The sequence below is a fragment of the Delphinapterus leucas genome, chromosome X (genome assembly GCF_059928025.1).
Source record: "Delphinapterus leucas isolate spDelLeu-1000000601 "Yukka" chromosome X, BTC_Dleu_Yukka2, whole genome shotgun sequence".
In the NCBI taxonomy this organism is placed as follows: Eukaryota; Metazoa; Chordata; class Mammalia; order Artiodactyla; family Monodontidae; genus Delphinapterus; species Delphinapterus leucas.
The window spans coordinates 37,994,932-38,139,110 of NC_143150.1; the positions used below are offsets into that span (position 1 = coordinate 37,994,932).

Here is a 144,179-nt window from a genome sequence, read left to right on the forward strand (position 1 = left end):
ACATTTTTGAGGAACTGCTGAACTGTTTTCTGCAGCTGTACCATTTTGCATTCCCACTAACAATGTGGGAGGGCTCCAATTTCTCCACATTCTTGTCAATACTTGTTATTTTCCTTTTTCTTTTTTTATAGCCTTCGCAGTGAATGTGAAGCGGTGTCTCACTGTGGTTTCAATTTACATTTCCCTGACGACTAATGAGGCTGAGCATCTTGTCCTGTGTTTATTGTACATTTTGAGTGTAGATTATTTCTTTTTTAAAAATTTTAATTTTATTTATTTAGTTTTTTTATACAGCAGGTTCTTGTTAGTTATCTATTTTATACATATTAGTGTATATATGTCAATCCCAAACTCCCAATTCATCCCACCACCACCACTCCCACCTCCCTCTTTCCCCCCTTGGTGTCCATACTTTTGTTCTCTACATCTGTGTCTCTATTTCTGCCTTGCAAACCGGTTCATCTGTGCCATTTTTCTAGATTCCACATATATGAGTTAATATACGATATTTGTTTTTCTCTTTCTGACTTACTTCATGCTGTATGACAGTCTCCAGGTGCATCCACGTCTCTACAAATGACCCAATTTCGTTCCTTTTTATGGTTGAGTAATTTTCCATTGTATATATGTACCACATCTTCGTTATCCATTCGGCTGTCGATGGACATTTAGGTTGCTTCCATGACCTGGCTATTGTAAATAGTGCTGCAATGAACATTAGGGTGCGTGTGTCTTTTTGAATTATGGTTTTCTCTGGGTATTTGCCCAGTAGTGGGATTGCTGGGTCATATGGTAATTCTCTTTTTAGTTTTTTAAGGAAACTCCATAATGTTCTCCAGAGTGGCTTTATCAATTTACATTCCCATCAACAGTGCAAGAGGGTTCCCTTTTCTCCACACCCTCTCCAGCATTTGTTGTTTGTAGATTTTCTGGTGATGCCCATTCTAACCTGTGTGAGGTGATACCTCATTGTAGTTTTGATTTGCATTTCTCTAATGATTAGTGATGTTGAGCAGCTTTTCATGTGCCTTTTGGCCATCTGTATGTCTTCTTTGGAGAAACGTCTGTTTAGGGTTGTTTGTTTTTTAAATATTGAATTGCATGAGCTGTTTATATATTTTGGAGATTAATCCTTTGTTGATTTGTTTGCAAATATTTTCTCCCATTCTGAGGGTTGTCTTTTTTTTTTTTTTTTTGCAGCCATTTCTTTTACTTAGATCTGTCCCCATGCTGGTACATATAGATCAATTTCATTCACATAAATATATTGAATAAATTTACCATATTTTATTCGTCCACTGATGAAAAAAATCTTCTTCATTAAATAAGTCTTACCCATTAACAGAATGATAAGTACTTGTGTTTTATTGGAAAGACACTCTAATCCCCTTTCAAACATGTATTACAAGCATATCTTTTTAATAACCTTTTGAAGACTGCTGACATGTGTTAATGAGGTCTGCTCTCCCCTCCCTGCTGAGTGTCATGAGATCTACCTGTATGTCAGAAGGCTTCTGAAAACCCAGAAAAATTCTTGAAGGGCTTTTTTAGGAAGTGCCATATACTAAAGAAAGTTTGCGATTTTTGACATGTTAAGGAACTGAGGTATGGTGTTTGCCTAGCCTCTGGATATTAAGCATTTCCCTCCTTCCTTCCTGCAATGCCATTCTTAGTAAATGACCAAGTTTTGTTTAAAATTCTACATCTATGGCTCTTTTTTTCATAGCACCATTCTTTTTGTTTGTTTGTTTGTTTGTTTGTTTTTGCGGTACGCGGGCCTCTCACTGCCGTGGCCTCTCCCGTCGCGGAGCACAGGCTCCAGACGCGCAGGCCCAGCGGCCATGGCCCACGGGGCCCAGCCGCCCTGCGGCACGTGGGACCCTCCCGGACCGGGGCACAAACCCGCGTCCCCTGCACCGGCAGGCAGACGCTCAACCACTGCGCCACCAGGGAAGCCCTCATAGCACCATTCTTTGATTAATTGACATTACATTTTCCCCAGTGATGCATTGTGCATATTTTTATGTGTCTCTTTGGACGGAGTTTCTGTGTAAGAAACTGTGTGAAAGTTGCTGTAGAAAAATTACTTAGAAGTTGAACTGTTGGTTTAGAGGGTTTGAGTATCTTGGGGTTTATCTAAATATTGCCAAATTGCTTTGCTAGAGTAGCTGTTCTAATTTGTCCTACTTTCTATATAAGATTTCCCTTTTCCCACCACTCTTACCAGCAGGTGGTGCTGTGAAACATTTAATCTGGTTGCTGAACGTGGTATCTTTTTGTTGTTTTCATCTACATTTACATGGTTATTTATGGTACTGTTCTCTGTTCTATACCGTTGATCTGTCTAGTCTTACATGAATAACACACTATTTTAATTCCTATAACTTTAAATAATAAAGAAATAACTTTAAATAATACATTTTGATATTCGTAGAAACCTATGTTCTTTCTATCGTGCAACACTGCCTTGATAGCATACTTTTTACATGTACTTAGCTCTTTCTAGTATCTTATCTCTGTAAAATATTTTAAGCTTCTGGAAGTGAAAGAATGTTTATTAGGCACCATCTGTATACTGAATATGGGTTAATTTCTGTTGCTTCTTTCTTAGCACTTATTAGGGTGTGATACATATAGCAGGTAAATGAATGAATGAAAAAACTAGCAGATCTCTGCCTCAATCGGTCAATGGGTGTGTGAAAGAAGATCTAATTAGGCTGTGGCCTTGCCTGATGCATTAACTCATACCATTATTGTACCAGCACCTGGCACCTACAGTAATGGGTCCTCTCAGCTTTATCAGAGTTCCTGGAAGGAGTGCTATTAAAGCCGGTTCCTGAGTTCCTGCTTTAGTTTCTAAAACATTATTCCACTGGGTCTTCCCGCCCCAGACTCAAGAGAGTATCATTGATGAGCTAGGACAGTAAGGGACCATCTCTGAGTGATACCTACCACTGAGGGTTGTCTTTTTGTCTTATTTATAGTGTCCTTTGCCGTGCAAAAGCTTTTAAGTTTCATTAGGTCCCATTTGTTTATGTTTGTTTTTATTTCCATTACTCTAGGAGGTGGGTCAAAAAAGATCTTGCTGTGATTTATGTCAAAGAGTGTTCTTCCTATGTTTTCCTCTAAGAGTTTTAGAGTGTCCAGTCTTACATTTAGGTCATTAATCCATTTTGAGTTTATTTTTGTGTATGGTGTTAGGGAGTGTTCTAATTTCATTCTTTTACATGTAGCTGTCCAGTTTTCCCAGCACCACTTATTGAAGAGACTGTCTTTTCTCCATTGTATATCCTTGCCTCCTTTGTCATAGATTAGTTGACAATAGGTGCGTGGGTTTATCTCTGGGCTTTCTATCCTGTTCCATTGATCAATATTTCTGTTTCTGTGCAAGTGCCATATAGTCTTGATTACTGTAGCTTTTTTTTTTTTACATCTTTATTGGAGTATAATTGCTTTACGATGGTGTGTTAGTTTCTGCTTTATAACAAAGTGAATCAGTTATACATATACAAATGTTCCCATATCTCTTCCCTCTTGTGTCTCCATCCCTCCCACCCTCCCTATCCCACCCCTCCAGGCGGTCACAAAGCACCGAGCCGATCTCCCTGTGCTGTGCGGCTGCTTCCAACTAGCTATCTACCTTACGTTTGGTAGTGTATACATGTCCATGCCTCTCTCTCGCCCTGTCACAGCTTACCCTTCCCCCTCCCCATATCCTCAAGTCCATTCTCTAGTATGTCTGTGTCTTTATTCCTGTCTTACCCCTAGGTCCTTCATGACATTTTTTTCCTTAAATTCCATATATATGTGTTAGCATACGGTATTTGTCTTTCTCTTTCTGACTTACTTCACTCTGTATGACAGACTCTAGGTCTATCCACCTCATTACAAATAGCTCAATTTCGTTTCTTTTTATGGTTGAGTAATATTCCATTGTATATATGTGCCACATCTTCTTTATCCATTCATCCGATGATGGGCACTTAGGTTGTTTCCATCTCCGGGCTATTGTAAATAGAGCTGCAATGAACATTTTGGTACATGACTCTTTTTGAATTATGGTTTTCTCAGGGTATATGCCCAGTAGTGGGATTGCTGGGTCATATGGTAGTTCTATTTGTAGTTTTTTGAGGAACCTCCATACTCTTCTCCATAGTGGCTGTACCAATTCACATTCCCACCAGCAGTGCAAGAGTGTTCCCTTTTCTCCACACCCTCTCCAGCATTTATTGTTTCTAGATTTTTTGATGATGGCCATTCTGACTGGTGTGAGGTGATACCTCATTGTAGTTTTGATTTGCGTTTCTCTAATGATTAGTGATGTTGAGCATCTTTTCATGTGTTTGTTGGCAATCTGTATATGTTCTTTGGAGAAATGTCTATCTAGGTCTTCTGCCCATTTTTGGATTGGGTTGTTTGTTTCTTTGTTATTGAGCTGCATGAGCTGCTTATAAATTTTGGAGATTAATCCTTTATCAGTTGCTTCATTTGCAAATATTTTCTCCCATTCTGAGGGTTGTCTTTTGGTCTTGTTCATGGTTTCCTTTGCTGTGCAAAAGCTTTGAAGTTTCATTAGGTCCCATTGGTTTATTTTTGTTTTTATTTCCATTTGTCTAGGAGGTGGGTCAAAAAGGATCTTGCTGTGATTTATGTCATAGAGTGTTCTGCCTATGTTTTCCTCTAAGAGTTTGATAGTTTCTGGCCTTACATTTAGGTCTTTAATCCATTTTGAGCTTATTTTTGTGATGGAGGATTACTGTAGCTTTGTAGTATAGTCTGAAGTCAGGGAGTCATTCCTCCAGCTCTGTTTTCTTTTTTTCCTCAGGTTGCTTTGGCTACTCAGGGTCTTTTGTGTCTCCATACAGATTTTAAGATTTTTTGTCCTAGTTCTGTAAAAAATGCCATTGGTAATTTAATAGGGATTGCATTGAATCTGTAGATTGCTTTGGGTAGAATAGTCGTTTTCACAATATTGATTCTTCCAACCCAAAAACATGGTATGTATCTCCATCTGTTTGTGTCATCTTCGATCTCTTTCATCAGTGTCTTATAGATTACTGAGTAGAGGTCTTTTACCTCCTTAGGTAGGTTTATTCCTAGGTATTTTATTCTTTTGTTGCAATGGTGAAAGGGATTGTCTCCTTAATCTCTCTTTCTGATCTTTCATCGTTAGTGTATAGGAATACAAGAGATTTCTGTGCATTAATTTTGTATCCTGCTACTTTACCAAATTCATTGATTAGCTCTATTTGTTTTCTGGTGGCATCTTTAGGGTTATCTATGCATAATATCATATCCTCTGCAAACAGTGACAGTTTTTTTTGTTTTTTGTTTTTGTTTTGTTTTGCAGTACGCAGGCCTCTCACTGCCGTGGCCTCTCCCGTTGTGGAGCACAGGCTCCGGACGCGCAGGCCCAGTGGCCATGGCTCACGGGCCCAGCTGCTTCGCGGCACGTGGGACCCTCCCGGACCAGGGCATGAACCCGCGTCCCCTGAATTGGCAGACGGACTCCCAACCGCTGCGCCACCAGGGAAGCCCAACAGTGACAGTTTTACTTCTTTTCCAATTTCGATTCTTTTTATTTCTTTTTCTTCCCTGATTGCTGTGGCTAGGACTTCCAAAACTATGTTGAATAATAGTGGTGAGAGTGAACATCCTTGTCTTGTTCCTGATCTTAGAGAAATGCTTTCAGTTTTTCACCATTGAGAATGATATTGGCTGTGAGTTTGTCGTATGTGGCCTTTATTATTTTGAGGTAGGTTTCCTCTATGCCCACTTTCTGGAGAGTTTTTATCATAAATGGGTGTTCAATTTTGTCGAAAGCTTTTTCTACATCTATTGAGATGATCATATGGTTTTTTTCCTTCAGTTTGTTGATATGGTGTATCACATTGATTGATTTGCATATGTTGAAGAATCCTTGCATTCCTGTGTTAAATCCCACTTGATTTTGGTGTATGATCCTTTTAATGTGCTGTTGGATTCTGTTTGCTAGTATTTTGTTGAGGATTTTTGCATCTATATTCATCAGTGATATTGGTCTGTAATTTTCTTTTTTTGTAGTATCTTTGGTTTTGGTATCAGGGTGATGGTGGCCTCATAGAATGAGTTTGGCAGTGTTTCTCCCTCTGCAGTTTTTCGGAAGAGTTTGAGAAGGATGGGTGTTAGCTCTTCTCTAAATGTTTGATGTAGTTCACCTGTGAAGCCATCTGGTCCTGGACTTTTGTGTGTTGGAAGATTTTTAATCACAGTTTCAATCTCATTACTTGTGATTGTTCTGTTCCTATTTTCTCTTTCTTCCTGGTTCAGTCTTGGAAGGTTATACCTTTCTAAGATTTTGTCCATTTCTTCCAGGTTGTCCACTTTATTGGCATAGAGTTGCTTGTAGTCGTCTCTTATGATGCTTTGTATTTCTGTGGTGTCCATTGTGACTTCTCCTTTTTCATTTCTAATTTTATGGATTTGAATTCTCTCCCTCTTTTTCTTGATGCATCTGGCTAAAGGTTTATCAGTTTTGTTTATCTTCTCAAAGAAGCAGCTTTTAGTTTTATTGCTCTTTGCTATTGTTTTCTTTGTTTCTATTTCATTTATTTCTGCTGTGATCTTTATGATTTCTTTCCTTCTGCTAACTTTGGGTTTTGTTTGTTCTTCTTTCTCTAGTTCCTTTAGGTGTAACATTAGATTGTTTATTTGAGATTTTTCTTGTTTCTTGAGGTAGGATTGAATTGCTATAAACTTCCCTCTTAAAACTGCTTTTGCGGACTTCCCTGGTGGTGCAGTGGTTAAGAATCCACCTGCCAATGCAGGGGACACGGGTTCGAGCCCTGGTCTGGGAAGATCCCACATGCCGTGGAGCTACTGAGCCTGCACGCCACAACTACTGAGCCCATGTTCCGCAACAAGAGAAGCCACCACAATGAGAAGCCCGCACACCGCGATGAAGAGCAGCCCCCATTCCCACAACTAGAGAAAGCCCGCGTGCAGCAACGAAGACCCAACGCAGCCCAAAATAAATAAATAAATAAATTTATTTTTTTTTCAGAAACTGCTTTTGCTGCATCCCATAGGTTTTGGATCATTGTGTTTTTGTTGTCATTTGTCTCTTGGTATTTTTTGGTTTCCTCTTTGATTTCTTCAGTGATCACTTGGTTATTTAGTAGCGTATTGTTTAGCCTCCATGTGTTTGTGTTTTTTATATTTTTTCCCTGTAATTTATTTCAAATCTCATAGCGTTGTGGTCAGAAAAGTTGCTTGGTATCATTTCAATTTTCTTAAATTTACCGAGGCTTGATTTGTGACCCAAGATGTGATCTATCCTGGAGGATGTTCCATGCGCACTTGTGAAGAAAGTGTAATCTTCTGTTTTCAGATGGAATGTCCTGTAAATATCAATTAAATCTATCTGGTCTATTGTGTCATTTAAAGCTTGTGTTTCCTTATTAATTTTCTGTCTGGATGATCTGTCCATTGGTGTAAATGGGGTGTTAAAGTTCTCCACTATTATTGTGTTACTGTCAATTTCCTCTTTTATAGCTGTTGGCGTTTGAATTATGTATTGAGGTGCTCCTATGTTGGGTGCATATATATTTATAATTGTTATATCTTCTTCTTGGATTGAATCCTTGATCATTATGTAGTGTCCTTCCTTGTCTCTTGTAACATTCTTTATTTTAAAGTCTACTTTATCTGAAATGAGTATTATGACTCCAGCTTTCTTTTGATTTCCATTTGCATGGAATCTTTTTCCATCCTTCACTTTCAGTCTGTATGTGTCCCAAGGTCTGAAGTGGGTCTCTTGTAGGCAGCATATATATGGGTCTTATTTTTGTAGCCATTCAGCAAGCCTATGTCTTTTTTTTTTTTTTTTTTTTTTGCGTTACGCAGGACTCTCACTGTTGTGGCCTCTCCCGTTGCAGAGCACAGGCTCTGGATGCGCACGCTCAGCGGCCATGGCTCACAGGCCCAGCCGCTCGGCGGCATGTGGGATCTTCCCGGACCGGGGCACGAACCTGTGTCCCCTGCATCGGCAGGCGGACTCTCAACCACTGCGCCACCAGGGAAGTCCAAGCCTATGTCTTTTGGTTGGAACATTTAATCCATTCACATTTAAGGTATTTATCAATATGTATGTTCCTATTACTATTTTCTTAATTGTTTGGGGTTTGTTTTTGTAGGTCCTCTTCTTCTCTTATGTTTACCACTTAGAGAAGTTCCTTTAACATTTGTTGTAGAGCTGGTTTGGTGGTGCTGAATTCTCTTAGCTTTTGCTTGTCTGTAAATACAGGCTTTTGATTTCTCTGTAGAATCTAAATGAGATCCTTGCTGGGTAGAGTAATCTTGGTTGTAGGTTCTTCCCTTTCATCACTTTAAGTATATCATGCCACTCCCTTCTGACTTGTAGAGTTTCTGCTGAGAAATCAGCTATTGACCTTATGGGAGTTCCATTGTATGTTATTTGTCATTTTTCCCTTGTTGCTTTTAATAATTTTTCTTTGTCTTTAACTTTTGTCAATTTGATTACTATATGTCTCAGTGTGTTTCTCCTTGGGTTTATCCTGCCTGGGACTCCCCGTGCTTCCTGGACTTGGGTGGCTATTTCCTTTCCCATGTTAGTGAAATTTTTGACTATAATCTCTTCAAATATTTTCTCTGGTCCTTTCTCTGTCTCTTCTCCTTCTGGGACCTCTATAACGTGAATGTTGGTGTGTTTAATGTTGTCGTAAACGTCCCTTAGGCTGTCTTCATTTTTTTTTCATTCTTTCTTCTTTATTCTGTTCCGCAGCAGTGAATTCCACCATTCTCTCTTCCAGGTCACTTGTCTGTTCTTCTGCCTCAGTTATTCTGCTATTGATTCCTTCTAGTGTGTTTTTTCATTTCAGTTATTGTATTGTTCATCTGTGTTTGTTCTTTAATTCTTCTAGGTCTTTGTTAAATATTTCTTGCATCTTCTCAATCTTTGCCTCCATTCTTTTTCTGAGGTCCTGGATCATCTTCACTATCATTATTCCGAATTCTTTTTCTGGAAGCTTGCCTATCTCCACTTCACTTAGCTGTTTTCCTGGGGTCTTATCTTGTTCTTTCATCTGGTACATAGTCCTGTGCCTTTTCATTTTGTCTATCTTTCTGTGAATGTGGTTTTTGTTCCTCAGGCTGCAGGACTGTAGTTCTTCTTGCTTCTGCTGTTGGCCCTCTTGTGGATGAGGCTATCTGAGAGGCTTGTGCAAGCTTCCTGATGGGAGGGATTGGTGGTGGGTAGAGCTGGGTGTTACTCTGGTGGGCAGAGCTCAGTAAAACTTTGATCCACTTGTCTGCTGATGGGTGGGGCAGAGTTCCCTCCCTCTTGCTTGTTTGGCCTGAGGCGACCCAGCACTGGAGCTTACAGGCTCTTTGGTAGGGCTAATGGTGGACTCCGGGAGGGCTAACACCAAGGAGTACTTCCCAGAACTTCTGCTGCCAATGTCCTTGTCCCCGTAGTGGGCCACAGCCATCCCCTGCCTCTGCAGGAGACCCTCCAACACTAGCAGGTAGGTCTGGTTCAGTCTCCTATGGGGTCACTGCTCCTTCCCCTTGCGTCCTGATGCACACATTACTTTGTGTGGGCCTTCCAAGAGTGGAGTCTCTGTTTCCCCCAGACCTATTGAAGTCTTGCAATCAAATCCCACTGGCCTTCTAAGTCCGATTCTTTGGGAATTCCTCCTCCCATTGCTGGATCCCCAGGGGGGAAGCCTGATGTGGGACTCAGGACCTTCACTCCCGTAGGTGGACTTCTGTGGTATAATTGTTCTCCAGTTTGTGAGTCACCCACCCAGTGGTTATGGGATTTGATTTGACTGTGATTGCACCCCTCCTACCATCTCATTGTGGCTTCTCCTTTGTCTCTGGATGTGGGGTATCTTTTTTGGTGGGTTCCAGTGTCTTTCTGTCGATGATTGTTCAGCAGTTATTTGTGATTCTGGTGCTCTCACAAGAGGGAGTGAGTGCATGTCCTTCTACTCCACCATCTTCAGATTATTTCTGACTTTAGAATATTTCTGAACGTTTACAGTTTCTTTTATACTGTGCAGAAGATAGAAAGAACAGAAGCAAACAGGAATGAAAGAGCTAGTGTTATAAAATTATATTTGGCAGATACCCCAAATGTCTTCCTGGCCTCAACTCCTGAGAATATCACATTTTCCATAACACTGCAAAGTTCCTTTCTGATATCAGGTCTTACTGGCCTTGAATATTTGCTGATACAGTTACATTTAACTGTATCATAGCAGGAATGTCATAAAAGTGGCAGACAGGAAATACGGAAGGCATATAGATGGGGCAAGTTGACCATCAACTCCATGTATCCATTGGGTAAAGAGGAGGTTGCAACCTCCTCTACAAAGGAGTGGACCTTTGTAGAGTAGATTGACCACATGCAGATAATTGACAAATGTATTGGAAGAGTTTACATTTTTTCTTGAACAAATTAGGTAATGGAGAAGAAATCATCTTTCCCCTCAAAATTTCCACTTGCTTTCTCAGACACATTCCACATAAATAGAACAAACCATATTTTCCTGTTTTTTTTAAAATGATATTCCTGATTGTTCTTTTAATCTGAGCAATACAGGGCACTTTAATAAATGTGGTTATGGTAATTTTGCTTATGATTAGATTATCAAACGTCTGGCAAATTGACATGAGGTCAGCAATGTAGCAAAATAGGTTGAGCTTTGAGCCCAGTCAGGAGATCTGTGTTCCGGTCCCCAGTTCTGAAATAACTAGTTCTGTAAACTTGGATAAATTACTTAACCTCTTGAAGCCCCAGTTTCCTCATTTGTAAATAAATGAATGATTGGACTCTAGATTATCCTTAAAGTCCATTACAGCTCTAAAATTCTATTTGAGAGGTTCATGTGTTATGTTAAATTTCAGAGGCAATGCATACTATTTCTATGTTTGCATATATAAAAATTAAAACTGTTGCCTCAGTTCAAACATGTATCAACAGAATAAGTTAAAAAGGAGAAAAAAATAAGGCCTAGGGACACAGGCTTTCAAGTTCTGAAGCCACACTCCTCTTTGTGTACTGGCTAAGTGCCTCGGTATTTTCTACATGTGGTGATCTGTCCTCTGCCCTGAGGTTTCTTAATCTAAGTTTTGCAATGTGTGTCGTAGATATTTGTTTATCAAACATAATGCAACTGGCTCAGACAGGACATAACACTATTTCCTAGTCAGTGGCTAAAACATTTCTCACCTCCTGAACTTTACCAGTCTTAAATTCCATAACTTCTGTGACCTCAAATGAAGATACCTTGACTTTCACTTAATCTGATGATGGATTTTATTTTTTGCAGGAAGATACTGGGTTTTGAAACGATCCCCTCCCTTCACTTGTGGAAAACGTTATACTAAATGATAAGGTGATTCTGCCCTGCCACCCATACAGCTTCCTTCCAGGCCTTGTGGCACAAGACCTGGGGAGATCTGGGTCATTTCATTGCCATTGCCAGGGGAGTAAAACTGACAACTCTAGTCCCTGATGAAGAGTCAAGAGCTTACGATCTATCTGGGAAGGGTTATGTTACATGTAGGTAAAGCATGTTCATAATCTTGGGATTAATATACAAAGCCAATGGAAAGGGTGAAGCTGGTCATCTCAGATGAGAGAAGCTGACGTGGTCTTTGCATTAGTATTTATTTCCAATTTTAGAGGTTTCCTCATATTAGGATGCTACCAGAAAACTACTAGAGCTAATCAATGAATTTGGTAAAGTAGCAGGATTCAAAATTAATGCACAGAAATCTCTTGCTTTCCTATACACTAATGATGAAAAATCTTAAAGAGAAATTAAGGAAACTATCCTATCTACCATTGCAACAAAAAAGAATAAAATACCTAGGAATAAACCTCCCTAAGGAGACAAAAGACCTGTATGCAGAAAACTATAAGACACTGATGAAAGAAACCAAAGATGACACAAACAGATGGAGATATATACCATGTTCTTGGATTGGAAGAAAAAACATTGTGAAAATGACTATACTACCCAAAGCAATCTACAGATTCAATGCAATCCCTATCAAGCTGCCAAGGGCATTTTTCACAGAAGTAGAACAAACCATTTTAAAATTTGTATGGAAACACAAAAGACCCCGAATAGACAAAGCAATCTTGAGAAAGAAAAACGGAGCTGGAGGAATCAGGCTTCCTGACTTCAGACTATACTACAAAGCTACAGTAATCAAGACAATATGGTACCAGCAAAAAACAGAAATATAGTTCAGTGGAACAGGATAGAATGCCCAGAGATAAACCCATGCACATATGGTCACCTTATCTTTGACAAAGGAGGGAAGGATATACAATGGAGAAAAGACAGTCTCTTCAATAAGTGGTGCTGGGAAAACTGGACAGCTACATGTAAAAGAATGAAATTAGAACACTTCCTAACACCATACACAAAAACAAACTCAAAATGGATTAAAGACTTAAATGTAAGGCCAGACACTATAAAACTCTTAGAGGAAAATATAGCCAGAATCCTCTATGACATAAATCACAGCAAGATCCTTTTTGACCCACCTCCTCAAGAAATGGAAATGAAAACAAAAATAAACAAGTGAGATCTAATGAAACTTAAAAGCTTTTGCATAGCAAAGGAAACCATAAACAAGACAAAAAGACAACCCTCAGAATGGGAGAAAATATTTGCAAATGAAACAACTGACAAAGGATTAATCTCCAAAATTTATAAGCAGCTCATGCAGCTCAATAACAAAAAAACAAACAACCCAATCCAAAAATGGGCAGAAGACCTAGATAGACATTTCTCCAAAGAACATATACAGATTGCCAACAAACACATGAAAAGATGCTCAACATCACTAATCATTAGAGAAACGCAAATCAAAACTACAAATGAGGTATCATCTCACACCAGTCAGAATGGCCATCATCAAAAAATCTACAAACAATAAATGCTGGAGAGGGTGTGGAGAAAAGGGAACACTCTTGCACTGTTGGTGGGAATGTAAATTGGTACAGCCACTATGGAGAACAGTATGGAGGTTCCTTAAAAAACTAAAAATAGAACTACCATATGACCCAGCACTCCCACTACTGGGCATATACCCTTAGAAATCCATAATTCAAAAGGAGACATGTACTACAGTGTTCACTGCAGCTCTATTTACAGTAGCCAGGACATGGAAGCAACCTAAGTGTCCATCAACAGATGACTGGATAAAGAAGATGTGGCACATATATACAATGGAATATTACTCAGCCATAAAAAGGGAAGAATTGAGTTATTTGCAGTGAGGTGGTTGGACCTAGAATCTGTCATACAGAGTGAAGTAAGTCAGAAAGAGAAAAATACCATATGCTAACACATATATATATGGAATCTAAAAAAAAAAAAAGGTTGTAATGAACCTAGAGGCAGGACAGGAATAAAGATGCAGATGTAGAGAATGGACTTGAGGACACGGGGAGGGGGAAGGGTAAGCTGGGACAAAGTGAAAGAATAGCATGGACATATATACACTACCAAATGTAAAATAGATAGCTAGTAGGAAGCAGCTGCATAGCACAGGGAGATCAGCTCAGTGCTTTGTGGCCACCTAGAGGGGTGGGATAGGGAGGGTGGGAGGGAGATGCAAGAGGGAGTGGATATCGAGATATATGTATACATATAGCTGATTCACTTTGTTATACAGCAGAAACTAATACAACATTGTAAAGCAATTACACTCCAATAAAGATGTCAAAAAAAACTGTACTAGATAAGATAAAGGCTCTATCAAACTTTATGATCACAGAACTTTATCAGAAAAGTGATCTATTCTGCACTAACTTAAGACCTGTTTTTCATATATTTATTACTTCTTGGCTATTTTTTGTTAATTTACAGGTGTACTTTGCATCAGTGCTTTCCTTGTGTTTCTGTATTTAGTCTTTCTCTTAGCCCTAGGTCAGCTTGTTTATTTCCCAAAAAGAAGCAGTTTCTGCAAAATGCTGGGGAAAATCCTGAATGTACACGAATAGGGATATGACTAATACATTATGGTATACCCATACTATGGAATACTGTGTAACAGTGAAAAAAGGATGAGGTAAAATTCTTTAGATACCTATCTACATACAAACATAATGACATGGAATAATGTTTGTGATATATTATTAAGTGCATAAGAGCAATTTGTAGAGCAACATGCATAATCTCATTTTGAAAAAATAAGTATATGTGACTGTATATATGCACAGCAAACATTTAGAATCATATATACCAGATTGTTTACAGTTATGTCTGTGGAGAGGTATCAGAGATTCTTTTACTTCATATACTTCTATTTGAACAAAAGAAGTAAACACGCACTTCATTTGTAATAAAATATATATATGTATATATATATATATATATATATATATATATATATATATATATAATAAAGAGACAATCAGGGCTTCCCTGGTGGTGCAGTGGTTGAGAGTCCGCCTGCCGATGCAGGGGACGCGGGTTCGTGCCCCGGTCCGGGAAGATCCCACATGCCGCGGAGTGGCTGGGCCCGTGAGCCATGGCTGCTGAGCCTGCGCGTCCGGAGCCTGTGCTCTGCAACGGAAGAGGCCACAACAGTGAGAGACCGTCAGTGGAAAGTGGGGCTTGCTGTGTGAAAATTTGCTTTGTAAATAGCCTTTCAGAAATGTATTATTCCATGTACAGTGGTGTACAGCTACTAAGAGTTTGTCCACCTTCATATAGGACCTAATCTGCACCATGGCTCAATAAAGAGCGAGCATAGTCTCAGGCAGGAGCTGATTCATAAACTGATCTAGACTGCCATACTTAAATTTTGCCCAGGGGCAATAAAATCAGATTTGTTGAACTCTTTCATAAATACCATTGAAATGAGCTTGCAGAAAGTTGAGGTTAGCCACCGATTCTGAAAGTTGCCAGTGTGGATGTATTAGATACATATCATAGCCAAAAGTGACTCTCAAAATCTATGAATTCGCCTTCAAGGTATTTGCTTTAAATGTCTTTTTATAGGAAGGGTTTTCCCTGGGTCTAATATAGAAGTAGGATGTTCCAAAATAAGACTTTGCTTCGCTCTTAGATGGGTTTATGTGATAATGAGATGGACATGTGAAACATTACTTATTCAGTCATATGTACATTTCCTCTGGAATAATAATAGTATCCACCTCATAGGCTCATTGCGAGGGTAAAATGAAATAATACATGTAATGTGTTTGGGGCAGTGCCCGGCACATACTAAGTATTCAATAACTGGTGGCCATCATTATCCAATCACTTGCTAAAGATTTTCCATTTGAATAACAATAACTTGGCCTGTACCAGTTGCCATATATGGTCCAAGTGAAGGAGACATATTTCTTACAGTATTTTAGTTTGAAAAAGGATTGCTTTGAATGAATGTTCGAAGGTTTAAGCAGAGTGAATACCTAGGTATAATGATGGGGCTTGTGGATTTCATAGAAGGCATTAGAAAGGGTATATTTAGAGGATTGAAAAGAATGGGGGTTGGCTTGGAGGTCAGAGAGTGATTTAGTGAATGAAAGTGAAGGTGGTGGTTGTGGACCACTTCGAAAGGAATTTAGCCCTTGGCTTTAAAGAAGTCACTCAATAAATAGGAGAATCTGGAGAAAGATAGGTGTGGTGTAATGGAAGGATACGAGTTTTGGTTCTAGTTTCCTTTTTTCTCATCTGTAAAATGAGGAGGTCAAAGTTAGTAATTAATAGTAATTAATAGTAATTAAATTTTCTACATGCTTGCCATAAGCCAGGCATCTTAGGAGCATGATTTCATTGAACCCTCCCTCAGAAAAGCCTTATGAATGAGGTACCATTAGTATCCTCAACTCACATATGAGGAGGCTGAGGCTCAGAAGAGGTTATATAACTTGGTCTAGGGTGGTCCAAGTCCAAAGCCCAAATAGTTTTCCTCCTGCTACTCTGACTCTCTGTGGCCTCCTGACTCTAGTAGCCAATGATTCTGAGTAAGGGACATTTAAAATTTTTTAAATTTTAAAATTTGGCTTGTCTTTTAAGAATGGGTGATGAAATCAAATCTTCTTGTATGTGAAAAGGAAAGGAAAATAGAGATTTAAGGTGAGTTATGATATTGACGACCTTTTCCCCTAACATTACTGGGCTAGAATCACTACAGAAAATGGGCAAAATATAAAAAAAGGTAACTTTTTGCAGATTTGATGACTACCACCGCCCATTAATTTGCCTCTGGTCTTATGGATAATATGAATATCTATTTTTCTTTTTGGGAAGGTTGCTAAAGCAATTTGCAAGGATATTGTGGAGGATTTTATTTAGAGGGGATAGGAATTCGTTTTTCAAAAGAGAAAGAATGAGTTAATGAGAGACAGTAAATTCAAGTTTCATTAAAACCCTGCTGGGATTTTGATTTGGACTTTACAGATGAATTTGGGAAGAACCGAGTTTTTACTATACTGTGTTTTCCCATCCAGATGCGTTCAGTGTCTTTCCATTTGTTTTGGCTTTTCAATTAATTTAAAAGCCAGTGAAATGTACTGGAATGACAAGAAATAGTTGTTTGAAAAGATAAAGAAGTCATTTCTCAAAAAATGACATTAAATCTAGCTGCAGTGGCTTTGGCCATTTTTGAAAGGAGTAGCCTAGGTTATTATTTATGTTCACAGTGAGAGCATCTTCTGCCTAGGTTTCTGATTTCACCAGTTGTTTCAGACATGCGATTGAAGACAATATTTGGCTTGGTTATTGGGTCTGAGAAAAAAAAAAGGCCTCATGAATGACAAAGCATAACATCATTTGTCTATGCAAATATTATTATAAAGTCCTGCTGCTTGTAGTGGGACCAAAAAGGAAATTATTATTTTACAAACATGTGAAGTATGTTTAACATGCGAAGGCTTGTTACACAATCAATGAAGAACAGTTGTTTTCTGCCCTTCCATAAATAACTAATGCCAAGAGCAGCCTGGCTATCTGTTTCAGCTTCTTGTTACAGGAGAGTAAAATGGGCAAGGCCTATTATATCAATACCCGCTAACAGAGCTGTCTTGGTAAATTCTGTTTGCCTTCAGTTTAATTTCCATGCTTTCGGTGGCTTTTATGTTGTATTTTGAATCTGTCAATTGCACTGTACGTTTTCCTAACTCTTCTCCATTTTCACATGTTTATCTCTTCTGTTTCTAATTGGACTAGTAGTTCTGGGAAAAACTTATTACCCAGGAAGCCTGATGTAGTGGTAGGCACCCCGGTCTAGGAGTCTTGGGAACTGTGGTAGGAAATCCGGGCTCTGCTACTAGTTAGTTGTGTGACTAGACAAGTCATTTAACCTGCATCTGTTTCTCTATTTGTAAACAGGATAATAATCCCCTGTCTTCCAAACTAGTAAACAATGGTGCAAATGTTCTCTCTAAAATGTCAGACAGTTGGCTGGGGGAATGTTTTGTTCCTGGGTAGTTGTTCTGGAGGGTTTCTGAGGACAAGAAATTAAGCAAGGCTTATTTTGACCCTGAAAAAGTGAAAAAAGAGCAGCTAGAAATAGTGTGGATACACTTGGTTTCCTTTTTGTAGATGCAGCTCTTTTATCCTCTTCACCCGGGGTGTGGTTAACTGGAGAGGAAAAGGTGGGGTACAGTAGGTGATAAAGGTAGCCAGAACTGTCAGCATTAATGAATAGTGTAAGTGATAACGATCTTGAAAATTCAACTAGTTTCTTGTCTGATAAGTACCTCTATATCTATATTTACAGACATCCTTATACATAGGTATAGATGTAGACATATGCATACATACAAACAAAAACTGATAGCTTCAGGCTCTTCCCTTTATACCTTGTAAAGTTGGAGGAACTTCAGTAACCTAGGACCGACTCAGTGTTCATAGGAAGTTGCCTAATTGAAAAGGTCTGGGCTCAGTGACTGCTAGTAAAGGAAATTGACAAGAGTACTCTTTCATTATGTGTTCTTTTTCATTTTGGTCTGATTTACGTGCTACACTGGGTCTGTTCTATGTCTGTGGGGTTTTTTTTGGTTTTTTTTTGCGGTACGCGGGCCTCTCACTGTTGTGGCCTCTCCCGTTGCGGAGCACAGGCTCCGGACGCGCAGGCTCAGCGGCCGTGGCTCACGGGCCCAGCCGCTCCACGGCATGTGGGATCTTCCCGGACCGGGGCACGAACCCGCGTCCCCTGCATCGGCAGGCGGACTGTCAACCACTGCGCCACCAGGGAAGCCCTGTGTCTGTGTTTTAATTCCACCACTAGACACTAAGTTTATTGAGGGCAGGGATGATCATTTCTTTGATTTCATTTGTGTTAACCCTATTGTACATGACAGTGCTCTGTCACTGTAGGTACCCAGTAAATTATATAGCTGAGAAATGATTAGTTATTTCTGGTATTACAACAAGATCTTGTAAATAAACATGACAAACTTGTTGGTTGAAGTCCTGAACTTTCTAGGTCAATCTCGAAAAAGGAAGTTATATGACTGCCATAGCAAAATTCATAGGCATATTATATATAAGTGGGTGGGCCTGTTGGAAATTGGATGAGTAATCCCACTTCAAAGAAGTAACATACAAAGGCTGTAGCTCTATGCTCTCCAACTGTGGGCCTCCAACCACGTACAGTGTCACCTGAGATGCTTATTAAAGATTCATATTTCTCAGCCCTGCTCAGATCCAGGTATCCATATTTTAACAATCACCCCAGATGATTCAGATGCATACTAAAGTCTAAGAACAACTCTAGCCTGTAACCTGAGGTGGTCACACACACACACACAAACACACACGTTGTTACCTCCAGTAATTCTATGGGAAAATACAAAACAGCAGGTGAAATGACATGTCCATTCCTAGCAAGAAGAGGAAGCTAGTCCTCCATTATGCATCAGACAACTGGAAGCATACTGGCATTTTCTTTCTTTTGGTGATATATTCTTGGCAGTTTGTCGTGGCTCATTTGCAATTATGGTCTGTCTCTTTTGAAACCCCGAGACAGTTCGCCAGCATTTTATTTTTAACAACAATTTCTTGAATCTCTTAGGAACAGTATTTGTAGGACTGGCTCAGAAACAACAATCGGGGCCAGTAAGATGTCATACTGCTGCGGTGATGTTTCCTTATCAGTTATGAGCTCTTTTGCCATTACACCATCGTGGAAATGCAAGGCATTAAGTGAAAACCCTGCATTCCTGTAATATTTCATAAGTGGGGATGGCTGGATGGGGTCTTAACGTAGTGAGAGGCGAGATAAAGGGAAGAGAGGCGTTAGATGGGGCTTGGAGAAGCAGGATGTCTTAGGCAAAGAACGTTAAGATCTCTCTCTATAGGAAGAGCAGTGAAGTCCGAAGATGAATATCTTGAAAGGGCAGCTGGAGGACGACCCGAGGGGAACTTTCATTCTGGGGTGGAGTCCTGGGAAGCGAGCGCAGGTGCGGGAGTGGGTCCGTTCTGCACCTCGCTGAAATCAGGCGCCCGGACCTCCCGAAAACACGCTCAATCACCCGGCCCCGGGGACTGGAGCTGGACCCTGCGGTGAGCCCGCGGGGCGCCGTTAGCCGGCTTAGCTCCCCCGGAGCACACCGAACACCCCCCGCCCCCCCCCGCCCCCCCCCCCCCCCGCCGCTAGCAGCCCGCTCGGGCCCTCCTTTTCGGCTGACGTCGGGGTGAGCGGAGGCGGGAGCGTGGGTGGGCCGAGCGCGCCTTCGCCGGCGATTCGGCCGGCTGTGCCACACCACCGCGCGCCCCCGCTCCGCCCGCCCCTCCAGGCGCGTCTTTTCCGGGCCCGCGCCACGCTGCGCCTCGCCCCGCCTCCTCCTCCGCCGGCCCTCCGTGTGTGCGCGCGCCGCTGCGGCTTTTTCTCCGGCCTCCGTGGCGTGCCCCTCCTTGCCCCAGCGCTAGCGGGCACGCGGCTCCTTTCCACCAGCCTCTCGAGTGTCGAGTGTTGGCCGGCTGCGGAGACGCCGCAGGCAGCGCCTCTGGTGAGTAACCCCAGCCGGCGAGGCTCCTGCCCCGGCAACCCGTGCCCTGTCGCTGTGCCGGGGCCCCCGCTCCGGCCAAGCTATCGTCCCACACCTGAGCCCGGAGGAGGTTGAGGGGACGTTTCCATTACCGGAATCCGCTCGCTTTCTTCTGGAGCTCGGGCGTTCTACCCTCCCGCCTCCTCCGGGTCCGGGAAGATTCCCGAGGTCCCGGTATCATCTCCTTTGCTGAGGTCTGGGGTCCTCGAGACCCTGGCCTGCCTCTTCTTGCCGCTCACCGCCCTCCGAGAGCCAAAAGCATCTTCCCGATCGGGGTACTAGGCTTTGCCATGACCCTTTCTTTCCAAATGAGCACATCAGGGGCTCGCCAGACCTCCAAACGACCTTTAGGGCGCTCCTGGACCTCAACTCCATTTTGTCCCCTTCGAGTCTCTCTATATCTGAGAGCTAGGGGATCTCTCTGACCCTAGAAGCATCCGCCCTTCGAATTTGAGGGATGCCCTAGCTTCCGATATCCTCTTAGCTTCCGTATCTTTAGGTAGGTTAGAAAAACGGCTGGTTTCTAGCAGAAACATGCTCTTATTTTTTCCTGTTCTACCTATCTACATCCTTGTCCTCCATGGGTGCTGTATATTTAGCATCAGCTTTATTCACTTCCTCTTCCTCTCATTCGATTGCCCTACAGAAAGAACTGTGGTCGATGTCAATAGCACAGAGAAGAATCGAGGAGAATATGATTCACTGCCTAGCCCCCATTAAGGGGTTACATATTTTAAATAAGACGTCATTTCTTCTCTTCACTCCAGCCATCTCCTCCTTCAAAGGCATTTTTTTTCACCCTCTTGAAATGACTTTGCTCTAATCGTTTTCACCTTAAAAAATCATCCCTCTAAGAAACGGCGAGATGGAGAATAAGGGCTAAATGGCATTTAAATGAACCCCTTTGAAAAAGTAAGCAGTCTGCTTTATCGGTTAATGGTTTGATCAACGCCTCAGTTTCCTCATTTACAAAAATGAGGATGTTGAACGAAGGTTCCTTCTAGTGTTTTGATTCTAGGACCTCTAAACTCATGCTTAGTAGCATGTTGCAGCATAACGGAGATTTAACCTGATGAAATCCTCATTTCCCGGTAGTTGCTTGTTGCTACGTTACTTTTTCTTTTATATTGCCTGTAACAAATAGTTTTACCTGCTCTTGATACATAAGGCTGTAAGCAGAGATCCAATGACTGTACTGTCAATGAGCATATCAATCAAGATTTTAATAGTGTGAGGCCTCTTCCTCGGATTGTAATAGAGCTCATCTTTACGATTGAAAAGAAGTGTGAGACTTGTAAGACTCCTGTAATAATTAACACCCTCTCTGCCATTTAGGTGGAGGATGAAACATTAAACTGTTAGTCTGCTCGCACCACAGAATAAAGTACCTTATTGTTCTGATAGGAGAAGTAATTTGACACCTAAAAATCCACAGAAGGTGTAATGCAACAATTAACATCTTGAATAAATTCAATTTTCCCCCTAAAACCCCTATTTTAAAAATAAGAGATTCAGATTAAGATTTTTTGTTTGAGTGTTTTGGGTAGGGGTGGGATGGGTGGAGAAAGGAGAGGCTTGCCCAGTTCAGTGAGAAGAGAAATGAATTAGGACTCCGGAGAGGCTCAGGTGCCAGTTCCAGTGCTAGCTGATTGTATAACCTTGAATAAGTCACTTTACCTCTCTTCATTTTTGCATCTGTCAAAGGGTCTTGATGTTGGCAGAATAATCCGTATAAGTCCCCCAATTTGAAAAATACATATATATATATATCTCTCTCACAATTTGCATTAAGGCTGTGCCATAAATCCTTAGTTAAACTAAGCTAAGGTAAATCCTTAGTTATTTAGAACGTTTTTCTGAAAGATTTGCTTACACTGGTTCCAATCTATATATGCATAATTCTTAATTCATCCTTATCAAATGAATTACTATATGTGGAAGTCTATAAGTTGGGAAGCATTTTACAAAAGTCAGGTATTGCTAACTTAAGCTTGCAAGTGAAGGGTGTGCATACCACACTTTATTTTTTTTTTAAACATTCAGGGCTTTTAAGAAATTTGTACGGGAATGTATACATACTGCCTTGTAACTGTAATTGGCTAGGCGCTTGAAAAGAATATGCCGGCATCTCAGTCATTCATTCATTTGTTCGTTCATTCAACTTATCTTGTTCCTCCATCTGTCACGTATTTTGTGCCAGGCCACTAGGATACGATGGTTAAGAAGGCAATCCTTACCCTGCAAGGTTTAGTTTTATAGTTCAGGATGGAGGTGATGATGGTGGGAGTTTTGGAGAGACAGTTTGTATGTCAGTTTATTTTTATTAACAACAGTCAAATCAGGGACAGAAGCAAAATCCTGGGGAAGTTAAGGCTCCCCAGGGGAGGAGGAGATGATTGTAGCCTGTAGACTCTCTTCTTGGCATTTCTTTTTTTTTTTTTTTCTTTCCTTGACCTTCAGTTATTGAGACTTTAGCAAAAATGAAAGCTTTATTTTTTCCACTCCTGCTATTGGTTGGTCTTATATATTCTTTATCTTCCTTTCTCTTTTAACTGTTTATTTTAAGATAGTTGTAGTTTCTCATACAATCATAAAAATAATCCCCTTTAATTTTCCCCAGTGGTAACATCTGGCATAACTGTAGCATAATGTCACAAGGAAATTGAGACAGATACAGTCCATCCACCTGATTCAGAGATCTCCAGTTTTACATCCACTCACTTGCGTGTGTGTATTTAGTTCTATGCAGTGTTACCATATGTGTAAATTCGTGTGACTACCACCACAGTCAAGATACAGGACAATTCCATCACCCCAAAGGTCTCTAATGTTGCCCTTTTATAGCCACAGCCATCTCCCTCCCTCCCTGATCCCTGGCAACGACTGATCTGTTTTCCTTGCCTATAATTTTGTCATTTCAAGAATGGTATACAAATGAAATCATGCGATATGTAATCTTTTGAGATCGACTTTTTTTCACTCAGTGTAATTCCCTGGAGATTCATGCAGGGAATGTGTCTTGTATCAATAGTTCTTTTTCATTCCTGAGTTGTATTCCATGCTGTGGATGTATTATAGTTTAATCGTTCACCCATCGAAGGACATCTATTTCCCGTATTTTGTAACCTATTATGAATAAAGCTCCTATGAAAAATGGTGTACTGGTTTTTGTATGAACATAAATTTCCACTTCTCTGGGATAGTTGCCCAAGAGTGCAATCGCTGTTCGTATGGTAGTTGCATGTTTAGTTTTATAAGGAACTGCCGAACTGCTTTCCAGAGTGACTGTGCCATTTTACATACCCCCGCCCGTGCCCCAGCAATGCATGAATTGTGCTCATCCTTGCTAACACTTGGTGTTGTCACTATTTTTTATTTTAGCCATTCTGATAGATATGTATATAGTGATATCTTGTCATAGTTTTAATTTGCATTTCCCTGGTGGCTAATGATGTTGAACATCTTTTCATGTGCTTATCTGCCATCTCTGTATTTTCATCAGTGAAATGTGTGGTCACGTCTTTTGTCCATTTTCTAGTTGGATTTTTTTTTTTACTGTTGAGTTCTGAGAGTTCTTTATATATTCTTAATACTAGTGCTTTGTTGGCTACATGGTTTGCAAATATCTTCTCCCATCCTGCAGCTTGCCTTTTCGTCGTCTTCACAGGGAAGTTTCGCAGAACAAAAATCTTTAATTTTGATGAGGTCCAGTTTATCAATTTTTCCTTTTATGGATCATGCCTTTTGTGTTAAGGGGTCTTACGTACCTTTGTTATTTAATTTTATTCCTTGCTGTTCTGTATAACATCCAGTACTTCTGTAAGCAGTGTGAATATTTTTTTCTTTGAGTAATCCTGGAGCTCAGATGTATTCTTTGAACTAGTGGTCTTGGTGGCTTACAGTGTGTGTACATACTCATACATGCTCTCACTATATTAAAATGGCTGCCATCCTTTTGTGCCTTAAAATATAATTTCTGCCTTACCAGGCAGTCAAATGAAACATTAAAATTAGTATTTTAAAATTAAGTAGACACGTCATATGCCAAGGAGATTTTTGGTTTCACTTTCTAATTTTAAAATATTTTGGCAAAACTGTATAGTTTCTAATCAACATTTGTGGTAAGTAGTCCAAAGAAAAAAAATCGTGTTCTCATTTAAATGTACTTTGAAAGTCTGCTTCTGCATTTTAAGTAGTGAAGTTGCGAATATGATGATAGATTTAGTAGGCTTTTGCTACTCAGAATAGTGAATAGAAGACTGTTGAATTTGTCTGTCCAGACTGCATGTTTTTCTTTTATAGTAGCTACTTAATGTTCATTTTAATTATCTTTTAGAATAAGCATTAGTTTTAAGGTGACTTACAGTGTTATATTTTGAAAAATATATGTGCTCATATTATGAGAACTTACAGGAAGAGCTTAGTGATTGATTTTTAGAGTATTCATTTCTGTAAGGTGGTACTGAAATTATTACTTGTCCCTTCAGTGTCACCATATTTGCTCAAATAAGTGTATAGCCAGGGTAGTGGATTTGCAAAAGATCAATCATTGGTATAAGACAAGGGCTGGTAAAATACTGCCGGTGGCCAAATCCTGCCCACCACCTGTTTTTATGAATAAATTTCTGTTGGAATACGGGCACATCCATTCATTTATGTATTGTCTGGCTGCATTCAAAATACAATGTCAAAGTTGAAACAGAGAACTTATGACCCTAAAAGCCAATTTACTCTCTGGTAAATTTTACACAAAAAGTTTGCCCAGAGATAACGCAACCTTAAAAATTATTGAGTGAGTCTCTATGTTATAAAGGAAATTTGACAAACTTTACCTTGACTTTTAGTATCTTTTAGGTATATTTCCATGGGAAATTGTGGTTCAGAACAGTGTATTCATTTTCTTTAACTAAGTCTGAAGGCACTGTGGTCTAGGAGCAGCATTAAGGAATGGATAGAGAGTTGGGAAGGTTGATGTTGTTGTTGTTGTCGTCAAGTGTGGGGTATTTCAGTGTGAATGTCAATCTACAAGTATGGCAAATAGTGAGATTCAGAAGCAGGCCTGTCCAGTTGCGATGTCCTTTGGAGATCCTGCTGTAAGCTAGAGCGGTAACGACAGAGCCAGTTATGGCAGCACTGTTGCTCCTGCTCCCCAAACTTCTGTGATCTTTTTTTTGTGTGTGTGGTATGCAGGCCTCTCACTGTTGTGGCCTCTCCCGTTGCGGAGCACAGGCTCCGGATGCGCAGGCTCAGCGGCCGTGGCTCACGGGCCCAGCCGCTCCGCGGCATGTGGGATCTTCCCGGACCAGGGCACGAACCCGTGTCCCCTGCATCGGCAGGCGGACTCTCAACCACTGCGCCACCAGGGAAGCCCTGTGATCTTTAAATACATAGTAGTTTGAGCCTAATAAGCTGACCTTAAGACTGGCTGGTTTATTATTTTGTTTGCACAGCTTCCTTTCGTACATTAGAAGTTCACACTTTAGTTCTTTTAAACGTCCTACCTACAAGTAATGTTGAAAATGGAAATTGAGTTAGCACTGTGGGCTGTATATTTGGAAAGAAATGGATCTCAGCCTCACATCATACACAAAAATACATTAAGGATGTATTTTAAAAATTTCTGGAAAGCACAAGACACCATAACAAAGTTAAAAAGGCATATGACAGACTGGGGGGAAATAACTTCTACATATGCAGTGGAAGCTTTTATTGACTTTTACTTAACTGACTCACCATATTAAATGATACTCATTTCTTTCGTAAAATACACTGTGCACTGAACACTTGCTATTAGTAGGTTGGTCTCAGGTAAGCCAGGCTTGTGGACCCACCAGTACAACAGATGCTTTTATTACTGAACCTATATATGCTCGTTGTTCTTGTTTTTGTAAATATGTAATTTATTTTCATATTTTATAATGTGATACAGTCTGAGTAGTGGGGAATTGAAGTTCTTACTGAAAATTTACATATGAAATGATATGATGTCTGGTACTGGCTTCAGATTATATGGGGGTTGAGGTACGGAGTGCATAGAGATGTGAAAGAAATAAAATTCAGCACGTATAGATAATTGTTGAAGCTGGGGGATAGGTTTATTATAACAAAACAAATGGTATGCTTTGGAAAGAGTTGATGAAAGCAAGTTATTACTGTATAATTAGGTGTGGGTAAGACAATGATAAAAGATTTGTATAAAATAAATATAAAAATCTGAGGGGTTCTCTACTCATAGTTCCTTGCAAGTGTCTTTTAAGTTCTTTGAAGTTCTACATTAAGAATTCAAATTAAATTTCTTTACAATCCATGGGCCTGGAGTTAAAGAAAGGTCTTGGCTTCTTGGCCCTTTATCAAAAGTTTGACGAATGAGTGTACATTTACCACTGATAAAATGAAGATAAAATGAAATGTTTGTCATGTGCATATTTTCTTATGACTGTTCACCTTAGTTGACCTTTTCAATTAGCTAATCAAGTGTTCCAAATAACATTAGATAAAAAGGTTTCTACTGTGTAATATCTATGATATGTAAAGAGCTCCTACAGATCAATAAGAAAAAGGCACCTGTTAGAAAAAGTGGCACAGGGTTATGAATTGGCCTTTCACATAAGAAGAGATTGAAATGATGATTAAAAAAGAAAAGATGCTCAAATTCATTCTAGTAATTAGGGAAATGAAAACCTTTTTTTTTTTTTTTTTTACCAAATACATTGGCAAAAACTATAATATCCACTTTTTGAAAGAAATGGGCACTCTCATACACTGTTAATGAGAGTGCAAATTGTGTAGCTTTTTGATAGAGGGTACCAAAATCCTCTCACTTTTTAAATATGCATATATTTTGGCCCAGCAATTCTGTAGGAAGCTATTCTAAGGAAATATCTGCACATTTGTATAAAGATGCATACAAGATTTCAATGCAGTGAAACTGGTCATAACAGTGAAAACTTGGCAGCAACCTAAATGTGCATCAGAAGGGGAATGATTTAAATAATGGCATGCTGTTCTGTGGAATAACATGGGGCTATTAAAGGAAAGAAACCCTTCAGACCTATATAAACTGACACAAGAGTTCCAAAGTATGTTGTTAAAGGTGGGGGGGGGCAGAGGAGGGAGTTATAGAACAGTCCGTATACCATGATTCCACTTATCTAAAAGAACAAAACCTTACCATGCATATGGATAATACAAAAAAGTGTGATTGATACGCACCACAAATGGTTATCTCTAGGGCAAAAGGGAGTGGTGTTAGAGGAAGGCACTATAGAGATACTTATACATTTTACCCTATACAATTCTACAATGCATTTTAATTTATGATTTACTATTTTGATACTAATTATACAGATTCATCATATGCAACATTACACACTGGAGGATAATTACAATGCGATTCTGAAATGGAGTGAATGCCTTGTATTTAGACAGCACTCAGGTAGTTTTTAAAAATAATTTTCTCCCTTTGTTAAAGTAGTATTTGTATTGTCTAACTTTTCTGCACTGAAAATATGAGTGTAAAGAAGAATAAGAGCACCACAATCCCATACCCAGGGAGATCTATTGTCAACTTCTGGGTACACGTTTGTGTACACACATGTTTGGATGCTTGCATGCACACGTGTGCACACATACATGCACGTGTGCAAACATACGTATCTTCTTTCTACAAAAATGGGTTCTTACTGTGCATACCTATTTGTAATTTGCTTCCTTTAACTTGACTCTATACTGTGAGCATCTTTCACGTTTGGTAACTCTGAATAAGTGAAAAAGACATCTTAGTGGGAAGAAGAACAACACTGTGCCATGTAAGTATAGTGTTCCACCTAAAACAACTGGTTTCTAGGACAAACTATAATCTTAAAGTCATGGCCACCAAAAGTAAATAACCAAGGAACTAAAAAATCCTCAATGTTAAACCAGTTCAGTTCTGTTTGGAATTAATGCACATGTTGTTTAAATTGTAGTTACTAGTAATGATGTATAAGTGCAATGTATTAAAATGTCATTAGGAATCTTTTGGGTGGGGTTTGGTTTTAATGAAGATTTTAAAACTGAGCTTGAACAGTTATTTTGGTTCAAAGAAAAACCAACCGGTCTAATTTTTGGTAAATGTGTGGGCTTAGTTGTGTTCTTTCACAACTTACAAAAGTAAAGAAAATCTAGGTCTCTGTGGCAACATGAATCTTTGTGTATGGTAACTCAGTCTGTAGTATATAAAATTGTACATTAGGAGAACTGTGTTTGATTTGGGCAAGTATGTGCGTATTCTGCTCGCATGTCCTCTAGAAGCATTTATTGAGCACATCCGCCCTGGGCTCATTATAACCTTTTCTGGGTTTATGCTGTGGGACTTAGAGGTGAAAAGACCTTAGTTTATGATGAATTCAATAGAGTATTTAACGAAAGAAGATTCTACCTTGTAGACAATGGTGTTAATGTGATGGCCTAGCGTAGCTGCTCATATTTTTGTTATGGCGATTGAAATAGCATCGCTGCTCTCCAAGGCTGTGCATCTTGTGCATTTTGGCCTTTCTGGAATTGATTTCACAGCAAGAGGATTTTTCTTTCATAGGCGCTGTGAAGTTAGCAGATTTTATGTGGGAGTCAGAATAGAGGTTTCCCATTTCTCACTTGATTGATGACAGGGACGTGTGAGATGAGGCTAGTAACAGAGGTATTGAAAATATTTATGGTGGCTTCTAGTGGTTGTTAAGAAGTTAAGGCAGTGGAAGGCATGGTGAAATACCTGTTTTCTCTTAGGTATCCTGTTTATTACCTTCAATATGTGCCTAAAGCATTTTAATACTACAAAAAAAGTAATGATAGGGTTTTGAAGGACCACTCCCCTGGGGGTACCCGAGTGGTGAGTCATCAGAGAAAGCCTGCAGAAATGGGCAGAGCTGCTCCTGCTGAAATGGTGATCATTCGTTATTCTCAGAATATGTTAGTCATTTCTGCTTCTCAAATGAACTGAAAGCTGAACATTTCCCGCAGACAGGAAACAGGAACTTGGTTGAATGAGCTTAAAGTTCAGTTATGGCTTTGGAAACAGAAGAGAAGACAGAACTAGCACTAGTATCTCATGGGACGCATCCAAGTAAAAGATGCTCTGTTCCCCATGACCACTGAAGATACTAAGTTGAGACATAGCTTAAAAGAGTAATTGAAAAATCATCACTTGACTGGGGGGTAGAACTGGGCAGAACTAGCCATAAACAACTGTCAGATGAATGTGTTTCAGACAAATAGAGCAGAAAAGAGAAAAGCAGGCTAGGATAATGGTATTCTTGTACTTGGAACGACAGAGACCTTCAGGATTTGGTGCGAGGTTAGTTTAGTATGGTTTAAAGCCTTTGGTGAAATACTTGGGATTCCGTTTGTGCCCAGGCACTTCCTTACAGGAGTAGGTTAGAATTTCTGTGAAGCAGGTGGTTTCCATACTCTGGAAACTAGAAAAGTCATGGTTCAGGCTCACTGTTTGGTGAATTATAGCAACCTGCAGATGGGAAGCTGTGTAGTGTTTATTTCCCCCAATAGAAAGAAATGTCAGTATTAGCATATTCATTCAAATATAGTTACACATTTTACATTTTCAAGCAGAATGACTGAACTCGTAAGGACATTATATAACACAGCTTTTCCACCAGAAAATTTTGGATTCCTTTGTTTAGATTTTGTTTTTAGTGTCAAGTGTAAAGGCCTGGGTTTTTATGTGGAAGCAGGTTTTTAATTTATGCACATATTTGCATTAATTTGAATATTCTCTTGATCACCAAGAGATTGTTGAATATTAAACTGTTAGTAAGGGAGTAGCTTTCTTTAGGAAGTATCCTCCAAAGAATTTACTTCTTTACAAGTAATTTTAGAAAAGACAACTGTAAAATGGAAACTTCCCTGGTGAATCTCCCACCTTTCTTTTTTTTTTTTTGCGGTAGGCGGGCCTCTCACTGTTGTGGCCTCTCCCTTGCAGAGCACAGGCTCCGGACGTGCAGGCTCAGCGGCCGTGGCTCACGGGCCTAGCCGCTCCGCGGCATGTGGGATCTTCCCGGACCGGGGCACGAACCCGTGTCCCCTGCATCGGCAGGTTCACTCTTAACCACTGCGCCACCAGGGAAGCCCCCACCTCCTTTTTTAATCCATGTTTTGAAATGGAGTTCCCCAACCTCACTTTTAAGCCTTTCTTTTATGGCCTGAGTAGAATTGAATGAGGGGTGATCCTCAACCCCAGAAGTACAAAGTGTTCATTGGGGTTAAAAAGATACTTGTACTTGCCCGGCCGGCTGACTTGAATCCTAGCTCAGTAGGGTCATTCTGGAGTCACTGTAAGCCTAAGGGCTCTGCAAGGGTAGAAGAATATTCTACCTGGCTCTCGGAGGAAGAATATTCCAGTGCTCAGATAGCTTCCCAATCTCTATCTTGTCTCAGTGGTACCCTGCATTTTGAGCCGTTGTTATTTGGTTATATGAAATGTTTGTGTGGAGTGATTGGCCTATGATTGCAGTGATATAGTACATGTGGTGCAATGGGAGAATCATTCCTAACTTAACTTTCAGACAGCTCATCTTTTTCTCAAAAAGCCCCTAACCCTAAAGATTGTAGGGTTTTTTTTTCACCTCTTAGGGAGAAAGTGCTTCCTTACAATCTAGCTTCTAATTGTCCTCAACTGAGGAAGACTATTGACCACCTCCCTCCCTGCCTTTGACTGAAGGGTCATGTTGCTTAGGGCACTGCCCACAGTAAAGAGGAGGTCAGTGCTGTACTAGGGCATGACCAAAGGAGTGAGAGTTGGCCATGAACATATGGTCTCTAGCCAGAGCGTACCTTGAGTTTTGAAAACTAGGAATCTCAACTCCAGTTTGTTCTTTAGAGACATATTTTAAAAACAAGCTGTAGCCTGTTGGGTCCCTAAGCTAAGAGTGTGTTGAGAAGCCTTGCAGTGTTTAATCTGATATCACAGTCTCTGGTGGAAATCTGCAAAAGTGAGTCAAAACTCTGTGTTTTTCCAAAGACAGGATTGTTGTTATGAAACACATATATGTTACTTTAATGACTTTGATGAGATGGAAGCAACTCATTTTGAAGCAGCTAATTTTGACTGAAAGAATTGCTTTTCAACCTAGAGTTGATTTCTTTAATTTTGCATCATTCCTAGCTAATGTGACACTAAGGTCATTTTATTTGTCTGGTCTCTTCTAGATGTCATAACATTTTGTCATGAGATCATGAGAAAATGTTTCTTCTGCTTTGAGAGGAGTGATTAGGAGTCTGTTTAGGATGGAAAATCAGTTCTTAGATTTGTTGCCTCCGCTGCTGACCTCTGCCTCCTGTGTGAAAGAAAATCAATGATGTTTCAAAGTCATACAGTTACATATTTGGGTTGCATAAAATTGTTCTGTGGAATGAGCTAAACTTTTAGAATTTGAGTTTGGTACTTGGCCAGATCCGGGGACATGTCCTGCGATTGCTAGACCTTTTTTTTAAAAAAAAATTTTTTTTTCTTGAGTTTACCGGCAGTAGCCCATTGCTGATGAAAGATAAGGATGTTGCCTGGACTTGGCACCAGGCGCCGAACCTCAATGCCTTTCTCTTCTACTTTCAGACATAGCAGCCCTGGAAACCATAAGATCGAGGTGCTGGAAGCATTCTGATAATCCCTTTTCTTATTCTTTAAAAATCTGGCCTGTTGCTGTCACACAACCATCAGGCCTCAAACAGAGAACGTTTGTTTTCAGAACCTCCTCTGTGTTGACCTTAGTTTTGCTTTTGAAGAAGAGTAAGCAGCAGGTTGCTCCGTATAGTACATGAGAAAGAGAACCTTCTTTACCTTTTACTGCTGCTCACATTGTTTGCAGATGCTTCCAGGAGGATTGAATTATAACCTAATTTAAAGATGATGTATTTTCGCTTAACTATACACAGAAATAACTGCAAAGGGATGTCTTAAAAGCAAATTACACATTGTAGGTACAGCAGAAGTTAAATGCTTTAGGGATAAATGGGTGATATCTGCTGGTCGGAAATATCAACACTGTTGAAGTTACAGCAAGTTTCTTGGCTGACGTTTTTATGGGGACACATAACTCCCCTTCCTTAAACAGTGTTTCATTGAGATGGGAAAAAGACTTCTGCTCTGCTTGGGAGTTTTTAGTACACTGGTGCTTCTCTTTAAATCTGTTTTTGAAATTCTTGTTTTGGATCTCATCTTCTGCGAAAGTGCCTTATATTGACACATTGTCAATACTCAAGTAATGAAACCTACAAGTAAGGAAACCTACAAGTAAGGAAACCTACAAGTAAGGAAACCCCCCGTTGTGTGTGTTCTGCAGTGGAACTAACCTATTCCAAATTTTACTCTTGCTGGAGGAGTATTATAACCAGAAGGTTATAACCTGTTTGTAACAGATGGATAGTAGTCTGCAGATGAAATTGATCCAGACCTTTTAGTTTTGTTTGTGTTTTTAGCTCTGCATTGTCCTTTCCTTTATTCCTTTTCAGAACCTCACTTTCAGGCTTTGCATAATTTTCCTTGCCCTAATATTTAAAGGAAATTAAAAAAAATCCATTTTGAGCAAGACAGCTGGTACCTAAGCATTAACAGGTATAACTGGATAATCCCAGAGGGTAGCTATTATTATTAACTTTTTTAAAAAGTCTGGTTGGGCTATTATTATAGGGTTGAGGGTTGGCTCATGGGTATCCCTCTTTTCCTATTATACGTATATGTCTGCTCTCTATGTTAGTCTCATGTCCTCTTAAAATATTGTCTGTTGAACAGTAAGCTCCAGAAGGAGTGGGCTTGAATTTTTCTTGAACGAATGCATGTGCATGTACCTGTAGCTGCCCAGGATTTGGGAAACTAAATTTTTAAAAATTTTACAGATGAAAAGGGTGGTTACTGGCTATACTTATTTTTAATTTTTTTCCCTCAAATGTCCTTATGGTGGTTAGTCTTCAGCAGTGATGATTACAAAACCAAAGAAAATAGAGACTCAACCTTTTGTTTCCTGCTTCAGTGAGCCTATGCCCAATAGGATAACATCACTTTCATATTATGAAAGTCACTGCATATGTCATTAAGTCTTTACAACTTTCGGTTGTCATGCTAGAAGGCGTAGCTTCTTCCAAGACTTCTTTCTACCAAAGAAGTTCTATTCCACCATATTCTTGTTTAAATGTAGGAATCTCTTAACCAAATGGATTTTTTCTTCTGGATTTAAAAAATGTGATCTTAATACATGGCTTATTTTTTTAAATAAATGTTTCATTTTGGAATAATTTTACATTTACAATGAATTTGTAAAGATAGTTCAGAGGTCCTGGATATTTTTCCCCAGCTCCCCCTAATGTTAACATTTTACATAACAGACACTGGTGCAGTACTCTAGAATTTATTTGGATTTCCCTAGTTTTACTACCAAAGTCTTTAATTTTTTTCCTGTTCCAGGATCCAAAATTGTTATACATGTTTATTTTAGAAAACATGTATGGATAAAAAAACAAAACAAAGTACGGGTAGTGCCCCTACGCAGAGACAACTATTGAGATTTTTTAGTATATATCCTTCCATATCCCCCAAACGTTTTTGGATTCCCCTAAAAAACAAAATGTGTTTTATATACTGTTTTGTAATTTGCTTTTTTACACTTAATATGGCATTTAAATTTTTTGTGAACATCTTCCCATGTCTTCTATTTTTAATGTAGTTTAATCTATTTCCTATCCTTATTTATTTGTTTATTTATTTGGTCATGCCAGTGGCTTGAGGGATCTTAGTTCCCTGACCAGGGATTGAACCCAGGTCCCCGGCAGTGAAAGCGCCAAGTCGTTAGTACCCACTGGACTGCCGGGAATTCCCTGTCCTTAGTTATTTTGTTTCCATTTCTTTGTTCAGTTAATTCTTCATGATTTTAAGCCAAACTATGCGGGTGTTCTCAACGTTTCCCCCCCAACAAACCTGAGAAATAGGACACTCCTATCAGTAACAATGGCTCATTAACCCAGTGATTCTAAATATGTGTGTATTAGGTTGAACCATTTGAAATTGCTATATTTTTGTATGTAACAGCTTTTCGACTATTGGCAATTTTATGTGGTTCAACCTAATAGTTTCAAAAAGCTTTCTAGGTCATTCTGATCCCTTTCCTCCATTCTCACTCCACTGAGAACCCCTGGCCTCTCACTCTACTGAGAATCTCTGCATTTAGAATGGTGAGCTGACTCTGAAACATTTCACCAGGCAAAAATGTTGACAAATCACCTTCCAGGTGTCTCTGATAAACACAACATCCTTAAGACTTATGCCTATGTTGATGACATATGCAGAGAACTTGAACTCCGGTGAATTGCATCTGTCCATCAGCATGTTGAAAATAGACTTCTGAGCATCCAGCCTAAGCTCTGGAAAATACAGGCTGACTGATGGCTCTGAGTCCTGGTTCTGTATCTATATTGGATAGCCAGGGGCACTGGCGCCACCCAGTGGTACCTCGTAGACGAGCAGCTGATGTTGCTCTTACCTCTACTTTCACTTTTTTCTTTCTTTCCTCTTCTCCCATGTTTATGGTCTCACCTTCCTTTTCTTTTCTCCATCTGTACCAATTGCAGTAACGGGTTTCATTTAGCCCAGCTGATGAGAATCAGAGCGCTACACTAGCCATATAATTTTGCTGTGATATCCTTATTTAAGTAAAGGCTTTGGAATATGAGACATGAAATCATACGTGTAAACATACTGAGCAGACTGTTATTCGCTCTGTTTATGAAGTCATGATTCCTACCCAGAATGGGAGTAAAATTTGTACTCTGCCAGAATGTGGCCCATCTTGTGTTTAATTTCAAACTTGTCAGTGTATGAGAGGAAGCACGCCTATGTATCTCAGATGTGAGGAGGCATACATACATAGAGTGAAAGATTTAACTGGGAAATCATTCTTTGGTTTCCTTCCTCTTTAGTATGACTTGTTATTTCAGTCAAGAACTATTTAGTAAGCGCCTACTGTGTACCTGTACTGTGCTAGGTTCTGGGGATTATAGCAGCGATGGGGACAGAGATGACTTCTGTCTTTAAAGAGCTTACAGCCCAGCTGGGGAACAGAAACTTGAACGCGTTTAGGTGCTGTGCTGGGAGAGGAAACAGCAGAGGCACCTGACGTAAAGCGGGGAGGTCAAGGAAGGCTGTTTAGAAGCGTCATTCAAACTGAGACCTAAAGGAAGCCAGGAAAAGGGAGAAGAGAATGTTCTTGGCAGAGAGAAAAGGATGTGCTAGACGCAGAGGTGAGAGATTAAGCTTCGTGCTTTTGAGAACCTAAAAGAAGTTTGTGATGGCTCGGGCTGTGAGATCAACTCATTTATAAGTTTCACACCAGTCCCGGGAGGTAGGAGTAGTATTCCCTCCATGTTAGAGTTGTAGCAGATGAGGCACAGAGGGCACAGAACTTGCCCGAGGTCACCCCGCTCTAGTAAGTTGTAGCGCCAGGAACTGGACCCAGGCCGTCTGGCTCCAGCACGTTGGCTCACAACTACCTCAGCAGGACGCTGCATTATAGATACTGGAGCTTCATTGTCCTCCCCCCCTCCCCGGCTCCCCCGCCCCTTTACCCTTTGATGAAGCATAGCGCCTTATCCTGTTCATCTGTGGTCTTTTTAAGGGCCAAGTTAAATCTTTCTTAGTAAACTGAACATTAGGCTGTACTGGGTACAGCCTCTTCCAAGAACTGGAGCTTACAAATAATGTGAAAAAGTCCTTAAGCTTACAGCATCTGGGTTAGCCCAGAAAGTCTCGGGTTTGCTTTAGTCTTTTATCATTGATTGGGAATCAGATACCTCATTTGATGTGCAACTCTATGGTTGCTAACCCATATTTTCCAGAAAATCATAGATGGGAAGTAGTAATTGGTCATATTTTTTAAAAATGAGTGTAAGGTATGTATTTCCCACAAGGCTAGAATTTTTGTTTGCTTGCTAAAGTTGATTTGGCAATATCCTTTTCTCTGACTTAGGTTAAGTTAGTGAAAGGGTAAACACAACTTCTTAAATAGGACTATAGTCTTTAAAAGTCATATGAATTAAAAACCTATTCATGGAGATATTTTCTTACAACAGATCTGATTTGTCCTTTATGTACTTAATATACAAGTGTGTGCTTTGTAAGATGAGGAATTGACTTCAGTTTGAAATTATTAATTAAAGTTTAATTCTAGATTTTAGAAGTTGGGTTATAAATACTCAGTTGTATATAAACTATTTAAGATTGTTGTAATTTGATATCGTTGAAACACTTGGAATAAAAAGTTGTGTGTGTGTGTGTGTGTGTGTGTGTGTGTGTGTTAGATGGCACAAAGCTGGTTGTTTCATTTATTTTCCCATTTGTATATGACTGTGGATTCAGTCAGGACTTAGTACTTGGAAGTGTCTTTCCAGTAGTGAAGGTAGGCTTTTGCTGATGTAGCCACACACATTCTTGCCTTGTTCTCCGTGCGACCAGAGTTAGGGTTATTACTGGGGTCATCATTACGGATGTTTTTGCAAAAAGGCGGGGGGACACTCTGATAAGAATTACTCTGGGACAACATGTGTAAACCAGGGGACGGACCTAGGCAAGCTGGGAAATTTCCAAGTACTAAGTCAGTCGGGTTGAGCCAGTGCTTCTGAAGCTAAGCTCACAAATTGAGGTAACCAGCAGCCACAGGTAGCTTTCCCTTTACTTTGGAGTAAAACCATTAATTTTCCAGTAAATGTATTATCGTATATTGCAGTGGAATTGTATGTGTAGCAGCTGTGTTCCTTTTAGAAGTTTGAGCATTGTGAACTCAGTGCTGCTAGGCCCTGTCGAGGTTATTGCAGGACACAGAGCTGTGTGGGCCTTACAGGAAGTGAGATTACTTAATGATACTTTACTGTTGCCCGAAACATTTTGAAATGAAAACTTTGAGGGAAAGAAATGATTCAGCCTTTTCTGCCTCCTACTGCTTTTTGAAGTCAGCTAGTACACATTAATTAGTAAGCTGATACCACAGTTGATTGGAACGTCTGAAGCAAGACATTCTTAGGTAAATGATATCCTCTAAAGTTCTGAGTAGTTGGTCCCAGAGTTCAGGTTGTAAACAAGTGGGTACTGATGGAGAGCTGACTTCTGAAATCCCCTCCCTTCACCGTCCCTCTCATCCCCTGTGTGGTAAGCAAAGAAGGGATACCCAGTTGGTGCCTTTTGCCCGTGACACCTTCATCTGGGAGGCCTCAATTCCCATTGGGCTGGGTCTGGTTAGCTGAAAAATGGTTTCCTTGTGGGGCAGAGGAGTGCCAGTATGACTCTTCTCATACCTATTAAATCTTAGGCTGGTATCATCTGGCATTTGAGTTCCTGTTTGTTTTAATAGGATAAGTGAGTGGAACTCTGGGCTTTAAGGAAATTATTGATACAGTATTTCCATCTGTATGGAGCCCCTCATGATTATCTGGCTTTTTGATATTGTCTATTCACTTGCCAGTAGTAGTCAATTTTTGTTAGTCGCATTTTGACAGAGGGTACCACGGGGATGCTTAGTTTTAGGAAGCATTTAACATTGTAGTTATAGCAAGAAAAAACCCCACTCATTTTATCTTGCTTCATGGATCATATTACATGAGTGAAAGAAGTTTATTTTACTTTGAGTCTAGTTTAAAAACATAAGTGTCAAATCTTCTTTCCGTAGTGAGGTTGAAGTCAACTTTTGGCTCCTTTTGTAGCATCTCTTCACCACGTGAACAGGGCCAAATGCCTTAAGGGCCATACTCATTGTCACTTATCAACACACACATATATACACAGACACACGCTAGAATTAGTTGAGACTGGTGCTATATTTTCTACTTATATATTGAATGATAAAAGTAATATGTTCACTGTAGAAGTTTTAGAAAATGTAGGGGAAAATAGAAGGACAAAACTAAAAATCACCTATAATTCTACAACCCAGAGATTAACATTTAAGCTTGTAGCCTGCATATATTTGGTTAAGTTGCATCTTAAACCAATTTCACTTCATATATCTTGACCGTTTTCTCATATCCTTAAATATCTTTGACAACACTGCACTTGATGACTGTGTAGTGTTCAGTCATAAGGATACATCATTATTTTACCAATCTCCTCTTGGTCATTTGATGTTGTTTCTAGTTTTTCTGTTATTTATATCACAATGGTGACTATTGTCTACATTTTTTGTGTGTGTGCATCTCGGACTATTTCCTTAGGATATTCGTAGAAGTAGAGAGTGAAATTATTCGGTCATGAGTTATGTATGACTTCAAGTGTCCGGATGCCTATTGCCAAATTGCTTTCTATAAAGCTTGTACCAATTTACACTTCTGTCAACAGGATAAAAAGTGCCTTTCTGTATACATTTGGCAACAATGAGTAATTTCTTTATTCTTAATTGGCACTACTTTTGATGGACCCCCAGTGCATTGCTGTCTGTTTCAGCAAATAAAAATTATTCCTGGCAGAAATGAAAGTGGGGGATGTAATATTATAAACAGTAGTACTACAACGAACTGGCGGCCCCAGATACTTAGAGAATTGTTGAAGCAGGCCATATTTTAGCTCTAAGGGTCTGTGTTTCTAAAAATATATTTTTCCTTTTCAAGTAGTTTATGAATCTCATCTTTAATGTAGAGAAAAATGCTAATACTTTTCTTCTAAAATTATTGCTCCACGAACTGTACTTTGCTGTACAGCAGAAACTAACACAACACTGTAAAGCAACTATATACTCCAATAAAAATTAATAAAAAATTATTGCTTCATGAGTGCTTACTGTTCATTACATTAGTGCTTTCTGTATGTATATTTATTGAGTCATGCCTTGGAAAACAAAATGTAACTTCTGGCAAAAATAGTCCAAGTTTTTGGAACATTTGGTTTGTTACACAGCAGTAATTTCTGGTCAAGCTCTCTTAAATTAACAAATACTTCTTTCAACTATTATTCAGTTCTTTAGTATTTTAGTAAAGGCCTTGTGAATTCGGAATCACCCATGTATCACCATACTGCTTGAGTAAACTTGGAAGGAAGAGATTTGGTAAGTCCAATGTTTGATATTATGCAATCGATTTGTCCAACACATTTTCTAAAATCAGTATCATAAGATTGCTGGTCCTAGAGGGCACACAGCAGAAGCAAGAAGAACTACAATCCTGCAGCCTTTGGAACAAAAACCACATTCACACAAAGATAGACAAGATGAAAAGGCAGAGGGCTATGTACTAGTTGAAGGAACAAGATAAAACCCCAGAAAAACATCTAAATTAAGTGGAGATAGGCAAGCTTCCAGAAAAAGAATTCAGAATAATGATGATTCAGGACCTCGGATAAAGAACGAAGGCAAAGATCGAGAAGATGCAAGAAATGTTTAACAAAGACCTAGAAGAATTAAAGACCAAACAAACAGAGATGAACAATACAATAACTGAAATGAAAACTACACTAGAAGGAATCAATAGCAGAATAACTGAGGCAGAAGAATGGATAAGTGACCTGGAAGACAGAATGGAGGAATTCACTGCTGCAGAACAGAATAAAGAAAAAAGAATGAAAAGAAATGAAGACAGCCTAAGAGACCTCTGGGACAACATTAAATGCAACAGCATTCGCATTATAGGGGTACCAGAAGGAGAAGAGAGAGAGAAAGGACCAGAGAAAATATTTGAAGAGATTATAATCGAAAACTTCCCTAACATGGGAAAGGAAATAGCCACCCAAGTCCAGGAAGTACAGCAAGTCCCATACAGGATAAACCCAAGGAGAAACACGCCGAGACACATAGTAATCAAATTGGCAAAATTTAAAGACAAAAATTATTGAAAGCAGCAAGGGAAAAATGACAAATAACATACATGGGAACTCCCAGAAGGTTAACAGCTGATTTCTCAGCAGAAACTCTACAAGCCAGAAGGGAGTGGCATGATATACTTAAAGTGATGAAAGGGAAGAACCTACAACCAAGATTACTCTACCTGGCAAGGATCTCATTCATATTCGATGGAGAAATCAAAGCTTTACAGACAAGCAAAAACTAAGAGAATTCAGCACCACCAAACCAGCTCTACAACAAAGGCTAAAGGAACTTCTCTAAGTGGGAAACACAAGAGAAGAAAAGGACCTACAAAAACAAACCCAAAACAATTAAGAAAATGGTCATAGGAGCATATATATTGATAATTACCTTAAACGTGAATGGATTAAATGCTCCAAACAAAAGACACAGGCTAGCTGCATGGATACAGAAACAAGACCCATCTATATGCTGTCTACAAGAGACCCACTTCAGACCTAGGGATACATACAGACTGAAAGTGGGGGATGGAAAAAGATATTCCATGCAAATGGAAATCAAAAGAAAGCTGGAGTAGCAATACTCATATCAGATAAAATAGACTTTAAAATAAAGAATGTTACAAGAGACAAGGAAGGACACTACATAATGATCAAGGGATCAATCCAAGAAGAAGATATAACAATTATAAATATATATGCACCCAGCATAGGAGCACCTCAATACATAAGGCAACTGCTAACAGCTCTAAAAGAGGAAATCAAGGGTAAAACTGTAATAGTGGGAGACTTTAACACCTCACTTACACCAATCGACAGATCATCCAAAATGAAAATAAATAAGGAAACAGAAGCTTTAAATGGCACAATAGACCAGATAGATTGAATTGATATTTATAGAACATTCCATCCAAAAACAGCAGATTACACTTTCTTCTCAAGTGCACACGGAACATTCTCCAGGATAGATCACATCTTGGGTCACAAATCAAGCCTCAGTAAATTTAAGAAAATTGAAATCGTATCAAGCATCTTTTCTGACCACAACGTTGTGAGATTAGAAATGAATTACAGGGAAAAAAATGTAAAAAAAACACAAACACATGGAGGCTAAACAATACGTTATTAAATAACCAAGAGATCACTGAAGAAATCAAAGAGGAAATCAAAAAATACCTAGAGACAAATGACAATGCAAACACGATGATCCAAAACCTATGGGATGCAGCAGAAGCAGTTCTAAGAGGGAAGTTTATAGCTATACAAGCCTACCTCAAGAAACAAGAAAAATCTCAAATAAACAATCTAACCTTACACCTAAAGGAAGTAGAGAAAGAAGAACAAACAAAACCCAAAGTTAGCAGAAGGAAAGAAATCATAAAGGTCAGAGCAGAAATAAATAGAAACAAAGAAAACAATAGCAAAGATCAATAAATCTAAAAGCTGGTTCTTGAGAAGATAAACAAAATTGATAAACCATTAGCCAGACTCATCAAGAGACAGAGGGAGAGGACTCAAAGCAATAAAATTAGAAATGAAAAAGGAGAAGTTACAAAAGACACCACAGAAATACAAAGCATCCTAAGAGAGTACTACAAGCAACTCTATGCCAATAAAATTGACAACATGGAAGAAATGGACACATTCTTAGAAAGGTATAACCTTCCAAGAGTGAACCAGGAAGAAATAGAAAATATGAACAGACCAATCACAAGTAATGAAATTGAAACTGTGATTAAAAATCTTCCAACAAACAAAAGTCAAGGACCAGATGGCTTCACAGGTGAACTACATCAAACATTTAGAGAAGAGCTAACACCCATCCTTCTCAAACTCTTCCCAAAAATTGTGGAGGAAGGAACACTCCCAAACTCATTCTGTGAGGCCACCATTACCCTGATAGCAAAAGCAGACAGAGATACTACCGAAAAAGAAAATTACAGACCAATATCATGATGAATATAGGTGCAAAAATCCTCAACAAACTACTATCAAACAGAATGCAACAACACATTAAAAGGATCATGACACCATGATCAAGTGGGATTTATCCGAGGGATGCAAGGATTCTTCAATATATGCAAATCAATCAATGTGATACACCATATTAACAAATGGAAGAATAAAAACCATATGATCGGGCTTCCCTGGTGGAGCAGTGGTTGAGAGTCAGCCTGCCGATGCAGGGGACACGGGTTCGTGCCCCGGTCCGGGAAGATCCCACATACCGCGGAGCAGCTGGGCCCGCGTACCGCCAAAAAAATAAAATAAAATAAAAAATAAAAACCATATGATCATCTCAGTAGATGCAGAGAAAAGCTTTTGACAAAATTCAGCACCCACTTACGATAAAAACTCTCCAGAAAGTGGGCTTAGAGGGAACCTTCCTCAACATAATAAAGGCCATATATAACAAACCCACAGCAAACATCATTCTCAGTGGTGAACAACTGAAAGCATTTGCTCTAAGATCAGGAACAAGACAAGGATATCCACTCTCACCACTATTATTCAACATAGTTTTGGAAGTCCTAGCCACGGCAATCAGAGAAGAAAAAGAAATAAAAGGATTCCAAACTGGAAAAGAAGAAGTAAAGCTGTCACTGTCTGCAGATGACATGATACTATACATAGAGAATCCTAAAGATGCCACCAGAAGACTGCTAGAGCTAATCAATGAACTTGGTAAAGTAGCAGGATACCAAATTAACGCACAGAAATCTCTTGCATTCCTTTACACTAATGATGAAAAATCTGATAGAGAAATTAAGGAAACACTCCCATTTACCACTGCAACAAAAAGAATAAAATACCTTGGAATAAATCTACCCAGGGAGACAAAAGATCTGTATGCAGAAAACTATAAGACACTGATGAAAGAAATTAAAGATGATACCAACAGATGGAGAGATATACCATGTTCTTGGATTGGAAGAATCAAGATTGTGAAAATGACTATACTACCCAAAGCAATCTACAGATTGAATGCAATCCCTATCCAATTACCAATGGCATTTTTTACGGAACTAGAACAAAAAATCTTAAAATTTGTATGGAGACACAAAGACCCCGAATAGCCAAAGCAGTCTTGAGGGGAAAAAACCTAGCTGGCGGAATCAGACTCCTTGACTTCAGACTATACTACAAAGCTACAGTAATCAAGACAATATGGTCCTGGCACAAAAACAGAAACATAGATCAATGGAACAAGATAGAAAGCCCAGAGATAAACCCACGCACCTATGGTCAACTCATCTGTGATAAAGGAGGCAAGGATATACAATGGAGAAAAGACAGTCTCTTCAATAAATGGTGCTGGGAAAACTGGACAGCTACATGTAAAGAATGAAATTAGAACACTCCCTAACACCATACACAAAAATAAACTCAAAATGGATTCAAGACCTAAATGTAAGACCGGATACTATAAAACTCTTAGAGGAAAACATAGGAAGAACAGTCTTTGACATAAATCACAGCAAGATCTTTTTTGATCCACCTCCTAGAGTAATGGTAATAAAAACAAAAATAAACAAATGGGACCCAGTCAAACTTAAAAGCTTTTGCACAGCAAAGGAAACCATAGACAAGATGAAAAGACAACCCTCAGAATGGGAGAAAATATTTGCAAATGAATCAACCGACAAAGGATTAATCTCCAAAATATATAAAGAGCTCATGCATCTCAATATTAAAGAAACAAACAACGCAATCCAAAAATGGGCAGAAGACCTAAATAGACATTTATCCAAAGAAGACATACAGATGGCCAAGAAGCACATGAAAAGCTGCTCAACATCACTAATTATTAGAGAAATGCAAATGAAAACTACAGTGAGGTATCACCTCACACCAGTTAGAATGGGCATCATCAGAAAATCTACAAACAGCAAATGCTGGAGAGGGTGTGGAGAAAAGGGAACCCTCTTGCACTGTTGGTGGGAATGTAAATTGATACAGCCACTGTGGAGAGCAGTATGGAGTTTGCTTCAAAAACTAAAAATAGAATTACCATATGATCCAGTAATTCCACTTCTGGGCATATACCCAGAGAAAACCATAATTCAAAAAGACACATGCACGCCAACGTTCATTGCAGTACTATTTACGATAGCCAGGTCATGGAAGCAACCTAAATGCCCATCAACAAATGAATGGATAAAGAAGATGTCATACATACATACAATGGAATATTACTAAGCCATAAAAAGGAATGAAACTGAGTCATTTGTTGAGACGTGGATGGATCTAAAGGCTGTCATACAGAGTGAAGTAAGTCAGAAAGAGAAAAACAAATATTGTATATTAGCGCATGTATGTGGAACCTAGAAAAATGGTAGAGATGAACTGGTTTGCAGGGCAGAAATTGAGACACAGATGTAGAGAACAAACATATGGACACCAAGGGGGGAAAGCCGCGGGGGGGTGTGGATGGTGGTGTGCTGAATTGGACGATTGGGATTGACATGCATACACTGATGTGTATAAAATTGATGACTAATAAGTACCTGCTGTATAAATAAATAAATAAGATAAAATTTAAAAATTGCGAAAAAAAAAAAGATTGCTGGTCCTGAGTCAAGAATTATCAATGTGACAGCAATTATCATCTGTTAAAACTTTTCTTTCCCAGTGGTGGTTTCCTAATAGTCAAGCTGTATCTTAGGTGGATCTTACAAGTAGATTTTTGATATTTGTTGCTTGAAAAAAATCTTATTTAAATGCAGTTGTTCTATTGAGAACTTATAAAAGAATGTGCCTTTCCCTCTTGATACTGTTGTTAGTTTCATCCAAGGTAATCAAAAGGATAGGGATAGTGCACCTTTTTTTGTTTTCTAATATCTCACATTCATCTTTTTTTTTTTTTTTTCAGTACGCGGGCCTCTCACTGTTTTGGCCTCTTCCGTTGCGGAGCACAGGCTCCGGACGCGCAGGCTCAGCGGCCATGGCTCACAGGCCCAGCCGCTCCGCGGCATGTGGGATCTTCCCGGACTGGGGCACGAACCCGTGTCCCCTGCATCGGCAGGTGGACTCTCCACCACTGCGCCACCAGGGAAGCCCCACATTCACCTTAAGAGTAAAACTAATCAATACTGATTAGAAAGAAATTCTTAATTTTGCTGTGTAGGGAAGCATATAAGATGCTTTCCTAATGTTCTAGAAAGTAGACCCTATTTTAGTCCATTTGGAGGGGAGAGGGAGGAGAGTTTGTTTTTAGAGACTAGTTCATTACTCTCATTTTAAAGCCTATTTCCATTCTGAAAGTGTGCAACTTTTGAAGTAAGGAGTGGAATTTCTATGCATGTAGTTTATCTTCCCGTCCCAGGTGAAGTCTGGTACTTATATTGTAGGTTAGGTACTTGTCATTTTTATACACACACAATTTACATACGTGTACTATGCAAATTGTGTGTATGTGTGTTATATATAAAACCATACTAATGATGAAACGATATGTGTGTGCGTATATATATAATTTATATACATAATTTATCATACTAATTATAAGGGGAGAAGTTAAGTAACAGAAAGAGTGATAATAGAATTCTTAGCTAGAGTTGAAGTATTTCTCTTCACATTCAAACTAGACTCTGTCTTTGAGCTAGGGTAAAGACAGTGGGTATAGTATAAATAAACATTGCTTCAAAACTTAGAAAGTGAAACAAAGAACTTACCCCTGAATACTGCAGATTTAACTACATAAAGAAATATTCATTGTTGTCATGGATATACAATTTATATGTTCTTCTAGCATTGAAAAGAATAATTTTTGACTTAGGAGTAAAATGAAAGATTTTCTGTTTGGCTAAAATTGATTATCATCATTCTAAAATATAATGGTACTTGTAGCTGTCCAGTTTTCCCAGTACCACTTATTGAAGAGGCTGTCTTTTCTCCATTGTATATTCTTGCTTCCTTTATCAAAAATAAGGTGAGCATACACGCGTGGGTTTATCTCTGGGCTTACTATCTGTTCCATTGATCTATATTTCTGTTTTTGTGCCAGTACCATACTGTCTTGATTACTGTAGGTTTGTAGTATAGTCTGAAATCTGGGAGCCTGATTCCTCCAGCTCCGTTTTTCTTTCTCAAGATTGCTTTTGCTCTTTGGGGTCTTTTGTTTTTCTATACAAATTGTGAAATTTTTTGTTCTACTTCTGTGAAAAATGCCATTGGTAGTTTGGTAGGGATTGCACTGAAAAGTAGATTGCTTTGGGTAATGTAGTCATTTTCACAATGTTGATTCTTCCAATCCAAGAACATGGTATATCTCTCCATCTGTTTGTATCATCTTTAATTTCTTTCATCAGTGTCTTATAGTTTTCCGCATACAGGTCTTTTGTCTCCTTAGGTAGGTTTATTCCTAGGTTTGTTTTTTTTAAACATCTTTATTGGAGTATAATTGCTTTACAATGGTGTGTTAGTTTCTGCTTTATAACAAAGTGAATCAGTTATTCATATGCATATGTTCCCATATCTCTTCCCTCTTGCGTCTCCCTCCCTCCCACCCTCCCTATCCCACCCCTCTAGGTGGTCACAAACCACCTAGATGATCTCCCTGTGCTGTGCGGCTGCTTCCCACTAGCTATCTATTTTACGTTTGGTAGTGTATATATGTCCATGCCACTGTCTCACTTTGGTATTTTATTCTTTTTGTTGCAGTGGTAAATGGGAGTGTTTCCTTAATTTTTCTTTTAGATTTTTCATTCTTCGTATATAGGAATGCAAGAGATTTCTGTGCATTAATTTTGTATCCTGCTACTTTACCAAATTCGTTGATTAGCTCTAGCAGTTTTCTGGTAGCATGTTTAGGATTCTCTATGTATAGTATCATGTCATCTGCAAACAGTGACAGCTTTACTTCTTCTTTTCCAATTTGGATTCCTTTTATTTCTTTTTCTTCTCTGATTGCTGTGGCTAAAACTTCCAGAACTATGTTGAATAACAGTGGTGAGAGTAGACAGCCTTGTCTTGTTCCTGATCTTAGAGGCCATGGTTTCAGTTTTTCACCATTGAGAACAATTTGGCTATGGGTTTGTGATATATGGCCTTTATTATGTTGAGATAGGTTCCCTCTATGCCCACTTTCTGGAGGGTTTTTATGATAAATCGGTGTTGAATTTTGTCAGAAGCTTTTTCTGCATCTATTGAGATGATCATATGGTTTTTCTCTTTCAGTTTGTTAATATGGTGTATCACACTGATTGATTTGCATATATTGAAGAATCCTTGCATTCCTGGGGTAAACCCCACTTGTAGAGTTTTGAATATTGTTTCTTTGAGCCAGGCTCAGTTACTTTTGTGAGATCCCAATAGCACGACTTTTAGTCATTTCTTGTTTTTCCTTTGGTACCTGGCTTATCATGAACTACCTGGCTTATCATGCACAGGTAATGTGAAACAGCATGTGAGGTTTCTTTTTATTTAGTTATTTATTTTTAAAAAATCATTTATTTTTATTTTTGGGTGCATTCGGTCTTCGTTGCTGTGTGCAGGCTTTGTCTAGTTGTGGCGAGCGGGGGCTGCTCTTTGTTGCGGTGCGTGGGCTTCTCATTGCGGTGGCTTTTCTTGCTGTGGAACACGGGCTCTGTGTGCATGGGCTACAGTAGTTGTGGCACGCGGGCTCAGTAGTTGTGGTTTGCGGGCTCTAGAGCGCAGGCTGAGTAGTTGTGGTGCACGGGCTTAGTTGCTCTGCAGCATGTGGGATCTTCCCGGACCAGGGCTTGAACCAGTGTCCCCTGCACTGGCAGGAAGATTCTTAACCACTGCGCCACCAGGGAAGTCCGAGGTTTCTTTTTAAAGGGGATCTTTTCTCATGTCACTATACATAAATGTTGTCTCTTATTGCAGATTGGAGTCACGAAAGATACACGGGTTCTTCTTAAGAGAAAAAGAGGAAATCTGTAAGTATTTGTCCTTTAAAAATTCTAAATTTGCCATCTTGTCAGCTTTTGGAGAAAACTAAGTGACCAAACTAACAGGCATTTTTCCTCTCTTTATATTAGAAAAGCCCTGCCAGTATTTATGTTTGTGTTAAAAAGGCAATATTTGGGAAAGTAAAATAGGAAAGCTTTTTACTCTGGGCAACTTCTAAAATTTAAACTGTCACTCACTTATGAAAGGGGAAGTGATGCTTAAAATCTAAATACAATCTTTTTCTTTTGAGTATTACCAAAAAATGGAGTCACAGATTGGAGTTCCAATTCTGGCTACTGAGGCGGTGTGTCTTTGACAAGCTGTTTAGCTTCCCTTTGCCTCAATTTCCTCATCTGTAAAATGAGCTTAATAAGTGTAAGTGTCCAGTGACGGGTTCATTAATATTGATGAAGTTGAATCTGTAGTAGTGTATATTTTCTCCAGTAAATTGAAGCTTATTCTAGTTACTGTTTCTCAAACTGTTTTACATATATTTCTGATCTTCAAAAATCTAAGCATCTCTAACTGTCCTTTACTGAGGCATCTACTCTAGACTATAATATAGAATGAAAGAAATACAACAGAGCACCTAAAGTTAGAATTTTAATGTTTGAGCCTTGGACCTTGAAAATTACCTAGTCCAGGGGTTCCCAAACATTGACCTATAGACTGTGCCCTCACCAGTGAAGAGTTTTTACTGGTCCATGGTGAAGTGAGGAAAATAAAGACAACAGGCCATGAGATTTTTAAAGCTAAACTTTTTCAATTTAAATGATTGCTTCTTATTATAAGATACACCCTCCTAATTTTGAGGAGTTAGACCCATTCTGTATTTTATGAAATGATAGTGATAGTAAATGATAGGTTTATGGTTTTTGTTTTTATGTCCATACCTGGCCAAAACAAAAATTGGCAGCTGTGTCATTGCTGCCTTCTTTGTTTTTAAAACTTGTATTGGTCCATGATATCTTAAAATCTGAATCCAACTTTCTCATTGTACAGATGAGGAAACAGACAGGAGGTTATTTAATTTGTTCCAGGTAGTGCAGCTCAGCAAGCTGCTGAGCTAGGACCAAAGCCCTGTATACAATGCTGCCTCTCTTGTGTTTCTGCTCTTCTGAGAATTGCTTTCATTATAATAGATTATGAAATTGAAACAGAAGATCTAGTAGTTCTTATGTGCTAATTCAAAACACTCAGTGTTCTTGTAAAGCTAAGGCTTAAAGTCTACTGGTCAGCCTGCATTAGAAAAATCTTGAACATGACCAAAGATTTTCATCAACAGGCCAGAATTAGTTGTCCCTGAATTCAGCTACATAGGCAGCATGCTATTTCCATGATTGACAAAGAAGATACCAATAAGTTTAGTGTTTCCTTTGGGAAATAGACCACAGTGCAATTGTGAGGGCTGTAGTATTCAGGCTTCTATAGTTATTTATCCAGAGAGTCTGTTTTCTCTCTCTCTCTCTCTCTCTCTCTCTCTCTCTCTCTCTCTCTCTCTCTCTCTCTCTCTTTCCCTCTCTCCCCCCCCACCACACACATCTACACACATAGATAAATACTTAACAGTAGTTGGCCTGCAGCCCATCTAGATGTGTAACAGAAAAAACTACCAAGGTGAAGAGCTGGAGTTGCCAGGAGCCTTAGCGAGAGGCCAGTTGTGGCCAGTTGTGTTCAGGTGTCAACAGACACCTTGGAGACTCCTCTTCAGTTGGCATAGCTCTGCCTTGGCTATCCCCAAACACACTTCAAAACAGAAATACCTAATTCCCTCATCTCCCTTGCCTCACTCACGTTTGTGAAGCTCGCATGGGCCAGGTAAACAAATGAACGTGAAGAGAGAACAGAACGGAAAGTATTACCCATCCCTAACGTGGAGACATTATCTCTAGGAGTACTTTTCCATGGCTTCTTGTATTTGACTTCATGTGGCTTCCTTCTTTAGTTAAGAATTCTTTAATTTCTCAAATGTCAGGCACACACTAATGCAATGTCAATAATTTAAATACATATTGAATTAATAATAATGTCAACAATTTAAATACATATTGAATTAATAATAATGTTAATAAAAAATACGTATTGAATTTTTCGTTGTCTGGAATACCTGTGCCCTTTTCTTACCAACACTAATATTTAAGAGTTGACTGAATGGCTATAAGATTTCAGTCTTCAACAGATTTATCACTCTTTGAGTTCTTTTATTAACCTCAATTTATAATGAATATTTACTACTGAAGAGCAGAGTGAAGCTTTTTTGTTTTGTTTTGTTTTCTACCATGATACAGTTTCACATCATGGTGGCCAGGTAGCTGAGTTGTAGTGACTTAATTAGCCATTTTGTAAGAAATGGTTTAAGACTACATTGCTGCATAACTTTTAACAGTGTGAAGTACTGGGAAACAACATTAGCAGAGAACCAACCTATTAAACTGGTCCCTCTTCTAGCAAAGGTGGAAGATAGGGCATGTGGCCAAAAAAGATATAAGTTGCAAAATTCTCCCTATAACACAAAGGTACTCCTGTGGGAAGTATCACTGCTGGTTACAGATTTTTATTTGAACCTGAGTTCATGTTTGGCAGCCCACAGTTGTATTACTTTATTATAATTAGTAGATAAGATGATAGAAGACAGATGAGTAACAAATAGGTAAGATGACAGAGTCTGCATATTTCTCACTCAGATGAAACACATGTGTAACTGTGAGCTAATTTGAAAGATCAGATCTGTAGCCCAGTTGTTTTTGATTAACTAATGTTACGATCATAAAGAAAAAATATCCAGTAAATGGAAGACTCTACAGACAAAATTAAAGTCTACACCATGCGTGATGGGCCATCTAATGTAGCCGCAGGGTTTTGTCTACAGGGACCTGTAGCAGATCCTCTTTAGCAGCAGCTGTAGAACACTGGAATTGTCATTGTGCTGGCTGCTTCCCTTCTACAGCACTGAACACATAACTCCTAAAACTTAGTTTGTCTCCCCTTTTTCATGATGTCTGATAAAGTTGGATTGTAACATCATGCTTTGTCAGTAGGTGCCACTTCTAGCATGATATATCCTCAAAATTCCTTACATGTAAGCTTTGGATTAAATTATATCCAGCCCACTCTCAACTTTGGAAAGCTAGCTGGGACGAAGTGAGAGAGTAGCATTGACATATATACAGTACCAAATGTAAAATAGATAGCTAGTGGGAAGCAGCTGCATCACACAGGGAGATTAGCTCCGTGCTGTGTGACCACCTAGAGGGGTGGGATAGGGAGGGTGGGAGGGAGATGCAAGACGGAGGGGATATGGGGATATATGTATACATATAGCTGATTCACTTTGTTATACAGCAGAAACTAACAAAACATTGTAAAGCAATTATACTCCAATAAAGATGTTAAAAAAATCGTGTGTTGCGATCACTTAAAATGAGGAAGAGATATGTAACACAGTGTTACATACACAGTGTGTGTATACATACACAGTGTGTGTATACATACACAGTGTGTGTGAAGTGCAGAAGCACAACATGGGCTCCTAGATCTCATTTCAACATACTAGATCTCTTTAACACATGTGAGTAGGGTCCCAATTATATACTATCCGATGACCTAGAAAAAACATTATCTGATGAATGAATGCTGAGGATGTTCTTAAGGTGTTATGGGAGGGAACACGTGCTAGAACAAGAAAGAGCATTTTCAACATGGCAGCTGAGGTGCTTTCTTTTCTGGGGAAAGCTGGGAAGAGACTAGCAGGATGGCGACTTCAGGAGTTAATACCTGTCCAGGTGATGAAGTAAACAGGTTTGGTTAATCTTGTTAGAGACAAACCCAAAGATCAGTCATAGTTGTGAGATACTCCTAGTCAAGGTAGCTAGGCACAGGTGCAATGTGGTGTTAGAGAGCATCTATATATTCACCCTAGGTGTTTTTATTTTGCTTTTTTCAGTTTTCAGATGTATTTATTATAATTACTGTATACCAGGTTAAAAGTTTGCTTGTATTAGCTATTTCATATTTATTATATTGGCTTACTAACTTTGAGTCAGATGAGACTTACAAGGGGCAGACGGATGTATATTTCACATGATTATTCAGTCTTGTAGACTGCCTGATAGCAAAAGATCCTGCTAGCTACTCTTAATGACTTTTATTTTCTTAAAATATTAACATTTAAAAAGTTTTAATGTTAAAATGTTAATTTTAATGTTTTAGTTTTAGTGTTAAGGGTTGACTGAATGGCTGTAAGATTTCAGTCTTCAACAGATTCATCAGTCTTGGAATTCTTTTATTAATCTCACTTATAAGGTATATTTACTGCTGAAGAGCAGAGTGAAGTTTTTTTGTTTGTTCTCTACCATGATACAGTTTCACATCATGGTGGCCAGGTAGCTGAGTTGTAGTGACTTACTTAGCCATTTTGTAAGAAAATGGCTAAATAAGTCATTTGTCTACAAATGTTTTAATGTTAAAAGTTTTAATATTAAAATATAAAGTTAATTATATTGTAATGTAGCTCCTGTAAAGTTTCATTTCATGAACCAAAGGCAACCAATTTCTTTAACATGTATATGAGCTTTCTCCTATATGTTTTAAAATCATTTGGAGCTTTTTAATAGTGTGTGAAAGAAAATAGGATTTTTTTAAAAAGCACCCCAGCCCTTTACAGAAGTCTTAGTGATGTAATATCTATGTAGAAGTATGATCTTCTAAAGTGCAACCGGTATGCTTACCTGTTTAATCTCTTGTATTTTTTTTATAATTTTCTGATTTACAGTTTAGTGAATACAGCTTATCCTTTTCAGAAGGCAAATTATCTCTTTATTTGGTGTTTAAATTACCCTTAAGTGAGGTATGATTTGAAAATGTGATTTCTTAAAGTAGCACTGACATAGTTAATCATTGATTATCAAGTTTATATTTTGTATGTTTTCATAAGGTATTATTATATCAAGGACAGATGAAGTTAATTTGCCCTACCACGTGTTTCAGCTTGGTAGATGTGTGCATCCTTCCTTGGTTTAGTCTATTTTATAAAACTTTTGGAAAAAAGTGTCTTGGCACTGACTTCAGTTTATTAGTTTTTCTCTGTGCTGCTGGGAGAGATGAGATCTTTTAAATTCAGACTTTAATCAGTATGTAGTGTTTGTTTACTTTGTGTACTGGAGCTTAATGTATTACTAATGCTTTTTGTGTTTAACCTAACTATCTCAGAGCGTTTGAAGTAACTGGAATGAAATACTTAACATTAAACTTGACCTCAAAATTTAAAAAAAATTGCACCTGATTTTCACTTACACTTCTAGGACTTACTAGACACCTAAAGGGCTTTTTTTCCCCTATAAAAATACCTTAGGCTGTAGGACAGATCAGGGCTCAAAGTTGTCCTCAGGATTTTTTTCATATACAAAGTTTGTCACTCTCACCCATTTAGATTATACCAGTATGACCAAGGTCACAGACAGTACAGCTGAAAGTATGGACTTTAAAATCAGATAGACCTGGGTCCAAATCCCTACTTAGCTGTGTTAACTTGGGCAAATGATCTGTCTGAGACTGTTATATCATCAGCTATGTCATCAGGGTATTACTTCAAAAGGGTTTTCTGATGGACTAAATGAAATAATGTATCTAAAGGACTGAGCACAGTGCCTAGCTCCTAGTACAGGCTCAATAAGTGGTTATTAATCTGATTCTCATATAGAATGCCGAACATCAACAGGAATGATTAGCTATCCCCTGACTGAAGCTGATGCCCTGCCCTTTTACAGCTGAAATACAAATGCATCACTTGATTTCAAGGAAGCGCAACTCAGAGTTTATGTCCTCCTGGTGGGACAGCGGTATTTCTCTTCATACATGGCAGGACAGCATTCCTCTCTGAAAGGCATCCTTGAAAAAGCACATAGTAAAAATTCTGTAACCCTCTTGCTTTTATAACAACTGTCCTTTCCCTCCATGTAACAGGCAGTTTTTCCAGTTTCATATTTTCTCTCAAGCAACTAAATACGTGTTCAAATTAATTACCAGGGACTTTTAAGAGTATACCATTTCCTAGAGTGTTGGCATGGACAAGTGATTTTTTAAGAAGATGACTAAGGTTGGTTGTCTTCCGGCTATTGCACTCACGTCCATTTTTACTTTATAGTTTCAGAGCAATCCTTGTCCATTCCTTTTTTTTTTTTTTTTTTTTTTTGGCTGCGCTGGGTCTTCATTGCTGCGCACAGGCTTTCTCTAGTTGCAGCGAGCGGGGGCTACTCTTCATTGCAGTGTGCACGCTTCTCATTGCGGTGGCTTCTCGTTGCGGAGCACGGGCTCTAGGCGCTCGGGCTTCAGTAGTTGTGGCACATGGGCTCAGTAGTTGTGGCTCATGGGCTCTAGAGCGCAGGCTCAGTAGTTGTGGCGCACAGGCTTAGTTGCCCTGCGGCATATGGGATCTTCCCGGACCAGGGATCTAACCCATGTCCCCTGCCTTGGCAGGCGGATTCTTAACCTCTGGACCACCAGGGAAGTCCCTCCATGTCCATTCTTATTTCAGTCAACAAGTTTATTGAACAGTTAACACACAGAGGTACTGTTGTAGGAGGATTCAGCAGCAAACAATAAACTCTCTGCCTCATGGAGCTTTTATGTTCTAATGGGGGCATTCATAATAAACATGAAAAATAAAGCATATGACATAGTAGTTACAAGTACTAAGGAGAATAATAAAGCAAGAAAGGGATAGGAGGTCTTGGGGTTCGATTTTGGAGTGGCTAGAGAAGGCCTCACTGAGAAGGTGATATTTGAGTAAAGACAAAAAGAAGGTGAGAGAATAAGCTGTGCAGGTATCTTAGAAGAACATTCCAGGCAAAGAGAATAGCATGTACAAGGACCCTGAGGCAGGGTCATGCTTGGTGTGTCCCAGAAACAGCAAGGAACAAGTGGGACGGTAGCAGACTGAGGCAGGGAAAAATGTCGGAGATGAAGATGGAAACTTGAGGTGGAGGACAGATCACGTCTCCTGGGTCTGAGTAAGGACTGTATTTCTGAATGAGTCATATGGGGATTCTTTGAAAGGTTTTGAGCAGAGGAATGGTATGGTCTAACTTGAACTAGAGCACTCTGGCTGCTGAGTTTAGAATTTATTATAAAGGTGGAAGCAGGGAGATCAGATTGGCTATTGCATTTATCCAGGTGAGAGAGGATAGTGGCTTGAGCCAGGATGGTAGCAGTAGAGGTGGTGAGAAGTAGTTGAGTTTGATATCTGTTTTGTAAGTAGAGCTGGTAGGATTTGCTGTTGAATTGGGTGTGGAATGTGTGAGAAAGAGAGGGGAGTGAAAGTGAACCTGGTCATCGAAGGCTTTTGGTCGAAGCAACTGGGGAACTACAGAAATGGGCAAGACTGGGTGTGCTAGGTTTGTGGGAGGACGATCAGTGGCTCAATTTTCAACATATGTATTAAATTTGAATATGTAACTGATATCTAAATGGATCTGTTGAGGAAACAGTTGGATATACAAACCTAGGTGCCTAAGGGAGACCTCCAGGCTAAGGGGGGACATTTTGAGAGTCATCACCATATATATGCTAATTAAAGCTGTGAGACTAAATGAGATCACCATGGGAGTGAGCACAGATAAAGAAAAGGTTCAAGGACTGAGCATTATAGCGTTTAGAGGTCAGGGAGATGAGAAAGAAGCAGCAAAGAAGATGGAGAAGGAATGGCCAGGGAAGTCGGAAGAAAACCTGAAGAATGGGGTCTACTGGAAGCCAAGTGAAGAAGTTTCCAGCAGGAAAAGAGGGGTCAACGGGGCTAAAGGCTGGTAGTGGGTCAAAGGGGATGAGGACTGAGCTCTAATTGACCTTGGGATCTGACAACATGGAAGTCATCAGTGAACTTGATCAGAGCAATTTTGTGGAATGGTAGAGGGGAAAGCCTGAGCGTAGTGGGTTCAAGAGAAAATAGGAGGAGGGAGCTGGGTGAGCGAGCACAGAGACAACTCTTCTCCTTCTCCTACAGAGAGGGAGTGGTTTTTAAGATGAAAGAAATAAAAGCCTGTTAGGATGCTGATGGAACCGATTCGAGCCGGAAAAATTAATGAGGCTGGAGAGAGAGGGAAGAATCGGTAGAGTGGCACCGCCGGGTCTTTCTGGTCTAGACAGGGGTGTCACACACAAGTGAAGGGGTCGGCCTTAGCTAGGAGCATCACTAGTCCATCTCTAGTCATGGGAGAGAAGAGAGCACATGGCCACAGATCCGAGTAGATGGGGAGACACACTGGTGGGAGTCTGTGGAAATTCTCTTCGGACGGTTTTAGTTTTCTCAGCCAAATGGTAAAAGCCAGGTCAGCAGCTGAGGGTGAGGATAGCAGAGGAGCCTCGGTGGTCTCAAGAGAGAGAACAAAGTGTAACCCCAGGAGAGCAAGCCCCAGGAGAGCAAGCCTCTGGATGGCCTAGTGGATGCTAGGGCAGCATGGTTTCTGTGCAGCTGCAAGGGTCCCTTTGAGGGGGCAATCACGGATCTGAAGGGGGACGTTCAGCACAGCTGGGTTTTTCTCCAGCCAAATTCAGCTGCATGGGGACGGGTGCAGATTAGGTGGCGGACAGGATTTAACCAGGTTGTGGTTTAGCTGAGTGAGTACAATGAAGAGGGAGAGATGCAAGCAGGTCGAAAGTGTATTCCAGGAAGTGATTATTAATGCTCATGAAATCGAAGCTGGATCAGACGAAGGATTCTCCCAACAGTGGCACGAAGTAGATAACACAAGCGGTATTCCTGTTTTACCCGCAATGCCACTGGTACAGAGCTTTTAGGTGAGAGGTCACATATCTCATCCGAAGTCACACATAAGAGCAGACGCTGAGGTTAGAAGCCGGACCTCCTAACTTTGTTTAGTCCATTTACCACCCAGGATATCAGACTTTCTCTTCTTTAGAGAACAATTCATCTTCCCCTAACATAATAGTGGGGTGCATAGTCTTGAGTTGCCAAATCATCATACACGTGTCTCTTATAGTATAGTGGCGTTCTAGTAACGTTGACTCTGAAATAATTCAACTTTCCCATTGACTTAGATCATAAAAGGGGAACAGCACTTTCCACAGAAAGCTCGAACGCATCTGCTACTCTACTTGCTGTTTTCTGATGCATCCTGCAGTTCTGCCCCCATCCATTCCCCAGTCCATGAGGACTGTCCTCATTTCCCAATCTTTGTCCTCTCCTTTTGAAAACATATCCATCCTTCATACCGACTCCAAATACTGTGCTATTTTGTGAAACCTTTCTGGATGGTTCTCCTTCCTCCCTCTTTTTGTCCCCCCAAAACTGGATGTAATCTCATCCCTCTTTTGAATACCTTTAGCGTTTCATTCTTGTTTCTCTGATGGGATCTATCACATTCTACTGTATATATTTGTGAACTCATCTCCCTGCACCCTACCATACATATGGACACATATGTACATGCACACGTGCATGTAAAGGATTGAGAACATGTTTTACTCATCTTTGTGTTAAGTGTTCAAAACGTACACATAGTAGGTGTTCAGATCTTTTTTTTTTTTTTTAACGAATGTATCAATAGGCTGGATGTAACACTGGGGACAGGCCTTGGTTACAGTTTGTACTGTCACAACATTTGCTTCTCTTTGAGATGAAAGATCAGACAATATCAGTGGCTCAAATATTCAGCTGAAATGGAGGTTCCAGTGTGCCCCCACCAAAGCAACTCTGCCTTTTGCTTTTATCTGTACTTGTGTTTTCACGTCCACATAAGATTTTATTCAAATGAATGAGCCATGCCTCGCCCCCTGCCCCCAATACCACCAGAAAGAATTAGAAAACTTCTGGACTAAATGACCTCTCTGATCTCTCTTTACCTGAATGTTCTTTGAGCCTTGTGTACTGTGTGTGTGTGTGTGTTTATGTGTATGTGTCTCTGTACTACGAGGATTAAGTAGATGTTTCCCTACCTCCAAGACTTAAGGCAAATCTGTTTAAAAAATTAAGTGTATGTAACAACATGAATGACTGAACACATACAATACAGTTTAAATCTAGCTAGATTGTAAGCTCTTCAAAAGCTGTCTTCTACTTCTTCAGCCCCAAGGGTGAGCCTGAGGCGGTACTTCTGGTATTGTCCCTGATAATTTACATATTGAAATAAGTATTTATTTTGAATTGATTTTCTTTCAGTACTTCTTTATATTTACCAGTAAAGAATTATTTTAAAAAATTGTGTGTGTGGGTAGACTGTCATCTGTGACTGTCCTTTAAGGTTTATAAAGGAGTATTATGAAGTATTTGTTATAACAAAGAGGTGTTGGGTTTGATAGGGTTGAGAACTCCTGGTCTGTGCCCTGTACTTAAGTGCTTAGATGTTTAAAAATGATGGTATAATCAAGGATCAGAATGAGTGGTAGACATTTCAAGTGATGTGGGAAATTAGAAAAAGGAAAGATTATCAAGGATTTGGGTAGTCATGGAATGTCTGATGGAGGAGAGGATTGTTAGAGGGAATCTTGCATATTGAGGATCAGGCACTATGATAGACACTTGATGTACCTTGTCTTGAAAAAATGAATGACCAGACTTGTCAAAGAGACTGAGAAAGCAATTTCTAGGTACAGTAAATCATAAAATTAAAGTTGGAAGGGCCCCAGGAAATCATCTAGGCCAGAAATTTTTAGTGTAAGGGTGGTGTCACCCTTTGGTGTTCATGGATGGATTCCAGGGAACTCAGGAATCCCCTGAAATTTGTGTATACCATTTTGCATATCTTTCTGAGGGGAACTGGGTTCATAGTTCTCATTGGATGCTGAAAGGGGCCCATCACCTCTAGGAAGTTAAGGGCTACTGATCTAGTCAGATCCTAAGCTCAGACAGATTGCTTTGCCCAAGGTTATGCAGCCGCCAGTCAGTGACAGAGATGGGGTCTGAAACCCAGGTCTTTTCACCTGTAGTTTCTTGCTCATTTCACCACACTCAGTTGAAGGACATGAACAAAAGCAGAGGCAGGATTAAGGATTAAGCTAACCATTTTATAGTAGTTGGTGTAAAAACGCACAACTCTCTTGGGGTCAGTAGTCCATTTCCACAAGAGTTGCAGAAGGATGCACTTCAATTTGTCTCCTCAAAGTGAACTAATATTTTAATTTTTGTAGTTGAAATATACTGCCACTCTCCAAAATAGCTTTCTCAGCTGAAGGCAAGTTCCTGGAGAGACATTATTCTCCCTGAGGCTGTTTCTGCAGTTCCTTTCCATTTGGCACTGTTTTTTCTGACCTGCAGTGGCCTCCAGTTTCCTGTCAAATCAAATCAAAACTACTTTGCCTGATTTGTCAGACCCTGTACTACTGTGGCCTGTTTAGCCAGCGAGTACTCTGTGCCCCACTCAGGTGAGTGTCCTTTTTTTTTGGCAGTCTCTCCTCTCCCGAAGTCCTTTCATTTCTACCTCTTTATCTTTTATCATGTGGTTCCCCAGCCCAGAATGACCTCCATTCTTTCTCCTTTGTTTCCAGATCCCTGACATAAGGTCCAGCTTAAGTCTAATCTCCACAAAGCCTCCCCTAGTAACTGTGGACCATTTTGCACTTGCTCTGAACTGCTATCGCATTTATTGCTTGCAGTGCACACCATAGCACTTAGGTATTTCCACAGGCTTTTCATCGGAAAGGGTCCAGTGGTCACTTTGGGAGTGGGATTCCAGGAAGTCCAGGGTGGGACTCTGGGCACCCCCAATCCCTGCTTCAGCCAGAGCAGTTCCACTTTAGTGTCTATATATGGGAAGTCTGCATGAGTGTTTATTTGAAGAAATGGTTTTGCTGCCACCTTCTCCTGCAAACAAAGTTTGAAAACACTGGATCTATCTTGTGTGCTGATGGCCTCACAAGTGTTAACTCGTAATGAGCAAGGGCCAGGACTTACACTACTTTGGACTTAATACTACCACTCCCAGGCAACTAGTGCAATTTTGAGCACAAAAGTGGACAAGTAGGAAATGATTTTATGATTGTATTGCTCCAGCTTGGGGGATAGGAGGTAGTGAATAGCATTACCAAGAAATTATTTTAAAGAAGAGCTCAGAATAATACTTCTGGTTTGATCTGTGAGAAATAAACCAAAATTGGTAGAATTTTTCTCTCTTTTGGAAACAAAACCAAATCCTATTTAAAGCTGTCCAGTTTACATATACATATTTAAGAGAAACCTCAATATTGGCATTCACTACTCTCCCGAAGTTTAGCCAAACTTAAATGCCACATGCCTGCACTCATATAGGCACTATAAGTGTTACACGACTGACTTACAGAGTGATGTGTAGTATACCTAAAAACCTATAGAAGTTAAATTTAAAATTTATGGCCAGAATGATTAAAACTGGAAAGTGCCAGTCTTTCAGACCAGTTATTTCCGCTTTCTTGTATCAAATCAATTATAGAAACTAATAAAGACCTGAGTATTTAAATCAATGGTCTATCAACTTGCTAATACTCTTTTGTTTTGTTTTTGTTTTGTTTTGTTTTCCCTGCTCTCTGCCTGCTTCGTTGTCTTCACCTACAGGTGTACTTTATTGTCGGCTTCCAAAGATTACTAACTCTTATCTGTATCATTAACATTGAACTGCCTTGACTCTTCTGCCACTCTCACTACTGCTTCCATTATTGCCTTCTTCAGCAAAATCAGGCTTTCTGAAGCCAAAGAATAACAAGAAATAAACACCATTTTAGAAGCCTTGCCACTATGAAACTTAAGCAAAATGTGCTCACCATTATTTTGCTGCCTATCCACTTGTTAATAACAATATACAGTGCCCTTGTATTTATTCCGTGGTATTTTCTTACCAATGCCAAGAAGAAAAACGCTATGGCAAAGAGAATAAAAGCTAAGCCCACCTCAGACAAACCTGGAAGTCCGTATCGGTCTGTCACGCACTTCGACTCACTAGCTGTCATAGACATCCCTGGAGCAGACACCCTGGATAAATTATTCGATCATGCCGTATCCAAGTTTGGGAAGAAGGACAGCCTGGGGACCAGGGAAATCCTAAGTGAAGAAAATGAAATGCAGCCAAATGGAAAGGTTTTTAAGAAGGTAAAGCATTTTTGCGCTTCCTATTGTTTTTAAAGGGGAAGGTGCGCTTTATTATAAATCAAGCGCATTTAAAACATGCTGGCATTCCATTATAGTGCCCGTAACTAATTCTCAGAAGGTGCTCACAGCATCTGTGTAATTCACTTAAGGGTACTTTTCGAGTTCTACACTTTGAATAGTATGTTAATTGCTTGTTTGAGTACATATGCTAATATTACAGAACGTCTCACTTTAACAGTTAATTCTTGGGAATTATAAATGGATGAACTATCTCGAAGTGAACCACAGAGTGAATAACTTTGGTAGTGGACTCGCTGCATTGGGACTGAAACCAAAGAGCACTGTTGCCATTTTCTGTGAGACCAGGGCTGAATGGATGATTGCAGCACAGACCTGCTTTAAGTACAACTTTCCTCGTAAGTGCCTGGTGTTTTTGGAGGGGGAGAGAGTGGGCTTGGCTTACATGTGAAATTGTCCTGAGATCCTCTTGTTTTCCAAGCAAGTGTTCAGCCAGAACCTATTGGCCTTGAGAAACTGAATTGACTGATGATTTTTGCCCAGTTTGTGGCACTTCCAGTATTTCTGGGTTTCTTTAGGTTTAAAAAGTTAGAATCCCGAAAATTTGTAAGAAAGATTTGTGACTACCAGGAAGCTTGAGGCAAGGTTGGAGGGTAATAGCAGAGACTATGAAATCAAATGAGATTATAAAATGTCTTTGCATCTGTGAGTATATCTGTCATTAAAAGTTGACTTAAATAATATATCTAAGAAATGTTTATCATTTAACTTTTGTGTTCATTTTTTATTATGTAGTTGTGACTTTATATGCCACACTTGGCAAAGAAGCTGTAGTTCACGGGTTAAATGAATCTGAGGCTACCTATCTGATTACTAGTGTTGAACTTCTGGAGAGTAAACTTAAGGTAAGTATGAAATTTTCTTTTAATTCATGGCAGTGTTTGACAGCATAGGAGAATATTCAAGAATTGAGTTTATTGCATACCCATATTTAAGAACTGGATTTTCTTTCTGCTCAACAGACTGCATTGTTAGATATTAACTGTGTTAAACGTATCATTTATGTGGATAATAAGACGATCAATAAGGCAGAATACCCTGAAGGATTTGAGATTCACAGCATGCAATCAGTAGAAGAGTTGGGATCCAAGCCAGAAAACTGTAAGTAAAGCAGTTAAAACAAATGTATTAATCTCTTCAAGGCTTGTTATTCCAGTAGGTTAGGAAAAGCAGTAATGCAAGTGAAAGCTGTAAAGTTCTCTGATTTAAAACAAGTGTTGTATAACTCAATAAGAAAACTTTGAAAGTGTTTAAAAACTCTCAAGACCATATACGATTAAGATTTTTCTCTCCCTTTCTCCTCCAAAAGGTAACCACTATTTGAAATGTTACTAAATGGCTGAGGCCTATGGCAGTTGCTGCCAAACTTTTCTTTTTTCAAAGAAACCCACTGTAACCTTCCAAACTGGACTCACGTAAGGCAAAGATCTCAGGCCTTCCATTCAGTAAACTTTTTTTTTTTTTAATGCTTAATGCTGCTGATTTTCATCACGTCTCAGAGGTTGCAGAGCTGTTTGCCAAAACCATACTTGGCTTATTCTACCACTGATACGGTAGTTGGTATTTCGTTTGAAACAAGTTAAGTGTGTCTTATATCAAAATGGCAGTTGGTCGTCAGGACAGAGGGTTGAGCAAATGAAGTACTCCATTGAAATATTTTTCTTTCTCATGTTTAATGAGAAGATCACAATACTCTACTAGATGAGTAGAATCCGAGTCTTTTATCATAGGCATAAGTATGCCTGCCCTTTGCTCCGGGGAAAGATATTATCTTTATTGTACTGGACAGTGAACATGCCTGCTCTTTGCTCTGGAGGGAGACACTTTCTCTGTCTTCCAAGGCTGTTCACTGTGCAGTCATCCTTGCAAAGACAGCCTGGAACAGTCAGTGCCTCTGCTCGCAAGATGTACAGAAACTCAAGAGACCCGTGGAGAATTATCTCTCAACACCAGGTTGACCCTGCAAGATCGCGGTAAACTTGGCTGGGAAGTCCTGATTGGTAGGGATTTGTTGGCACAAAACTGTGGGGGCTGTTGGTCCTCATAATTTTGTGTGAGCCAGAACATGATAGACCACAGGTCCCAGCTAGTCCACTCATCTCTACAGTTAATAAGACACATATGTTTGGGGTGATACTTTACCTGAGTAGACAGTTGTTATGATGATGACAAGAAGTGAAGTGTCACATTGTGTGCTTAGCCTGAGAAGACCTTAACATATCTGCTGCTGCCGCTTCCATCAGTCATCAGAAGAAGGATGCAGTCCCTATTTGCTTGATTTATAAACTATGACAGTAGATACCTTTAAGGAGCACTAACATTACCCCATTTAAGTATAGCTTTATCTTTGGTTATCTCAGTACTAAATCATACTGTTTAAAATGGTTATTTTAACTTGTATATATAAGTGTGATTCATTTTATAAACTGATTTGTAAAAAAGTTTATTTTGTAGAGCAGTTTTACGTTCACAGCAAAACTGAGGGGAAGGTACACACGTGCACAGCGTCCCCCATTATCAGCATCCCAGAGTGGTATGTTTGTTACAATTGATGACCTTACATTGACATCATTATCACCCCAAATCCGTAGTTCACATTAGGGATCCCTCTGGGTGTTACACATCCTACGGGTTTGGACAAATGTATACTGACATGTATTATCATTATAGTATCATACAGAGCATAAACTCATTTTTTAGCATCCAACAACCTTATTAAACTTTTATTTATTTAATTGCGATCATATACCTGGGGATTCTTCGTTATTTTGGTGTATTCTAGAAAGGAAAGGAGATTACTAGGTTGGCACAATACACTGTCTTGAAAGTGGAAGCCCCAGTGTGCTGTTTAAAACTTAGCATGTTAGAATCTTAGAGTTGATGTCGCCTTAAAGATCAAATCAAAACAACAGCAACAACAAAGGAACACAAGGAATCTTAGGGAAGGGATGGACACGCCTGTTGCCCTGATTGTGGTGATTGTATCACAGATGTTTCTATATGGTCAGTCATCAAATTGTACACATTAATATATTCAGTTCTTTATATTATCAATTATACCTCAATAAAGCTATTAAAAAACTATATGAACAGTTTAGATATACGTTATCTCTTGTGAGCAGCACTGTTGTCCATCCAACCTAGGTTAGATAGATTAAGAGCTGGAAGCAAATTCATGTCACGTTAAAATTTAAAATATTGACACACACACACACACACACACACACACATATATATATATATATATATATATATATACACACAGTGTTTGTTTAGAGTGTGCATGTAGGCAGTTAATAAATGGGGAATTGAAATTTCACTCAACTTTTTGTTTAGTTAATATCGTGGAATGACAAAAAAAGTTACGTCTTGTAATAGCAGTTCTCTTTATTAATAGGCTGAAAGATACTTTCAAGGAACATTTACAGTTTCTCTAATTCTTTTTCCCTGTGTGTGACTATTCTAATTATATTTACTGAAATGTAATTTGTTGCCTGTTTCATCTAAAAATTTTAAGCTTCTACGTTATGTCTTTTTAACTGCGTTGTTCCAGTAATTCATTTTTATTGTATTTTACAAATGCACCCATCCATCAATTATTAGGGGAAAAAAGGGTCCTCACAGCAATAGTTTGAGAAGCACAACTCTTAACAGACAGGTTAACAAGCTCCAGCCTGCATCTGCTTCTCTAAATGAAGTTGGATTGGAACACAGTCACATCCATTTGTTTAACAGCTGCCTATGGTTCCTTTCACTCTACAGCAACAAAGTTGGGTAGTTTGGGCACAGACCATATGACCCTCCAAGCCTAAAATATTTACTGTCTGGTCCTTTGCAAAGAAAGCCTGCAGATTCCTGCTCAAGATGGCTGACTGTATTCTGTTGGGAAGACCTCTCTATTTCCCTCCCCCAATCATTCAATAAGCAGAGATGGCACTGGGGCTCAGGACCCTTAAGAGGATTAAACGTTCCTACCTGCAGACAGAGGGCAAGAAGAAACGAAGTTTAGAAACTGTTTAGATATTACCTTTGGTAGGAAATGAAGGGCTTGTAAACCCCTTTAAACTGTCTCTTTTTCTTAGTTTCCAAAAATTCCTGTCTGATTTTGATTAAAAAGAATCAAAGTATGGTATGCCCTGATAGGGGAAAAAGCACTAATTCTGGGAGATGCAAAAGAATCCCCAATCCAGACACATACTAAGTATTCTAACTGCAGGAGTGAGTGAGCGTGTGTGTGTGTGTGTGTGTGTGTGTGTGTGTGTGTAGCAGAGAGAAAGGATCTCCTGCTATAATTTTAATCTCACTGCACTTTCAATACTTTTAAACAATGATTTCCTGTATAGATTTCAAGAAGCAACAATCAAAACAGTAGACATTATCGTTTGGGTTTGATATCCTTTGGAGTTTACTTGCTACTTGGAATCTAATAAAAATACGTTAAATGTATAATGGTTCTCTAATTCAATATCCATGGTTCAATTATTTTAAAATAAAATTATTTTTCTAAAACCTTGAAAAAATCAAGTCCAGTGGTTTTCAATCAGGAGTGTGTACGAGTGTCACCTGTGGAGCCTTTGATCCATTTCAGACATATAGAATCAGAATTTTCAGAACTAGGGTCCAGAGATAGTATTTTATTTAAGTTCCACAGGTGATTCTCATGCCCACCAGTGGTTAAGAACCATAATCTCGTCCAACAGTCTCATTTTAGAGATGAGAAAACGGAGGCTTGAGGAGCTCACACAAAATACTCTATCTTCCTGATTGTCCGAATCTTAGATATCTTTCCACAACAAGGCCCTGTAAACAGCACTGTGGAGAGGTATGAACAGACAGGGATTAGGTTAAACATCCAGAAGATGGGCCAGATTGAGTTTGAAATTCTCATTGCAGGTAACCAGAATTTGATAACCATTTTCGTGGTGATTAACAGTAGAGAGTATTTGTTTTAAATAGTTTACCATTACGCCAAAATCTGAAAGTCTTATCTTTGCTTAGCAGTTTGACTTGTAAACTAGAGAAAATTTGGTGCTTTGTCATTTATTTAGCAAGCGTTCCTCCAAATAGACCAACTCCTTCGGACTTGGCTATCGTCATGTATACCAGTGGTTCTACTGGCCGACCTAAGGGAGTGATGATGCATCATAGCAATTTGATAGCTGGAATGACAGGCCAGTGTGAGAGAATTCCTGGACTGGGGTAAGAGAGAATTATTCAGCTTTCTTCTTAGAAATCAGAGCTCATGTTTGGCATTCTCTAGTCTGTATTAAAACGATAAGGTCATTGATGTTTCTAATTGTGTCTTTGTAAGAATGGCTAAAATGTTTCTCTTACTTTGTTTTAGACCAAAGGACACATATATTGGCTACCTGCCTTTGGCTCATGTACTAGAATTGACAGCAGAGATATCTTGTTTTACCTATGGTTGTAGGATTGGATATTCTTCTCCACTTACTCTCTCTGACCAGGTGACAAGCTTTTCAGTATATTGGCATGATCATACTAAGTTACAGTGTTTGGCTGAGAATAGATTACTAAAACATGAGATATTTTAATTCAGCTAAAACTTTCTCCTTGGCTTCAAAAGTATGCAGCTGTAGTAAATAACCTTGAGGATTTGTTAGCATTGCTTTATTTTACATATTTTAAAATTATTTTGAGACAAATAATTACTTCCATTGTCTTCAGTATTCTATCAGCCAAAATGTTATCAAATTAGTATTTCTGTGTGACGTTAGTTGATGTTCATAGTGGTGACTTTGAGATGTGGCTTTGCCTTTTGGCTAATCAAAGAAAGTTAAAATTATCTTCAGGCTTGTTTCAGTGCTTTATCTACCTTAGTTGAAGTTTTTTGCTTTTTGTTTTTCTTTTTGTTTGAAAATGGGTGGTCTGTGCTATGTGTGATGTTATTAATAAAAATGCTCAGTTTACCAAAATATCCCATTTTCTTTTATCCTGGATCAGAGTTTCTCCTCTAAGAAAGGCTGAAATGTGCTAGAAGAAGTAATCTACATCATAAAGCACTTATGCACTCATACCTCAGACTTGTAGGTTACGTTAGTTGGAACAGATAACTCACAGAGCAGTAGAGATAATATTCCATGTGTAAATGTTTGTCTTTGCCCTAATGGTAGGGCCAGACACTATCAAACTCTTAGAGGAAAGCATAGGCAGAACACTCTATGACATAAATCACAGCAAGACCCTTTCTGACCCACCTCCTAGAGAAATGGAAATAAAAACAAAAATACACCAATGGGACCTAATGAAACTTCAAAGCTTTTGCACAGCAAAGGAAACCATAAACAAGACGAAAAGACAACCCTCAGAATGGGAGAAAATATTTGCAGATGAAGCAACTGACAAAGGATTAATCTCCAAAATTTACAAGCAGCTCATGCAGCTCAATATAAAAAAAACAACCCAATCCAAAAATGGGCAGAAGACCTAAATAGACATTTCTCCAAAGAAGATATACACATTGCTAACAAACACGTGAAAGAATGCTCAACATCATTAATCATTCGAGAAATGCAAATCAAAACTACAATGAGATATCATCTCACACCAGTCAGAATGGCCATCATCAAAAAATCTACAAACAACAAATGCTGGAGAGGGTGTGGAGAAAAGAGAACCCTCTTGCACTGTTGGTGGGAATGTAAATTGATACAGCCACTATGGAGAACAGTGTGGAGTTTCCTTAAAAAACTACAAATAGAACTACCATACGACCCAGCAATCCCACTACTGGGCATATACCCTGAGAAAACCATAGTTCAAAAAGAGTCATGTACCACAATATTCATTGCAGCTCTATTTATAATAGCCAGGACGTGGAAGCAACCTAAGTGTCCATCGACAGACGAATGGATAAAGAAGATGTGGCACATATATACAATGGAATATTACTCAGCCATAAAAAGAAACGAAATTGAGTTATTTGTAGTGAGGTAGATGGACCTAGAGTCTGTCATACAGTGACGTCAGAAGGAGAAAAAGAAATACCGTATGCTAACACATATACATGGAATCTAAAAAAAAAAAAAATGGCCACGAAGAACCTAGGGGCAAGATGGGAATAAAGACGCAGACCTACTAGAGAATGGACTTCAGGATATGGGGAGGGGGAAGGGTAAGCTGGGACAAAGTGAGAGAGTGGCATGGACACATATACACTACCCAGTGTAAAATAGATAGCTAGTGGGAAGTAGCTGCATAGCACAGGGAGATCAGCTCGGTGCTTTGTGATCACCTAGAGGGGTGGGATCGGGAGGGTGGGAGGGAGGGAGACGCAAGAGGGAAGAGATGGGCATATATATGTATATGTATATCTGATTCACTTTGTCATAAAGCAGAAACGAACACACCATTGTAAAGCAATTATACTCCAATAAAGATGTTAAAAAAATGTCTGTGTTTGCTCTTGTTAATACTTGAATTATAACCTTTTCTGCTGAAAGTTGCTTTCCTTGATCCTATTTACTTTTTCTTTACTCTAGTCCAGCAAAATTAAAAAGGGAAGCAAAGGAGACTGTACTGTACTGAAGCCTTCACTCATGGCAGCTGTCCCGGTGAGTACAGAATGTATGTTATTCACTGCCTACACTTGGACTTGTAAAAAAGTAACACTCTTAGGTATTTTTCTACATTTTAAAATAATTTTACTTTGGGGAAATTATGGCCAAACGTGTCCCTTAAAATCTTAGCTAAGCACTGGGAAAAGATGAAATGGCAAACTTCTGAAGTGTATGCCTGTTAGGGTTTGCCAGTTCCTGAAAATTAAGTGATGAAACTGACCTAGCTCAAATTACCTAGTCTGAGAATTGGTCATAATATTTTAAAGGTAGAATACACTCTAAAGATCATTTTGTTTAATGACTTCATTCAAAAGTGAGGCAACCTAGGCCATCCTAGAGAACTGGGGCAGTGTACCCAAGGTTGCAGAGCTGATTCATGGCAGAGCTGATTCTAGAATCCAAGCCTCCTGACCCTTATGGTGGCTAAGAAAGAGTAAGGAAACTGTCATTTGAGAGAACTCCCAGAGAAAAAAGTTGAATTCTAGATATTCAAAATCCTTATGTGAAATATTGCCTTTTATAAAAATAAGATGTTACATTTTATAGCCTTATAATGATAAATTATGAGATATTTAACACAGTGTTTCTAACTTGTATAATCAAATATATTCTAGCGCTTTAGGCTTCTGAAACTCCAGTGGGAGTATCACCACTGCTTGTTTCATGATCAGACTTTACATCTTATCCCAGTATCTTTCGAAGAATTGTTTTTTGCACACGGAAAGCCTGCGATTACACAATGAAGTGTTCAGTTTTTTCTAAGAATTACAGATGGAAGATAATTTTTTTTTAGCTTCTAATTACGAAATTACCAAGTAACGAAAGAATTAGAACGGATCAGTGTAGCCTTTGCTTTTTTATTTCCAGGTGCCATAGAATTCAGCAAGTTTACAAACTAAAAGGAGAGGCTTGTGATTAAAAGCATAATACAATGGTGATAATAGGTACCATAGTACTTAAGTATGTTCTAGACACTGTGCTAAAGTGCTTTAGATGGATCATCTCACTTAATCCCCCCTAAGACTCTGCTAGGTGGGTCCTGTTGTCCCCATTTTATAAAGAAAAAAAAAACTTGCCAAAGGTCACAGAGCCCATAGGTGGTCATTAAAGCTTGAACTCTTAGCAGTCTGATCGCAGAGACTTCTTAACCACTATGGCTGTCTATTTAGGATTGTGTTTTGTTTTGGGAAGCAATATGTTGGATTTATTACCCAGGAGTTCCTAGGAAACAGTATCAGAGAACATAATTAGGGAGCGGGAAGGGCCGAGGAGTCTAGGAAGTGTAATGTCTGAATTTAGGCCTGAAAGATAAACAGGAGTTAGCTGATATGCTATGTATCCTTTAATTACCCATTGTTCATTCTTCTTTACTTTGTGTCTTGGGAGGCTAAGTTCTGTGGATGAATTACCAGGAGGACTTGCTTGCCTTCTGATTTCTGGTGGGGCTTAGCCACTTGTTGGCGCTCATGAAAGTTCAGAGGGCAGGGAGAGAGGTCTGCATACTTACTGCCTTTGCCTCTCCCTGCTGGGCTGCGATTTTTGGCACTTGTTGCCAGGTGCTCATTGGACAGTCTCTTTCCTGTTGGCTCTAACCAGGTCTTTCCCATGGTTACCATCCTCTACCAGGGGCCAGTAATACTTCTCTCCTCTTATTTCTTCAGACCTAGGAATAGTAAATGGCCTCCTGTGTTGCTAGTCCATTGATGCTTCACCAAACCTTATTGGCTCCCTTAGCTCCTCCCACTCGTCTGTAAATAGGCCTTTAAAAAATCTTATTATTGACAATTGTTTTTGATAGATTCTATCTTCTGAGTTTGTTTCTTTCCTGAGTCAGAATAAAAGATCCATGTAGTATTGCAATGGTCACATATTCACGGGGTGAGAATTCAGACTAAATCGCTGCTGATAAGCAGTGACTCCACCGAACGTCATGCAATGTTAGCTTGAGGTAAAGGGTGACTGAATGTGCTAACAATAAACCCTGCCAACTTGTCGCAACTGTGTTGTGTTCCTTACTCATTAAGCCCTTTCTGTGCCTGTGATTGGTATATAGTATAGGAAGGAGCGCTGGAAGTGGTTCTCACACATCTGTCTCACTCCCCTATGCTCTCTTCCACCCAACATACTTTCTTTAAAAAAATGACATACACATGATTTATTGGTAGGGTACACATGGTACAATTTATTTATTTCCTTTCGGGGTGATTTTTAAAATTGAAGTATAGTTGATGTATAATATTATATTAGTTTCAGGTGTTCTTCATGATTTGACATTTGCATACCATACACTTTTCTTTTAACATCTTTATTGGAGTATAATTGCTTCACGATGTTGTGTTAGTTTCTCCTGTATAACAAAGTGAATCAGCTATACATATACATATATCCCCACGTCCCCTCCCTCTTGCATCTCCCTCCCACGCTCCCTATCCCACCCCTCTAGGTGGTCACAAAGCACCGAGCTGATCTCCTTGTGCTATGCGGCTGCTTCCCACTAGCTATCTATTTTCCATTTGGTAGTGTATATATGTCCATGCCACTCTCTCACTTTGTCCCAGCCTACCCTTCTCCCTCCCCGTGTCCTCAAGTCCATTCTCTATGTCTGAGTCTTTATTCCTGTCCTGCCCCTAGGTTCTTCACAGCCATTTTTTTTTTTTTTAGATTCCACTTATATGTGTCAGCATACGGTATTTGTTTTTCTCTTTCTGACTTGCTTCACTCCATATGGCAGACTCTAGGTCCATCCACCTCGCTACAGATAACTCAATTTCGTTTCTTTTTATGGCTGAGTAATATTCCATTGTATATACGTACCAAATCTTCTTTATCCGTTCATCTGTCGATGGACACTTAGGTTGCTACTGTCCTGGTTACTGTAAATAGAGCTGCAATGAACACTGTGGTACATGGCTCTTTTAGAATGATGGTTTTCTCAGGGTATATGCTCAATAGTGGGATTGCTGGGTCGTATGGTAGTTTTATTTTTAAAGGAACCTCCATACTGTTCTCCATAGTGGCTGTATCAATTTACATTCCCACCAACAGTGCAAGAGGGTTCCCTTTCTCCAGACCCTCTCTAGCATTGATTGTTTGTAGATTTTTTGATGGTGGTCATTCTGACCAATGTGAGGTGATAACCTCATTGTAGTTTTGATTTGCATTTCTCTAATGGTCAGTGATGTTGAGCATCCTTTCATGTGTCTGTTGGCAATCTGTATATCTTCTCTGGAGAAATATCTGTTTAGGTCTCTGCCCATTTTTGGATTGGGTTGTTTGTTTTTTTGATATTGAGCTGCATGAGCTGCTTATAAATTTTGGAGATTAATCCTTTGTCAGTTGCTTCATTTGCAAATATTTTCTCCCATTCTGAGGGTTGTCTTTTTGTCTTGTTTCTGGTTTCTTTTGCTGTGCAAAAGCTTTGAAGTTTCATTAGGTCCCATTGGTTTATTTTTGTTTTTATTTCCATTTGTCTAGGAGGTGGGTCAAAAAGGATCTTGCTGTGATTTATGTCATAGAGTGTTCTGCCTATGTTTTCCTCTAAGAATTTTATAGCATCTGGCCTTACATTTAGGTCTTGAATCCATTTTGAGTTTATTTTTGTGTATGGTGTTAGGGAGTGTTCTGATTTCATTCTTTTACATGTAGCTGTCCAGTTTTCCCAGCACCACTTATTGAAGAGGCTGTCTTTTCTCCATTGTATAGTCTTGCCTCCTTTATCAAAAATAAGGTGACCATACGTGCGTGGGTTTATCTCTGGGCTTTCTATCTGTTCCATTGATCTATATTTCTGTTTTTGTGCCAGTACCATACTGTCTTGATTACTGTAGCCTTGTAGTATAGCCTGAAGTCTGGGAGCCTGATTCCTCCAGCTCTGTTTTTCTTTCTCAAGATTGCTTTGGGTATTCAGGGTCTTTTGTGTTTCCATACAAATTGTGAAATTTTTTGTTCTAGTTCTGTGAAAAATGCCATTGGTCGTTTGATAGGAATTGCATTCAATCTGTAGATTGCTTTGGGTAGTATAGTCATTTTCACAATGTTGATTCTTCCAATCCAAGAATATGGTATATCTCTCCATCTGTTTCTATCATCTTTAATTTCTTTCATCAGTGTCTTACAGTTTTCTGCATACAGGTCTTTTGTCTCCTTAGGGAGGTTTATTCCTAGGTATTTTATTCTTTTTGTTGCAGTGGTAAATGGGAGTGTTCCCTTAATTTTTCTTTCAGATTTTTCATCCTTCGTGTATAGGAATGCAAGAGATTTCTGTGCATTAATTTTGTATCCTGCTGCTTTACCAAATTCGTTGATTAGCTCTAGTAGTTTTCTGGTAGCATGTTTAGGATTCTCTATGTAGTATAGTATCATGTCATCTGCAAACAGTGACAGCTTTACTTCTTCTTTTCTGATTTGGATTCCTTTTATTTCTTTTTCTTCTCTGATTACTGTGGCTAAAAATTCCAAAACTATGTTGAATAATAGTGGTGAGAGTGGACAACCTTGTCTTGTTCCTGATCATAGAGGAAATGGTTTCAGGTTTTCACCATTGAGAAGGATGTTGGCTGTGGGTTTGTGATATATGGCCTTTATTATGTTGAGGTAGGTTCCCTCTATGCCTACTTTCTGGAGGGTTTTTTATCATAAATGGGTGCTGAATTTTGTCAAAAGCTTTCTCTGCATCTATTGAGTTGATCATATGGTTTTTCTTCTTCAATTTGTTAATATTGGTACATCACATTGATTGATTTGTGTATATTGAATGAAGAATCCTTGCATTCCTGGGATAAACCCCTCTTGATCAGGTGTATGATCCTTTTAACGTGCTGTTGGATTCTGTTTGCTAGTATTTTGTTGAGGAGTTTTGCATCTATGTTCATCAGTGACATTGGCCTGTAGGTTTCTTTCTTTGTGACATCCTTGTCTGGTTTCCATACACTTTTTAAAGCAGGATAGTTATAGGATGTTGAAGTCCTTTTAGGGAACTTCTGGGATTTCTCAGTCACAGATATAAACAAAGATTTCAGTTAGCCAGCAGTGATACCTTTTGTGGAAATGTAGAAAACAACATTGTGCCATGCACCACCCCCCGCAGCTTTATTGACATATAATTGACACGTAGCATTGTGTCAGCTTAAGGTGTACAGTGTGATGACTTGATATACATATATATTGTGGAATGATTACCACAGTAATGTTAATCAGCACATTTATCCCCTCACATGGTTACTATTCGTGTGTTTATGACGAGAACAGTTAAGATCTATTGTTTTACCAACTTTCAGGTATATAATACAGTCTTGTTAAGTGTAGTCACCATGCTGTACATTAGATCTCTAGACTTATTCACCTGGAAGTTTGTACCCTTTGACCAGCATCTCCCCATTTCCCCCACCCCCTAGACCTGGCCAACCACCAGTTTACTCTCTCTTGCTATGAATTCATCTTTTTTAGGTTTCGCATGTGAGTGAGATCATGTAGTATTTGTCTTTTTCTGTCTGACTTATTTCACTTAGCATAATGCAAGGGCTGGCTCTGCTGTCCTCATTTGTGAATGACTCTGTTCTAATATTGAAAGAGCCATCCATAGAGTTATTCATTGTAGCACAACTGAATTTACATTAATTGCTATTTTAAATATTTAAAACTAGGTATTTATAAATAGGTGTGTTTTATGCAATAACTCTTGTTAATTTGTGCGAAGTAATGCCAAGAAAACATCATTTAGTGATAGTTGGGGCTTTTACTGGTTTGTTTGGTGTTTTTTTTGTTTTCTGTTTTGCATGTATTAGCTTGGGGGTCAGTATATCCCAAACCTAGTCCTACGTCTAATTTTCCAAGGAGCTGTGAACAAGAATCCTATTTTTGTTGTTGTTATCTTAGCTTCTATTAAAATGGAATAGAAATGCCTAAATTATAGGGACATAAGAATTTTAAGAAACTGTAAAACTCTCTGCCAGGCTGTAAGAGTCACAAGGTAGTAGTAAGAAAAACATCAGGATTAGATTCAACATAGTTGGATGTTTTAGTGCTATTTGAGAGTAAGTGAATATATTTGAAGAAAAGAATTTTTTAAAAAATTATCTTTATGTGATAGGTGAATGAACTATTTATTCTCCAGTCAATTTTTAAAAAATTTTAGATAAACTTAGTGTGTCGAACTGAAGAAACCCCTATACTTGTCCTTAGTGTTTTTGAAATAGTGAACAAGTTAGTGAAATTAATCCTACAATATAATAAATACTTCCATTCTACTAAAGACTTTCACCTAAGATATTGTAAATAAGGTGTTTTCGACTAAGACTGTCTGTCTCGGTGTTGGTGTAGTTCTTTTCAGATTATTTAATATGTTGCTTGCCTTTTAGGAAATCATGGATAGAATTTATAAGAATGTTATGAGCAAAGTCCAAGAGATGAATTATATCCAGAAAACTCTGTTCAAGATAGGGTATGATTACAAATTGGAACAGATCAAAAAGGGATATGATGCACCGCTTTGCAATCTGTAAGTATATCTCATAGACTCTGTAGTTTGAGCCTCTAAATCTTTTTGTGTTTTTACATCGGGAAGATGAGTAAGTAAATGACAAGTTAATTTAGTTTGAGCATCACCACCATGATCATAACGTTGAATTTCTCTTTTATTCACTTCTAAGCCTCATTGCTTATATAGCAAGCAGAGGACCTTGAACTCTGCTCTTGGCAAATTAACAAATTTTAATAATTGAGTACATATTTAAGAGCTAATTATAATATTTGGTCTCATGAAGAAAAACTAGAGTAGACTTTTGTGTCAAGACAATTGAGTTTAAAAAATGCCATTTCTAACTCAAAAAAGTGATTTTCAAGATTTATTTGGCGTGAAGGTTTCTGATTTATTGTATTCATAAAATAGCATATTAAGTGTATGAATATAACGGTTATTTTAAATGTGGTGCTGGGGAGTTGAGATGGGGAAACATTTTTCACTGGAAAGGAAATAAGATAGATGACTAAATGTTCCAAAGGTAACTTTACATTTTTTCCTTTGACATCATCCTTTTCTTTCATTTACTGTGTGTCAAAGTAGTTTCCTGACACCATACCTTTTTCTTTTTGCCTTTTTAAGAGTTTTTCTGGCATTTTTTTCAGTGTGTTACTAGTTGTTGCTTTGTTCACCTCTCATTATCACAATGGTCCTGAAATATAGGTGTTCAACCAAAGTTGAGAAATCTTTTCCAGAGCCTATAAATTAGTGTGTCACCAAGAATAATCTGTGCATATATTAAAATCATTTATCACCCCTTTTATCAAGGATACTATTTAAAAAGGTGAAGGCTCTGCTAGGAGGGAATGTCCGTATGATGCTGTCTGGTGGAGCACCCCTGTCTCCGCAGACACAACGATTCATGAATGTCTGCTTCTGCTGCCCGGTTGGTCAGGGTTATGGACTGACAGAATCGTGTGGTGCTGGCACAGTTACTGAAGGTAAGCATTTTTAATGTGGCAAATAATTATGTTAATTTCTACTGGTAAGGCCAATTTGCATTGCCTTTGGGAACCATGGTAACTTTATACCTCTTAAGTAATAATCAGATTCAATGAAAATCTATATATTTTAGTTTTAGAAACTTGTAGTTGAGTCATGTGTACCCTTTATTTTTAAGCCTCGTAAATACTTATGACACATTGTCAGTCCTGAAAGTTCTGTCACCCTGGTCTTGTAATCTTCTTTCTCTAAATGATCACTTCCTCGGAGAACTGCACTCTTGGAATAAGGCATCACTTTTGTGTTCCCTCTCGAATCTATATTCCTGCCCTGACTTCTTGTTTGCTTTCTGTTGTTTTCAACAGCCTATAGCAGGGTTTCTCAACTTCAGCACTGCTGAAATTTTGAACCAGATAATTCTTTATTGTTGGGAGCTCTCCTGCACATTGTAGGATGTTTAGCCACTAGATAGCTGCCAGATAATAATGACAGTGAATTATATCTTTAGATGTTACCAAATATCCCTTAAGGGGCAAATCACCCTAGGTTGTGAAACAATGCGGTATAGTAATCGTTTTACTATCTCACTTTCACTTTAAACTTATGTCCAAAGTCAATGCCATTATCCAAAACCATCTTTCCATTGCCAAATTGTTTTGACAGTGTTATTACCATCCTTAAAATCATTCAGGGCATTAGCTTTGAAGTCATCTGATTGTTTATTTTTAATATCTTTAACTTTCACCAGATCTTCCCACTTTTTCATGGGATTGCTCCCTCCACTGCCTGCCACCTTTGGCATCTAACCTTTTATTACTTCACACTGCCCTGTGGTAACAGCCTTTCAGCTGCTGTGTCTGCCTCTATTATATTGCTTCTGCTTCATCCTCTATTCTTCTGTTAGACACATCCACCTCAAACACTACTTCATACCTGGTGAACGTAGCTTTCAAGACGTCTCTAACCTGGCACCATTGTACCTCTTCATCATTATTTGCCACCTGTGTACACACCAGGATTCTTGTTTCCAAATAAGCCAGTCTTCTTACTCTCTCTTGTATTTTCTGTTCCCTTCTCTTGCAATGCCCTTTTTGCTATCTGGTCACAGCCATCTTCTCATGTGCCACTCTTCAGTTAAGTGTTTCCCAGACATTTCATCTTACATTGATCTTTCTAGTCTCCAAGGTGCTGTCCTCACCATCAGTACCATGCAGTTTAGTATTTAAAAGTGCTCTGATTATTTCACGTGCTCTTCTCTCCAGGTAGTTTGTTTGTAAGCTCATTGAGGGCAGGGTCTCCTTACCTTTAATGTGTTTTCCTCACAACGCTTAATATAACGCTAGGTACATAACAGGTTGTCCGTAAATACTTGATTACTGCGAGCAATAATCACAAACTACAAAAGGATAATATCATCATCATCGTCATGTTGGATGATAGCTGCTAACATTTATTGAACACTTTGTTTTTTGCCAAGAAGTGTTAAGCACGTCTACGAATCATCTCATTTAACCCTCACAGCATATCCCTATATGAAATGGGTTCTGTTATTATCCCCTTTTATATAGATGAGGAAATGGAGGTTTAGAGAAGTTAAGTAACTTGTCCAATTTATACATCCAATCAGTGAGTTGTAGAGGAGGACTTCCAATCAAAATCTGTCTTACCAGAATCCTACGTAGATAATGGTGGAGCCAGCTCTCCTCCCTTAACAGATTTTTATACTTAATTATCTGAAATGTAGCCATGAGAAGCCAAAATGGTGTACCAACATTGAAATCAATTACACTGTTAAAATGAAGCTGAAGGGACTTCCCTGGCGGTCCAGTGGGTAAGACTCCATGCTTCCACTGCAGGGGGCACGGGTTCGATCCCTGGTCGGGGAACTGAGATCCCACACATTGTACGGTGTGGCCAAAAATAAATAAATTTAAAAAAATGAAGCTGAATTATTGAAAAATGGTCACGCTTTGTATTCCTCTCGCTATGGCCTCTTCTTTTGTCATCTTTCAGAATCTGGCTCCAACTTTAATATTCCTGTAATCACATTAGTGGGAGTCTGAAATGTGTTACACTAATTAATATCTTTGTTGCTCTTTCCCTTATAGTTACTGACTATACTACTGGCAGAGTTGGAGCCCCTCTTATTTGCTGTGAAATTAAGCTAAAAGACTGGCAGGAAGGTAAGCATTTTATGACAAGCTCTAGTGTTTCTAGATATGCTAAAACCTACCGCGAGCCTCCAGACTTCCATTTTTAAAAAGCATTAGGTTGTCTGCGGTAGCAAGCGAGTCTTTGCTGTTGCTTGTTCCCTGTGCTTTCTTTTTCTTCAGTAACATTGTTAGGTTCCCAAGAGGAAAGGGAAATCCCTAGAATCTAGGCATGATGATTCTGAACTTGGGAATACTCGATGGTAAAGAGGAAAAAATTCTTAGTGGGGCATTCCCTGGATTTGGAGAAGGATGTATATCCTGTCTTTTGAAGCTAGATTTTGCTGGTGAGTAGGTTTGGGCTGGGAAATGAAACCCCATATTTTCAGGGGGTAGAGTGACTAATCACACACACACACATACCCCCCAACTTCTTAGAGCTTGACCCCAGCAAACATTTTTTTTAAAGAGTTAACTTTTAATTAAATATCTTATAGGTTCCAGGCAAAGGACTAGACACTTGATGTGAATTGTTTCATTAACTTCATCAGCTGTTTGTAGTGAGATAGGCATATACAAATAAACCCATAGACTGACAAACAAGTAAATTAAGAATTACTTAACACGCAGCACATTCAATGGCCAAGGGAATTGAAATTCAGAGACATTAATTGCACAGCTAGTAAGTGGCAGACCATGAGTCACACCTAGAACTGTTTGACACTAAAACTGATGCACTTTCTACCATACTTTGCTGTCTCCTAAGTCACATCCCTGGTTTGGCTCAATCAAACTTTTGGTAAACAGTGAATCACCATATGATTTTGCAGTGGAGAACAAGCTCTTGGCAAGACCTTATATCAGAAAAGATACCAAGGAGAGAATTATTTTGAAGACATTTTCCTGGACCTGACTCCTGGTACATCCTGAAGTTTAGTAAGGCAAAAACAGTTCCACTGGATTACTCGAGGCAAATGGGAACCTTGTGGAGGAAAATAAAAAGAATGGATTGGGTCTGAACAAGGAGTAAGAAAATCTAAAACTTAATCCAGGTTTTGCATTTAATTCACCAGTGCACCTTAAACTCACTTATTTGCTATTCCAAACAACTAAGTGAAAGGAGGAAGTTAACAAACAGCATTATGTAAACAGTATTAAGTAATTTTTTACTGGCTTTTCAAAAACTACCTTCTTTACTCCCTGTCTTATCTATATGGCCTTATAACCTCACAGAGAATGTAGCAATGGGGACAGATTTTCACAGAACCTGGCATATAGAAGAGTGGTTCCTACTCTTTCACATGCATGAGAATCATCTAGAAAGCTGATAAAACACAGATTCCTGGACCCTACCTCCAGAAAGACTCATTCAGTAGATCTGAGGAGACCTGATAATTTGTATTTCTTTTTTTGTTTTTGCTTGGTCACTGTGCGTGTTATTCAGTTCACATACAGACAGCAAGATCCATGTATTGCTTAGAATAGAACCATTTAACCTTCAAGTATTTTGGAATTTTCCAGCTTTTTTTTTTTTTTGCACACACACACACTGTATTTTATTTTTACGAGAGATAAATAAACTGGCACCAAGCATTGTAAATGGATGACCACAACAAAAGCAACGATGATTGCAATTACGAAACACACTCATACTAGGTCATAATATTGACATTCAGTCCAGGAATCCTCCACTGTAACAGCTCCTTTACTCTGCAGTGAAAATTGATTTGTATATTTTTTGCCTCTGAGTCCTTGTGGGACTTTTTTTTATTCAAACAGAAAGTCACAAAAATTGTAATCATCCTCATCAGTTCACTCAGTCCCATGTAATTAATTTTTTTTTTCATCTTGATCTTTTGTTAGCACTTTTATGAATTCATCAGTTTTCCACTAGAGTTCTGAAAATGCTTATTCATTCAGTTCAGCAGTATAGTCAGTTACCAGAAACCTGTACCTGTCAGAGTCTTTTCCATGGATTCCTTGAAGATGAAACCCTTTTATAGGAACATCTTTGCAAAGGCATCACAGTGCACCCAGAACTGTCTGTAAATGACAAAAGACTTAAAAATGACCACGGTTAAAGATTTGATGAAAGTTCATAATAATGCAATTGACAAGGAAATTTAGTTATTTCTAATATACATTTTAAAGTAATAACTAGAATTATGACTTATAACATTATACCAGAACATAGAAGATTTTTAGAAATTTCATGTAATGTCTGAAACATTTATATTAACATATTTCCATACAAATAACCCAAAGAAAGTTTCGTATTAGTTGTTGTTTTTGTTTGTTTTTTTATACTGCAGGTTCTTATTAGTCATCAGTTTTATACACATCAGTGTATACATGTCAATCCCAGTTGCCCCCAGGAAACATTTTTATAGTTGATAATCAATTGTCCAGCTATTTGTATAGTTTAATTTTTATAAGTAACTGCAGAAGGCGAGCCACTTAGAGGAAACCTGTGCTTTACAGACACTGGTGATAATCTGCAAAAGTAAAGCAGTCTTCCTATGATGAAATTGTGAAAAATATTAAACATATTCATTAACTGCAAAATAATTAATAGCCTAGCCATGCCAGATAAAGGAAGAGTAATTAAAAAGCTTAAGATTTTCTTTTATTTTTTAAAATTTATTTATTCATTTTTGGCTGCTTTGGGTCTTTGTTGCTGCGCACGGGCTTTCTCTAGTTGGAACGAGCGGGGGCAACCCTTCATTGAGGTGCACGGGCGTCTCATTGTGGTGGCTTCTCTTGTTGCGAAGCACAGACTCTAGGCGCAAGGGCTTCAGTAGTTGTGGCACGCAGGCTCAGTAGTTGTGGCTCGCAGGCTCAGTAGCTGTGGTGCACGGGTTTAGTTGCTCTGCAGCATGTGGGATCTTCCCAGACCAGGGATCAAACCTGTCACCCCTGCGTTGGCAGGGTGGATTCTTAACCACTGAGCCACCAGGGAAGTCCCTCTTTAATTTTTCAATTTGGTATATTTGACATACAACATTCTGTAAATTTAAGGTGTACAACATGTTAATTTGATACATTTACATGTTGTAATATGATCGCTGCCATAGCGATATTTAGCATCTCTATTACATTACATAATTGCCTTTTTAGTGGGTGGGATAGTTAAGTTTTAGTCTCTAAACAAGTCTGATGAATATAGTACAATATTGTTGTCTGTAAAGAGCCATAGACTGAACCTTTAAAGGACCGGTTACCTTGTAGGACACATCCCTTAGGTTGTTTGAACCCAAGAAAATGAATGAGCTTTGTCTGACATAAATTTGAAGTTTCAAAAAGTGTTTCTCCTATGTGACTTTTTATTATGTGCATTACCGTGGTGCTCTATGAGCAAACAACCGTTCCTTTTTAAATACCACACTGAAAGGCCAAATTTATTCCCAAGCGTTTTACATCTTGGGAATAAGTCCTCCTTTCTCCCATGGTAATGCCTTTCCAATTTTAGAATGAAAATCTTAAAAAATATAGGGGGTGTGTGTCTATGTATATTGGGCATCAGCATCAATACTGCTTTACTAAATGGGTTATTTATTAAGCAGTGGAATCAGAGAAACAAGGATTGTAAAACTTGGTAAGGAGAATTCTGCCTTTAATTTTTATTTTTCTAATTTTTCTGGTACTGGGCTTTAATGTCAGTTTTGGGGAGTGGGTCCATATTTGGAGTTTTCCTTGCTGTGAAAGAACCTTTGCTTTATATAATGAGTTTAATGTTTTGTGTACAATGGGTTTTGTCATACTGAAATATTGAATAGTTTTAAATTTATAACTACCTATGTATGCTCTTTGATTAAAACCTTAGAATATATCTGAAACACATTTGATATCAACATATTAATAATTTACTTCTAAAAACTTCACGTGTTACCCTTCTTGGGGGTGATTTTATCTTAACAGAACTCTATGAACCCTAAGCTTTAATGATGTTCTAAGTGTGAAATTTTGATCCTGGGAAATATTAACTAATATGCTCCCGTAAAGTGAAGTAAAATTTGATCAGCAGAAAAATAGTAGCAAAGGATCTTTAGGAATTAATACAAGTAAATTTGTTTTAGAACAATAACTCATTTGCTTTTATGACTTCCAGGTGGTTATACAGTTCACGACAAACCAAACCCCAGAGGTGAAATTGTAATTGGTGGACAGAATATCTCCATGGGATATTTTAAAAATGAAGAGAAAACAGCTGAGGATTATTCTGTGGACGAAAATGGCCAAAGGTGGTTTTGCACTGGTGATATTGGAGAATTCCATCCCGATGGGTGTTTACAGATTATCGGTCAGTGTATTCTCTTTTTGTGCTTTTCTTCAGTTTTTGCAACTTCCACATATATGAAAGGTAATATTGGGCAGGTCATTAATAGGGTTGATGATTCCATTGGTTTAAACTTTAGAAAAGTTATTTAACTTTGGTCTGTGCTTCTCCATCTGGGAAATAGGGACAACAGTACTGACCTGGTAGGGGTTTTGTTAGGATTAAATGAGTTGTTACATGTAAAATGTTTAGAGCAGGGCAGTGCCTGCACCTTACTAAGTGGTAGCAGAAGCAGCATTGGGGTAGGGAGGGCGGGCAGGAAAATAGCAGTTGGCAGTGAGAAAACAAAAATTGCTCAGAAGAGGTTTTCTTTGTTTGTTTCTTTGTTTTGTTTTCTTTTGGTCAACTGTTGATACATTTGGTTCCGTATAACCATCTACTGTAACATACCCTATTCTAGGCCTTCCTCACCATTTACCTCCCCACCCAAGAAGCATTGTGGACATGTTATTTTCCCTAGTGGCCATTTATATGACTCTAAGTAGCCTGGACTCTTAGAAAATTATAATATCAGTCCTCAACATTAATCGGTTCTTCTGAGAATGTCAGTTGGCTTGGCACTGCCCTTATTGAGCCTACTGAAATAGACTAAGTTAACAGCTACTCCAGAATAGCCCTTACACTATTCATTTTAATCAGGCAAAAGTTAAAAATTTGACTAGCCGATAAGGACCGCTCTGTTGGGTCCCATTCAGATCCTTTTCAAGCCATAAAATTTCCCCAGTCATTATCTCTAGTGGTCCGTTTAAGTCTGTCTCTGGACCCATATGTGACCTGAATATAGTTAGAGATTTCCTGGGAAAATTGGTTCTTCGCCTAGAAGTTTGATCTGCCAGGGAAATTCCCAGGAAACATGGCTCAGTCTAGAACCAGTAACTCCCCCACCTGCACCACCACCGCCTTTTTCCCCTTGATCCTTAATTGTGCTGGAATCAAAGGCTGGCTCTGGTGGCATGTGTACTGGGTTCCCAGCCTATGGGTAGGCAAGTCAGCACTCACACAAAGGATGTAAGGCAACCTGATGATGTGCCATCCTATGCCAGCATGTTATTAGTGCACTGTCATTTTAACAAGATAATGACAAATCTGGAAAATGGGGAATTAACATTTATTGACTGTTCTGTATGTCAGACATTGTGCTACATGCCAGTATGAGGTAGGCATCATTATCCCTGATAAAATTTGAGGGTTGGAGCGGTCAAATGACATGTCTAGGATCACATAGCTAGTAATGGGCAGAGCTACCATTCAAATCTAATGCCCCAAAGCCTTTGTTCCTTCTATTAAATTCATGATAATATTAAACATTATAGTAAGATATTAAAGCTTTTGGTGTAGGATATAACATTTTAGCCAGTACTTCTTTAACTAGGCGTTTTCTTTTTAACTGATGTGTTTGGGCAAACATTAGATATAACAAGATTTTAAAAGAAATATCTTTATAGATGAAGATTAAGGTGATGAGACTGAAAGAAAATCAGAATTGGACATACCTTAATCAATGTACTATGGATAACATAACATGCTTCATGACTTACAGATCGTAAGAAAGATCTGGTGAAGTTACAAGCAGGGGAATATGTATCTCTTGGGAAAGTAGAAGCTGCACTGAAGAACTGTCCACTTATTGACAACATCTGTGCTTTTGCCAAAAGGTAATTTTAAAGTTGCATCTGTGTTTCATATACTTACAGTAAAAGGATAATTGGGAAAAAATTGATACAATCATAAGGGAAGCATCCAACTTTCAGAGTTGGGGAATGTTAGAAATTTATGAAAGTTCTTGAATTCAACAGCTTAAAGGTCATTTGAGATAATCCAGGCATTTTAACTGTTTACTGGACCACCTACTATGTCTTGCTAAATACTTAGCTATGCCACAACAGTTATTTCATTTAACATCCATAACAACTGAAATTTAGCATAGGTAATTTTCCCAAGAGGGTAACACAGCTAGTACAAGTTTTCTAAATAAAAAAACCTGAGAGATTGAACCATTTTCTTTCTTTATGTGTTAATATGGTTTATTTTTCTGGGCTTTATTACTCCCTTTAAAAAATTTAATTATAAAAAACACAAAACCTAAATTTACCATCTTAGCCATCCTAAGTGTACCGTTCACTAGGGTTAAGTATATTCACACTGTTGTACAACCAATCTCCAGAACTTTTCATCTTGCAAAAATGAAACTCAATATCCATTAAACCGCTCCCCATTTCCCCTCCCCCCACCTAGCCCCTGGCCGCCACCATTCTACTTTCTGTTTCTGTGAATTTGACTCCTCTAGCTACCTTGAATAAATAGAATCATACAGTGTTTGTCTTTTTGTGACTGGCTTATTTCACTTAGCAGAATGCTCCCCAGGATTCATCTACGTTGTAGTATGTGTCAGAATTTCCTTCCTTTTTAAGGCTGAATAATATTCCATTGTATGTATAGACCACATTTTGTTTAGTCATTCATCCATCAATGGACAACTTGGGTTGCTTCTACCTCTTGACTATTGTGAATGATACTGCTATGAACATAGATATTCAAATATTTCTTGAAGAGCCTGCTTTCAATTCTTTTGGGTATATACCCAGATGTGGGATTGCTGGATCATATGGTAGTTCTATTTTTATTTTCGGAGGAACTGCCATACTCTTTCCATTATGGCAGCACTATTTTTTTTTCCTTCCCATCAACAGTATACAAGGGTTTTAATTTCTCCACATCCTCAGTAACATTTGTTCCTACTTTTAAAATTTTTTTATAATAGTCACGGTAATGAGTTTGAGGGGATATCTTGCCCCTAAGGATTAGTGATGTTTGAGCATCTTTCCATCTGCTTGTTTGGCTGTTTGTATATCACCTCTGGAGAAATGTCTAATCAAGTCCTTTGCTCGTTAAAATTTTTTTCCCTCTTATTTTTGATTATACAATACAGTGTTATCAGCTGTAATCACCATGTTACACATTAGATCATCAGACCCTATTCATCTTATAACTAAAAGTTTGTACCCTTTTATCAGCCTCCACCCCCAGCCCCTAGCAACCACTTTTCTACTCTCTGTTTCTATGAATTTGACTTTTTTTTTTTTTTTAAGATTCCACATTTAAGCAATACCATGCAGTTTTTGTCTTCCTCTGTCTGGTTTGTTACACTTAGCATGATGCCCTCCAGCTTCATCAATTTTATCGCAAATAGCAGAATCTCTTTCTCATGGCTCAGTAATATTCCACTGAACATATACACCACATCTTCCTTACCCATTCATTTGTTGATGGACACTTGGTTGTTTCTATATCTTGGCTATTATGGACTAATGCAGCAATGAACATGGACCAGATATCTCCTTGATATCCTGTTTTCATTTCCTTTGGATTTATACCAAGAAGTTGGATTGCTGGATCATATGGTAGTTCCATTTTTAATTTTTTGAGGAGTCTCCATACTGTTTTCCATAGTGCCTGTACCACTTTGCCTTCCCACCAACAGTGCACAAGGGTTCCCTTCCCTTTTCTTCACATCCTCACCGAAACTTGTTATTTCTTGGCTTTTTGATGATAGCCACTTTAACAGGTATGAGGTGATATCTTGTTGTGCTTTTCATTTGCATTTCCCTGATAACTGGTAATATTGAGCACCTTTTCATGTACCCGTTGGCCATCTGTATGTCTTCTTTGGAGAAACGTCTATTCAGTTCCCCTGTCCATATTTTAATTGATTGGTTTTTTTTTTTGCTATTGAGTAGTATGAGCTCTTTATGTGTTTTGGATATTAACCCCTTATCATATATGATTTTCAAATACTTTCTCCTATTTCGTAGGTTGCCTTTTCATTTTGTTGATGGTCTCCTTTGCTGTGCAGAAGCTTTTTAGTTTTATATACTCCCACTTGTTTTTTTTTTATTTTGTTGCCTTTGCTTTTGGTGTCAAATTCAATAAGTCATTGCCACGACCTATGTCAAAAGAGCTTCCCCCTGTGTTTCCTTGTAGGAGTTTTATGGTTTCAGGTCTTTGCCCATTTTTAATGGGGTTATTTTGTTGTTGTTTTTGTTGTTGAGTTGTAGGAATTCTTTATACATTCTAGATATAAACCCCTTATCAGACATATGATTTGCAAATATTTTTATCCAGTTCCATAGATTGCCTTTTTACACTCCGTTGTGACCTTTGATACACAGAACATTTTTTATTTTTGTTGTACTCTTCATCTATTTTTTCTTTTGTTTCCTGTGCTTTTTGGTGTCATATCTAAGAAAGCATTGCCAAATCCAATGTCGTGAATCTTTTCCCCTATGTTTTCTTCTAGGCATTTTATAACTTTAGCTCTTATAGATTTAGGTCTTTGATCTATTCTGAGTTAATTTTTGTATGTGCTATAAGGTAAGGGTCCAACTTAATTCCTTTGTATATGGATATCCAGTTCTTTTAATACCACTTGTTGAAGAGACCGTCCCCACTGAGCGGTCGTGGAACCATTGTTGAAGATCATTTAACCATATGTGCAAGGGTTTATTCTGGACTCTCTATATCATTGGGCTATCTATGTGTCTGTCGTTATGACAGTACTATGGGCTATTATTACTTCTTAATGAAGCTGTAACAAATAAGAGAAAAATATATTCAGAATTATGTGTACTATTTCTTTGCATAATTTATGAATAATTGTTATCAATGTTTTAATTCCTAGTTTGTTTTATTTTCTAATTTTTTAGTGACCAGTCCTATGTGATAAGTTTTGTGGTTCCTAATCAGCAAAGGTTGACGCTTTTGGCACAACAGAAAGGGGTGGAAGGCACTTGGGTTGATATCTGCAATGACCCTGCCATGGAAGCTGAAATACTGAAAGAGATTAGAGAGGCTGCAAATACCAGTAAGTAAGAAGTGGCTTATCTGTTGATGTCCCTAAAAGTTATTTAATGAGGTCCTGTGCATTAGACTCTTCAAGATGTCTGTTTGGTTTGTTTGTTTTAAATTTTTATTGGAGTATAGTCGATTTACTATGTTGTGTTTTAAAAAACCTGCCTCCTAAATATACATAATGAATTTCCATGTTGGAAGGATCTTTAAATGTTATATGGTAGAATAACCTAACTAGTTCTTTGTTGCATGTCACAGCATCCCTGCTAGGTGGTCATCTAGTCTGTGTTTGGAATGGTCCATCTTCGTTCTGATAGTTCATACTAATGTGCCCTGGTGTGAATCTTTTATCATTTATCATTGCATATACTTACTTGGTGTGGGCCCTTTCAATCTAGAGATCTCTGCCCTGTGGTTCTGGGAAATCTCCATTTACCTTTTGTTGTTTGTTTGCTTTTCTTTCATTGCTTTTCCCCTCTGAGTTTTGTGTTCATGTTTTTATCTGGGACTACTTTTATATGGTTGTTGACCTACTTTCATCCCCTGATTCTATTATCTTTTTTTTTCTTTTGTAACCTATCTTGCCTTTTTTTTTTTTTTTTTTTTTGCGCTGGGGGTGGGAGGATTGCAATTTATTTATTTATTTATTTTACATCTTTATTGGAGTATAATTGCTTTACAATGGTGTGTTCGTTTCTTCTGTATAACAAAGTGAATCAGCTATACATATACATATATCCCCATGTCTCCTCCCTCTTGCGTCTCCCTCCCACCCTCCCTATCCCACCCTTCTAGGTGGTCACAGAGCACCGAGCTGATATCCCTGTGCTATGCGGCTGCTTCCCACTAGCTATCTGTTTTACGTTTGGTAGTGTATATATGTCCATGCCACTCTCTCACTTCGTCCCAGCTTACCCTTCCCCCTCCCCATGTCCTCAAGTCCATTCTCTAGTAGGTCTGCGTCTTTATTCCTGTCCTGCCCCTAGGTTCTTCATGACCATTTTTTTTTTTAGATCCCATGTATATGTATTAGCATACAGTGTTTGTTTTTCTCTTTCTGACTTACTTCACACTGTATGACAGACTCTAGGTCCAGCCACCTCACTACAAATAACTCAATTTCTTTTCTTTTTATGGCTGAGTAATATTCCACTGTATATATGTGCCACATCTTCTTTATATCATGTCCTTTTTGTTTTACATTCTGGCAGATCCCTCAGCTTTATCATTGCCTCAGTCTTATCGAGCTTCCAACTTCCAATATCAGAATTTCAATTTTCAAGAGTTCTTTCCTGCTTTCTTAGTGTCCTTTTAATAGCATCCTGTTGCTCTTTCATGGGTGCAGTCATCCTCTGAGGATGTTGAAGGGATTCCTTTTATGAAGTTTCCTTCTCCTGTTATTGTTTCTGTTTCCTTCAAGTTCCACTTTCTGCTTGCTTTGGTCGGCCTTGCATATATCTGCTGATCCTTGTCTGTCCATTCATATTTGAGAATGAGGTTCTAAAAAGCTGTTTGGAAAGCTTGCTGGGCTTCACTGAAAAGTTATTCAAATGTTAGTGTCTTGAGTCATTCCACTTCTCCAGAGGAGACTTCTGCAGTCTCTTACCTGGGAGATATTAGCATGACTGCCAATATTCTGGTAGCCAAAAAATAAGGGCATTGGAAGGGGGCTGGGGCTGGGGTGGGTAGGTCTTCCCCTCACTGAACCTTTAGGTTTTCAGCCTTACTCCCTCCCTCTATTGTAAGTGTCCTGAGTCCAGAGTCTCTTTAGTTCAGTTTTTCCAAAAGGTAAATCTATCTCCAGCCTGGTTGGGGAAGAGCAGGATGAGGGAGAACTATCCTCTGAACAGATGAGGGCCAGCCCTGCTGTTTTCAGCATGCCCCTCATCTCTGTCTTCTGTCCCTCAGCTTCTGTCTACGGGTTTGGGAGATTGGTTTGCCTCTTGTTGGCGTTCTTCGATGTGGGCAGTTAGCTTTTAGCTCTCTTGGCCCCCAGTCAGTTAACTGCTGGCCTGTTTGCTTTTGGTCTTCTAAGATTTTGTTGGGCCTTCTCACCCAGTGTCCTCTTTCTCTCATTTCTATGTTTCCTTTGTGGTTAATACCTTTTGAATTTAAAAAATTATTTTTAAACTGTTTATTTTCCAGGGGAGCAGAGATAAACTGTGTACTCTTCATGTTTAATTGGAAGCGATTAACCTAGTTTTAACCTATTGCTTTCCCTCCTAAAAAATGAAAATGTCATTTTTCTGATTACAGGTGCCTATATTCATTATAAAGTACTGGACAATACAGAAAGTTTAAAGGAGGAAGTAAAAATCACTTGATAGTAGTTACCTTTGGATGGTGACATTACATTTTGTTATATATACTTAACTTACCAACGTCATCGACTTTCTTCTAAGTCAGTAGATATAGAACTGAATTACCGTTTTTTAAGCTAAACAGTATTCCAGTAAAGGAGTGTCCACTTAAGTCCTTATTGTTAGACTTTTTCCCTCCACTGTAAACAAACAGAATATATATCTTTTACTCTCATTTATTTTCTTATGTAATTGTTTTCTTAATATGGATTATCTGAGTCAAGAAAAATGTATATTTTAAAAGCTTTTTTCTCTTATGTTGCCAAATAACTCCCTCTTCCCCTCAGAAAAACTGGACTAGTTTATACTCCTGTCAGAGATACATGAGCACACCTGTTTCCCTAACTAGGCTACTGTTATTTATTTTTTAAATTAACTACTTGGGTTCCACTTTGGTTAAAAAATATAGTTTGTAACATTTGTTAGCAAGTTGAAGTTGAAAAACTATTTTCCCCAAGAAGAACATTCTTCTAGTTAACTCTGGTCACTGTAAAGTTTTAAATAGCAGTTACCTGTTAACATAATCTGCAAAGTAAGTTACTGTATAAGCATAAAGACAGTAGCTTAGTTCTTTTCTTAAAGTTGGTTTTGTTAATTATAGTATTACTGACATATCACACTTTTTAATGTTAATATCACCAGGCTTCCAGAATTTTCTTTGATACAAATCCTCATTTTTTTCTTTAAATGTAGTATTTTAAAAAGTATTTCAGGGCTTCCCTGGTGGCGCAGTGGTTGAGAGTCCGCCTGCCGATGCAGGGGACATGGGTTCGTGCCCCGGTCTGGGAAGATCCCACATGCCGCGGAGCGGCTGGGCCCGTGAGCCATGGCCGCTGAGCCTGCGCGTCCGGAGCCTGTGCTCCGCAACGGGAGAGGCCACAACAGTGAGTGGCCCGCGTACCACAAAAAAAAAAAGGAAAAAAGAAAAGTATTTCAGCCAATAGGCTGTTATTCTTAGTCACTCTCTGAACGTACTAATGGAGCAGAATGTGACTTGAATAATTTGTCATTGAATATTCACCTGTGTAAAAGCAACAGTGGGGGAAGTTTTTCGGGCTGGAAAATGGAATACAGTTCTAGGACCTGCTAGGCCTGCATAACTTTCCTGTGCTTGGATTGAGGCGTGAAATCGAACAATTCATGATTTGGATAATGAACACTAATCATGAGCTAAATCTAAATAACTCAAGCTCGTGTGTGCCACAGAGGATTTATTTTGCTAACCTTTTGCTTCAAATTATAATTTCAGAGACTTAGGCCAAAAGGTATAAAATAGTTTTGATTGTTTTCAGTTAAATCTGCCTGAAATCATACATCGTTCATAGCAGGCCTCTTCACGTTTTAAATATAAGTGCAAGGTATAGATAGTATCATAAGAATGCAAAATAATGGTTTTGGGGTGATTTGACAACTATCAGTGGCTAGAAAAATTGACATTTGCTGCCACCTGCAGGTCACATTTCATAATGTCCTAGGTAATTCTGATAAAATGCCACGTGTAAAATTGTTTCTGTTTTTTTTCTTCCCCTAATCTTTTTCACTTGTTTGCAATTTATAAATTTATTTAATTTATAGGAAACTGTGTGATTGCCCGTTGCTCTCTATAGCTTGTGGTACTAGCTAATGTTTAGGAGTTTCCAAAACCATGAAACCTCTAATGCAGCATTAAAAAAAAAATGCTTAATTTGCTTGTGCGCAATTGAAATAACGTACCTGCTTTGTCCCATTGTTGTCAGTGTTTCTGGAATACGACCTGTGTAAGTAGGTAAAGTAATACGAAATAAAAGGTTTTGGAGCCAGATCAGTATTTGAGAATTTAACTATTCCCTTGAGATCCAAATGTGACCTTATTTCAGGCACCTCTGTATAACTGAGCTATAATCTATCATCAGAGTAGATATGGTTAATTTGAACAAGTTTTATATTCCTTTATTACATTTTTAGGCATTACTTTTAGGAAGTTGGTTCTAAGTAATTTGAAACATTACTTTTCACACTCAGCTTTATATTTTTCTCTTATTTTAATGAGAAACTCGCTAATTCACCCAAGCTTTCATAAAGCTCAGACTAGCATTAGAACAAAAACTTCATTGAATTTGAGTTCTTTGTGCTTATCACTGAAAACCAAGTTGTTTCTCAGGTTACCTAGGCTGTTTAGCAGTAGTTTTAAAACATGCAGATGTTTGCTTCTTCGAAATTGCTATTTTAAATAATTGCATATAAAATAAAGCTCATCTGTAGATTAACATTACTGTTAGTAGGCCTTCAGAATTTTAAGGATGACCTTGTATTAATAATAAGTAACTTCATTGAATATAATTTATTGAGTTTAAAATTATTGAGTACTGTATGGATTGCTCCTATGTCCTTATTTTCACCATTTTCTTACGCTTCTTTCAACATGTGTTGTGTTGTCTAACTCAAATCCAATATGTGCTGCATCAGTTCTTATATCGTTTAAGAGTATGAAACTCACAACCCCCCTTTTGATTCTTATTTGAATTAAAATAAAGCTTGCGAAGAACAGTTGTCTAGAGGCTAATTTTCTGTAGAATGAATGAATAAATATGTACGTTTCTTGAGGGCTCAGTGTAGCCTATGGATGGCAGTGAACAGAACAAAGCCCCTGCTTTCATGGAGCTTACATTCTAGTAGGTGACATAAATATATAATATATGAGGTGGTGATAAGTATTTTGCAGAAGACATAGCATAAGAGGATACAGAGAGACAAAGGGACTTCTGTTTTGTTAGGAGTGGTCAAGGGAGTCCTCTCTGGGGCGGTGGCATTTGAACAGACACGTGGATGGGGTAGGGAGGTGAGCCATGCAACTACAGCAGGGAAGGCCATCCCAGGCAGAAGGCGCAACAGATAGAAAGACTCTGAAGAGGAGGGTGTCTACATATATATTAGGAAAAAAAACTGCATAGTCCAAAACCATTCAACTGAAACAACTGATGTGTACTTTGAGAAATATAAAATGAAATTGTAAGGTGGTGGTATCATTAATTAACTCTAACATACCACTAAGTTTGCCTCATCACCTGCATCATCTAGGTGAATCCTGCAAAATTCATGTTTTATTGTTTCTCTCTCTCCCACTCGCCCCCATTTTCCTAACCCTCATCACTCTTCCCCCTTCTTTCCCCTCTCTCTCCCTCTCTTTCCCTCTTTCCCCCTCATTCCTACCCCCGCTTTCTCATTTCAGTGAAATTGGAGCGATTTGAAACTCCAATCAAGGTTCGCTTAAGCCCAGAGCCCTGGACCCCTGAAACTGGTTTGGTCACTGATGCTTTCAAACTCAAAAGGAAGGAACTGAAGAACCATTACCTCAAAGACATTGAGCGAATGTATGGGGGCAAATAAAATGCTGCTCTCTTACTTAGAATTGTGCAGGAGGCGGCCTGGTGGTTTTTCAGTTCTGGAGTTTTCAGCCTTGTTGAGCTGTCTGTTAGAATGTAAAGTGTATCATTCTAAAATCATGGTAATAAAAAAACAAAACCCAAAGTGATTAAAATAGTTGTCGAGTCTACTTTGACTTAGTTTTGCATAGTTCTAGTGAAGCTGAAACTGAAAAGTTATTTCCCTGTAGCTGTGTTATTAATTTTAGAGCAAAATTCCTGTTTTTAAAAATTAGCCTAAGATATACTTGTTTCATTAAAGAAAAATATTTAATGTTGAACAAAATAAGTTGGAGCTGGAGTAGAATGTAGTTTGAGGAAATTTGCAACTTCCAACGTCTGTTGTCTTCCTAGTTCAGAAGATGCTCAAATATTAAGCATGACCAAAAAAATATATTAACACTACTCAAAGCAGAAGTGCTGCAGGGCTTTAAAATTCTCTTCCAGCCATTTGTCTTGAATCATAATATACAGAATCAAGTAATACCTTGGAAACCATTTTAGCATTCATAATTGTTGTGTAGGTTACACATAGAATCATTATAATATTGTGAATAATTACAGTGCCTGAAGTAAGAATAAAACAATATAAACGCACCAAAAACTATCTAGTAATATACTTAAAGGGAAATTCAACTGCTTTTTTGAAACTTGGAGATGTGAAATCAGTAACTGTAATTATTTGAATGACTTAAGAGTAAAAGTACATCTTAAAAAATGCTGAACATTGCGTTTGTTTGTTCAAAATAAGACAAACCAAGAGTTAAAATAATAGAAAGTTAATCAAATTTTAACAGGAAGCATTTTCTCTGTTAGAAAAGGTGATGAAATCATAAGTATTTAGAATTCCAACCCTTGCACAGCACTGAACCTGGGAGAGGATTTAGACTTTGAACTTATCTTTGATAGCAGGGATTGATTTTAAAGTGTATTAAATCACACTTGTAATTTAAGGTCTGTTTGCTGTTGCTGATTTGATTCTTGATCAATTATTTGTATTACCAAAAGCCTTTCATTTTGCTTTAATTTTAGCAAAAGCGGGTTATGATGATGACTTCCCTACTATCTTGATTTAATCTCTGAATTATTAGTTAACTTTGATGACTTTTAGGAACTTAAAGGGAAGAACACACTGTTACCACTTTTTTTCTGTTTGAGAAGAGTTCAGAAACTGGAAATGCTGGATTTGGGAGAAGGGAAGTTACTCACTAAGGGACTGATACTTGTGCAGTAACTTGGTATGTGGGCTTCTTTTTGAATCTTTAATTAAAATCTGGGATTATATATCCCTGATAGGTATTCACACTTGAACCATAGTTACTGTAAAAAAAAAAAAAATTCTTAATACTGTTAATCTTTGCACTTTTTTCTTAGTCATTTTATATATATATATATATATATATATATATATACACACACCTATATATATATGTTGCTTACATTGCTTTGTACAGATGTGGGCCACCACTGCAACAAAACACATTCTGTTTGCTCTAGAATATTTATAAAGAAAATATTTAAATGTTATGTATATGGTGGTATAAAGGAAAAATCATCTGGTGTTATTATAAGCAAGAATGTTCAGTGTTCTGCAATGTAAAATTTGAAGCAAGGTCTCCCTGAGTTATGTGTATGTGAGTATTCTCATCCTTCCCAACTTGCCTTCTAAGAGTGAAAAACCATTCTTACCAAGTAGACTACTATTCAGCTTCCACTGTTCTGGCCCACTGTCGATCCTCTAAGGATGATGTTCTTAGACTTTTCCAGTATGTGAGTCCCCTCCTTTTGGAATGGTGATTTTAAATGTGTGAGTGCATGCGTACTCAGATATTTGAACCCTCACCCGCTCCCATCTCCCAAAAGCTAGAACACTGCCAACTAATCTGTTGTATGGGTCCTTTAGAAACGCGTAATTAACACTTAAGGTTGGGTGCTGCTAATTCTTTGCGAAAATCCAAATATTGTTAACGGACCAGGGAGATGCCACTACCCCCTGATTTTTCCTCAGCAAATATACGTGTTTATGTAAACAGATCTTTCCATATTCATAGTGACTTTTCAAGTATTTGAGCGTAAAGATTTTGATCCTACCTTTTTTATACCTGTTTAAATTGTTCATTGTTGTTATTACATGTCAGCCATCAAATAAAGTTGTACTTAAAAAATTTCCTGCAATTATGTACATTTTAAGACGAACACTTGTGACTTTGCTTTAACTACATGAAAGCACCTTGCCTCCTTGATATTTGATATTCGTATTGATTTTTTTTTTTTTCTGGAATGGAGGTATAATTGTGTCACTTTCTGGAACTGAGATACACATGAATGATTCAAAAAGTCAGAAGTTAAGGAGAATAATGTTTCTTTGGTCATAAAGACTGATTAATAATCCTCGCCTATATTTTCCTGCTAGCATGTGACAGATGTTTCTGGAGTAACAAGATGAGAACAGATGAAAGATTGTGTGGTATTTGGGATTCGGAGAGAAATATTTTAATTTTCAAATGTAGTTACAAATTAGGATGTATTCATATTTCTACTCTCTGTTAAAATGCACGATTGCAGGATTGTTACTTAGGTTTTCACGTTTTCCTTGATGAAAAGCTTCGTTTGTTCTGGTTTTTAAGTTTGCACTCGAATCTTAAGAAATAAATCCACCCACGTTATCAAGCCAGTTTGTGCTTAATTATGCGTCAAGATAAAATGTGCAGGTTTGAAGAACACTAGCCAAACTTTTAAACACATATTTCAAAAGTCCTCCTCTCTAGGTTTATAGAATCGCATTAAGCAGATAACCTGGGTTGTATAAATCATATCCATTAGTTCGGAGGATTTGAACCCAAAGCTGTTAACTTTCGTACAGTTAATAGAGTAGAATCCCTCTGCAGCACTGATACTGTGGGACAAAGCATAGTCATGTTGTGGGGATCATTAGTACGCGCTAATAAATGGTAACTGTTACCTTTAGGCTAATTAAAATTTAGGGAGAAATTAACTTATCTGAGTTTGCCACTCACTCGCTGTGTGACTTTGGGCAATTCATTAACATCCCTCCACTGCGTCTCTCCTTCCCGAAAAATGGGGTTGATTGATAAAATAGGATCTACTTCAGAGGATGGTTGTGAGGGTAAAAATGAGTTAATCCGTATAAAGTGTTTAGAACATAGTAAACATATGTTAGCTGTTATCATTATCATTGTATCCGGGTAACATTCATGAGTCAAGTTACTTAACATATTGGTTTGCACCTCAGGGCCTTAAAGGACTGCTTGCCCCTGAAGACTTTGAAGAAAAACTTCTGGATTTAGAGGTGAGGAGACCTGGGCTCTTTCTATCACTAGTTTTGTAGCCATGGACAAATCTCAAAATACCCCCCTTAGCTTTAGTTTCTTCTTCCTGTATCAAAGAAAGAGAGAGAGAGAGAGGGAGAGAGAGGGAGAGAGGGAGAAAGACTGGACTTCAAAAAAAGACGCTTTGTAAAAAGGGAAAGATGAATGACAGAAGAAATAGGGAGTGTATTTGTCCCTAAGGCCCATCACATCTAGCTTTCATATTGTGATTTTGCTGTCCCAAGGTGATTTTTGGTTTGTTTTTTAATGATGCCCTAGGTCCCAAGTTTCCTATAGGGATATGGGGCTATGGCTGATGCCATCACAAGAAGTGAGGATTCTACTAGGAACAAGGAATTTCTGTTATCCTCATGTTCTCTCTCTTTAAAAATCAGAGTTGTGCACATATAATTTAAAGCAGTGCTTTCATTTTTTTTTTTTACTGTGATCCACGATGCTTTGCACACATGCTTATGTGTATATAAAACAATATTTTATGTGAAATGTTTATGTGAAAACAATGTTTATGTGAAAAAACAATACTAATGAGACTTCCTATTTCATTTATTTAAATGTTGGTTGTCACCCTCTAAACTGATTTCATGACCCCGCAAGATAGTGCTGTTCGATGGAACTCCTGTGAGGTTGGAAATGTTCCATATCTGTGCTATCCATTATAGTACCACTAGTCATGTGTGGCCATTGAGCATTTGAGATGTAGTTAGTGTGACTGAGGAACTGAATTTTTAATTTCATTTCCATGTTGGACAGCACGGCTTTAGAGAGTCTGCAAGCCACAGTTTGGAAAGCACAGGTTGAAAGCTATCCTACGATGTCCATGAAAGAAAGCTATCCCCTGCCATCATACTCCCACCTCCTCTACCTCAGTGGCAACCACACTCTTAGACCTCCCAGTCAGTACTAGTACTCTCTTCTTAAATGAGAAGGCAAGGATTACCAAACCTTGGAAGACTAGAGATAAAAGCAAGGAGAAAAAAGCAAATTGGAGTAAATTGGTTCCGCAGGGTAAATAAAGAAAGCTTTAAAAAAAACTTTTAAAACTACCATTAAACAAGAACAGAAGGCTGCAAAAAAGGAATATATAGGAAACAAAAAAAATCAAAACATCTCTTAGAAATTATAAACATGATGGCTGAAATGAAAAATTCAAGAGAAAGGTTGAAATAGTAGAGGAAATCTCTCAGGAAGTAGAACTTTTGGAGGGGCCAAATGTTTTTTATTGTGGTAAAATATATATAATAAAGTTTGCCATTTTAGCCATTTTTGAGTGTACAGTTAGGTGACAATTATATTCACGGTTTTGTACGACCATCACCACTATCTAATTCCAAACAGTATTTTTTAAAGATGAAAACTAGGAACAAAAAGATAAGAATATTAAGGGATCAGCCCAAGTGATTCCTCATTTGAATAACAGAAGTTCTAGAGAGAGAGAATAACAACCAAAAAAAGGGATTACAAGAATTAAAGAAAATTTCCCAGAACAGTGTGGGTGGGGCTTGTTAAAAAAGCTTTGCTATAAGTTGATCCCATGTCAGCAGTATTCATAATGACCCACACGTTGGAAATAACTAATGTCCATCAACAGGAGAATGGACAAAGAAATTGTGGTATATCCATACAAGAAAATGCTACATAGCAAGTAAAAAGAGTAAACTACTGCTACATGCAAAGACATGGATAAATTATGTTCACAGATAATTATGACGTACGAAAGAAGCTATTCACAGTACATTATGATTGTATTTATATGAAGTTCGAGAATAGGCACAACAGACCTATGGTGATAGAATCCAGGATAATGGTTTTCTCTGAAGAGAGTGGTATTGCCTGGAAAGGGGCATGAGGGAATCTTCTGGCATGCTGAAAATGTCCCATATCTTGTTTACATGAGCATCCAGGGTAGGTGGGGTCAGACATGTCTGGCATGAGCAGGTGAGATTGATAATATGGAGGAGAAGTTGAAAGTTGGGTGTATTTCGGTGTGTTGGAGGAGAAGAGGACGAGCCAGTCGGGTTCATCGTATTCTGTTCAGCATGTACTAATCATCAAACTGACCAGTCTTTGGAACAAACGTGTTTAATTAAGGGTGTGGGAGAACCTGAAAGGTTCATCTGATGAGAAGCATCTTTGTGGGCTTGATTGGGAGGAAGTAGACCTAGGTAGCTGTGAAGTGAGGGACACAGACAACTTGGGTGAACTTAAAATACCTGAAGTATGTCAGTATATTTCAGTGTTTGCACCCACTTTCAGTCTCAGTTGGGCTTAGTTTTGGAGAGACATGACATCATGTGCCTAAAGTTCATTTCTTACTCTCTTCCCGCTATTACCACCCTAGATCAGACCTTCACCCCTTTTCACCTCGAAGAGCTATACCGACCTCCTAACTAGTTTCTTGGCAAGTCTTTTCTTTCCATCACTGCCAGTATACTCAGTATACTCCATCTTGTATAGAGATCTGCCAAACTTACCTTCTTAAAATACCACCTCGTTGATGCTGTTCTTATTCAAATCAAAATGTCAGGTTGGTATTCAAGTCCCTGAATCAGAAGATCTCTCTTTACCTGTCTTCCCTTAACTCCATTCTCTTTCACTTCTGTGTTCTCCAATCTGCCAAGCTCATCCCTCCAAGTTGTTCTTCACCCTGGCTGCACTTAGGAATCACATGGGAAGGTTAACAGCAATAACAATGACCAAAACCCAAACAAACAAAAAACAGTACCTGTGCCTCGTCCTCTCTCATTGGCCAACAGTGACCTGTTTGCTGGACCTGTAAATTCCCCTATTAACACCTGTCCTTAGGATTAAACTACAAAATAATTCGCGGAAGAGAGGGCAGTTTTCACAGGTTACCAAAGAAGGAGGCTCCTGGTTAACCGTAGGCTCCCCTAACCCTCGCCTGTTGATACGGGATTGATTTTTCTTTTGTGTTGATAGATTAGCTATTTCCTTTGACACTTGAAAACCTGAGAGATTCTGAGAGAATGAGGTCTAGAACCATTTTATTTCTTAGAAGATACTCCTAAGGGTATCAAGAATCAGAAACGGGCTCTAGGGGTGGAACCGCTTGGAAGTGCTAAACATCAACTTTCCCTAATTCATATTTTTGCCTTGGGGCTGTGAGAAATCAATAATAAAAAAGAGTCAAGAGACTCCTAGGGACAAGGGAAAAGAAGAGAGAATATGTTGACCCATCCATGTATCTCTTCAGAGTGACTTTTGAAGCAGAATTATGAAAATGATTCTTTTGAAGTCAGGTATTTCTTCTTGTGCCCAGCTTTTTCTAGCTCGTAGAGTTATAAGAAGCTCAGAACAAGGTGTATATATATATATATATATATATATATATATATATATGTATGTATATATTACAGACATGTCCACACACATTTTCTTCTTTATGGTTAACAGCTCTACCTTAGCAGTATCTTTGACATTCCTTAGGATAAGGCATTCCAATGCCCACGTTCAGTTTGGGATGGTGAATTGTATGTGTCAGTATAGGAAAGTAGCAATGTAGCTTCCCAAGAGTGGGAGAGAGACGGGGCCAGAGAGGGAAATCAGGAAGGTTTCCTGCCTAGTAACTGAATCACGAACTATTTGAGCAAGCAATGCACAGAGATGAGTTAAAATTCGTCAGATTTGCCCCCCAGCCTTCCTGGAGGTTGCATCATTTCTAAACTGGATCTGCATTTCATTAGCCATCAGGATTCTTGATGCTGAGAGAATTAACCTTTCTCAGGGAGTCCCAGTGAAGGAAAAGATGTGGACTCTTCTGTTTCATTTCAGCAGGAGTCTTTGTTTTCTCTGCAAGACGCCCCTTTGGCTCTCTTTGCTTGTGAATTCTTCCCTTTTGCTCATGATATAAACAATAGCTCTCTCGACCCCATCTCCTGGGGTTGTGGGATATCTTGGTTGGCCTTTGGTTGTGCTCAGAGAAGAAAAACTCCAAACTGGCCTGGAGCTGGATGACCTCATTCTCTTACAGCTTTGGGATTTTTTCTCTGAAGTTTTAAAAGATGGCTTGGGCACTGAACTTTTCTTAGATAGCAAAGCCGTTTCCATTTGAAGGCCCTCTTAAGTTCCAATAAGATTTCTTTTGTCTTGAAACATGACACTTAAGAAGTACTTCTGAGCCCTCTCATGTGTAGTATTGCTATAGAGGAGACAAAAGATGGTCTTATGCTCTCAGCATACAATGTCAGACTATGGGGGTGAATTAGAAGCTGAACTGTGAGCTGAAGACTCTAAATATGTAGGAATTTGGAAAAGACAGAGATCCTTTTAGGCTTCAGTTGTCTGGGAAGGCTTCCTTGGAGCCTCCAGTCTGCGCCTAATGCTGAAGAGGCAAGAGTGACTCTTACAACTTCTAGCTAATAACAAAGAGCGTGTATCCACCTGCAGCAGCATCCCTTCTGTGCCCATCAGCCTGCAAGGACAAAGTGGGGTGAGAGCAACAGCAATGCCATGGGCCATAGCTTGAGATTCTCAACCAGAGATCTCCCAGAGATGCTAGGTGTGCCTGAGGTATTGATGCCCTCTGCCCTTGGAGTGGCCAGAGCTCCCTGGCAGGCTGCTTTCTCATCCACTTATCCTAGGGGGTCATATATGTTATCTATGTGTGCTATGTGGCGAAAACAATTGGAAAGCACTATTCTAGATATATCCCTTGTCTGAGAAAGCCCTGGTAACACATGGTCACAGTGCTTTGTTTTCATGTCTGTAGTTTCAGACAGACTGTCAGCTCTGGGAAGGTAGACAGATTGTGTCTGTCTTGTTCACTGCTATATCTCTAGCGCCTGCCACTGTGCCCAGCACATAGTACATTCTCAGAAAATATTTCATGCAAGTCAAAACCACAGTGAGCTACTACCTCACACCTGTTAGGATGGCTATTATCAAGAAGACAAGAAATAAGTGCTGGAGAGGGTGTGGAGAAAAGGGAACCCTCATGCACTGTTGGGTGGGAATGTTAATTGGTGCAGCCACTGTGGAAAACAGTGTGGGGGTTCCTCAGAAAATTAAAAATAGAACTACCATGTGATCAAGCAATTCCACTTCTGGGTGTTTATCTGAAGAAAATGAAAACATTGATTTGAAAGGATATATGCATCCCCATGTTCACTGCAGTATTACTTACAATAACCAAGATAGGGAAACAATCTAAATGTCCATTAATGGATGAATGAATAAAGAAAACGTGGTGTATATATACAATGGAGTAGGTGAAATAAGTCAGACAGAGAAAGACAAATACCGCATGATCTCACTTCTATGTGGAATCTAACAAAAAAAAAAGCAAGCTCATAGATACAGAAAACACTGGTAGTTGCTGGGAGGTGTGTGGGAGAAAAGGGTGAAGGGGGTCAAAAGTACAAACTTCCAGTTATAAAATAAATAAGTCCTGGGCATGTAATGTACAGCATGGTGACTATAGTTAATAACACTGTGCTACATATTTGTAAGTTGCTAAGGGAGTAGATCTTAAAAGTTCTCATCACAAGAAAAAAATGTGTAACTCTGTGTGGTGACGGATGTTAACTAGACTTATTGTGGTGATCATTTCACAATACATACAAATATCGAAGCATTATGTTGTACACTTATAACTAATTAATGTTATAGGTCAATTATAACTTAATTGAAAAAGAAAATATTTCATGAATGTATGAACAAATGAGAAAGTCTAGACCTTGAAGGATGAGTAAAACTTGGACAATGTGGAAGGGTTAAGCATTGGCAGGGAAAAACAGTATGAACAGAATCAGATGTGGTCATGGTGTATGCCAGGCAAAATTTCGAGAGCAGCTGAGGGGCCCAGAATTATTCATGTTTTGACGCAGTGGGAAATGAGCAGGCTCCATCATGCCTATTGAACATAATGTTGGATGAATAAAGAGCCACTGAAGCATTATTGCCCCCAAACAAAGTCAAAATTAAAACAAACACGTGGTAGTTGACACAACTGGTCTTGATTTTTCTCTTAGCATCTAATTTCAAGTCAGGCTTTGCCTACCCACTGTGGGAACCAATTTCTCACTTGGTCTGGGTCCCGATTCCAAGAATTCCTAAATGTTCCCACGTCATCTTCCAGCTCAGAGGCCCTCACTGAAACCCCTGGCACCCCCGAGGCAAGGACGCTGTGCCATGCCTCATGATGCAGGGGTGAGGGGAGGTGAACACTGTTGTTTTCCTTATTCATACGTTGCGGATATTGCTTTCCACGTGGAGAAAGGGTCCGAATGGCTACTTCCTATTCAAAACATCTCAGATGTCACATCCGCGGGGACGTCTTCTCTGAGCTCTCCAAGGTTGAGTTAAATGCCTCTCTTCTGGGCCTCACAGCACCATACGCTTATTGTTAATAATGAAGTAACCACAGCTGACATTTTTGAACATTTAATATGTTCAAGGCACTATGCTAAGTGCTTTCCCAGCATTATCTTATTCAGTCCTTGCCACAAAATCCTACAGTGAGCGCTTTCTATTATTATTTCCACTTTACAGAAGAGGAAACCGGAGCACAGAGAAGTTAAGTGACGTTGCTCAAGGTAACACAGCTGCTAGGTAGCCAAGCCAGAACGAAAATGCAGGTCTGTCTTATTTGCCTCTAATAGGGCCTTGACCACATGGCGTTGTAAGGGTCTGGGTAGCCCCCCCGCCCCCTAGAGTTTTAGCTCCATTACGTCAGGAAGCAAGTCTCATCTAGATCCCCGCTCCTAACGCAGGGCGTGGCACAGAAAAGGGCAACAAACGTGTGAGCAGAAAAACGAAGAAAAACAAAAACGCAAGGCTTCCACCAGATGGCGATGTGGGAGTCCAAGAGAAAAATGCCCTCTGGCTTCTTCCTTTCCCATTCCTTTCCCACAGAATACCCCAAGTCTTCACATTGTTTCCCAGAGAAGACTGAGTGGGCAGGAGAAACATTTTTCATGATAACGTTTAGGTATGAATTGACACAAATTTGACAATTTATGACCTTATGTTTTGGCCCCAAAGGGAAGGTTGACCTTACTCCACCCTCCTAGATTCACGCGCTTCTTTCAAAGATCTCAAAGTGGTTTTCAGACTCTTGTCATACACTAAAAAGCTAGAAATAAAATCCGAATTGCCCAAAGCATTGAAGGAGGCTGTGCACTGGAGTGGAAAGATTTCCTGACTGGGAGGCAGGAGACTTGGATTCTGATGGCTCTGCCATTAACTAATAGGGGACTACAGGCAAGTCCTTTCTCCTCTCTGGGCCTTCGTATCCTCAGCTGAAAAATAAGGGGGTTAGATGAGGGAACACAGAAGCTCTTTTTTTTTTTTTTCCTGCTAGCCTCTGGACAAAGGACCTTAGGCAGCAGCATTATAGCATGATGGTAATAGATTACGGACTCTGGTTCAAGTCTTGGCCACCTACAAGCTATGTGACTTTGAGCAAGTTAACCTCTCTGGGCCTCAGTTTCCTCATCTGTATAATGGGGTTCCTGTAAGGATTAAGTGAGATAATGCATATAAAGTGCTTAACACAATGCTCGGCACACATAAGCTTTCAGGAAAAGCTATTATCTCATAGAGTTAATTCACATTTTAGCAACTCCATCTAGAGTTTGGCTATACATTTAGTAGTCAGGAAAATGGGGGGGAGCTTTAAGTAATAAACCACAAACAATCAGGGTTGGCCCTATCATAAGAGTAAACACATGTCATGTGTACAAGACAAAGTTAAGTGTGCGATTGAAGCAAAGAGCTGCAAAAGTAACCACAAACAATTGGAATCCTCATACATTACTGGTGGGAGTATAGAAAAATGCAACTACTTTGGGAAAAGGTCTTGCAGTTTCTTATAAAGCTAAACTACATCTTCCCTGTGACCCAGCATTTCTCCTCCTAGATATTTACCCAAGAAAAAGGAAAACATATGTTTACAAAAAGATTTGTTTGAGGGCTTCCCTGGTGGCACAGTGGTTGAGAGTCCACCTGCCGATGCAGGGGACACGGGTTCGTGCCCCGATCCGGGAGGATCCCACATGCCGCGGAGCGGCTGGGTCCGTGAGCCATGGCCGCTGGGCCTGCGCGTCCAGAGCCTGTGCTCCGCAACGGGAGAGGCCACAACAGTGAGAGGCCCGCGTACCGAAAAAAAAAAAAAAAAAAAAAAAAGATTTGTTTGAGAACATTCATAGCAACTTTACTTTTAATAGACAGAAACTGGAAACAACCCAAGTGTCCATCAGTAGGAGAATGGATAATGGATAAATGGATAATCAATAAACAAACTGTGGTATTGTCATACAATGGAGTACTACTCCACAGTAAAAAGGAACAAACATGTGACAACGCGGATGATTCTCAAAATCATCAGGCTGAGTAGAAGAAGCCTTATACAAAAGACTTCATACTATATGATTTCATATATATGAAGTTCTGTAACAGGCAAAACTAATCAATGATGGAAAAAAATCAAAGCAGTGGTTGCCTCTAGGGGTGAAGGGAGGGGATCGCCTGGGAAGCTGCAAGAGGAAACTTTCTTGAGTGGTGGTAATGTTCTACATCTTAGTAGGGAGCTAAGTTACGCGGTTACCTTTGTCAAAACTCAGCAAATATACAATTAATGTTTGTGTATTTCATCGAACATATATGTTACTTCAAAAGGAAAACAAAAGAATAATAAACAAATATTGAACTCTAGTTAAGGATGGGTATGTGGAAGGTGCTTACGGGTGAAGTGTACTGATGTCTGCAACTTCAAAAAGAAAAGACACTGGATAGAGAGACAGATGGATAGGTGAGGGATGGATAAAGCCAGTATCAGAAAATGTTAGCGGTAGAATCTGGCTAGTAACAAGGCACCACTGGAAAATTCTTTCAACTCTGCTCTATGTTTGAAATTTGCATAAATTTTTGGAAAAAAATGTATCCACAAAGTTCCATATCCTGAATGGAGCCAATTTTTTTTCAAATTTAAAAGCCTTCGTTGGAGGAAGGCAGACCTCAAACCCAGGTAAATATTTCCTGATCACCTACTATAATGCCAGGCACTGTTTCAGGCTAGGTGAGGAATACGAAGAGGAAGAATACAGCCCTTGCCCTCAAAAGGATTGTTGGGGCCATCTGACAAGCACACATATCACTGTTATCCTATGCTGTCGAGTTGCTAAGGACAGTGAGATTTCATCTAGCTGAAAGAGTGTCTTAAAAGTTCTCCCCACAAAAAAGAAATGATCATTATGTGAAGTGATATAGGCATTAGCTAACGCTACGGTGGTAATCATATTGCAATACACATGTACCAAATCAACACATTTGACACCTCAAATTTACACAGTGTTACATGTCAATTATATATGAATAAAAAATAATTTGTAAAAAAAAGAAAAGGTTTCTGGTATTGGAGACATGTGGGTAGTTATTGCTGCAAGTATGATTGGAAGGCGTCTTCAAGCCAGAGCACAGAGAGTCTTGAAGTCCACACTAAGGTGATAATTTGTCAATCTGATGGGGCACATTCAAGAATTTTGAGCCAACAAGTGGCATCCTTAGAAAATTGCTGGGAGCAAGGGGCAGCTGCAGTAGATATCATTGCTTTAGAGGAGTCAGCAGGCGAGGGATCTTTTCATGTACCTGCTATGAACACAGGGAGCAGTGGAGGCATCCACAGGGAGGAAGGGGGTTCAGAAAGACCTGGGACAGCTCTGAAGTCCAAGGAGATGAGATCTTGGTTTCATCTTCTGGGAAACGGGAAGCTATTTGGTCTGTGCCCCTCTCCTACCTCTTTGCCCCATGATGTTGTGCCTCTGTAAGGCTATACTGGTTGTTTACAGCCAGCATCTATTCTGATTGTTTGCTAGTCCATTCTGATTGGTCAGTGTCCAAGACATAGGGCTGTTAGATAGATTTTTTAATATTTATTTATTTATTTTTGGCTGCGTTATTTTTGGCTGCGCACTTCGTTGCAGTGCGCGGGCTTTCTCTAGTTGCGGCGAGTGGGGGCTACTCATCGATGCGGTGCACGGGCTTCTTAGTGTGGTGGCTTCTCTTGTTGCGGAGCACGGGCTCTAGGCACGTGGGCTTCAGTAGTTGCGGCATGCGGGCTCAGTAGTTGTGGCGCACAGGCTTAGTTGCTCCGCAGCATGTGAGATCTTCCTGGACCAGGGCTCGAACCCATGTCCCCTGACCTGGCAGGCAGATTCTTAACCACTGTGCCACCAGGGAAGTCCCTGTTAAATAGTTTTAATATCAACCCTACCCACATCATAGGGTTGCTGTAAGGTTAATTAATAGCACATGCTAGGCATTTGATAAATGAGATCAGGGACTATATTTAATGCTCCAGTATGTGGCCTGATATAGGGTGACCCCAGCACAAGCCCACCAAGACCCCCAAGAAATCTTTAAGTTAGGCACTCGAAGCCCCTGGGGTGCATTCCAACCCATAAATATTGATCTTTATCAAACCCCAGTCCCCCCACCCCAAATAGAGCATATATTCCCATAAAGCAACTGAGAAGCCCCAGTTGGACCCAGGAACTATCCCATTTACTCTCCTCCCTCTTTTGAATAAAGAGGGATCTTCCTTTTTCGAACAAGGCTTTGGACTCCAGTATTTGGGTCCAGAGTCAAAATTCTCTCCAGGGCTTCCCTGGTGGCGCAGTGGTTGAGAGTCCGCCTGCCGATGCAGGGGACATGGGTTCGTGCCCCGGTCCGGCAAGATCCCACATGCCGCGGAGCGGCTGGGCCCGTGAGCCATGGCCGCTGAGCCTGCGCATCCAGAGCCTGTGCTCCGCAACAGGAGAGGCCACAACAGTGAGAGGCCTGCGTACCGAAAAAAAAAAAAATCTCTCCAAATCAGAATTCTCGCTGGATTTCATGCCCACTGCTCATCCCACTCCAGATCCTGGCACTTGTCCCCCGTTCACAAAGAAGTGGCTGTAAGCCATCAAAGCCACAGACAGTTCACCAGTGTGACTTGTTCACTGATGTGTCTCTAGGACCCAGCACAGTGCCTTGCACAGTGTAACATGCAACAAGTGTTTGTTGAATAAATGAATGAATGAATGAGTGATTCATTCTGGGTCTGTAGTTGGTGCTTCACGAAGACTTTTTTCCTCCCCTCCCTCAGAGCGCATTGTGGCTTTGCCAACCTCCTGGACTCCAACAGTGCTTACCATCTGTGCCCGTCCTTTGGCAACTAGCCAAACTCAACTCAGTTCAATTCAACCAACTTCCATGGAGCTGCACTATTGGCAGGAAGCATTCACAGTCTCAAGGAATGGTGAAAGCATTTCCTAGCCCATGGCGCCTCAATTGTACTTTTAAAACAACCTTGGCATGGAACAGAACCTTTTCCAAGACTTTTTGAAAGTCTAAATACATGATTATAAATTACTTCCCTTTGTCAACACACTTGATTACCGTTCAGGAAATAAGTGAGTTCTGGACAACAGATCAACAGATGATTGTGGGGCAGGTATGGGACAGGTGTAGAGGGGCTGGAAGTCTGGGGAGGAATGAGACTCAGTCCTTGTCTGATGGATTCGGACTTTCATTAAGTGTGGGGAGGAAAAGGAGGTTGGCATCTCAGCCATTCAGGGCTGGGATTGAAGGGATGTCCAGCAGCTCCTTGAGTGAAAAGAAAGCCAGAGTCTCCCACACACACACCTGTTGTTTTTTTCTGAGGGTTGGGCCTTTTTAAATTTTATGACTAGTCTCCATTCCTGTTTCCACCCCCTTCTATACATCTCTTGCTTCCTATGCCAGTCTTCTGTAAATTTCTAATTTGCTTTCTCTCTGGTAATTATTTATTTTAATGGAGTTAGAATTGGCCTTGTATGTGTTCATTAAAACATTATCTTTAAGAGCGAGAACCTGGAAATTAATCAGAAATCTTACAATAAGAGCTAATTTAAATACATAATAGCAGATCCATAGTCTGGAATACTGTATAGGTAGTAAAATGATGTTGTAAATAATAGTAATTGACACGGGGAAAAATTACCAGTCTCTTGTTAAGTGAAAAAATAGGCTACAAAACAATGATGTATAGTGCCTCTGTGTGTGTGTGTGTGTGTGTGTGTGTCCATGTGCGCTATTGTTGACTTTTCTTATTGGTGTTTTTCTGTGTTTTCCAAACTTTCTGCGCTGAATGCTGCAGTCTGAATTGGGGCACTATCAAGAGGGGTGCATTGTAGGGACTCTGAGAGCACAAATAAGGGGAATCAAGCAAGACTTCCTTTTGTGAGTGTATTTTGGGGAAGGTGAAAGGCACAGAGTATTGGAGAGGAACTCGAGGAATATGCTGTTTTTCAAGTGCCAAGGAAGAAGGTGGTGTCTACTGGTGGTGAGGACTTCAGGTCCATCAAAGAAGACTGGGCTCCATTAAAGAAGCAGTGGGGAGCAACTCTGGGTCTCTGAACACAGGGGTGAGTGGATGGAAGTGGTGTTGGCAGAGGATTATTCCAGCCATAGCAAGGTGGACTGGGTTGTAGGCAGGGTGATCTGCCAGGAGACTCTCAGTTTGCATATTTGACCTGAGGTAACGAGAGCTTGGATTAAGTTTGTGGCAATAAAACCAGAAAGGAAGGAGCGGATGGATTTGAGAGATGTTACCAAGAAAGAGTCAGAGCTAGAGATTCAAATTTGGCTAAATATATGCCAGGTGGTAAGTGAACGCATGTAAGGAGACACTTTCCAAGGAAATGGACGTTAAGAGAGAATAGCTGAGGATCGAGTCTTGGGGAATTCCAACAGTTAATGGGAGGAGGAAAGAAGAGGGGCCGGCAAAGGAGACAGAGTGATGCGTCAGAGAGATAAGAGGAGAAACTTGAGAACTCAATGCCATGAGAGCCAAGGGCAGGACAGGAAGGAGTGGGTGGTTGATGGTATCAAATTCATCCTTGAGGTCAAAGATGCAAACTGAGCAGAGGCCCTTAAATTTGGCCGGGAGGCCGCTGGTGAACTTACTTACAGAGAGTGGTTTGGGCAGAAAGCGCTGGACTCTAGAAGGTTCCAGGGAAGGGAGTGGTGGGGAAATGGAGGCAGCCCATGTGACAAGAGTCATGTGTTATGACAGAGAACAAGGTCAAACTTTATTATTCTAGACCTGCTGCTCAACCATTTGAATCTACTGGCTCATAAGGCTGTTAAAAGTACAATACACGTTTAAATGATTGTTTTTATGCTACAGTGAAGGGACTTCTTCCTCCCACTGCCCCAAACCAAAAAGAAAAAAAAACCCTAGAGATTCTGGGCATGTTTTAACAGATCAGAGCAGTCTTTTAGCTTAACAGTCCTGTCTCTAGGTTGGTACTGCTTTGAGAATTTCCTAGCTGTGTCCTCTGTCGTTAGTTATGCCAACTCACTTGAACAATTCTTCCCTGAGCCCCTCTGAGGCGAGGACATTGAGGCAAGGTGATTAGGAGGGAGCCAGTGGTCAGGGGCACGTGGAATGTCTCTAAGATGTATGTAGAGGCTGTTAAGCAAGGCTCCGTTTGAGACCCTGGATATAGTTTGGTGCCAACCTCACTCCAACACACAGAAGGCTACAGCCCGGAGTGGACAGTGGGCTGAAGGGTGACTGAAGCAGAGGCATCAGAAAACCTTCTTTTTTTAACCCATGGCCCCTGAAGATTGAATGGTCCCTGGACCGAATGGTCTTGAACAGGCACCTTGGTTTGCAAGGGATACATAAAGGCATATAGCTTTGTTTCATTCCTTCTATTACTTGGCAATCATACACAACCCGACCCGACCAGCACTACTTCATTTTTTTTCCTACTTGCTGTCTAGAAATCAATCCTTTGAGCACTTTCCCTTTGTGAATCCCAGTCTGTTTCCAGTTTGACATACTATGGATTTATTTGTCTTAGTGACTTGTTTTCCCCTAAAGGAAGATACCCTCTGAGAAAAAAAATGGCTGCCTCATGAGCCAGCAGAGCCTAGACCTGTTCCCAAGCCCCAGAGAGGCACAGAACTGAGTATCTGGCTAATTGCATGTGGAGGTAAGCATATTCTCTAGAACTGGCACTTTTCAGATCCCGAGACGTCTAGGGAGTGTAGCCAAAGGGCCTTTTAAATGTCCCTGCTCCTTTTAATGGAAGAACTTGGTTGCATTTCTGGGAAGATGGCTTGCCGCCCACGGGAAACAGGGTCATATCATGGATGGTACACTCACACGCTAAGATGTGGAGGCCCCTCTAAAAATGTGATAGGAAATCAGAGCAGGGGTACTTCCCAGGAGGCTGGTATAATATCAGAAACCTTTTTTGGAAGCCCCGGGCGTCCTGCTCCACTTCAGTCACCAAATTTGTCCTGAGCATCTTCTGAATAAGATGCTCACCTCGGTCCAGGGGAAGCCGTGAGGGCTGGAAAGATAGGCCAGGGTTCTTGTTCCTGGGAGTAATCACCCGTCCTGAGATGTGGACCCGCGGTCTCGGCTGCCGTTTCGTGAGTGCTGATGGAACCCCGGTGCAGGACCCGCCTCGTGGGGGCCAGATGCTGTATCTGGGCCAAAGCTGGGCCTGCAGGGCAGGTGGCCAGAACGTGGAAGGAATTCTCTTCCGCAGCCCGGGGTCTACGCTTGGCCCCAGCGAGCCGCCCTGCCAGCCTCTGCCGCCCGGGGCCCCGCGCATTCCGCGCGCCCCCGCCCCCTCCGCCCCTCTCCCGGCCTCGCCCCCTCCCTCGTCCCCTTCTCCTCCCCCCACCAGCTGTCCCCTTTCCCCGGGGCGGCGAGACAGCCGGAGCCTGGGAAGAGGCGGCTTCGGGCCGAGGGGGCGTGGTGGGGAAGGGGAGGAGGCGCCGGGGTGAGGGGATAAGGAGGCCCGGGCGGCGGGGTCCCCCAGCCACTGCGTCGCCCGCCCGGGAGCCGGGTGCAGCCGCCGCCGCTCGCCCGCATCCCCTCGGCCCGGCCCGGGGGCAAGGTCAGCAGCGATCTGGAGCCGCCGTGTCACTCCCCGACAGCTATGAACTGCAGCGAGAGCCAGCGGCTGCGGACCCTGCTGAGCCGCCTGCTGCTCGAGCTGCACCACCGGGGCAACGCCAGCGGCCTGGGCGCCGGCCCCGGCCCAAGCATGGGCATGGGGGTCGTGCCCGACCCCTTCGTGAGCCGCGAGGTGACCAGCGCCAAGGGCAACGACGCCTATCTCTACATCCTGCTCATCATGATCTTTTACGCCTGCCTGGCCGGAGGCCTCATCCTGGCCTACACCCGCTCCCGCAAGCTCGTCGAGGCCAAGGACGAGCCGTCCCAGGCTTGCGCCCAGCACGAGTGGCTCCCGGGAGGTGCCCCGGCCGCCGCCGACGCTGAGACAGCCGCCGGATCGCCCGCCGAGGACCGCCGCCAGCCCGGCCCCGCCGGGCTGCCCGCCCCGGCCCTCGCCCGGGCCGCCGAGGGGGTCTAGAGCCGCCGCCCCAGCTCGCTGGCTCGCCCGCGCCCTCAGCTCGCTCATCCTGGGCGCGGCACCCGCCTGCCTTGCCGCCTTTTCCTCTCCTCCCCTTCCAGGGCCCTCCTCACCTGAGGCCCGGACAACGTTGAGAGGCCAGGAGACCTTGTCTGGAAGGCCCTGGAAGAAGCACCACCCTACCCGCTCCGGGCCAGCCTCTCCCTCCTCTCCCCCCCCCACCCCCCACCTCCGACCCCGCACAACCCACTGCACTAAACTGCCTCTGCTCTCTTGTCTCCAGACGGCCCTGACAGCACGCTCCAGCCCTCTGGGAACTGAATCCAACACGTCCAACACTTGGCATTGAATTGAAGCAATGAAGTCTATCCGAACTCTGGGCCGTCTAACTGGCAGCTGTTCCGGGGGCTGCCAGGGACTGGTCACTCTGTAGAGCCAACGGGCTTGCCATCACTGCCAGGCCGGCTGGGGCAGCTCCAGCTTCCTGTTGCCTTAGGGACAGAGACAAAGAAAATGAAGAGAACTCAGACATCTTTTCCCTCCCTCCTCCTTCAGCAGGGAGCTAGCAGGACACTAGGACCAGTCTGTGGCATAGAATGGACTTAATGGGACTGGAGGTGGAGGGGGGCTCAGAGGGTGGGGAAGACCTATTACCCCCAACTGTATGGTTTTCTTGCATCCAGTTGTCGTCCTGAAGGTAACTTGCCTAATTTTGAGTAGCTCTGCCATCTTTTGCCATGGGTAACCATTGCTGGGCGTGTCACCCTAATACTTCCCAATGCCTCTCCTATATTGATTCAGTTGTCATGGCAGCTGTCTGCTTCATCCATGGAACATGAGGCTCAGTCGTCTTCTGCTCTGTAACCTGGAGAATGTCAGAGGCAGGTAATAAAGGTCGTTTAAACAATAACCTGAGACTCTTTTCTCAAAGATCCCAGCCTTGAGACCCAGTACTATATAGAGAAGAACCCTTTATGCTTTTGGAAATAATGTTTAGATTGGGGAGTTGGGTTGTTTTGATACCTATATCTATATATCCAGTTCCAATGCAACAGATATCACTGTGCGTGAAGAAAAGGTTTATGTATGGCTAAATGGGTTGTTTTTTCAAGTGTTTCCAAGTTATAACTACTTTCTTACTTCTCCGCTCCTTTTCCCTTAATTCTGAAGCACTTTCAAATATCACAGTGCTAAATAGGGATTTCCCACTTACCTCTTGCAGTTTTTCAGGATATACTTTAAATTAAAACAACCTCTCACACCCATCACTATTAGCTATTATCAAAGTTCATTTTTAGAAGCCACCTTCATAACTCTCCCAAAGAAGCGGCTTATTAAAAGAGAAAAAGCCACCAAAGAGTGTAAATCTTAAGTCAGAGAGGAGATGCTTGAACTAAGCTGTCTTAACCAATGATGGGTAAGTTTAGAGGTGTATGCTTATTGATTTATTCTCCTTCTTTGAAGGTCATCAGAAACTTGCCTGATTAGGGCTTAAATGCTTATACCTGATGGTGGCTGTTTGGGCCCCATCAAACACACATAGTCACCTCTTAGCGTTAAGCCAACTTGCTTCAAGACAACTGGTTTCTCAGTAACAGCAGGACAAAGATATTATGCGTTACTTAAATGCACGGATAATACACAAGCCTCATTCAAGGCATTGGTTTTGACCTTGTAGCCCATATGGTATTTTACTGGAGCTATTAATAAGTTAAATGAACTTACTTTCATTCCCAGGATTCACTCCTTGAAGATATACTGGCCTTACCCCATTGGCTCCTCTCCAGTCCTAGTTCCAGCCCTAAGGTTGACTCCTTTCCTTGCAGGTGGGGGCCAGGGATTGGGCAGTGGTCCAAGATAACGAGACGAAGAGAGATGATGCTGTGAGAGCCATCTCAGGGCCAGGCAGGGAGGCCTGAGTGGGATGCGGAGGGAGGGCACAGATACCCAGCCATGCCAGGTGCATATGGGGGAGGGCAGGCCTCAGCCTTGTATTTCAGGTACAACAAGGTCCCTCATTGGTCTGGCATGACTGGGGACACGAGGTTGTTTGATAATGAAGCATCCCCAGTGCTTTAGGTGTTGAAATTTTGTAAACATATGTAGTATTTTTCATAGACATTAAAAATATATATATTGCCAAAAAAAGGCAGCTGGGAGCAGTTGGGATAATGCCCATAATAAGCATGAATGTGCTGTGGGAAACGAATCCCACTGCCAAGATATTCCTGCTTTTAAGCACATTTTAACCTTTTTATGATGATGACGTTCCTCATTAAGCACATGTAGTGAGAGTAGCCACAGAGTTTTCCCAGTGAGAAAAGTGAGCTGGTCTGGGGAGACCGATTTGTTTAACTGCCCACTTTCCCCAAACATTTTCAGGGTTGCAACTGTGTCCCAGATAATGAAGTTTCCCAGACGTTTGGACACTCGACTCTCTACCAACCAGTGCGGGTGTCGACAGCATTGAAGTGATCACACTGTGGTGAGCAAGAGATAGAAGAAAGAAAAACAAGAGGCCTGGCCAGCCTGCAGTTTTAATAATGTGTTCCTGAATAGCGCGAGCTGACAGTACAAACTGGGATTCTAATCAATTAGAGTGAATTTTTTTCAACTCCCTCCCCCACCAGTCTATTTCTTCTGTGTAAGCAGGTCCCGTTTCAGTTCAGGTTCAGATCTTTGCTCCATAATAATAACGAGGAAGAAGACCCGCGCTTCCTTACTTGTAACTTGAGGCTTTCAACCAAGTGGGGCTAGGAGATGTTTTGAGTTCCAATGTCTGGAAGTGCTCATCGACGGTGCAAAAATAAACAGAAGCTTTTCTCCCACTACAGACACACTTCTGTGCTGTCGAGTCACTTTTCTAGAGGGATATAAATGGGGTCTTTCCTTTGTTTGTAGCTACCATCTCCTTTTCAATTTGCCATATCCTTTAGAAACCGAAGATCTGCACGTGATTTGTATTAAAGAGGAAAGGGAATGGGCTGCTTTCCAAGCAGTCTTGCCTGATGGCTAAAGCAAGTGCACTGTGGTGTCGTGGAGAGAGCATAGGATGAGAATCAGGAGAACTGGGGTCCAGCCTTGGCTTTGCTGGGAATCTGAGGATCAAGTGAGATAACATATAGGAAAGGAGAAGTACAGCAGCTATAGAAGTATAAGGTGTTAACGTTTATATTTTCCTTTTCCTTCCTTGGGGGAGTGCCCTTGGGCAGTGTGGGGAAAGTGGGGAAGAGAAAATTCTCTACTGCATAGTCTGCTCTTATTTTATAAAGAAAAGGATTGCAGTGACTTGGCCACTAGCTCCCAGATTTCTGAGCCTTTTCCCCCCATTCTCGGAATCTTGGATGACTAGGAATCTGTGCATAACTGTCTCACCATCCTACTCTACTCCCCTTTACCTGTAGGCTTGCAAGTGCCCTTTTTAAAAAAAAAGACAATACGTACTGTACTTTCAGGGCTCCACCAGAACTGATGTCTAGACACTGAAGACACGGGTCAGGGACTGAGAGAGAGCATAAGAGAAGAGAATGAAGGGAAAGAATCACAGACTGTGGGCTTCATGAGAGAGGTAGGAGGAAGGACAGTCTAGAATGTTCTGTGAAGGAGCATGAACGAGGACCCCCAAGGGTGAATAGATTAGATCGGTCAATAGCCAAGCCTAGGTGAACTTGAACCACCCATCAGAATGGCTTTGAGAGAAGAAGTTGGTTGGAAAGTCACTTCGCAGCCCCTTTTGTTACTCAACCTACACTACAGCCTATCCTGGAAGACAAACAATGTGACTAAGGCAACTCTTTTTCTCTGCTAGATCTCAGAGCATGGGACCAGGTGACCCCACCAGTCCCTCGTCAGATGTGTTTTTTTTAATTGAACGAAAGATTCTTTCAATTCTATAGTGCTTTACAATTTTCAAAAGTTTCACACACATGATTTCATATAATCCCATAATAAGCCCCTTTTTTCCCCCTCCCCTATACTGCCCCTCCCCCCTTCCCTCTCCCCACTGGTAATCACTAGTTTGTTCTCTATATCTGCCAGTCTCATCAGAGAAGTGCAAATCAAAATAACAATGAGATATCACCTCACACGTGGTAGAATGGCTATTATCAAAAAGACATGAAATAACAAGAGTTGGTGAGGATGTAAAGAAAAGGGAACCCTCTTGCACTGTTGGTGGGAATGTAAATTGATACAGCCACTATGGAGAACAGTATGGAGGTTCCTTAAAAAACTAAAAATAGAACTACCATACGACCCAGCAATCCCACTACTGGGCATATACCCTGAGAAAACCATAATTCAAAAAGAGTCATGTACCACAATGTTCACTGTGCAGCTCTATTTACAATAGCCAGGACACGGAAGCAACCTAAGTGTCCATCGACAGATGAATGGATAAAGAAGATGTGGCACAGATATACAATGCAATATTACTCAGCCATAAAAAAGAAACGAAATTGTTATTTGTAGTGAGGTGGATGGACCTAGAGTCTGTCATACAGAGTGAAATAAGTCAGAAAGAGAAAAACAAATACCATATGCGAACATATATGTATGGAATCTAAAAAAAAAATGGTTATGAAGAACCTAGGGGCAGGACAGGAATAAAGACGCAGATGTAGAGAATGGACTTGAGGACACGGGGAAGGGGAAGGGTAAGCTGGGACGAAGTGAGAGAGTGGCATAGACACATATACACTACCCAATGTAAAATAGATAGCTAGTCGGAAGCAGCCGCATAGCACAGGGAGATCAGCTCGGTGCTTTGTGACCGCCTGGAGGGGTGGGATAGGGAGGGTGGGAGGGAGGGAGACGCAAGAGGGAAGACATATGGGAACATATGTATATGTATAACTGATTCACTTTGTTATAAAGCAGAAACTAACACACCATTGTAAAGCAATTATACTCCAATAAAGATGTTAAAAAAAAAAAAAACCTTAACGATGTCCCACCTAGCCAATCATTTTTTAAAATGAATTTATTTATTTATTTTAAAAAATTGTGATAAACTACATATAACATAAAATTCACCATCTTAGCCATTTTTAAAAGTATATAGTTCAGTAGCATTAAGTACATTCATATTGTTTCTGTCACAGTGCCCTTGAAGTCAGAGAAAAATGCAAGCAGCTAAATTATATAGAAGCAGCAGGGCTTAATCATTGCTCAGATGACTCCCCCTCTAGGGTATTCGCACTTTAGAATAGACCACTCAGGGCGATGTAAAGGTGAAACCCAAGGAAAGACTCTTGAGTTGTGAATTTCAGTGGAATCTGGAAGGAGAGCTATCTGGAGATGTCTATGCGTGCGGGGGAAGGTCCTTGGGGGAGAGGTGTACTGAGCTTCCCACAGCTTCTCAAGTCACATCCTACTCCTACTGCCAGATGCTCTTAGAACCCTGGGGAGGAGCAGCGTGGCCATGGATGACTGGATTTCAGTAGAAATTCGCTGAATTCCCACATACCTGACTCACAAAATGTCCGTTCATGAAAACACTTCAGGTCTCTGGAAGGACAAGAGGCCTTCCCTTGGCTCTTTTTAGGATCTAGATATGACCTAGCAGGGGTTGCAACTCCCACGAGCCTGGAAGAGAAAGAATGGAGACAAGGGGGCACATTAATTTTGCTCCTCTTCTTGTGGGGCCACTGCTCTGGGGGCCACTGTGGTCAGGACCAGCCCTTGGCAAGACTATGGAATTGGTATTTATCTCATTTTCCCCCTTCCTGTTCCAAGCTTCCCCTTGACATTCTCAGTCCTGCAAAACTGTTTCTTCCCTACTGCCAGGGTCTTATGATCTTATTCATTTAATCCAATCTGCTATTCATCCCAGCGAGGATCCAAGGAATGTATCTTTAATGGTGGCTTTCAGACACTGGATGAAAGAGAGGGATGTCAACGGGGACTTGTCCTAGGACTCTCCGATCTGATTTGGGTAAGGTGTCTCTGACAGTCACATCATTGTGGTAAGCTCAAGAACAGAACTTTGGCTATTTCTTTATCCCCGCTCCTTCTGGGGGTGTTCAGAAGACTGTAACCTTTAGCCATCTAGGAGGGCACCTGCATTTCCAGGTGAGCCTCCTGGGGTGGAGGGTGGGATGGGGGTGAGGATGGGGTAACTAGGACAGGCAGAAGGGTGAGAAACCCTTGGCCTGCTCCCCAGTTAGGTCTCTCTACACTGGGAGGCTAACTTAACAAACAGGACACCAGAGACGAATGGCTGAGGTGAGTGAGAAAAGAAATATTAGGATGGATCCGTTGAAAACTGTCAAGATGGAACTCCTATTATTTTTCTGCCATCTCCCTATACATCTGTACCAAGCCAAGGCGGCAGCCAAATGATAAGCCCTGCTTGGAGGAGGCTGCTCTGGAATCAGCTGGGTTAGTCCCCATCCCAGCCCCGAGTAACTGACACTAACCTTCAGAGTACTGGGCTTTCCTTCTAGCAAGTCCAGGGGGCTGGTCAGTTCAAAAGACCCCAGCTTTTTTTTTTTTTTTTTTGCAGTACGCGGGCCTCTCGCTGTTGTGGCCTCTCCCGTTGCGGAGCACAGGCTCCGGACGCGCAGGCTCAGCGGCCATGGCTCACGGGCCCAGCCGCTCCGCGGCATGTGGGATCTTCCCGGACCGGGGCACAAACCCGTGTCCCCTGCATCTGCAGGTGGACTCTCAACCACTGCGCCACCAGGGAAGCCCAAGCCCCCATCTTTTGACTTTCTCCTTCATCCAGTAAAGTAAGATAGTGTAGTGCATAGGGTATGGGCTCTAGAGCCAGACTGCTTAGGTACACATCTATCGTCTGCCTTTCATCAGCTGTGTAATGTCAGGAACATTACTTGACTTTCTCTAAGCTTCCTTTCTCCATCTGTAAAATGGATGGAAGAAATAATACCTACCTCCCAGAGTTGTGAAGATTGAATACTTAACATAGTGCCTGGTTCCGGGTAAAAGTTCAGTAATGGTAGCTTCCAATCTTGCCCCAACCCAAGCAGGGTTGTCACCTACACCACACCAATGAAACTGCTTTGTCACGGTCACCAATGACCTGCATGCTGCTGAGTCAAATGTTTAATTCTCAGCCCTTGTTTTCTATGACACTTGGCAGCATTTAATGCAATCGATCACTCCTTCCTTGAAACCTTTGACTTCCAAAACACCTTAGTCTCCTGGTTTGCCTCCTTCTTCACCAGCCCCTTTTCTTTTTAGTGTTTCCTTTGCTGGTTTCTCCTCATCTCCTCCACATCTCAATATTGAGATGCCCAGGGCTCTATTCTGGGACTTCTTTTCTTTCTGAGCTCCTGGCTTTCATATCTGACTGCCTACTTAACAACTCTACCTAGATACCTATGCCTGTCTCAAAGTTTACATGCCCAAATCAGAGCTTTTGACTCCCTTCCCTCAAAATTTACTCCTCCACCTGAGAAAGAAAGTTTCCTGCCATCTGGGAACTGGTCTGACATTTGCATCTAGGCCTCACTGTTGGTTAGAAGCTGTTCACACGTAAGCCATGTTATTCTCCTGTCAGACAGTAATCATCTCACAGGACACCCACATCAGACAAGACAAGACATGTTTCTGTGACTACGATGGAAGGAGACAAAACAAGAATGTTTACTAATGTTATCTAAGTACAGACAAAAACAAGGTTACTGTGAAACTCACACAGTGCCAAACATCCTCTTCTCGCAGCCAATCCGAGTGACCGCTACTTCTCTACCCATCACAGCTTTAGTCTTGCTTTAGCTTTCCTTCATTTTGGATACGATTTATTAAGATACCCAGTCACAGAATTAGCCTCATTGCCTAATCGCATCCAACCTAGAGTGAACACTTGATTCCTTGGACCCACCCTAAAAACACCTAACATAACCTCCAACCCAATAATAAGTCTTTTCTAATATTTCTTACACTTCTTACTTAGATACCCATGGTTCACCATGCTGTGAATTCTTCATTCCTGCCATGAGTAATAAAGCTAACTTGTTCAACTGCAGGTTTGTTCCTGGTGGTTGTTAGCTGGAAGGCATTAATGCATTAATCTCTACCCACCCCCCCGTTTTTATAAATGGTTAGGCCAAAACAGGAGTCATATTGATTCTGCTCTTTCCCTCACTATTCCACATTCAATTTAGGAGCCAAGTCCTTTCAACTCTACTTCCAAAAAGGATTCTAAATATGACCACTTCTCGTGATCTTCTCTTCTACCACCGTAGTCTACACCCCCATCATTTCTTACCTGGACTAATATAACACTTTCTAACTGGTCCTCCTGCAGTTAGTTCTTTACACAACAGCAAGAGCAATATTAAAGCATAAAGCAGATCATGTTCCATCTCTCCTTAAGGCCCTCCATTGGACGACCCATCCAATTAGAATACAACCTCAACTCCTTATCGTGGTCTACAACAATGGTCTCCAACCTTTTTGGCACCAGGGACTGGTTTCGTGGAAGACAATTTTTCCATGGACGTGGGGTGGTACCGGTCCATGGCCCAGGGGTTGGAGACCCCTGGTCTACAAGACTCCATGCAATCTGACCCTTGCTGACCTCTCTAAACCTTGTCTTCTGATACTCTTCCATCTTGCTCAGTAAACTCAAGTTACACTAGTCTTCTTGTTGTTCCTTGAATACATCAAGCTCATTCCTGCCACAGAGCCTTTGCATGTTCTGTTTCCTCTGCCTGGAATATTCTTCCTCCACACCTTCTGAAGGCTGTTTCCTCCTTATCATTCAGTCTCAGCTCCAACATCACTTCCCCGGAGGCCTTCCTTGACCATCCTATACGCAGTTGCTCCATTTTCTCTGCCCCACGCTATTCTCTATTCCATCACCCTATTTATTTTAACTTCACAGTACAAAGCACTGTCTAAAAATATCATAGTTTATTGTCCATCTTTCCCATGTAGGCTGTAAGTTCCATGAAAGCAGGGCTTTTTTAGGTCAATTAAAACATTTAAAATTCATTTTTGTAACTTTTTGAGGTATAATTAACATTAAAAAGCGCACACATTTAAAACACATAACATGGTTGATTTTGACACATGTATACACCTATGAAATCATCAAAATCACATTAATGAACATGCCTGTTACCACCAAAGGTGTCCATGTGATCCTTTCTTTGTGCCTTCTTCCTACTGGTCCAGACCATCAATAGTCTGCTTTTTGTCACTATTGATTAAATTGTATTTTCTAGAATTCTATATAAATGTAATCCTGCAGTATGCACTTCTTTTACTCAGCATGCTGATTTTGAGATTCACCCATGTTGTTGCAGGTATCGAGAGTTTGTTTCTCTTTATTACTGAGTAATTGTAGAAATGTACCACAGTTCGTTTATCCATTCACCTGTTGAAGGCTATCTGGGTTTTTTCCAGTTTTGCACAATGCTGGACAAAGCTTCTATTAACATTTGTCTACAAGTCTTTATGTAGATATATGTTGAAGGCAGAGATTTTATGTGTCTGGCTCTTTGCAACATCTCCCATGCCCAGGCACCTGTATAATATTTATACAGCATGTGGTGGTTAAATATCTATTGAACGAATGATTGAGCCTTCCTTTTTAGCCCAGGTTTGTGGATGTTTCCACCGTTCCTGTGCCCACTGTAGAATCCTTAGCCACCATAACTCTTATCCTCCTCTTGCCCTTCCAATCTGCAGCCCTGGGTGACCCTTTGAGTGGAAGGTGAGTGTTTCCAATCTTGGCTTGTTGGAGAAACCCTGCTCATTGGGTTCACTGCCAGCGCATGCTCCCTACCCTAAGCTGGCCCCTCTGACTGTTCAACAATCCGTTCATTCCTCGCTTGCTGGCTCCCTATCACATTCCCTGCAGCAGCTGCTCCAAACTTCCTGCCCTCTCCTCAAGCCCCCAGCCCCAGCCCTCCCCCTCATTCTCAGGAGATGACTTCACCTCCTTCATTACTGAGAAGATTGAGGCCAACTGACAGGGGCTTCTTCAGCTTCCATTGGAGCCATCTCCTCATAGCCATCTCGGACGCTTCCGGCTCTCAGGGAGACTCCCTCACCTTGCCAAGGTTAAGCTCTCTGCCGGTGTGCTTGATCCCAGCCCCGGCTTTAAAAAACAAAAAAAAAGGATTTAGCTCTGGATATGGACCATACACTAGGATAAGTACTGATAAAACAACTCTGATTTTCGTTGAAAAACTATGTTTTTAACATGTCTCATTTCTCTTTTTTTTCCTGTAAGCTTAAAAACGCATTTTATTTTACAAAAGCATTGCACTTGGCATGTGTTATCTAACTTAATCTTCACAGCCAGCTTGCAGCGTAGTACCATTTTTAAAAAAAACGAATAAGAAGACTGGGGATCAGAAAGGTTAAGTAACTTACTTTAGGTCATAGAGCTAGTAAATGGTGAAGCTAAGATTTAAGCTAAGATCTAAATCCAGAGCCCTCTCTTTCCTTCTTTCCTCTCCCTCCCTCTCTCCCTCTTGCTCTCCCTCTCTTGAAGTTCAGAGGGTTCTCCTAACCCTAGTCCTCAGTTCATGGCCAATTATCATCTTTGGCCAAAATATAAAGTAACTATAGGAAAAAGTAAAATAAAGGGGAAAGAGAGACACATTAGTGTCATGAAGGATCTTGCCAGACTAAGGAGTTTGAACTTCATCCTGTAGGTAGATTCCCAAACTTTAGTCAGCTGTCTGTGGGGTGCTTGTTAATAGGGCAGAATTCCAGGCTCTACCCTCAGACCTACCAGATCAGTACCTCTGAGGGCAGGCTAAAGTGGAAGCATGAAAGACCAGTTAGGAGGCTATGGCAGTATTCCAGAGGAGACGGCAGTGGCCTGGACTATGGTGGTGGCTATGGAAGTGGAGAGCCGTAGACAGATTTTTTTTTTAATTGTGGTAAAATACACTTAACATAAATTCACCCTTGGAACCATTTTAAAATGTACAATTCAGTGGTATTTAGTACATTCACATGGTGTGCAACCACCAGCACTATCACTTTCAAAACATTTTCATCACCCAGATTGGAGAATTCGAAAAGGTGAAAGTGGCAGGGCTGTGTAATGGATGGAATATTGATGGTGAGTGAGAGGCATGGGTCAAGTTCATTAGGTTTGGATGGCATGCTGATCAGGATAATGGTGATCTCTAATAGAGGTGAGTAAATAAAAAGTGAGACCTTGCCCAGGTAGAAATGAAGAAAACATGAAGGCAATTATGAACATGTTGAATTTCTTAGAGACCTGCAGGGGCAGATATGAAGCAGTCAGTTGGAGTGAATCTGGAGTATAGGTGAAAGTGAGGGTCTGGGGGTCCAGGCTCTACAACAGCAAACACATGAGGCTCACTACTTGTCAGACACTGGTCCAAGTACTCTACATACATGATCTCAGTTAATCCTCATGTTACGGATGAGCAAACCAAGGTACAGAGTAATTTGCCAAAGTTACTAGCATGTGACAGGGGTAGAAGGGATTGGAACTCAAGCAGACTGATTTTAGGGTCAGTGCTCACAGCCTTTCGCAGGGGTCATTTCGTCTGCAGAGGGATAATACTTGAATCCAGGACGGTAGAGGCAAGGCTGAGGGCAGAGCCTTAAGGAATATCTACATCTGAGGAGAGAAAAGCATAAGAGGAATCCGTTGAAGAAGACAGAGAAGAAGACATAGGAAGGTAACAGGAAAATGGGGACATTGTAGAGGCCAAGGAGAGGAAAGTTTCAAGAAGGAAGGAGTGTCTGATTCTGCAGATGTGTTGCAACTGAAGGGCTGAGAAGAGGCCATTTGATCTGCTGGTGATTGTCACTGCTCACCTTCCAGATGGCTAGGCTAGTTAGTGGGGGACAGGGAAGGCCAGAGGGACAGGGTTAAGGAGTGAGATGGTGGTAGGAACAGAAGGCAGCTGGTATGGACTACTCTTTTGGGAATGTTGGAAATGAAGTGAAAGGAAATGATAACTGATTGATAAAGTTTTGGAAGAAATCAGCACAGCATCTTGGATCATGCAGACAGATAAGACTTCTTGTTCTGCCACTTACTTGCTGGGTGACCTTGGGTAAGTGATTTAACTTCTTGGAGCCTCAGTTTCCTCATAATAATAACAGTAATGATAATTATATATATAAATTAATATAATAATAATAACAACAACCTGTTATGATAGGGTTAGAAAGCGAGACAATACATGTAAAATGCATACTGAAAGAGTGAGTACATGATTAACTACTGTTATTTGTCGCTCAATAAATGTCAATGAATCTAGTTCAGTGATCTTGAGAATTCAGGAAACTTCTGACTCCAGCTTCCTCGAGGTTTTTGAGATTAGTGATGACCAGACTAGAGTCAGCAACTGCTGTCGATAGGAACATCTTCTTGGGGTCACCTCAGACTGAAGTCAAGCCACAGAGGCTGAACTCAAAACCACAGCAGCTAAAGACAGATGGCCCTTCAACTCGTTACCTCTCTGTACAGTGACTAGGTAGAGAACCAGAGCTTTGAAGGGGAAGTGACTTACCACAGACCGTTTCCTGGCCTGGTTTCTCTAAGCATCTGAGGAAGCAAATAAAACCTAAAGCTTGGGCTTCCCTGGTGGCGCAGTGGTTGCGAGTCCACCTGCCAGCGCAGGGGACACAGGTTCACGCCCCGGTCCGGGAAGATCCCACATGCCGTGGAGCGGCTGGGCCCGTGAGCCATGGCCGCTGAGCCTGCGCGTCCGGAGCCTGTGCTCCACAACGGGAGAGGCCACAACAGTGAGAGGCCCGTGTACCGCAAAAAACAAAAACAAAAACAAAAACAAAAACCTAAGCTTCTTGGCATTAGGTATTTAAGGAGATTTGCCCACTTGCAACATGGGAAATTCTCCCCACCGTCTCTCTTTCTTCCTTTGAAAATCTCCATGAACTCCATGCAAATGTTTTTAAAAACATGACAATACAATGGGATACATGTAACGCCAAAACTCTCCTAAACATTACTGAGTTTTTCTTTCAGGATTCCGAATGCACTTAAGGATCTTGCAAGATCTCAGAGGTCAGAAGCATCTATTGTTCAGGTCTGTATCTCTATATGCTGTAGAAAAATTTCCAGAATCTGCATCAACCTAAAGTCATTCTTCGAAACTTGCTTTTATTAAAAAAAAAATCTCAGGCTTCCCTGGTGGCGCAGTGGTTGAGAGCCCGCCGATGCAGGGGACGCGGGTTCGTGCCCCGGTCCAGGAAGATCCCACGTGCCGCGGAGTGGCTGGGCCCGTGAGCCATGGCCGCTGAGCCTGCGCGTCCGGAGCCTGTGCTCCGTGACGGGAGAGGCCACGGCAGTGAGAGGTCCGCGTACCGCCAAAAAAAACAAACAAACAACTCTCCTGCTACCTTCTCCTCAAACTTGAGTGCATAATGACCCAAAGACAGACTTGTGGATATTTGAGATCTCCAAGTTCAGGACCAACAGGAGTTTATCAGAGACACGCTTTTCCCAGGGAAAATTCTGCCAGTGCTCAAGGTATACAGTGGCACTTGTGAAGTTCGTCTCCTGGGCCTGGCAACTCACATCAGTGCCCACCTCATAGAGACACAGAGAGCAAGTGCTGACCCAGTGATCTTTGAGCAACATGTAGGCCCTGGCTTCTAGAAGCTTCCATCTAAAAGCAACTCACATGGAAAGGGATGTTAGGCTTCTTCTGGGCATTTTCCCTCTCAACCCCACCCCAGTTTCTTTACCTCCCTTGTCATTGTTCTCCTGCTCCTTTCCCTTGAGTCTTTGGAGTGACCACCCACAATTACAACCCTTCCTGCCCTCTCACCTAGGTCAGTCTCAGAGATGTTTCCAGTTGAAAAGACCTCTTTCCCATGGCTGAAGTGGCTACTTGTGCATATCTGGTGACACTGACTAGAGCTTTCCTAAAGTGGGACTCTGTTTTGGCAGAGAACTGGAATTCAAGCAAGATGCCTGGAAGGGGGGATGTAGAGGCAAGAGTTTTCTATAGCAGATTCAGGGAACCCTGCCACTGAGCCCTGTCAGCTGATCAGAAGGGAGTCCCAGGCTTTGGTGAAACAAGCCTGCTCTCATCTAGCTAGAGAAAAGCAGCATTTCTCCTCCAAGCCCAGGCCCAATCCAAATACAATGTGCAGTCTACCTCTCCTTTGGGGAGCAGAAAGGTCCATCTACAGGCTGCTGGGCCCTCTTTTCAATATGTGCTGGTCACCTTTTCGGAAAGAAGAAAGGATGTCTTGGAGAGGTAGAGCCCTCGACTCTGGATGTAATGTCAGTTCTGCATTTGGAGATTCTCTGAGTGACTGAGCATAGTCCTGTGACTCAGAGGCTTCCCAGCACCTCCAGCCCGTGACTCTGGGTCACATTTAGAGTTATGCTCAAGTTTTTATATTTCCCCACTCCTCAGCTATTCCAGGTAGTAGTTTGGCCCCCTAAGAAACTCCTCCACTTGTTTCTGAGAATCCCCAAAAGAGATGCCTGCCATGTGCCTATTCTCAGTTCTGTCACCTGTGCTCACTACCCTGCTCTTTTTCTTCTACTCCAGAACCCATTGTCCACATTGCCTATTGTGGCTGAGGGTAGCCATCAGGGGCATATGTGTGTCCATACCTAGGGAACTTCCTGGTATTACAGGCTCCTCTGTGAGCCACTGGAGAGCTGAGTTATGGGTTGGACAAACCATCCTTCTCCAATTCTCTTCTACACTAGGTTAGTGGTGCCCAAAGGTAGGCCTGCTTATGCCTAGAGTCTCATAAACAATTCCCTAGTGAATTGTTCTCCCAGCCTCTGAGCTCCAGTGCTCACACAGTCACTTACAAAGACTCTGCTGGTTTCTGGCCACTCCTCTCACCAGAGGGGCTTAAAACCAGCTCAGTGGACCAGAAGGGGATCAGAAGCCCGACCATTCTCCCAAGTCAGCCTCCTCTCTGCCCAGCTAAAAACCCATTTCTTCCCGCCAAAGCAGCCTCGCCTCTGCTACCAGAAGCAATTCTTTTGTCCTTCACCTTCAAAGCAGGTTTGTAGCAACACACACACACACACACACACACACACACACACACACACACACATCTCAGACACCTCCACTCCAAGGCTGGGTCTGTCTTGGCTTTTACAGCTGTATGGTTATAAGGAACAAGTTGGAGGAGGAGCTAGGGTTGAAAATGGATTTCATGTTTGCTTCTATTAAGAAAGGAGAGGCTTGAGCATGTTTCAATGTTCTGAGGAGGGTCAGTAGACAGGGAGAAGGTGAAGACACAGGAATGAAGGGGGTTATAGCTGGAGCCGGGACCTGGAGTGGAAGGCAAAGGGTGGGACCCCCTCTCCCCTTTGTGACAATTTAGCAGTGGTGGGGTAGGAAGTTGAGCATTCCCACCCAATAGTTTCGATTCTCTCTATGAAACGAGAGAAGGCGGAGGCGAGGGGTGATGATCAGAGGTTCGATGAGTTGCAGAAAATTTTCCACAATCTGCATCAACCTCAAGTCACTCTTCGAAATTTGCTTTTATTAAAAAAATGTCTCCCCTGTTATCTTCTCCTCAAACTTCAGTGCACGATGACCTAAAGACAGACTTGTGGTTATTTGAGATCTCCAAGTTCAGGACCAACAGGAGTTTATCAGAGACACGCTTTCCCCAGGGAAAATTCTGCCAGTGCTCAAGGCATACCGTGGCACTCGTGAAGTTCGTCTCCTGGGACTGTCAACCAACGTCAGTGCCCACCTCACAGAGGTAGAGAGAACAAGTGCTCTCTTGCAGACAGCAACGTTGTGGAGGAGGTTTGAACAAGTTAATTAGGGAACCAAAAAGATTGTGTGGCAGCGGGAAGGACCCAGTTGAGATTGGTAGTCATGACTGGATGGTATGTAAAAAGCTGCCCAGTTGTGTGTTTCTCCAGCAGCGCCTAGCAACAAGCATGGAGAAAGAAGTTCACCCTTCTCTCAAGTGGAAGTAACTATTTCTGCTCTTTCTTGGTCATGGAAAAGGTCCTGGATTAGGACTGAAGAGGCCTGGGTCCAAGTGCAGCATTTCATCGTCATCTGTGTGACCGTGTGACAGCTAACGTGACCTTTTTCTATCTTTTATCTTATCTACCTCAAAGCGTTGTTATGTGAAAGAAAGGAGACTGGTAAAACCACAGAAAAGGAAAAACAGCTCCATCATAAACACCTTGAAAGATAAATTGTGGGAAAATTTTTAAAAAAGAAAACATTTGCAACACATACTACAATGGGTTTACTACACAAAGGGCTCTTACAAATCAAAAAGAAAGTAGAAAAATGGGCAAAAAAGAATGAGTAGGCAATTAATGGAAGAAGAACGACAAAGAGTGATAAACATAGAAACGATGTTAAGCCTCACTAATAAAAAATTAAGATTTAAACAAACAACAATTTCTTGTACTTTTACCTATCAGATTTACAAAAATTAAAACAAATCATTCATAGTTAGTGTTGGTGGGAGTGCAGGCTGGCACAATATCTCTAAGCTGGGAATTCCATTTCTACCAATTTATTCTACAGATAGACTCACACAAATACACAAAGATATATGTGCAATGATATCCACTGCTTCGAAGTTTGTAACACTAAAAAACAAGCCAACAGACAAAAACCCTTGTACAGAACTAAAATTTCCTTCAAAAGAAAATTGATTATGTAACATACGATGGAGTATTATGCAGCCATATTAAAAAGAATGCCTTGGAAATAACCCAAGATAAATGATTAAATGAAAATAGTGCAGAACAGTATGTGTATAACTCTATCCCCTTTAAAAATATATGTATATAGTAGGAAAATATGTGGAGGAATACACGAAAAACTTAACAGTGGTTACTCCTGGGAGGGGGATTATAATGACTTTCTACTTAATGTCTGTCTGCAATTTTTCCCAGCATTGCACCATGAATAGAATTTAAATGTACAGAAAATTAGAAAAAGACTTGTGCAGTGAACACCTGTTCTCTCACGCCTAGTTTCCGCCATACATTTTACTTTACTTGCCTTGTCACATGCATCTCTCCAACTATCTATCCCTCTCTCCATCCCTTCAATCCATCATATATTCTAAATTCAGTTTACGTTTAAAGTAAGTTGCTGACATCAGCACATTTTCCCCCAAAATACTTCAGCATGCATATTATTTACTGGATTTATATTTATTTACAGTTTTTCCTTTGGTGATAAAATTTATACACAATGAATTGCACAAATCTAAGTAAATGATTCCACAGGTGTGACAAACGAATATGCCTGTGTAACCCAAATGTCTGTCAAGACAGAGAATGTTATCATCACCCCAGGAAGTTTCCTCATGCCCATCCCAATCTCCAACCCACCCCCTTTGGCAACATTGAAAATATTTACATAAACTATTAACGTTAGAATATTCACAAATTTACAGAAAAATTGCAAAGGTAGAACAGAATTTTCGTATACCTCCACACCCAGTTTCCCCTATTGTTGACATCTTACATCACTATGGTGTATTTGTGATAACTAATGAACCGATACTGATACATTATTATTAACCAAAGCCCACACTTTATTCACATTTTACTAGTTTTCCCCTAATGCCCTTTTTCTGTTCCAGTATGCCATCCTGGATACCACGTGAATCAGCTATACATATACATATATCCCCATATCTCCTCCCTCTTGCATCTCCCTCCCTCCCACCCTCCCTATCCCACCCCTCTAGGTGGTCACAAAGCACCGAGCTGATCTCCCTGTGTGATGCGGCTGCTTCCCACTAGCTTTCTATTTTACATTTGGTAGTGTATATATGTCCATGCGACTCTCTCACTTCGTCCCAGCTTACCCTCCCCCCACCCCACCGTGTCCTCAAGTCCATTCTCTACATCTGCATCTTTATCTCTTTTTTTTTTGACTCCTCTGGGCTCTGACAGTTTCACAGGCTTTCCTGGTTTTTGATGACCTTGACAGTTTTGAGGAGGAGGGGTCAACCATTTTATAGCATGTCCCTCAATTTAGGCTCGTCTGATGTGTTTCTCATGGTTAGATTGTGGTGTTGTAATTTTTCCATGATTATAATAATCATGTTTAACTTTCGTAATCCGACTTAATAAAGATGTATATTCTAAAGGCATGATGGCGGGTGGTGATGATGAGGGTGAGGCAGCAGACGATAAGTAACTAAAAAGAAGCACGTCTACTTTGTGCAACTTGGAGAAAAGAAAGGAATATGTGGACAGTTACGGTTGTCCAGAGTGGTCCGGGCTGACCAAACGTGGGGACATCCTTGCCTTGCCTATAACCTGCCTGAGAAGCGGCTGGGGGTGGGGGCTTGAGGGAAGAAGATTCCTCAAAGGGGACTGAGATCTTTCCATGACACATGTCTCCTAAATGAAGAAGCTTTTCTAATCTCGAAGGATTGACTATTCAGCACCGCATAAAGTGAGAATTCCTCACCACCTTCTGCGCAGATAGCGACTTGAAGCTGGTGAGCGAGACCAGTTCTGGGAATGTCCAGGCATGAACACAGCCTCAGCACTGGGTCTATTTTGGGAACATTTGGACATATTCTGCAGCATCATGTTTATGCTTTGGCAAAACAGGCGAAGGTTCAAAGAAATAATCCTTGGCTTCCTTCGTACACTCCACGTTTTCGTCTACAGGATGGCATATTCTGAGCAGAGATGGAGAGCACGGGACGGCTGGTTAACCATGATAGCACTTGGTCATCAGTGGGGTTGAGCTGAATTGGAAAGAGCAAGTGCCCATGACGCGGGGTTAATGGGGGCAAGAGGGATCAAGTCAGTGAAATGTGAGAGAATCGATACGCGGAACGCTTGACGAGAGGGCATTCACACATTTCACGGAGGAAGGAGGCTAGGGTTACATCCAGCAACTGCAGATCCTTGATGAAAAAAACCAACCTTATGCGCTTGCTCTTTGCTGGTCGCCTTGAGCACCCCGAAGGCTTCACAAGAGGGGCTCGGTATCCTTTCTCAATCTTCTCTGGGTGTCTGTTGGCAGCTTAAGACTGCCCACCCCAATCCGTCCAGCTACCCCACGGTTCCACAGGGATTTGGAAGAGAGGAGGCTTGGGGGTGTGTGTGTGTGTGTTTCACCCTCCAAGTGAAGGTGTGCCCCAAGGGAATGTGTGCGGGGGGCCCACAGCGAGCTGGTGGAAAATGAGCAAACAGCTGGAGACGCTCCAAGGCAAGAGAGAATTTTAGATCCGGCACTGGTGAGGGCAGGAAGAAGAGATGGGGAGGGGTTGGAAATGGTGGAAGGAGATGGAATCTAGGAGCCTCTGCGGCTATTAAAACTCAGCACCTGGTCTAGGGCTCTGCCCACAAATGACACATTAATTAATGTTCTAAGAATAACTAAGATTTATCGAGCACTTAAATTTTCCCAGGAGCTAGACTTCATAAGTGTTATCATGTTGAATCTCTCTCTCTTTCTCGCCTTCCTCAATACCCTAGAGGATGGGTAGTAATATTGCCTTCGTTTTACAAATAAGACACTGAATCCCAGAGGTGTTACTTAACCTGCCCCAGGTCACAGTTAGCAAGTGGCAGAGCTGGGTTTTGAATCCAGCGCCTGCGCGCTCAACCTCTTGCCTTGTGTGAAAGGCCTCAGTGTGGATGGTCAGGGTTGGCAGGATGCGGGGGCTCAGTTCCTAAATGATGTCTCCAGCTCCACGCTCTTCCTTCTCAGAGTCAGGCCTCCCTGCCGCCATCTCCCAACAGTAGTCCTCCCATCTTCAGGCCCCAGGGCCTGTCCGCGGCCGGGGCACAGGGACAGGAGCCTTCCACGACTCCCCTCCAAAGTGCAGGGCTCAGTGGGAAGCGGGGCGGGAATAGCTGGCCTGCCTCTGTCCCGCTCCCGTCCTCTGTGATCCTCTACGCTGCCTCACCTCCTCCTCCAGATTCTCACCCCCTTGTGACAAGACGTGCTTCCTGTATCTGTGCTTAATGGCTCAAGGGGCGGGAGGCAGGATGTGCTGCCGTCCGAGCTTCCACGGGGGCGTCTCCGGCGACCCGGCTCCTGCGCACTGGCGGCCGGACTCCACCTGCCTGTCTTTTTTGCTCTGCTTTCGGCAGCAGCCGCTCCCATCTGCCTGCATTCAGAGGCTTGCTCTCCTTCCCTTCAGAAAATGACTATATGAGGTCCCGCTTCTTCCCACATTACTGGAGCGCCCGCCAGTCCAGGCCGCTGCAGGCAGCTGGCCCGAGACGCGCGGGGATTAGCAGCTCCCAGGCTGAGGCTGACCTCCAGCGCCGCTCGGCTCCGCGCACCCGTCCTCCCGCACGCCTGCCTCTGCGCGCCTTGCCCGCTCGTCTTTCCTTCTTTCCTCCCTCCCTCCCTCCTTTCTTTCCCTTTTCTTTTCTTTCTTCCATCCACTTCTTTCTTTTCCTTCCTTCGTTCCTTCCTCCCTCTTTCTTCCTTCCTTTCTTTCTTTCTTTCTCTTTTCTTTCTTTCTTTCTCTTTCTTTCTTTCTTTCTTCCTTTCTTTCTTTCTTTCTTTCTTTCTACCTTCCTCTTCCTTCCTTCCTTCCTCCCTCCCTCCCTCTTTCTTTCTTTCCTTTTCTCGCTCTCTCTCCTTTCATCTCTCATGCTGGCTTCTGTCTTGCTTTCTCTTTTTCTCGCCTTCCAGAATTTCTTTTTGCCAAGCGTTTTTTTAGATTACATGCTTGCTCTCAAACAATTCGAAGATGTATTGGGAAAAAAACTTCCCCCTTCCTATACAATTTTTGGAGTACAATCAGTGTTAACAGTTTGTTGTGTGTCCTTTAACACTTTTCTCCACACACACACACACACACACACTCACCTCAGTTTAAGTTTTGACACAGACTTTCTTTAGACTCAAAGACTTTACCAAAATTGCAGATGTTCTCCGTTATTTGAAAACTTCTGGCTTATTACATGTTCCTTTAATAAATATAGCAAGATACCCACAATATCACAATCTTGTGGCAGAAATGAAGCATTTTGGTTTGATAGACAAGGGCACATTTCCCATACAAATGTTCAGTTGTAGCTTGAACTGCACTGAGTCGAATTCAGAGGAGTTCAGCTCAATGCCCAGGGATATATGGCTCCTTCCCCCACCTATTGTAAAATAAAAATTGCTTCTTACTATGCTCCATGCTCTGCACCTTTAAAAAAAAACAATAACAATGTATCATGAACAGCTTTCCTGGCTGACAGATACAGAGCTAGCACTCATGCGTGATTTCAGCTTTTCAATACTCCTATAACTTAGTCAACCATTACCCTTTTGATGGACTTTCAGATTGTTTTCCTTTATTTTGCCACTGCCAACCGTAGTGAACATCCTTGGGCATATAGGTCTCTGCTCACTTGTAAAAATAACATATTAAGTTACATTTCTGTATGAGGTATTACCAGATCAAAGGTTTGCACATTTACAATTTTTGATAGTTGCTATCTGATTACCTTCTAAAATGGTTGTAGCAACACCTTCTTCTACTAAAGACAGGTGTAAGAGAGTTGCTGTTTGCCCATCTTCTTGTCAGTACTGAATACCATCAATATTTTAAAATGGTGTCAGTCAGAAGGGTAAAAGAAATGCTATCCCATCATTTATAATATTTTATATCCGTGACAACCCATGAGGTTGGAAACTTCTCATGCTTGGTATCTGTATTTCTACTTCTGTGATTTTGCCTCTTCACAACCTTTGCCACAATTTTTAGGTTGTTGGCTTTTTCAATAGAAAATTTTAGGGTTATATTATAGGGTTTATGCTTATATTGTAGGGTTATAAATCTGTTCCTTTTATATTATAGGGTTATGAGTATGTTTTCTTTTATTTAATTGCAGCTATTTTCTCTCAGTGGACATTTTACTGCGTCTTTTGCCCCACAACAAGTTTTAAATTATGTTGTCAAACTTGTCAATCTTTATGGCTTCTAAGTTTCCTGTCTTGCACAAGAAGGCCTCTCCCACCCTGCGGTTCTAAAACTATTTTTTAAAATTTTCTTCTAAGGTTTTCATTTGAAAATTTAAATATTTAATCCATTTGGAATTTATTTTATGAGTGGCACAAGGTAACAGTCTAACAATTTGATCCCAGCTATCTAGCCAAAGGACATTCTTTCTTAGTGAAAAACAGTGTCTGCTACTCTTATATTCAGTTCTAGCCATGTAGACCTGAGGCAAGTCACAAATGGCCAAACCTGGGGGCAGTTCCATACAGCTACCACAACAAACACAACATTTCCCATTTATCTTAACTCTTCTGTTCCAACTCTGTGGGAGACCGAGGTCATTCTCACACAGGCCTGGAACATCCTAGGCTTGATGTTACTTTTTCTACTCAAAGTATCTCTTACAGTATTCACTGGAGTTTGCTAAACAGTCTATCAGATTGAGGTGGTTTCTTTCTAAGTTTGTTTTTTAAAAGTTTTATTATTATCCATGCCTGCTGAGTCATATCAAATACTTCTTCATTACCTTTTGATACAATTATATAACACTCATCTCCTTTAATTTGCGTATGTAATGAATTCTATTGATAGATTGCTTAATTTAACCATATTTGCATTCCTCGTATGAACCCTGCTTCATCAGAGTGAATTAGGTTTTTACTACTACTCTGGAATCTATTTGCTAATATGTTATTAAAACATTTTGCATCTATATTCATAAGTAAAAGTGGTCTACAGTTTTTGTTGAATCCTTCCATCACGTTTTAAAAAGGTTATGTGTAGAATACATTGGGGTGCTCTTTATAAATCTGGGTCAGTTTGAGTAACAGAAGTGTTTTTTGAAGGTTAGATAGAACTCAGAAATTTCCTATTTTTTCCCCTATGATTACTGGTCTGTTCAGATCTCCTACCACTCCTTGAGTTAATTAGGATATTCTATGTCTTGCTAGAAATTTGTCCATTTGCTTTAGATTTTCATTATTGACAAAATTGCTTATAATTTTGTCTTATAATTATGTCAATGTTTTATTTAAGTGGTTATATCTCATTTTTCATTCCTAATAGTACATTTTAATCTTTGCTCTTTTTTAAATTAGGTTGCTAAAGGAAGTGGTTTGTTTTATAGGTCTGTTGATTTGGCTTTATTTACCCATTCTCCTTTGTGTCTGTGGGGGATGGGTGGGGCTGTATAGTGGTAGTAGTTTCTACTTCTTTAATTTTAGCTTCTGCCTTGATTAATTCCCTCTTTCCACATTCTTTAAGTTAATGTTATTATTTTTTGTGTGTGTGGTATGTGGGCCTCTCACTGTTGTGGCCTCTCCCGTTGCGGAGCACAGGCTCTGGACATGCAAGATCAGCGGCCATGGCTCACGGGCCTAGCCGCTCCACGGCACGTGGGATCTCCCTGAACTGGGGCACGAACCCGTGTCCCCTGCATCGGCAGGCGGACTCTCAACCACTGCGCCACCAGGGAAGACCTCATGCTTATTTTTTAATAACAAAAATATTTGAAGCTATAAATTTTCCTCAAAGTTTAACTCTAGCCACATCTTACAGATTTCCTTTTATGAAGTGTTCTTCTTTAAATAATTTCTGGATAAATTGTAACTTCAATTTTGATTTCCAGTTTGATCCAGTGACTGTTCAGAAGAGGATTTCTTCATCTCCAAATATTAAATTTTGGAGTTATCTTTTTTGTGAATTTCTTGTTTTATTTATTTTAGTCAGAGAATGCAGCATATACATTTCTTCCTTTTGAAATGTATTAGACTTTCTTTGTAGCCAAGCACATGACTGATTTTTAGAAATGTTCTATGGATATATGATAAGAATGTGTATTCTTTGTAAGGTTCGATTTTATATTAAATTGAACTGTTGACTGTCTTACTCAGATTCTATATATCCTTGCTTATTTTTTGTCTCATTTATTTGTTAACTATTTAAAGAAGTATATAGATTTTCTCACTATAACTATGGCTTTCTATTAAGTTGTCCTTGTATGTCCAGTTTTTCTCCTTATGTATTCACTGCTACATTGTTTAGTGCATGAAGTTTATGACTTATAAATTCTCTGTGTGTCTTTTATCATTAAATGAACATATTCTTGTTCTGTTTAATTCTTTTGGCTTTGAATTTCACTTTATCTGATTTTAATATTGCTTTATTTTTGCTTGCACTCATCTCATACAGTCTTCCTCTTGCTTTACATTTAGTATTTCTTTGTTATTTTTTTCAGAAGTATTCATTGTAAATACCATATCATTGCTTTTTTTTAAAAACAAAAACTGAGAGTCCTTTTTATTTTTTTGAGGAAAGAATAATCTAAGCCATCCTCACTTATTGCGATAACAAATATATTTGATCTATTTCTTCTCTCATGGTTTGTTTTTATACTTGTTGTTTCTCCTTTTCTTCTTTCCTTACTTTTGCTAGATTTATCAAGTTAAAATAAATCTTTCTTTACCCTTTCCTTTTCTCCAAGGAATTTAGAAATTCTCTAAATATAGCTCTATTTTGCTAGTGGTTACATTCCTATTTTAACAATCATATTTAAGCTATTTTCCCTTTAGATATATCAACATTTAATAATAAACATGTTCTCCTCACTCTGCCACACAGTTTACAAAGATCAATGGCTACTGCAAAAGGTGAATTGATTAGAGAGAATTCAACAGGAAGTGAGGAGACCAATTAGGCAGTAATTGCTATAGTTCAGGTAAGAAATTTTTCCTTGGAGTGTGTGTGTGGTATTTTTCATTTCAAGCACTCTTACTTAACACATACTACACTGTCATATTATCATCATCTTTTATACTTAGCTGTAAATATTATAACCACTGTTTCTTAGACATTAAATCCCTAAATCTTTACTTATCTTGAAATCTTTGTTTTGATTTCATTCTAATTTGATTAGAGGAATTTCTTCAGTAATTTTTTGTCTTTCAGTGTCTGAGAATGGCTTTTGCCCACACAGATGAATAATATCTTGAATGAGTATAAAATTACTGAACGATAGTCCTCTTCTCTCAGTTGTCTATAGATATTATTCCATCATTTTTTTTTTTTTTTTGCTTTCACTGAGGAAGGTGAGAGCTCTGATTCTAGACTGCTTCTTTCCTTGGTAAATACAAAATCAAATGAAAAGAAACCTCTTTGTCTGAAAGCTTGTAAGATTTTTCTTTTTATCTGTGGAATTTGTAAGTGCAGGGATGTTTCCTTCTATCATTTTCTTGATTATCATTTTTATACCTGTTCATTTTTTATATAACAGGTTTTCTGGATATGTCTCTATCTCTGTCTCTATCTCTTATATTTTCAGTCATAATTTCAATTTTCCTGTGCTTTCGCTCTAATATTGTGGGTTATTTCTCCAGTTCATCCTCTGGAAAACTAATTTTGTTTTCAGCAGAGATCATGTCTCTACTGAAGTTTAAAGTTGTCAATAATTTAATTTTAATCTTCAGTTACTTTTTTAAATGTCCTCTATTTAAATCTAGTACATATAAATTGTATTTATCATTAGCTTTATAATAAAATCCAATACAGTTATTAAGACTATGAAGAAAAAATGAAGTGATATTTAGAGAGAGGGACAGAATGAAAAAATAAAGATGCTGACTATTAAATGCAGACTACAAGTACAAAAGAACTTCCAGTGAGCAGGAAAAAAGAAGTTCTATGCCATAAACTGGAAGGCAAGAAGGATGTGGAACTGGTATCTGTCTCAACCTTGAACATTTAAGCCAACATGTCATTCTCATGCTTCTGCCATCCTATAGAATGAGCCATGAATGTCCAACAATTTTCCTGGCAAATATTCCACCACTCCCCTTGCTCCAAGATATTCTTTCATTTTTTTCTGACCTGCTGTTTATTTACAACATGTAACAATCCAGTTAAGAAAATCAATGTCTTATTTATGACCCTGTTCTAGTCCTTGGAACTGGATGTTTGTGTCTTGTCTCACTAGTTCTTAACATTTTTTCTCCCTTTCAAAGACTTGGGCTTGGATTGGACCTACTACTCTCTCTCTCTCTCCTCCTCATATGGGCAACCTGGAAGAGCATACCTGCCTTTGTAACCCCTGGGAAACCAACCTCAGACTCTGGTCTGCCAGCTAGTACCCAAGCCAGTCTACCTTATGAGTGTGAGGAATTCACGCGGGTTGAACATGATGGGTCTTTAAAGATGGATAGGATATGAGAAGAACAGAAAGATCAAAGGGCTCACCTTAGGATGAGAGTGGTGTGTGCAAGTGTGTGTGTGGGGGGATGCTGCTCAGTGAGTAGCCAGATTTACTGGAATAGAAGGTTTAATACAGAGGCAAAATCCAAGAAGGTCCTCTAATGGGAAAGGAGTGGGAGATGGAAGATGAGTCATATGGCTGGAAGGATTCCTTGGGACCAATGCTGGTGGAACAAACTTTCCCCAAGTTGTTGGAGAGTGATGTTGAAGCCAGAGCAGTATACAGAACCAAGGGTCAAGTAGGGAGCTGAGTCTAGTAAGGCAGAGAGGAGATTTGGACCAATTCATCAAAACCAAGGAGCTGAAAGAAGACACTGAGAAAGGGTCAGAGACTGGAGATGCAGGGAGATAAGAGGTTGCTGATTAAGAAAAACCAGGAATAGTCCAGAGAGATTGCTTGTCGTAGTCATGGCTAATGTTTAGGCGCCTGCTACAATATGGCACCTACAATATGGACATGCTCACTAGATGAGGGAATGGTGGGTGGGAAGAAAAAAGCCAGATTGTGTTGGGTCTTACCGTGCTGGCTTTTTTTTTTTTTTTTTTTAGCCACACCACACCACACCACTCGGCATGTGGGATCTTAGTTCCCCAACCAAGGATCTAACCCGTGCCCCTTGTGTTGGAAGCACGGAGTCTTAACCACTGGACTACCAGGGAAGTCCCTCTGCTGGGTCTTAAAACCGTACAAAGAAATTTAGATTTGCAGCAGTGAATAATAGGAAGCTATCAATAGATTTTTGAACAGGGAGGTAGTATGATGCAAACAATGTTATTATGAACAGTAGTTTGGAAAGACTGAAGGAAGGGAGACTGAAAATGGTTTTGAAAGTCTTTAGGAGGTTCAGTTGGGAGATGCTGAGAATTTAGACTTGGGTAGGGAAAAGGAATAGAGAGTGACATATCCAGGAGACATTGTGAAGAACCATTAAATAGGATGTTTGGATAGATTGGGTGAGAAGAGAAGAAGGAGCCATCATAGGTAAACATGAGATTTTTTTAGTTTGGAGAGGCTACCATGGAGAGTGGGGAAGGTTAGGCATGTTGAATTTGAAGCAGTGACTAGATAATTCACTTGGTGGAAAATACTGTTTAGTATTAGACTGTAGGTATTTGGTCACAGAGGGCTTAGATGTCAAGCTGCATCAACATAGAAATGATCATTGAAATCATAACTGTGGATGAAGGGAGAAGAATGGAGAAGGAGGGATGTAACAGCAGATGGCTGAGCATTGGACATACATTCACATTTTGTGAAAGAGAAGAGGAAAAAGAGACATTGAAGGAGAAATAAAAGACAGGAGCAATCAGAAAAACTGAAGGACGAGATATTTAGGCAAAAGGCGGTGGTTGATGGTTTCAATTATTACAGGGGGTGTGGAGATCAATGGTCAGCCAAGGAGAGTGATAATATTTAAGGACTTTGAATTTGGCTAGAGCAGTGATTCTCAAACTTGAGCATGCAGCAGAATCACCTGGAGGTTTTGTTAAACAGATTGCTGGGTTCCACCCCAGGGTTTCCGATTCAGTATGGTCTTCAGTGGGGCCCAATAATTTGCATTTCTACGTAGTTCCCAGGTGATGCCAATGCTGCGGGCCTGGGAATCACACTTTGAGAACTATAGGGCTAGAAGAGCAATTCTCACCTTTTCGTTTGTTCATTTCTGTCCTGACACATCTGAGTGTTATGACATACTCCTCATAGCGATGGCTCACAAAGGCGGGGATTCTCACCTAGGGCTGGGAACCAGAGTATCTGGTTTTAAAAAGCGTTCCCACACTCTCTCAGATAATCTGAACACCCTTCACTTGGGGAGAATTATTGAGCTGATACATGGCATTAATAATTTCCAAAACCAAAAAACAACATTGGAACCATACCCAAACAGATCATTCTTTCATTGATGATGCAGAAGGCCCTTAAGAATCTGGTCTGCTTCAGGATGCAGCTGCACGTGGGTGGTGGTTCCTTCTGTTTTCTGGCCCTCAAGCTGAGTCTCTAGTTACCACCGGTGGGGGGAGTAGGGGAAATGGACCTTACTGTCTCTCCAGCTGGATCGCCATCCACGGGTGGATAATCCTTGAAACCCTGTCGCCCACAGTCGTTTGCAGGTAGGTACTCCTTGCTACCCCACAGTCCACAGTGAGGGTGCTGTCAATATCCATGGAGGGGAGTAAGCAGCTATTTCACTCTTTGGCTCCCTCTTCTGCTGCCACATTTGCCTTTCTCTAAAGTATACCATATACCTTGAACCCTGAAGGAGGTTTAAGCAGTTCTCAGAGCTCAGGTGATTGATCCAAAGCCATACCAAGTTGAGGATGAGGGCAGGCATTACGCCCTTAGCCTAGCTACCTCATTCCTTTACAAAGGTACAAGGCCTCACTGCCTTGGTCCTTGGGGGCATCACATGCAGAAGCTCCCCAGGCCTCCAGAGGATGGCCTTCCTTCACTGATTTGCCCCTTTCTTCATCCCCTCCTTAAGTCCTCTCCCTTTTACCCTTTTCTTCCCCCATGTCCCTACCTCCCCTTTTCTGGGAACATGCCCCACCCCTCCCTACAGAAGTGATCATGTCCCATGTCTCTGCTGCCTCCGGTGTTTGTTGCATGTCAACGACTTTCCTCCCTTGCCCAATTTCTGCTGAATTTGCAAAGGGGAGGGGTAAGCTCAAATCTACCAGATTTAATTAAATTTTTTTTTTCTTCACATGGTAGTTGAACAAGTCAAGTTATATAGAGGTGTGTCAAGAAAAATATAGACCTCTTTATCCATCCCCATCACCAATCACACCCCCTAAAGTAGCCAGTGTTTGGTGTATGTCCTTTCATACCTTTCTCTACATTCCTACAAATGCGTATGTGTGCACGTGTTTGTTTTCCCCACGGTAGGTGAAATATTTAAATGAGATTTTACCCTATACGTTGCTCTGCAACTTGCCCCTCCAAACAGTATGTCAATGCATTGTCTTTTGATTGTGTGAGTGGCGGGGTTGAATGAACTCTAATGTGTGGGGAGGAAGCCTCCCACTCTAGACTGTGGATTCTACAAGGATGAATTTCCTTCTTGACAACCCATCCCCTAATCTTGTTTGCAAGACAGATTCATATTTCTCCTTTTAACATAACGTAACTTATTTCTTGTGATCCAGTAACCGTGGCCTCATAGTGTATTCACCTGACCTCTCCCTTCCAGCTGCCTAATGGTCAGATGATTATTACAATACATCACCTTGACAGCTGCTTCCCCCCATTCCTGGCTGCCCCCAGGCTGGACTTTATATGTTGGCAGTCATCCTTGTTTTCCCTACCACATACTGTGTGCCCTTCCAATGCTCAGCTATCTTAGACAGACTCAGGATGCCCAGTTTCCGCAGCTGGACCCAATCTCCGGTCCTTGACTCCTGGCACCGCACCTGTATATCAAGTGCTTTATTTGTCTTGCTAGGTTATTCTGGGCCACCTTATGCTTCAGCTCAATTGCATATCTGTTAAGCCTGTTTCCTTCTTCACCCTGCCCCCTTTCCCGAAGCTGAGGTCAGTGGACAGCTGGGGCTCCTGTGCAAATATGAGTGAAGGGGGAGTAAAGCTGGTGGAGTCCTTCCTGGTGTCATCCGTGGGCATTGCCAGGAAAGACACATGTTGGATTCATTGCCTCCTTTGCTCAGGGCACAACATCCCCACACGTTTAATAAAGTTTTGTAACGGTGAGGTCCATTTCCCCCTGATGCAGACTGGATCCAATTCTGCACCCCCCAACTCCCACACAGGTACAGATTCTTCCTCTCCACCCCATTAGGTGCCCCTAAGGTCCCCTTAGGTCTTAAAGTGGTCCTGGTAGATAGGACACGCACTTTACAGTGTTAGATCGAAGATTTGCGGCAACTCTCTTTACTAACTTTCCCAGTTTTGGGAACTGGCATTCAGTCTTCTTTCTCTGCCTTCTTCTGTTCTGGCCCCTGCCCACTTTATCTTTCAAACTAAACACTCTCTCTCACTTCACATCACCTTTTAATTTAATTTAATTTTATTTAACATCTTTATTGGAGTACAATTGCTTTACAATGGTGTGTTGGTTTCTGCTTTATAACAAAGTGAATCAGCTATACATATACATATGTCCCCATATCCCCTCCCTCTTGCGACTCCCTCCCACCCTCACAATCCCACCCCTCTAGGTGGTCACAAAGCACCGAGCTGATCTCCCTGTGCTATGCGGCTGCTTCCCACTAGCTCTCTGTTTTACATTTGGTAGTGTATATATGTCAATGCCACTCTCTCACTTCGTCCCAGCTTACCCTTCCCCCTCCCCGTGTCCTCAAGTCCATTCTCTACATCTGCGTCTTTACTCCTGTCCTGCCCCTAGGGGGATGGACCTAGAGTCTGTCATACAGAGTGAAGTAAGTCAGAAAGAGAAAAACAAATACCGTATGCTAACACATATATAGAGAATCTAAAAGAAAAAATGGTTATTCACATCACTTCTTGATGGCCAGGTGTGGAAGCTTCTCTGATGAGCTAATTGGCTTATTCAAGTAAGAGCCCAAGTCAAGGAAAAGCTGGTGGTTTCCTACCCTCACCCCCTTCCACGAGGGCGGTGGTTCTGGTGATACTGCTCCTCCTAGGGGGCAATTTAGAGATCTGTAGGGGCGTTTTTGGTTCTCACAATGGTTGTGGGACATTATTAGCATTAAATGGATGAGGGCTGAGGACGCTTAACTTTAGTAATGCTCAGCACATTCGCACACAACAGAGCATTGTCCCATAAGACTTTCAAACGTTCTGCTGGAGAATCAAGTGGGTGCAAAACCTGATTATAATGATCGAGTCTAGGATCTAACACTATGGTAAATACAAACACAAAGGAGCTTTTAAAAGCTTTTGATATATATTGAATTTTCCAAGACTGTTACTGTAAGGCCAACTGGCCCGAGGCAGGGGAACACAATCAGATTCACAGGTTGCATCAGACCGAAACTCTCCGGACCACCCAGTTCCAGAAACTGACCTGGAGACTTTCCGGACCACCCAGTTCCAGGAACTGACCTGGGGACTTTGAACCCAGCCCAGCCTTCCCACCTTTCAAGGGGCGGGACTAACGGTCCCCCAGAATACCCGAAAAGACCACCAAATAAGGAATACCCTGCGCCCTCCCAGATTCACCACACCCCTTTCCCTTCTTCCCCTATAAAATCTTGCCCAACCCTCGCCCGGGTGCGACTTCTCTGGCCCCTTTCTCTCGGACCAGTGAACCTCGCCCGGGAGCGCTCCCTAATAAAGCTCACTTGAAGCTTTCCTCTGTTTTGTGGTGCCGTTTGTTAAGATCCGACCTTACAGTTAACTACTACACAAATTGAGAGAAAACTGTGCTTTTTTTCTTTGGAACTTTGTGAAGAATTATTTACCATTTTGGAAAACCACAACACCGATCAGTCATGATATTTGAGTTGACAGTACCACAAATCTTTATCAGTTTGGTGTTGTGGTCATTGTTGCTTCAACATAAAGGTGTAAACAACTGAATACTTCAATATTTCCTTTGTGAAATCATAACCAAGTATGTACATACTGAAATACGAATTATTCCTCACACGTAATTTTCCTCTATCTCTTTAAGTATACTACTTGTGTATTAAAATATACATATATGTGTATTAAAATTCATAACAATATAATAAATACCCATTAATTCACCATCCAACTAAAAATTGAACATTATTAATAATTAATATCTATATATACCATCCCACTCTTTCCCTAGACCCAGAGATAACCAGTATCCTGAATTCTATGTTTTCCTTACTCTTGCTTTAGAGAATAGTTTTATTACATATTTATGCATGCCTAAAGAATTGTTTTAGGTATATAAATCACATCCTCCTGTATATAGTCTTTTTCCTGGACTTTCTTTTGTCCTGAACATAATGCTACTAAAATCCGTCTGTATTATTTAGTGTAACTATTTCATTCGCTTCTTCCTCAATAATTTGTAGTGCCAACTCTCATATATATCACAGTTCCATTTATGTGTGGGTCTATTTTTGAACTCCCATTTAGTTCCATTGGTCAATTGGAACAGTAGCATATTGTCTTAATTACTATAGCTTTTTAGTAGGTCTCAATATTTGTCCAAGCAAATCTCCCCACCTTATTCTGCTTCTCTAGAAGTTGTCTTGGCTATTTTTGGTACTTTGTTATACAAATTTGTTTTTACATCTTTATTGGAGTATAATTGCTTTACAGTGGTGTGTTAGTTTCTGCTTTATAACAAAGTGAATCAGTTATAC

The 144,179-nt window shown here is 40.4% G+C and overlaps 2 protein-coding genes across 9 annotated transcripts; both read left to right on the plus strand.

Annotated features, from left to right (window-relative positions):
- The first annotated feature begins 19,855 nt into the window (after window positions 1–19,855).
- ACSL4 (acyl-CoA synthetase long chain family member 4) lies at window positions 19,856–95,713 on the plus strand. 8 transcript variants are annotated; one of them, XM_022556759.3, is made up of 17 exons: window positions 19,856–19,993; window positions 47,697–47,749; window positions 59,029–59,135; window positions 60,301–60,831; window positions 61,070–61,247; window positions 61,645–61,754; window positions 61,872–62,010; window positions 65,958–66,108; window positions 66,254–66,377; window positions 68,412–68,483; window positions 74,846–74,985; window positions 75,775–75,947; window positions 78,057–78,131; window positions 82,207–82,398; window positions 83,975–84,089; window positions 87,138–87,295; window positions 92,851–95,713. In XM_022556759.3, exons 4-17 carry the CDS (start codon window positions 60,481–60,483, stop codon window positions 93,006–93,008), a joined length of 2,136 nt encoding a protein of 711 aa, XP_022412467.1. In that variant the 5' UTR covers window positions 19,856–19,993; window positions 47,697–47,749; window positions 59,029–59,135; window positions 60,301–60,480; the 3' UTR covers window positions 93,009–95,713. The 8 variants fall into 8 exon arrangements, with proteins under 8 accessions (XP_022412467.1, XP_022412469.1, XP_022412471.1 ...); XM_022556763.3 differs by having other exon boundaries at window positions 19,859–19,993; window positions 60,592–60,831; XM_022556766.3 differs by having other exon boundaries at window positions 19,860–19,993; window positions 60,595–60,831.
- A 15,619-nt stretch (window positions 95,714–111,332) lies between these two features.
- On the plus strand, window positions 111,333–111,770 carry KCNE5 (potassium voltage-gated channel subfamily E regulatory subunit 5). The gene has a single exon (XM_022556725.2). It carries the CDS (start codon window positions 111,333–111,335, stop codon window positions 111,768–111,770), a length of 438 nt encoding a protein of 145 aa, XP_022412433.1.
- Window positions 111,771–144,179: the final 32,409 nt, after the last annotated feature.

Excerpts from the sequence above, each read along its gene's own strand:
- KCNE5 (XM_022556725.2), top strand. The coding sequence starts at position 111,333 with ATGAACTGCAGCGAGAGCCAGCGGCTGCGGACCCTGCTGAGCCGCCTG.
- ACSL4 (XM_022556759.3), top strand. The coding sequence starts at position 60,481 with ATGAAACTTAAGCAAAATGTGCTCACCATTATTTTGCTGCCTATCCAC. Across the intron at positions 60,832-61,069 it reads ATGGAAAGGTTTTTAAGAAG|TTAATTCTTGGGAATTATAA; the intron begins GTAAAGCATTTT and ends TCACTTTAACAG. Across the intron at positions 66,378-68,411 it reads CACTTACTCTCTCTGACCAG|TCCAGCAAAATTAAAAAGGG; the intron begins GTGACAAGCTTT and ends TCTTTACTCTAG.